We start from the raw sequence: 144,179 nt of genomic DNA, 5'->3' as shown, positions 1-144,179 counted from the left end.
TTTGGATCTTGGGGGGCTCAGTCCGGTGCTCCAATGTGGGTCTCCGTCTGTATCGCCATCCAACGCCAGATGAAGGATCTATGGTGATAAGCAAAATATTCATCAGTATGGTTATGGGCCAAGGCCTGTTCAGGCACCCTCTCCTCTGTCCAGAGAACAATCTGGGGATCTCTCCTTGGACCTGGGATCCCATATATAATCAAGTTTCCTGTAAACTCTAAAATGACTCCCTTAGTTGAAATATATTCTTCCCTGATCCCATATCAGTTGGACTGCAACTGAACGAGCACGTGATCCAACCAGATTCTCTGAATGTGGCCGGATTCTCTGAATGTGACTGGCCTGGAGTCTTTCTGAGAAGCCATGGACAATGACACTGGGACTAGTTTCCTCTGCATATACTGGATTTTTGGGATCCAGTCTGTTTGGATACTCACCTTCCTGGACCTGGAGGGAGGGGGGAGGAACTTGAACTTCCCACAGGGCAGGAAACCCTGACTGCCCTTAGGGACAAAGAGGGAGGAGGAGAGGGAGGGGGTGAGTGGGAGGGCGTTGGGAAGAGGTGCGTAAATGGAAACTTTTTATAATTTAATAAAATTACTTTCAAAAGAAAAAAAAATTACTTCTTTGACCCTGTTATTTGTTAGTATGGAGTTTAATTTCTGTATGCCGAAAATTAAAAAAATACTCATTTAATTCCAGTTTAGAATGAAAGCATATTATATGTTTTCTTTATGCTGAAACTTAGGGATACATGTTTTATGGGCCAGCATTAGGAGCTGCATGCCTAGTTCATTTCATGAATATTAAAATTCGCACTCTATATTGGTTATAACATTTCATAAGTGTCAACTGAGTCAAATTATTAGTTGTGCTATTGAAATTTCCAGCATTGTTAATGAAGTTGCTTATACTCATAATTATTCCAGATAGCAGTTAACACTTCAAATGTGTTTCTGTATTTGACAATTTTTCTATTTTGTGTTCCAATTTTTATTTATGTATTTTGGAATACTCTCTTGCTTTTGGCATACAATTATTGTTTCCCTGCTTTTTACGGATTGAAAGCTGATTTAAATATCTCTTATTCACCTGGGGTAATACTTACACTCTTAGAATCTACTGTATATGACTCAAATACAGTTGCTCTATTTTCCTTATATATATCATCTTTGTGATACACCTGTTTTCTCCATTTTTTTCCAAATAAACCAGTACATTGTTATTTAGATGGAATACATCGAGAAAAGTAGAAATTGGTTCTTATTCTAGTTTCTCTCTATTACTGAGATAATGGCCATGACCAATGACAACTTGGGAGCAACGGGTTTATTTCACCTTAAAGATCACAGCCCATTACTGAAGAAAGTTAGATCAGAATCTGAAAGTAGAAACTAATGATTTTGTTCTGCGTGCTAGAGACAGTAGATTCATTGTCATATATAGCTGTGCTTCATGGCCATCCCTCGCTCCATCCATCCAACCCTCTTTCCTTCTGGCTCTTCTGTCTTCTGTCCTTTGTCCTTTCTCTCTCACACCATTAGACTTTATAAGGAAGATTTTTTTTTATATAGATTTAAGCACCAGGGGAGATGGAAAGGTAAAGACACACCTAAGTATCTGCATGAATGTTTTGAGAGTCCTGTGCAATCGCTTCTCAAAATTCCAGGTGGTATTTTATGTTGTAGATGACAGCATGCCTAACTCCTTCTACTGCTATAGTGAGAAAGACAACATGAAATACCTAAAGCAAGTGGACACAATTATGTTCCAAAATAAACTTGCTTACAAAGCAAGGTAATTAGACTGTAGAATTGATTTTCTTAACTTCTCTTTTGTTATTCTTTTTTCTTTTATTGAAAACTATTTTTTTCATATAATATAGCCTGATTAAGGTTTCCCTTCTACTAATCTTAGTTCCTCCCATCTCCTTTCCAATCCATCTCATTAGAAAACAAATAGACTTCTATAGGATAATAAGATAAAATATAATAAGATATGGTAAAACAAACAAATGAACAAAAACCCACACTGGAAACAAACAATGGGAGGAATCCAAGAAAAGGCCAAAGAAACAGATATAGATGCAGAGATCAACTCATTCTTACACCCAGGGTTCCCATAAAAACACAAAACTGGAAAGCCATAGCATGTGTGTGTGTGCGTGTGTGTGTGTGTGTGCGTGTGCGTGTGCGTGTGTGTGTGTGAAGGGACCTGTATAGTTAAAAAGTAGAGACAAAAAATAATAAAGAAGAAAAAATTTAAAAATAAGACAAGAAGCCCTGACACAACATTATGAGACAAGGAACTTCCCAAGAAGCCACTGAGTCTGTTTTCAGCTGAGCATTTACTGCTGAACATCCAGCCTGCCCTTAAGGGCAGTTTGTTTTCCAGTGAGACTCCCCTGGAGGAAACTAAATTTTCATTTGCCGGTGGTTATCTATTAGAGCCAGATGGCTTCTGAGTTAGGGATAGGGACATGCTTTCACTTCTCCTTTCAGCTCTAGGACCCCATCTGGTGCAGACCCGTGAAGGCCCAGTGCATACTCAGTCTCTTTGGGTTCATATGTACATTGGTCTTGCTGTGCTTAGAAGTCCTTGCTTCATTGGTGTCCTCCATCCCCTCTAGATTCTTATTTTATAGTGTAGTCATTGTGCAAGACAGTTTGATAAGATATTGGCATATCTTATATTTTGTCCTTTCTTTTGTTTTTTGCTAATCTACTTCTGAGACAAGGCCTCTTGCAACCCAGGTTGAGCTTGAATTCTCTATAAAACAAAGGATGATTTTAGCTCAAATTCTAATTGGTCTTAATAATAAAACTCAGCGTCATATATTAGTGGATGAAAGCTAAAAGATCAGAGAAGCAGAATAGACCATCACTAGTTCTTACCTCTATGAAATCGTCAAACTAAATGGTATATCCGGTCTCTACAAGTCCTCAGAGTGAATGCCTTGGTCTCCTTTCTCCTCCTACCTTATATTCCTCTCTCTGCCCGGCCATATCCTTTCCTGTGTCCACCTCCTTAGAATAGGGATTAAAGATGTGTGACTCCCAAATGCTGGAATTAAAGGTGTGAGCCACCGCTTCCTGGCTCTACCTCTCTTTTAGACTGGATCAATCACCGGTAGCCTAGGGTGGCCTTGAACTCACAGAGATCTGTCTGCCTCTGCCTCCCAAGTGCTGGGATTAAAGGTGTGTGCCACCACTGCCTGGCCTCTATGGCTAACTAGTGGCTTGCCCCACACTCCTCAGGCAAGCTTTATTTGTTATAGCTCAAAGCATCACCACAGATGATCTTTACTTAACTAGTCTTGGGATTAAAGGAATGTAGCCCCAATCCAGTTCTTCATCATCTTTTGATTGATTCATATCACTTTGGAATGTAGCTCTTCTTAGGTATTTTCTTATACTAAAGATACGGGCTTTTTAGATGTTAGTTCAATGACTTTAGCTGTCACTTTTCAGTGGTCAGGTGAACGTAGCTGATTAGGCCTGACAATTTAGTCATACCTTTGCTTTCCAAGGCTGGACCTTGGTGACTGTTCATATCTTTAACCCTCATGCAGGTTCTCCTGTAACTCTGGGTTGCTCGTTCTTGCCCAGGGCTTTGTTTTTAAATTCTAGCAGCCTTTTCTGACTTAAACAATAATTCCATAATATTTTGCAAATTTGAGGTATTCCCTAGAGACTAAAGTCAGCTGTTGTCTTGCCTATGATTTGTCATGTGTTTCTGATTTTTATTTTATTTTTTTTTGAATATAGAGTCTCTTTATGTTGCCTTGATGACCTGGAATACCACACAAAACCGACCTTGGAAACATAAGGTCCTCCTGCCTTTGCCTCTTGAGTGCTGGCTAAAGGCATGTACCATCAGGCCTGTGTTTCTGAGTTTGAAAGTGTTGACATTCAAATTTTCAATTAAAATAATGTTCTTAGATAATTGTCATTATCAATTTTATTTTAAGCAAGTAACTGAACTTATAAATTATAAACATGCTATGCTCACTATAACTCATATATTAGTAATCTGCTTTAGAGCATGATTGTACAGAGAGACATTTTATTATGATGCTTGAAGACTGGTCTCAACTTCCAGAAGTCTTGTCTTGGTCTACATTCTTGTTAAACTTTTCTGGCCTCAGTACCGTGTGAACCCAGATCTGTCCAAAAGTTACCAGGAATGCTAGTCCACGGTCAAGGTCTTTGGTTTGCACTCACAGATCTTATCTAACTTATAGACTGAATATCTCTGTAGAAAGTACTGTCTTATACAATACCCATATTGAAAGTCTGTATCAAGACAAAATAGGGCACAACAAGATCCCTAGCTATAATCCATAACTCTTGTGATTTTTAGCATTCTCTTTGAAAAGTAAGAGATGTAGCAACTAAAAGGATTCAGTTTGCTCTTGAAAAATACAATATCCCACCAAAACCGAATAAGCATTATTTGGGGACCAGTAAGATTGCTCAGCTGGTGAATGTGCTTACCACCAAACCTGATGTGGTCAGCATCAAGCTTGATGTGATAACCACCAAGCCTGATGTGATGACCACCAAGCCTGATGAGGTGACCACCAAACCTAGTGTGACAGCCACCAAGCCTGATGTGATGACCACCAAGTTTGATGTGGTGACCACTAAACCTGATCCAGTGACCACTGATACGATGACCACCAAGCCTGATGTGGTGACCACCAAGCCAGATAAGATGGCCTGAGTTCTGTCCAGGAGATTCACATGGTGGAAAGAAAGAACGTACTTTGGCAAGCTATCCTCTAGTCTTCACATGTATGTGGTGCATGCCACCAAACACACACAATAAACAAACAAAAAAAATATGTAGCAATATTTGGAGGAGGGTTTTCTTCTGCCTTTAACTCTGAGGAAGTATACTTAATCCCCTCTACTAATTGTGATAGGCACATAAATAAATACATCTTGGAAATGAGTTGAATGTGGAATATAACTACATGGTTGCAAAACCTCTGATATTTTTTCCATGATTTACTTTCCTCCATATATACACAGACTAAAATCTGAATATTGGCAAATTCTACATGCAGCTTCTATTCTCTGACCTATGTTTAAATTGCTAGAGTTAATATGATTATTTTATTTTTATCAGAACATAGTTTAGGAAAATGAAGTAAGATCCTAGACTTTTGCAGACCACATGCCTGTATTCCAATTTCTGTAATAGAACTTCTGTTTTAAGGAGAAAGACATGTGACTGCAGCAATTTTTCCCCCACCGCCCCATTATCCAGCAGAGCTGAAACCCAGCTCTTGTTTGTCCTTCCTTAGATGCATCTAAACTCCTGGCGTATGCTTCTGACCTCAAACTATAAGAATATAAGGAATGGACACATGAGGCATCACTACCCCTGAACAATACAGATGATTATAAATGAATTCCTTTTAAAACAACCCTCGTCATATCACAATGGCTTGTAGAGACACACACCCTAATCTGGGGGAGGGGCGGGTGGTGCTGGACTGAGTGGATTTCCTGAAGGAAACCCTAATGTAATTAACATGACTGGCCCTTTAACTTTTAACACGCTGCCCCAATTAAGCGTTTGAGGTCTTGGACTACAGTCTGAGGTCATAGCTACTAAAAATTGACTCATTCCAGGAAATCAGCAGCGCTTATGATATCTCTGTTAGAGACTTTTATTTAGCCTTTTAGATATCTGCTTCTTTTGCCCTTAGGGCAAAAGAGTTTAAAAGGAATAATGTAAATATATACGTAAGTCCTGGGAGAAATTTTGAGTTTTTCAGCTTCTTTTCAACAGGCTCACATTGTACTATCACCATTCTGTGAGTGAGGGACTGTTACCCTCCAATGTTGTCCCCATTTGGCAATGAATGTGATGTACAGAAAATTTTGAGCATTGTCTTATACATATCCAAACAACTCGGGGATGTTTATAGATTAAGAAATTTTATTTATGATCAAGCCCTCCATAAATCATCACTATTAACCTACATTTTTCATTGCATTTATAAAATCAATGTTTTCATGGTCATTAAATAACAGGTAGAAGATAAACCACTAATTCGATTTTGCATTTTTATGAGAGGTGCTAAACCAGATTGTCACCTTGGGCCCAGGGCTCAGGCCCAAGTCCTTAGTCCTCATGTTTTTTTCCTTACTTCTTTCCTTCCTTCCTTCCTTCCTCCCTCCCTCCCTCCCTCCCTCCCTCCCTCCCTCCCTCCCTCCCTCCCTCCCTCCCTTCCTTCCTTCCTTTTTCTTTCTCTCTCTCCCTTCATCTCTCCTACCCTCCCTCCCTCTCTTCCTTTTCTTTCTTTCTCATTTTAGATAGAGTTTGCAAGGGTTGTATAAGTCAGAGACACATCTGCTTTCTTAACGAATTGAAGGCCAGAATATTTTGTGTTGACTTTGCTGTAGAAATCCTCCCTTCACGGAGCACCTTCTGTTTACACGTGAAGATTCCTTCCTCACGGAATCTGGGCACACAGGGCCCCTTGGGACAGAATGCCCTCCCCCCAGGCTGCCTTTTCCAGCTCTATCCTTTTGTTTCTGCCATCCCCCTGCCGTGGTTTTAGAGTTTGTAACAAAACCACAGGTGTTACAAACTCTAAATTAGAATTGTCTATTGGATGCATAAACGTGCGTTAATTACACAGCTGTTTTAAATTGTGGTTAAGTGGCCGAAAACTGCCAAGAAGCCCCACCCACATTCATTACGACCTAAACGAAAAGGACGCGTGTACAGTGATTACCAGGCTTCCTCTGAATCCCCCGAGCCATAGAGCAGACTTTCCTAATTGTCAGCTGGACTGTGCAGGCTTGTTTAAAATAATTAGATTGCCGCCGCAGCAGCAGCAGCCTCAGCAGCGAGCCTCAGTGTAGGTTTTTATAGCAGATACTATCAGCTTCCTGTTCATTTTTGACACTATCATTCTGCCAGTCTGGAAAACCGGGAAGAGGAAAGAGAAGAATTGTCCTTAATGTACACAAATAATGCAGCTCAAAAGTCAGTAAGACTCAGCCCTGAGTGTGAGATGGATGGAAACAATTCTGCAAACAAATCTAAACTGGGGGCGAAATATGGCGCTCTCGGTTTTTTTTTTTTTTTCAAGAGGGATAGCTGAAATCTTTCTTAATTACCGCTTATTCCGATGACAGAATTGTAATTTATCATTTAGTTGTAATTTGACATATGTTCACACCTTTGCCATTTCCAATTTCCTCCTTCATTCTAATTGTCTGCTTCACTCGCCTGTCATGCGCTTCTCTTGGGATTAATTCGAGCTGTCTGTCTGCACCAGGCTACCAGCACACTTGGGGCTGCTGAGAGCGTGACAGTGTCAGTGTGCACACAGTTTATCTGAGGCATTACCCAGCCATCACGTCCCAGGTCTCCTCTCCCATCGCTGTTTACTGTTTATTCCACTTTGCATTTGTGACTTTTCCGTGTTTTATTAGACTCTAATTATGCTCTTGGCTGTCAGCTGTAAGAGAGAAAATGTTACATTAATTGCCGGGAAGGGGAGGCGCTTAGGACCGGTAGTAGATGGACTGGTAGATGTCTCTCTCGGTCTCTGCGATGCAGGCATTATTTAAACGCTTGCGTTGTCACACTTCGCTCGGAATTCTTTCTAGAAGCCAATACTAAAACATAAACATACGAACATTCACGTTAATGAAGCCTTTTTATGCACAAACGGTTTCCCCCTCGTTTTATCTAAGACTAGAGAAACTGGCACAGTAAGACATGAACCTGAGTTTTCAGCTCACCATGTTTTCTCTTTAAAGGTCAATTGATTAATTCATAGATGCTTTCAACACATACTCGTAGTGTGGGGCTGTGATAATGTAGAGTACACTCAGCGAACACTGAGACAGACCAGGGTTTTGAAAATGTATTTCGTTCATTCTAAAATTCCTCCTTCTTTTTGCTTCCCTTCCCTCCCCTCCCTTCTCCTCCCCTCCCCTCCCCTCCCCTCCCCTCCCCTCCACTCCCCTCCCTTTCCCTTCCCTTTTCCCTTCCCTCCCTTCCTCATTCCCTCTCTTCTTTTCTCTTCCTTTCTTTCTTTTTATTCTTTTTTTATACTACATTTTGAACCCAAGGCCTGCACATTCTGGGCAAACTATCTACCTCTGGCCTAAACATAGAAACCATTAACAATTCTATTAAAAAATTCTTGGGCTAGGGAGATGGTTCAATGGGTAAAACATTTGCATGTAAGCATGAAGCCCCAGGTATGGGTCTCCAGAACACAATCAAAGCTGAGCACAGTAGTGAGTGTCTGCGATTTCAGCTATCCTACACGTAGCAAGATGGGGCCACAGACAGCAGACTCCCCTGCGAGACCTGGGCCATAGCTGGGAAAATGCAGCAGGAATATGAGACAGCCTCAAAGCAAAGTGGAAGTTGAGAACCAACACCCAAACTACCTTCTGACTTCTCGGGAGCACATGCCATGCAAAAATACCCATTCACATATGTACACATGCACACAGACACATAAACACACACACACACACACACACACACACACACACACAGAGAGAGAGAGAGAGAGAGAGAGAGAGAGAGAGAGAGAGAGATTTAAAAAAACATTTAAAAATCTGATTCCCAAAGCCTTCTCTGCCCAACAATAGTTTCTGCATCTGTCACTTCCTCCAAAATTCCTTCAGAAATAAAAGACTTCTCATTAGAGTTAACCTAAACTGTGAAAAGCAAGCTTCTTGATCTCTCCAAGGAGATTTTCATTGCAAGTAAAACTTCCTGATAGCATGAAACAGAGGACAGACATTCTCTTCCACCCCTTTAGACCATGAAGAAGGGCGGGATACATTGAATTAGTTTCATCTTTACTCCCTGGCCCAGAAGACTGAAAGCAGTTTCATGTCCTTGCTCATTATCTGTGGCAGGGAGCTTGTATTTTGTTTTCTCCTCTCATAATTTTCTCAGTCTTGCTTCAGGTAATTGTGGGCTGATGATATTCTGAAACTTAGATTTATTCCTTTTTTTTTTAGGGTGATCCTACCAATTAAAGTTCTGCTAATTATGGTTTTTGGCTCCAGACGCATAGCTTTAATTCTATATGCTAGAAACCACTATGTCACTGCCTGGTCATTATTTCACAAATTCTCAGCTTGTGCAATACCTGTGTTTCTGTAAACATATACATTAAACCACACTGCTGAGAGTCAGAATTTTATGGAAACTCATATGGCATGGGGGAAGCGAGTCACAGTTTTCAAATTATGATATCTGTTTACAAGGGCTGTAAAACATTGTCTAGACTCTAAAAAAACTTTCAAATGATAGGCTATAAATTTCTGATATTTATCTAGCCTATCTTAGGTATATAACTTACATGCTAAAATATCTAAAAATGCTGATTAAGTGCAACTTACTGATAAACTTAACTTTAATTTTTCCATTCTTGTTCTAGGATAACTCTGTTCTAAAATCCTACTGAAGTTCACATGGTGCTTTGCAAACACGGTGTAAATAAAATGGTGTTGGTCATATTATCATAATATAAGTCCTAGAAGACAGAATTTCCTAGTATTTGCTCTTTTTAGATAAATATATTGAAAGCAGAAGAAAGAAACATGTAGCAATTAAGAAGAGAGATGCTAAAGGGTGAAGAAATACAATAGTAGGGGGCAGAAAGGAGACTGAGCATAACACCAGGGTGACAGATTATCAACTTGTATGAAATACAACAAAGCTGAATGGTCAAATAACGTCATGTGATAAATGAGATTTCATTTTTCAGGAGAACTTTTTTACATAATCTATACTCGATTTTCTAGATATCTTTCAAATGTCTAAAAATAATGCAAGACCTTGACTATCAAATATTTCCATTTCTAACTGGGCTCTTCTCAACTGTGAGATCTCTCTAGAATATTCTGTTGGGAACTAATAAGAATTTTACCTTGGCTATTAGTTGTAGATTGTGGGTCCTGCTCTAACTTCTTGGCTGCCTTTTGTGATGCTCAATAATTTTGTTTTTTTCTGTCTGTGTGGCCTCACTGTACCTTGACAACGACAGGTTCATGATTGCTAGACTGACTGGTTTTTTCACTCCTTCACATACTCACTGAACGGGGAGAGCAGCAGAGACCAAGAGAGAAACTATGCCCTGTATTCACAGAGCTTGTTTTCAGCCAGTTATTTATTCTTTGTGCTGATTCCTACTATCACTGCTTCCCGTGTGAGCTTATTCATAGTTTTCTCTCTTTCCATGTATTCCTGCCAGGTCTCTAACCTAACTTATTATTGAAGGAGCAATAAATTTTAATCTTCATAAAAAACTGTTCTAACTCACACAGAGATGGGAAATTCAATTTTTGTTTTTTTAAACTTTCTTTTTTTTATTCTTTGTGTCTTTCCCATCCTGCCACACAAAATAAAACTTAAGAGGAAAAAAAATAAAGGAAAAAGCAATCTCATCATGGAAGCTGTAGTGTGACACAGTGAATCATGCAGTAGCCCCCTTTATCCACAGATCTTTACTTGAGAGTGTTCATTGCTCTGGTTCAGGCTCTGCTTTCTGCTACACTACCAATGCTGGGCCCTCACGGGACTCTTCTTGGATGTTGTTGCCCTGTGTCATGGAAATCCTGTACCTTTGGGTCTGCTGGACCCTCCCCTTCACGTGCTCCAGCAGAACATGGATGGGGTAGATGTTGAGGTGGATCAACTCATAGCCCCAGTTCAAGGCCTGTGTAGTTGCAGGGTTGGTGCCTGCCAGCTCCCCTTTGTCCTCACCACCGGGGTGAACTCTCTAGCATTGCCCTGGCCAGTTCACCCCTTACAGCAATGAGCAAGGGACAGGTCTCCTGTTTTCACGACCTCAAAGTAAGCTCTCCTACACTTACACCAACAGTGCCAGGTCTGCCGTGTTGCCCAAGCTGGTGCAGGGGCCCCTTTCCTGAGTGCTGCAGCTGGTGAAGGGCAGGGTTAGCTCTCCCACCCATATAACCTCAGTGCCAGCTCTCCCACGGATGCCAAGGTGAGGGTGGCATCTCTCCCTGTCCACACCACCATATGGCAGATGGAGGGCGAGGCCAGATCTCCCATGCTCACGTTCTTGGGAACAGGTCACCTGCATCTCTGTCATTAGGGTCAGCTCTACTGTGTTGCTCAGGCGAGGTACAGGGGTAAGACACGAGGGGACTGTGGCCAGCCATCCCACGCTTACACTCTCAGGGCAAGGTCATCCATGAATCTGCCAATAAGGTCAGCTCTACTGTGCTTCTCTGGTGAAGAGCAGGGCCCACTTTCCTAAGTGCTGCATTTGGTAAGGTGAAGGGTCAGCTCCTCTATCTGTCACAGGTAGAGAGGGACAGGGGTAAGGGGGCCAGTTCTCCCATTCCCATGCCTCTGCATGACAGAAGAGTAGTGGGGACAACTTTCTCATGCTCACAACTTCAGGACTGGCTTACCCACACCTCAGCCAGCAGAGTCTGCTCTACTGTGCTGCAGAGGAAAGGTATAGGGCCTGCTCCCCCAAGTGCTGCAACTGAGGAGGGGTAAAGGCAGCTCTTCTACTCTTATGGCCAACTCTCCCACTTGCCTCAGGCACAGAGGGATGGAGGGGCGTCTCCTCTTCCCACCCTTGCATGCCACTCTATAGCAGACTAGGAACAGGTCTGGATCTCCCAGGTTCATGTTCTCCGGCGAGCTCACTCCTGCCTCTGTCAACAGGGTCCGCTCTGCTGTGCTGCCCAGAGAAAGGGCAGGTGCAGGGGCTGCTGAGAAACTCAATTTTTGTTTACACACTGCATTAGTTTTTCTTTTAAAAATTAATTTTATTGAATCTTGACCTATTTTATTTCATCTTCCCACAGCACGGCAATGTCTCTTAGAGTCTGTATATTTATTTATGATGATCTTTAGTGGTCCACTTGTTCTAAATTCTGTGCCTGGGATGCATTTGTTTGAAAACCATCCCAACAGAATCTGCCACCCCTCCAGCTAACCCAGGTCTCAGTGTTCACTGATGGACTTCGGGACTCGTTGATCTCAGTATTAACCATATTACAATATTGCATTGTGTGACCTTTATAGCCTCAGGGAAATGAAAGCACCCTGCTTGTTCCTCTATAAAAATGAGAAGACATTCTATTTTTATTTTATTATCATTTAGAAAAATCTGATAATTGATGACTTTAAACTTCTGTCAAACGATGAGAGGGAAAAAATACAAAGAAATTTATAGTTTGTTTTAACTCATATAAAACTTTCTGACAGAGTTTCTAATTAAAGAATAACATAAAAGGAATAATAAGGATAGAAATAAGAATCTTTGTTATACAGATACCTTTATTGTCTTAAAATATCAAGATAAGTCATAGAAAAAATGAGAAAAGAGATATTTATTAACATTTTAAATTCAACCTAGAGGCATTATAGACCTAGAGTAAAACCAAATAATGCAGGTTTTAAAAAAATGTAGTGAGAAAACGATTTCTAATGATATTCTGCTGTATTCAGAGGGTAGTGCCTTGTCCAACCATTGTCAGAGAAGCTTCCTCCATCAGCAGATGGGAACAGCAATAGAAAATGCACCCAGGCACCGCACAAGAGAGTGAGAGACCTTGGAACATCAGCACTAAATGGGTGTCTCTGTCAAATCTCTCCCCTCAGAGCTTAGGAAACCCCATGAAAGTGATGGTGGGAAGACTGTAAGAGCCAGAGGGTACAGAGGACCCCAGGAAAACAAGGCTTTTTAAATCAACATTGGTAAAGCTCACATGCACTCACAGTGACTGAGGCAGCATGCATAGGAACTGCAGGGTCTGCTCCACGTCCCCTGCATTTATTTGGTGGCTTTTTCTTTTTTCTTTTTGTTGTTGTTGTGAAGAGACACCATGACCACGACAGCTCTTTTTTTTTCTTTTTTTTAAAGTAATTTTATTAAATTATAAAAGTTTCCATTTACGCCCCTCTTCCCAACACCCTCCCACTCCCCCACCTTCCTCTCCTCCTCCCTCTTTGTCCCTAAAGGCAGTCAGGGTTTCCTGCCCTGTGGGAAGTTCAAGTTCCTCCCCCCTCCCTCCAGGTCCAGGAAGGTGAGTATCCAAGCATTCTGGATCCCCACAATCCAGTATATGCAGAGGAAACATGTCCCAGTGTCATTGTCAATGGCTTTTCAGAAAGACTCCGGGCCAGCCACATTCAGAGAATCTGGCCACATTCAGAGAAACTGGTTGGATCACGTCCTCGTTCAGTTGCAGTCCAGCTGGCCTTGGTAAACTCTCATTAGATCCGTCCCCTGGTATCAGTGGGTGATAGCATCCCTCGCAGACATTATTTCCTTTTTTCATTTTCTTCCTCCTTCTGCTTCACATTTGGACGTTGGGGGGCTGAGTCTGGTGCTCCAATGTGGGTCTCCGACTGTATCGCCATCCATCGCCAGATGAAGGATCTATGGTGATAAGCAAAATATTCATCAGTATGGTTATGGGCCAAGGCCGGTTCAGGCACCCTCTCCTCTGTCCAGAGAACAATCTGGGGATCTCTCCTTGGACCTGGGATCCCATATATAATTAAGTCTCCTGTAAACCCTAAAATGACTCCCTTAGTTGAAATATATTCTTCCCTGATCCCATATTCAACCTTCCTTCCACACCCCCATCCCGGTCAACCGAGCTTTCTCCATTCCTCCCCTCCTCCCTCCTCCCTAACCCTCTCCCCTTCCAACACCCCTCCCACCCGCCCCCCATGCACCCGAGGTTACCTGGGACTCTTGACTAATTCCTACCTCCCGGCAGGTAGCTAAATAATCTTCATCAGGTTCGTCTTATTTAGCTTCTCTAGGATCACGAATAATAGGCTCAAAACCTTTAATTATGGTTAGAATCCACTTATGAGTGACTACATACCTTGTTCCTCTTTTTGGGTCTGGCTTACCTCACTCAGTAAAGCGTTTTCTATTTCCATCCATTTGCTCTTATAAAGGAGAACATTTGACATTTGATTGGGGTGACTTACATTTCAGAGGTTTAGTCCACTACCATGGTGGTGCAACAGGGTAGTGTACAGGCAGACTTGCATCTTGGCTTGCAGGTAAAAGGAAGTGGTCTGTCTCTCTGGGCATGACTTGAGCATATATGAGACCTCAAAACCCACCTCCACAGTGAAACACTTCTTTCAACAAGGCCATACCTCCTAATAGTCTCACTCCCTTTGGAGGCCATCTTCTTTCAAACTGCCACAGAAGGGGAGGTGAAAGGTAAGGAGAGAGAAATAAAACTTTTTAATTCAAAATAATAAAATGTGATATATATTTACACATAAATAAAACATATATATGCATATACATAGGTTTTACTGTATACATGTGTGTTGAAAGACTGCTTAAAAAATTACAAAGACTTCGTCTGATAAATTTAACCATGATTGAATTACTGTAGGGGCATTTCATTTGTATTTTAGCAAATAAAACTAGCCTGAGGATCAGAAAATTAAAACAGCCTCACTGGTCAGCATTATAGACCAGGCAGCAATAACACATACGTTTAATCCCAGTAGCCACCATACTTTGTCATAGAAACCAGGCAATAGTGATGCATGCCTTTAATCCCAGAGAGGAATATAAGATGGGAGGAGACAGCTCTCAGTCTCAGTCTCATTCTGAGATTCCTGGAGGCCGGATCACCACTTCAAACTGAAGTAGAGGTAAGAGTCAGTTGCTGGCTGTTTTGCTTTTCAGACCTTCAGGTTGAACCTCAGTTTCTCTCTCTGAGTTTTTATTAATCACACTTTATTTAATTTGGTCTTCTTTGCAAAGCGAAGTTAAGAACATTTGAAATTATGCCTAAATGGGCAAATAAGTTACTCAATTACTCATTAAGAAGGCAAACCTAGGTGTCTGCTGATCACAGTAGGTATGACTATGGATGGGAAGGTAGCTTTAAGGCACATCAATCTAAAATATGATGATTGATGGGCAAATAATCAAGAGATGTGTGAGGACAACATGACCTAACCATAGATAGGGTACAGGGTCCAGATGACATAAGTACTAAGCCCCAAATAATCTGAATTGTATTGTATGCTGCTTCACTGATTTCAGTGATTTCTTTATCAAATAAAGAAATAATAGGCGAGTACAGAGAAAAAGACAAAATCATTTAGTTATGGCAAATTAACTTCCTGCAAATGAACTCTACCAAAAAAAAAAACCTCAGTCAAGCCATTTTTTAAAGAAGTCTTTGTTTAAAGACATTCAAAGTAAATGTATTGAGTTTAATTCCGTGATTTTCAATTGAAAAGCACAAAGAATATTATCGATATTATTTACCGTTTGCGATGGTTTGATTGAGAACTGCTGTGTCCACCAAAGGTTAGCTACCTGAACCTTCTTCAGCTGGCTGTGTGCTAATGAAGGTTGTGGACCTCTTAGGAAATGAAGCCTTGATGAAGGCAGTGCATCACTGGGAGTAGGTGTCTAGGTTTTACTGGACAGACAGACCCACTTCCCGTTCTCCCTGTTTTCTCTCTGCAGCTTTCTAGTCCAGTCACCAAAACTTTGCTGCCTGTTGCCATGTCTTCCCTGTCATGACAGACCAATCCCTCTGGAGCTACAAGCTAAAGAAAACGGTGCTTTCTCCTAAATTGTTTTTTGCCAGGATATTCCAGAACAGCAAAAATGTAATGAATATACTGTTCATTCCTCTTCCTAGCAATAAACATAGAAAATAAAAGGTTATATAGGCAAGAAAAAAAATTTTTACAGTATGACGATATGGAGTTTTACAGAGGAAAGTAAGGAAAGAAATAGTGTATAATTAAATCATTTAATTATCTGTGTGTAGATAATAATTCATTACGAAGAGAAAAGTATAGCAGGATAGTGTATCGAATAAATATCATAAGGTCACTAGACTGAAAGGAAAGAGCAAAGATTATCCATAAAAGTGTCAAAATATGGAATATTTTATTTTTATGGTATAGGAGAATATGTATTTTCCCAAACAATTTTTGTTCACTATGCAGAAAAAAACTTGGTTATTTAGGAACATTAGAAGTGAAGTGTTCTGTTTATTAAACAATATTATTAGACAAATGGAAACTAAGCCATGGAACAGAAATCAAATTTTAGTTAGATATGACTGACAAATTATTTGTAGGTAGAATACATTTAAAACTTGTTTAAATATTAACAAAGAAAAATAAAACACAAAAAGTAGCAATAAATACAGCAAAATGGTTCAGTTTCATCAACCTTTAGGAAAATAAAATCTAAAAATCACAGTGGGAGAGGGCGACCACGCAGGAACTAAGCTGGAAGATGAGCTCTTCTAGCACATATTATACATATTGTATAAATATATGAAAACAGTATAACCAGAACTATCACACCACAGAGGTGCCTACAAGTTTAAATACTCACATGGACACTGTGACTTCTAAGTTCTATTCCAGACATACACTGGTGTGCCTATATCCCAACACTGCACACACATAGACACACACACTTTATATATATATATATCATATATAAATATATGATATATATATCATATATAAATATATGATATATATATATATCATATATAAATATATGATATATATATATATCATATATAAATATATGATATATATATAAATTTTCATCAGTTATCTTGTGTATAGTGATCAAAAAATTGGAATATGAATGGCCACCAAACATAAAATTAGTGTGCAGTTTTACACAACAGTCTGCCTTTTCATATCTATAGATATGAAAAGATAAAATATTCATTAAAAATTGGATATATTTAAAAGTACTTTTTAAATGAAGAAAATCTGGGCATAGAATAATGTCTGTTATAGAATTCCATCATGAATATTTCAAAAATAATAAATTAATAAAATATCAATAATAACAAATAAATAATTAACGGTGATAGACTGTTAGAAGGGGTGACTTTGAGTGCACTGTCTGGTTGAGCCCAGAAAGGACACATTGGGCCCTCTTGTGCTTTGGCAATATTTTATCTATTTGCCTAGCTGATTGACTCAAATTTGATGACTTTATAAAGATCCTTCTGTCTGTGGGGCCGTGATTTCTCTCTGTAGTTCCTTCTGTGGGTTGATTTGTGTCCTCACCCCGTTGCTCAGTATATAAATTGAAGGCCTACATCCTGTTGTGCTGGTCTTCGAAAATGATATCTATGGGACATAATTAGGGTTTGATGAGTTCTGGAGAGTCACACCCTGACCCGGTGTGTATAATTCTTCCTTATAAGAACTGCCAGAGAGCTGGTAGTGTCATGGAAATTCACCTAAGGACACAGTCAGAAGGTGGCTGCTACAAGACGCTGAGTGGGAACCCAACCAATCAGAACCCTGATCCTGAACAGTGACAAATAAATGTCTGTCCTTCCACTGCCTTGTCCGCTTATTTGTTTTTAGGAGTCTGTCCTTCCTTCCTTCCTTCCTTCCTTCCTTCCTTCCTTCCTTCCTTCCTTCCTTCCTTCCTTCTTTCCTTCTTCTTTTCTTTCTTCCTTCCTTTCCTTCTTTTTCTTCCTTTCTTCCTTCCTTCCTTCTTTGTTTTTAAATTATTTTATTACTACTTTTAAAAATTATTCAAGAAAAGCTATCTTTTCTCATTTTACATATCAATCACAGTTCCCACTCTCTCCCCTCCTTCCTCTCCCTTCACCTTCCTTCCCCATCCCACTCCCTATCCACTCCTCAGAGAGGTTAAGGCTTCCTATGGGGAGTCATCAAAGTCTAGCACATTGATTGAGGCAGAACCAAGGCCCTCCCCACTGTATCTAGGCTGAGCAAGGTATCCCTCCAAAGAGAATGGGTTCCAAAAAGCCAGAACAAAGAGTAGGGATGAATCCTGGTCTCATTGCCAGTGGCCCTGCAGGCTGCCCCCGCCATACAACTGTCATCCACTTTCAGAGGACCTAGTTTGGCCCTGTACTGGTTCCCTTGCTCTCAGGCCAGAAATGGTAGGCTCTCACCAGCTCAAGAAAGCTGTTTCAGTGAGTATTCCTGTCATGGTCTTGACCTCTTTGCTGGTATTCTCATTCGTCCCACTAATCTATTGGACTTTGGAAACTCAGGCAAGTACTCCACTGTGAATCTCTGCCTCTGCTTCCATCAGTGGCTGGATGAAGGTTCTCTTGGTCTGCTCTGGGCCTCACACCCTTTCTTTACTTAGCGTCACAGAAAGGAAGCATCCTTTTACCTAGGTTCTGTTCCAATTTGCACTGCTCCACTGCGTTCCCTTAACTTCACTGCACACTCCATTCAATGCCTGTAGGACTGACTGCCTTACAGATTTATCTGACTTCCAGAGAAATATTACAACTTGGGTAGACCTGTCTGATCAAACAATAATGGTAAATAATTGTTTTCCTAGTGGAATTACTGAGAAATTGTATACTATAAAATGTTTAATAATGAGAACTCAAAATGTGTCTAAAAAATTGAAAATCTACCCAACATACATCTTTTACCCTCCAGAGGGGATCTGACTCTCTTCTACATTTTTGCTACTTTCAACTGCTTTAAACAGTACTGCAGATATGTATACCCAGATCTGCAATGGGTTTGTATTTCACACTTTAATTTTTCAAAACTCACCCTGTTGCTTCTTCACCCCACCCATAAAGAACAACATGGAAAACATCCAGTCAAAACAAGATATTGGTTCTATGTGTGTGAACATATGTGTTTAAAAGAAAGAGCTGTGTCTAACAATAAAGTGCTTTGCATTCTGTGACATTTTATTGTTAATAAACTCACAATCTGTCTCATTGTACCTGATTATATTTTTCATGAAAACATTGGTTCAGCATGAATAGAAATAATGTCATCCTTTAAAAAATTGTCCTATCCTGTTTTTACATTGGCCATCTTGGCATGTAGACATCTGTTGTGGAATATTAGTTTAAGATGTGTTACATTTGTTTATGCTGTGGAATATTTAATGATGCCAAGATAGGCTGTATTCTTTTATGTTGCATTTGTTTAAGTCTGTGAGGCTGTGTTACTTTGCCTGCCTAAAATGTCTGATTGGTTTAATAAAGAGCTGAATGGCCAATAGCAAGGCAGGAGATGGATAGGTGGGGCTTCCAGACAAAGAGGATAAATAGAAGGAGAAAAAAGAGAAGAGGGAGGAAGCTAAGCTAAGGCCAGGCATTCATAAGTAAGAATAAGTCTCTGTGTATTTATCTGGCAGCTGGGTGGCCCGGCCCCTAAGAGAAAAGATTTAAAAAGAAGCAACAACAATTACAAACATCCTGCTCAGTTAGTTATTGGTCATTTTTCCTTTCAACTGTTTTATTTCTTAACCACAGCGGTCAGGATAAATTTTTAATATAGCCTGTATTTCTCCTGTGTCATTTCACACTTAATTTGATGTCTTGATGGTAAACTTTGTCCTTTCTAGCATTTTCTTTGCAGTAATGCTAATACTGTTTTTTAAAATGGCCACAGAGCTTTTTATTCTAAAGCTGTTTTTAATTCTGAAGTCTTAATTGATTAGTACCCTATTGATCACAACTTCATTCTCTGTGGCTAACCAGTTTCCAATCTTATTCCTATATTCAATTGTCTTGAATTGTAGATTTCCAGCATCTCTTGTCCCTTGCCCTCCACACTTCTTTCCTGAAGGTGACTTTACTAGAGGTGAGTTTATTTCTGCCTTTCTTTTCTCAGATTGTGACCTGTGGCAAGGTTTTACCTTGAAACATCATATCTCCCTTTGAGCAACATGAACAATCCCTGCTACAAGATTGAATCTCCTCCACAGCAATTTCAGTTGCTGCTTTTCAATTGTTTAGGCTTACTGTTCCATAAAGCAATAAAAAAGGAAACTCTCCACAAAGATATCCCATTTCCAGTTGGCAGGTAAAGATAATTAGTGGCTATGAGACAAAGTATTAAAGGTGCCTGATGGAACTGTGTTTGCAAGAAAATCGTATGTGTGCGTGCATGTGTGTGTGTGTGTGTGTGTGTGTGTGTGCCATTAACAGACATTTATTGTCATCCTAAGAATGGTGTTTATTGCTAAACATTGTATAACACTTCCTTGTAAGTTTAATTTAAAAATAATTCTTAAAATATTTTATAGGGTCTCAATGCATTTGCATATATATACTTCAAAAGAGTATTTATGCAGTATATAGACATATTTTTTTACAATTTCTATCATATTTTTATCTCATCCACCCTATTAATCTAATGTTGTTATTTATGAACACCAAAATTTTGGTCCTATAGAATTTGTCACTTTTGATATCATGGTCATTTTGTTCTTGTAACAGTTAAGAATTAGACATGGTACAAATTTAAAAAGTAATTTAAAAATTATTTTAATTTTACATCGGTGTTTATTTGCCCTTGTTTCCAGTTAAGAGATAATTATAATAATGATGGTAAAAATAACACTATCATATATTCACACACTAGAGAGTTGCATAGACTTTTTCTTTTTTCTCTCTGTTGTTTATTTTGTTTTAATTTTTTAAAAGCATTGTCTCTTTTCCTAGGTTGTCCTGTCCCTCTCTTACAGCTGAGGATGACTCTAGACTCCTGATCCTGTAGCCTCTACCTCACAAATGCAAGGCGTGGACAAGAAAGCAGTCTCAGTCTATACATGTCCTCATACCTGGGACTCCTGCAGAACAACTGTCTGCACAAACATATCCCAATAAACAACTGATTTTTTTCCTCATACTGATGCCAGGATATCTATGTTTACTTTTGCTTTACTGCAACAAGCAAAATAAACCTGATTCTCTACTCCCCATCTTTTGACTATAAGACACTCCTAGAGACCTTCAGCAGTGTTTAATAACAGAAATAAAACTACATCACTGAATGCAATGGACAGAAATACCATGATGTTGTCATGTTAGAAGGCTAAGGATTTCTTTTCAATTTTACCAATGAGAAATCTAGGATTGAGTGTTTAAATTGCCTCATCAAAACAGAATATCAATGTAAGGTTAAGCGGGATCCTATATGGTGGCTGATGATTTGTGAAATGTTTTTGAAAAGAAGTTCAGTTTGAGGAGGATAATGAAAACATGGTAAAGAGCCAAGTGGACAACAGGACCAAGCCAGTCTTGTACCTTATGGACCATCATGAACCATCAGCAGACACTGGGGCTTGCCTGGTGGATGTCTTGCTCTATGTCTAAACTCATTACTCCAGATTCTCTCATTTTTAGTCTTCTAAGAATAACTTTACTTCCTAAAGCCATTCTTGTGCAAATGTTTCTTTATAGAGCCATGATCCTAGACTAACCAGTACTGAATCTTCCTTTTCAAAACACACACACACACACACACACACACACACACACACACACACACACACACACACACATTGCTCACAGAGTAAGAAGTCTGAGTAGCTACAGAGAAAACCCAAGTTGGGGCTCCTGTGTGCTCAGTGTCCTGTGATTCTGAGTATTTAAATTAGTTTGCACACTGTGAATCTTGCAAAGCACTCTTTGTTTTCACACGCATGTGATCTGCTTTTGATGATGACGGGATAGCTTTATGCCCATGCTGCACCAGAACAGTTAACGATTTATCAATTTCTGTGCTCAAATCCCAGATCTCAAGGGGATCAGCTTTACACAGTAGCTTTGTCATGCAATTTTAAACTCTTCCTCTGCAACTTCTATCTTTTGAAGAACACCACATTCTCAAACTACCAATTCTGTAATTCTGTTTTCAGTAAACAAATCAAAATCAAACAAAAATGTTTCTTAATTTGTTTAGTACATGACTAAGTAACTTTTACTTCATTTAAAAGAAAATGTTTCCCCATCTTTTAAGAACCCTTTGATTCTCTTTGCTCTTTTTCTTAATCCTTGTCAGCTGTCAAAACCATGTCTCTTTCATAAACTGACCCTTACTGTTTCTCTCATGGTCTCCCCTAACTAATTTGTGAATTGCCCTTTCTCTGTTCTAAGTATGTGCAACCTGCTCATGGGTTTTCATTAACTTTAGTCCTCATGGTAGTGACGTCTAGTAACCTGCTAAATGAAATATGGTACTCTTCATCCCTTGACATTATGTGCTGGGTATTGATCATTACTCATCCCATTTAAATAAAATCTATTGAACGTAAAGAACTTTCTCCCAAGTATTCCTTCCTGATTTAATTGCAATATTAATATATATATATATATATATATATATATATATATATATATATATATATTGCATTTACCCTAAGCTACATAGCTTTAAACCAGAAATGGTAACTATTTGACTGTGTCTCTCTCTGTGTGAGTATGTGTCACCATACTCACATTGTGTGCATGTTGTGTTGTATTGTGTGTGTGTGTGTGTGTGTGTGTGTGTGTATGTGTGTGTGGTATTGTGCATGGGAGGCAAAGGCTAACTTTTGGAGTGATTCCTCTTTTTCTGTATTGACTTGACAACCAGGAATTTAATTAGGTTCCTTAGGCTTTACTTGCTAAGGGATCTCAGGCTTGAAAAGCAGGTATGTTTACTTGCTAAGTTAATAATTCTCGGTCCTACCCTGTTCTTTCTTACCCCTTTCCCCTCAATTTTTTCTTCCTCTTCCACATTTAGTATCTCCTTTTTCAGTTTCATGTTGTCCTTTCATTGTTATTGTACATGTGAAAGATAACACATAATACTGTCATTGTTTTACTGGCTTGTTTCATATAAAATACTCTCTGGATCAATATTGTTTCCTAAAAAAAAGTAATTTGTTTTTCCTTTATGACAGAGCAAATTTCCATTAGGTATTTATACCACCATTACACAGTCTGTTCATCTACTAATGGCACCAGGGCTGATGTGATTAATTTGTTATAGTGATTATAGTATCATGATAATCAAGGCCATATAAATATCTCTATGGTAAACTGAATTCAGTGCCTTTCGTATGTACTGAGAAGCAATGTCGTGGGACCATATGAAAGTGCTAGTTGTAATTTTGATGCAAAACTTGCACAGTTACAATAGCTGCACTAATCTCCATCTCCATCAGAGTGCATGAGTCCCAAACCTCCATGCACAGAGAATGCTTGCTTGTTTCCTTGAGGATGTTCCCTGCTCATTTCTAATTCATCTTCATTCAGGAATTACTGAAGATTTCTGTAACATTTAATGCTGTGAGATCTAAAGTTACTAGGCTGTCCTCACTTTATAATCTTGTGCCCTTAGACATATAAGTAAACTAAAAATTATAACAATAAAATAAGATATAAAATGCACAGTAACATTTAAATTAGAGATATGCTATACATTGAGAAGTTGAAAGTATCTTGGGAGTCTCCTATGTAGAGAAGATATTTAAATTTAAGTACTTAAGTATTAAGTACATTAGGAAGTTTTCATAACTCAATATGGGTTAGGCTCTGTTGAAGTAATGGATTACAGGGATCGATATAATAAAGCTGTGTGTTTTTATCATGATGAGGCTCCTCTTCAGAACGTGAATTCTTTCAGTCACATGACTTGTTGAAGCTAGGAATTCATTTCTCCTAGTGTACATTTAGGAAATAGCATGCTGGGGAGATGGGACAAAGCTAGGGTGACCAGGAAGTAGCCAGAGTTAAACTAACTTCTCTGTGGCTGTCTGGTCATAATTACAGGCTAGACAGTGATGGAAAGTAAGAATATAGAAAAAAAATGCTTAGTGATCGGAACCAAACCACGTTAGTTTGGGGAATTGTCATTGTTTAACTAAAATGGGAGGTTTTTAGAAAATGCATTTACCATTGCTAACACAGAAGAGTTGAGTTCAACCACTAGGTTCCTCAAGGTGTGAGGAGAGCACCGGCTCCTGAAACTGTGTTCTGACCTTCACATGTAAGCTATAGTAGTCTTTGCATGCCTACATGCCTACACACACACACATACATACACACACATACACACACACACACACACTTAATGAAATTCATATTAAGATGTCAAATATGCAGGGCAATAAATGCTATCTTCAGAGCAGGCATTAAGTGAACTGATTTGCATTCTACAGCATGATGCTGAGTTTATTTATTCCTTCACCCCAGTTTCTTCTCTTTGAAATAATTCTTTTCTTGTGGACTTTATCTCTTAGGAGACTTTTAAGTAATAGTAGATGAAATAATGTTTATGCTTCCCTCACTACGCTAGACAGTTCTGAACTTGACTGCAGCACTGCTGGGTTGGCCTTGGACCTGGCCACTCCCCTGCCATCTTTTCCCAAGATATCTGCTAAGGCTATCAAGATCACATCCAGGTACAAGCAATGGAAAATGAAGCAAGGGTTGAAACTGGAGACGTGTCCAGCCTCACTAGGAGTCTTCTGGGGAGTTCCATATCACGCGCCCACTTCTACCGCAGTCAACACTTACACTGCAATTACACTTGGTTCGAAGAAGGTCGTTCCTTGCTGTTTTAAACAATAAATTTGGATACTATGGAAATTACTTTCATTTGTTAGAGAATTAGGAAAATGACAATTAACAGCCAGTCTAGAATCTTAGCCACCAGCTTTTAAAATTACAGCCAATACCCTTTTAAGTTTATTTCATTCATGGCGACATCTGCACCATTCCCTTAGGAAGATTAAAGTCCTGTTTGTTATTTTGTTACGACATGTTAATTTTATGAAAGAGACAGTTCTTCTGGGCTCCAGTTTCTCTGTCCAGAGCTCATTTTGCTCTGCATGACCTGTCTTCTCAAAACTCCCATGCTTTGGTAAGGAATGAATTGCTAATTAGTGATTGACAAATGTATGTCATTCTTTGTTCACATTTCTATTTTTGGATAGGACTAATTTAAAACTGGACATTCTGGAGATGGGTCCTTTCCATCTCTCCCCTCGGGCTGAGACCTTTATGAAGCAAAGATTCTCTGGAAATCAAATCTTTAAAATGTAAGCTTCTGCAGATGGTATAATCGACCCTGGGAACATCTGCAAACACATCTGGACAGATTTAAAGCCATGTTGTTTAATTATTTTTTATTAAAATTAAGCTGGTTTGAAACTCTTGGTTATGAGCTCTTTACTTTTCAGTGGGTCATGATATCAGAATGGGAGTAGACAATTGACTGCCTATTCCATTCCCTCATCAACTTGTAAGTTCTGTCTAAAGCTTCTTGTAGAAGCAGAGGGCAGTGATCCAGTAGATAGTGGGAACCGAGCTGAGAACAGACCTTCAGGAAATCCATGCTTACAAAGAAACAGCAGCAGATCCAGGTGAAGACTTTCAGGAAGAAATTGGTTTACTGGCCTGTGATTTAAGTTTAGGGTAAGAAAGTAGAAATGTACATTTTCACATTCAATCATGCTTTGAAAAAAATCCTTGTTTATATTTAACAGGTACTATGTAAGCAAAATAAAATCTATGTAATCTTTACATATTAGTTTATTCTGGAAACCTATTGCTATTCTTTTTTTAAAAATCTAGAGCATTTTATACAATTTTGATATTTTTTTCTTATAATCAATGGATTCAGTTCAAATGGAGATTAAAACATGATTTTAAAAATAGCTACCTAATCTCAGATATCTACAGATACCTAGTCTCAGATATCTACAGATAAAGGTCACGGTTATTAAGTGCAGATGGTTATACAGTGTATATAATGTTATACAGTGGCTGGAAAAATTATTTGTCTTAGAAGATTTTCTTGTTGTTTCAATTATTTTGCCCTCCACCACATTTGGAAGCAGTGATTGATGTTATACAATGATCATTGAAAAAATGTTAAGTTTTACTTTTAATAATTTTAATTATTAATTTTAAAAGGTTAATTTAACTTTGTCAAAAGTTTTGCTTTTCACAGACATCGAGAAGTAGAGAAGTAAGAGGAGCATTCTTACAGAGAAAAACATCTAGCCAAGTTTCAGAGGCAGAGTACAATTGTAAAAATAGAAACTAGATAAGGTATTGTCATAGAGAACACTGCCAAGACTCAGCTATGGCACTGACATCTCATAGAAGACAAAGAATAAAAGGGGGAGGGTTGCCTGTCTCTCCCTCTTCCTTTCCCTCCCATTTCTCCCTAACAGAAAGAGTATATTTCCCAAGAGTCAATGAATATTATTCAAATATACTCACATTCATGCATCAATGTCTTTAGTTCCTCAACTTTGGGATACGTGACTAAGTTCAGTTTTTCAACAATAGGGGTCAGAGACAAGCTGTGGAGTTGCAGTCTGACTCTGAGCAAAAAGCTCACGTTTCTCTCCCAGGTGATTTCTGCTAGGAATGTAACATCTCCAAGATTTAACAGAAAGTCCACAATAGCACTTCTACCAATCGCTCCATTTTTTTTTATCAATGTGTCTCATAAACACACAATTCTGCAATGGGGGATTTTTAATAGTTCTTGGGAGTTCGTGTATGGAGTGCACATTAAAAAAGGAACTTGATCATTTGAGTTTGAACCATGTACAAAGCTCAAAATAGCTCAGAATAAAAAAAGTATCATTGTTCTTTAAATTAAATGCATTACATCATGGCTGATGTTTATTAGCCTTTTGATTTTCTAACTTTGCAACAGAGCACTCACCAAGTGGAGAAGGTGCTATCAGCACATGTGTACCATTGCCCTTTGTTTCTCTTAACTAACGAATGTTTACCTTTGAATTGTCACTTTCCTTCTGTCTTCTGAAAGGCATAGGAACAATGATCTTTTCTGTCATCTGAAAACTATTCTGCATTCTTGCTCTGCATGACACACGACAGCAGACGAATTAAAAAACTTTTCATACTGAAAAGAATATCTTATAATGTTAGGGAAAAGTTAAAGATTTTAGTTTTTTCTTGGGCAGAACAGTTCTGTACATATCCCCTGAAGTGTGTCATATTGAAATTCAGATTCCCTCTACTTTATTCAGCACAGACAGAAAGGCAAGTTTCACTGTGATGCCTCATCTTATCTCTGCTGTGGTCTGTGGCCCATTTCTGAAATAGGGAGTTATTGCCATAGCTGGCCAGTGCTGATGCTAGCAGACAGCACTGCCTTGCTGAGCACTTCGGGAGTTCTGTAGTAGGTGGCCTACTGCCTTTCTAGCTTTAAGCTGTTCGTGATTAAAGGGAGGGAATTTCCAGGTCCTGTAGGGTGCAGTCACAGAGGACTTGCACACTCAGCCAGCAGTGTGAACCATCTTTGGGAAGACAACTCATGAGATTTCCTTCTCTACTTCTTCAGAATGGACTGCTATCTTCTGGCTACTATCTTTCCCCCCTGTCTGTACCTTCTCATTCTGTCCATCTTTTCTCACTCCCTCATTCCCAATTTCCTTATCATGCTCAAGTCACCCTTGCTCCCCTTCCCAACAGTTATACCGAGCCTGTAACACTTAGGCATGGGTATGTAGGACACAGACATTACTAAGTAGAGAGTCCTGAAAATAAATGGAGGAGGACTTTCTTCTGCAGTATCCTTCTTATGTCCTTATACTACAAGGTTTCATGTGACTCGCCTACTTTCTTCTTCTGAGTTGCTACAATGTGATATCTTTGTCTTTAAACCTTGAGACAGGTAATAGCATTTAGTTTCATCTCCAGGACTTGTTAGAGTGCTGTCTGCAGAAATAGAATGTAGGCTGTATATATAATTTGAAATTTTTTTATTAGCTACATTAAAAAAGAAAGAAGGAATCAGTTGACCCCAGCTGGACCATCTCCAACCTCCATGCTTAGGCTGGGATGTACATCTTTCATGTCAGCCTAGCTCTTGTGTCTTCCTGACATAGTTCCACATCAGACACAGAACAAAGGAAAGAAGTTAAGTTGCCAAGTCTTATCACAAAACTACAAACAATATAAAAGATAAGATAATATGTTTTTTTTCCTTTCTGCACCCCCAGGAAAAACATATCAGTCCTATATAAATGTCCTTCAACAAAAATCACCTGAATGGAACTCAGGATACCAAACTTAAAAGCAAACAAACAGAAAAACAAATAAACACAAATTTCATCAAAAAACTAAAGGAGTTAAAAGAGGCACAAACAAACAGTGAATAGATTTAAAGAGAATAAAAATCTAAGTGATGTCCAAGAAAACACCAATAGAAGCCTTGTTTTAGTCACTATTCTAGTGCTGTGAAGAGACACCGCTCAATTTTTATAGAAAAAACATTTAATCATGAGTTTGATTATAGTTTTAAAAGCTAAATTCATTATCATCATTGTGAAGACCATTGCAAGCTTGGTATTGGAGAAGTAGTTGAGAGCTACATTTTTATCTACAATAAGAGAAAGACAGAGAGGCAGAGAGGGAAAGGAGAGAGAGAGAGAGAGAGAGAGAGAGAGAGAGAGAGAGACTGGGCATGGCTTAGGCATTTGAAATCTCACAGCACACCCCAAGGATACACTTTCTCAAACAAGGCCACACTTCCTAATTCTTCTCAAATAGTGCCACCTTCTGATGACTAAGCATTCAAATATATGAGCCTATGGGGGCCAATCCTATTGAAACTACCACAAGGCTGAATGATATGACAAAGACAATCCAAGATTTGAAAAATATATTTAGTAAAGGGCTAGAAGTAATGAAGGAATCCCAAGCTTAAATGAAGATGAATTACTCCAGTAGGAAATTCAGAAGAAAGCCTTACAAGTAAAATGGATCAGCTAGAAGCTAGAATATAGGACATTCATATTTAGTTTCAGCTGAAAATAGAAAAATTAGACAATAAAAGCAAAAACATAAAAAAAGTTACAAATCACATAAAAAGAACATGTAGGAACTATGGAACTCTATGAAAGACCAAATATTTGAATCATAATCATAGAAAAAGGAGAATACCAGGCTAATAGCATATACCAGATTTTGAACATTACAGAAAAAGTTCTTCCAAACTAAGCTAATGCATACCCATTCGGACAGGAAGCACACAGAGCACCAAATGGACAATATTAGAAAAGGAACTATCGAGAGCATATCATAATTAAGACAATAAATATACAGAACAAAGAAAGAGTGTTGAAGTTGCAAGAGAAAAGTTACAAGTGACATGGAAAGGAAAACCCATTGGAATAACAGCTGATTTCTCAGTAGGCACTTTGAAAGGCAGAAGATTCTGGAACAATAGCACCCCAATTTCCCAGAGACCACAGATGCCAACGTAGACTAATGTACCATCAAAACTCTCTGCCCCGATTGAAGGGGCATGACAAATTCTCCATTACTCAAATAGGCCAAAAGAATTCATATCCAACAGCAATCCTAATAATAATTAGTAAAATGTATACTTTAGGTTGAAGAAAGGGATGAGCATAGATAACTGTGAGATTCTAAAAAGAAAACAAATGAAGCTACCATTACTGAAACACAAAGTAGGACTAGAAACACAAGAGAACAAACTACAAGAGAAGAAGATGGCCTTAATAAACACATACTTGTCAAGAATAATTATAAATATTAATAACCCCAGTTCTCCAATCAAAAGACAAGAACAAAAAAAACTCAAAACCAGTAGGTGTCAAGAAATGATAAAATTAGGCTAGAAATGAATGTAGTCGAAACAAAGGAGACAAAAAAAGTCAACGAGTCTAAGAGATGGCTCTTTGAAAAGATTTTTAAAAATTAACAGAATTGGCCCAACTAACCAAAAGAAAGAAAGCAATGACCCAAGTGAATAGAAACAGAATTAAATAGAGAAACACTAAAACAGGAACCAAATTTTTAGACTATTATAAAGGCAATATCTTAAAAATCTATACTTCAATAAGCTGGAAAAATCTAAAGAAAATTAAAGAATTTCTAGATATATTCATCCAAAATATCAAAGCTAAATTACAAAGTTTTCAACCTAAGCACACCAATAATAAACAAGACTGAAACAATAAATCAAAAGCCTTCCAGCTAAAATTAGCCCAGGCCCAGATCTCCATCTGATTCCTAGAATTTTATCAAACTTGTAAAGAAGACCTATAATCAATACTCCTTAAATTAATCAAAAAATTGAGACATTAGAAGCACTTTCAAATTTCTTCTATGAAGCCAGTATCAGTTTAATACTAAATCCAGGTAAAGATACAACAAAAAAGAAGACTACAGGCCAATATCCCTAATTAAAAAAATTCTCCATACATCAGCAAACTGAATACAGGCATATACCAATAGATTATCAAACATGATCAAGTTCCCTTATTCTGGAGATGCAGAAATAGTTTAACATATTCAAGTAAATAAAGGCAATAAATCAAATTATTGGACTTTAAAACAAAAATCAGATGATTATCTCAAAAGATGTAGCAAAAGTCTTTAACAAAATGGCAACCGGTATTCATGATAAAAGTTATAGAGAGAACAAGATGGGATGGTATACACCTCAAAGCAAAAGAGGTTATATGACAAAGTCCACAGCCAAAATCATCCTATATGGAGAAAAACTTGAAGTAGTCTCATTAAAACCAGGAATGGAAAAGTTGTCCCTCATTTCTACTCCTTTGCAATACAGTGGTTAAGCACTAGTTGGAGTCATAAATCAAGAGAAGTAAAGTGATACAACTTTGAAAATAAACCAAAAAAATCTCTCTCTGCAGATAATATAATACTATCCAGAAAAGATCCCAAAAATTTCACCGGAAAACTTCTAGAAATCAGCAATTTAAGCAAAAGTCACAGGATATAATTTTCAAAATACAATTTTCAAAAATCTCTAGCTTTTCTATACACCACTAACAAACACATTGAGCAAGATTATAGACTCTCTCCATTCATAACAGACACAAAACAAACAAAATATCTATAAACCTAAGTGAAGAGACAAAAGACTTCTACAACAGAAACTTTAAATTTCTAAAGAAAGAGATTGAGAAAGACAATAGAAAATGGAAAGTTCTTGGTGTGGGAGAATTGTCTGTATTCTGTCAATCATATTTTAATAAAACGCTGATTGGCCAGGCAGGCAGTATAGGGAGGAAAGCCAGACAGGAAGTAGGGGTGGAGCAAAGAGACAGGGAGTATTCTGGAAGCAGAAGCTCCCTCTGCCATTCCTGTGCAGACCACCGAAGAGGCAGCATGTAACCTGTCCAGCTGAGAAAGGTACTGAGCCATGTGCTAATGTAGATAAGGATAATGGGGTAACATAAGTTATAAGAAATAATAAGTAGCCTAACCTAATGGGCCAATCAGTTTATAACCTAATGTAGACTCTGTGTGATTTTCCTTGGAAGTTGCCAGCTGTGTGGGACAGAAACCCCAACAAGCCGGCCCTCATGTTACAAGTTCTCTCGTGCTCATGGATTGGTAGAATTAACAAGTTGAAAATGATCATTTTACCACCAGCAACTTACAGATTCAACTCAATCTCAAAGTCTCTACAACATTTTTCACAGAAACAGAAAAAATAATAAAATACTATATGGGACCCCAAAATAGCCAAGGCAATTCTAGCAAAATAAAAATAATTTTAAAGGGATTTTTTTCCAGACCACAAGATAAAATACAGAGCTGTAGTACTGGTACAAAACCAGACAGACACGTAGGTAGGTGGATCAGAATAGAGGATGCAGACATGAGTACATGTAATGACAGCCATCTGATATTTGACAAAGATGCCAAAAATACACCATGGAAAAAAGACCTCATCTTCAACTAAAGATGCTAGGAAAATTAGATGTACACAAGTAGAAGACAGAAGTTAGACCCATGTTTTCACCTTGCACAAAAGCAAACTGCAAATGGATCAAAGACCCAATGTGAAGTCTGAAATGCTGAAACTGTCAGAAGGAAACATAGGCAGTGGCCTATAGGATGTAGGTGAAAGACAGGACTTTCTGATCAGGTCTCCATTTGCCTAGGAATTAAGGCCAACAATTGACAAGTGGGACCTCACACACTAAAAACAGTTCTGAACAGCCAAGGAGATATGAACTGGGTAAAGAGTATGCCCACAGAATGGGGAGGAATCTTTACTAGCTATAAGTCAGGCAGAGAATTAACATCCAAGGAGCCCAAATAATGAAGAGTCAAGAAAACAAATAACCCATTTAAAAATGGCTGTGGATTTGAATAATGAATTCTCAAAAGAGGAAACAAAATAGCTAAGAAATACCTCAAAAATAATCTTTAGCAATTAGAAAAATGCAAATCAAAATAACTCTGAGACTTCATGATACCCCAGTCAGATTGTCCTGGATTGTAAAAGCAGTGACAACAAATGCTAGGAAAGGCATGAGAAAAGGAGAATTCTCATCCATGGTTTGTGAGATCACAACTAATCCAGCTCATCTGGAAATCGATACGGAGGATTCCCAAAACATTAAAAAATGAATCTACTTCACCACACAACCACATCACTCCTTAGTATATACCTAAAGGATTTGACAGCCTACATCAGAGAAATTAGGTCAGCAATGTTTGCTGCTGCTCTACTCACAATAGCTGGGAAATAGAAACAACATAAATGTCCTTCCACTGATAAATTATAATGAAAATGTGGTCCATATAAATAATGGAGTACTATTCAGCTGTAAAAAAAACAAAATTAAGAAACTTACAAGTAGATGGACTCAACTAGAAAATATTAGATTGAGGGGAGGATAACTAAGCCCTAGACACACAAATGCTTCATATTCTGTCCTCTGTAATTTCCAGTTCCAAATCTTCAGATATGCATATAAAAATGAAGTAACTATGAGGCCAGGTAATTTAAAAAGGATCATGGAAGCGAAGCACCTGAAATAGGAATACCAGGAAACAGGCGAAAAGAAGGGGAACTTTAAAACAAGATTAAAACAGGGCTGCTTTAATCTCGGAACAGGGAGAGAGGTCAAACAGATCATAGGGATAAATAACACTGAGAATGTTTGAAAAAGCCACAAGGAATCATAATTACATATAATATATGCACACACACATATATGTGTGTAGATATATAATATATTTTATGTATATAACATGTTATGCCACTTATGTAGCCTCTTGATTTTGTCCCAGTTGTTCCCTAGAAGTAGTAGTTCTTGTTGCTAGAGACAAATGTACTTTGGACATAGGTCATAGAAGAATTAAATTGGATCTGACTCTTCCTGACAGCCAGATTTCATATTTCCGGAAGGTGCTATACAAGTAACTATGGAAAGGAAGTTATCAATAGCCCTAGATGTGACATCCAGGAGGCACAGTAAAATAACATGGAAGGATTTCCCTAAAGGTGCAATAGTGGGACTCATTCCATACCCAACAGCTGTCTCAGTGAATGTAAACCTTTCTCAACAGGAGTAAATCATGGCTGGTACCAGAAACCTAGCCAACTACTTGGAGTTAGTGATGTCACAGACCTTAGATGAGATCCTACTACTGCCATTTTCCTAAAGCAGTGCAATTTCTTACTGCATTCGAAATGCTTATCCCTATACACACAGGTTAGTACAGCTCTCATCTCAACAACAAAGCATCTGTGCGCAGAGAACTTTACAGAAAGCCACAACTGATCGTGGGGTACTAAGACCTGAATGACACATCTCCAAACAGCCTCACACCTAAGTTTCAGGCAAAGTGGAAAAAGAGGTAAAAGAGGCTATGAACCAGAGCATTTTGAGTTTGAGAAGTGGAAGAGCATGGGGATGTGGGGAAAAAGGAGAAGAAGAAATAAAGTAATTATATTTTAAGAAAACAAATTACAAAAACATTAAGCAAATTAAAAAATAAAACTAAACTTAATATTTATGCATGTCATTTTATAGGCATGTGTTTTCGGTAATTAATAGCTGATTGCTTGATTTAAGAAAACTGGGGAAACATTATTATTTTCATTTTTTTTTGCAACTAAGAATTTTTTTTATTAAATTATAAAAGTTTCCATTTCAGCCCCTCCTCCCAACACCCTCCCACTCCCCCCACTTCCTTTCCTCCTCACTCTCCATCCCCTAGAGCAGTAAGGATTTCCTGCCCTGTGGGAAGTTCAAGTTCCTCCCCCCTCCCTCCAGGTCCAGGGAAGGTGAGAGTCCAAACAGACTGGATCGCCAAAATCCAGTATATGCAGAGGAAGCAAGTCCCAGTGTCATTGTCAATGGCTTTTCAGAAAGGCTCCGGGCCAGCCACATTCAGAGAATCTGGTTGGATCACGTCCTCGTTCAGTCCCAGTCCAACAGGCCTTGGTGAACTCTCATTATATTAGTCCCCTTGTATCAGTGGGTGCTCGCATCCCTCGCAGTCCTGATTACTTTTTTTTATTTTCTTCATCCTTCTGCTCCTCATTTGGACCGTGGAGTGCTCAGTCCGGTGCTCCAATATGGGTCTCCATCTGTATCGCCATCCAACGTCGGATGAAGGTTTCCTCTGCCCTTGCCTTCTTTGCTCACATTCTCTTTCCTTCTGCTTCTCATTTGGACCTAGGGAGCTAGGTCCAGTGTTCCAACGTGGGTCTCCGCCTCCATCTTCATCCATCACCAGATGAGGGTTCTATGGTGACATGCAAAATATTCATCAGTATGGTTGTGGGTCAAGGCCTGTTCAGGCACCCTCTCCTCTGTACAGAGAACCATCTGGGGATCTCTCCTTGGACATGGGATCCCCTTTATAATCAAGTCTCTTGTAAACCCTAAAATGATTCCCTTAGTTGAGGTATATACTTGCCTGATCCCATATCCATCCTCCCTCCCTCCCCTCATCCCAGTCCCCCGATCTTTCCCCATTCTTCCCCTACTCCCTTCCAACATCCCCCCCCCCCATGCACCCGAGGTTACCTGGAACTCTTGTCTATTTCCTACCTCCTGGCGGATAGCTAAATAATCTTCATCAGGTTCATCTTCTTATTTAGCTTCTCTAGGATCACGAATAATAGGCTCAAAGACCTTTAATTATGGTTAGAATCCACTTATGAGTGAATACATACCGTGTTCCTCTTTTTGGGTCTGGCTTACCTCACTCAGTAAAGCGTTTTCTATTTCCATCCATTTGGCTGCAAAATTCAAGATGTCATTGTTTTTTACCGCTGAGTAAAACTCTAATGTGTATATGTTTCACACCTTTTTTAACCATTCTTCTATTGAGGGGCACCTAGGCTGTTTCCAGGTTCTGGCTATTACAAATAGTGCTGCTATGAACATAGGAGAACAAATGCTTTTGTAGTATGTTAGGGAATTTCTAGGGTATATTCCCAAGAGTGGAATTGCTGGGTCCTGAGGGAGGTTGACTCCCAGTTTCCTGCGAAACCGCCACACTGATTTCCACAGTGGCTGCACAAGTTTGCATTCCCACCAACAATGGATGAGTGTTCCCCTCATTCCACATCCTCTCCAGCATAGGCTATCATTGGTGTTTTTGAGTTTGGCTATTCTGACAGGTGTAAGATGATATCTCAAAGTTGTTTTGATTTGCATTTCCCTGATCGCTAAGGAAGTTGAGCATGACCTTAAGTGCTTTTTAGCCATTCGAAGTTCATCTGTTGTGAATTCTCTGTTCAGTTCAGTACCCCATTTTTTAATTGGGTTAATTAGAGTTTTAGTGTCTAGTTTCTTGAGTTCTTTGTATATTTTGGAGATCAGACCTTTGTCTGTTGAAGAGTTTATGAAGATCTTTTCCCAGTCAGAAGGTAGCCTCTTTGTCTTACTGACAGTGTCCTTTGCTTTACAGAAGCTTCTCATTTTCAGTAGGTCCCATTTATTTATTGTTTCTCTTATTGTCTGCCCTCCTGGGGTTCTGCTTAGGAAGTGGTCTCCTGTGCCTATATCTTGTAGACTACTTCCCACTTTCTCTTCTATCAGGTTCAAAGTGGACAGATTGATGTTGATGTCTTTAATCCATTTGGACTTGAGTTTTGTGCATGGTGATAGATATGGATCTATTTTCATTCTTCTACAGGTTGACATCCAGTTATGCCAGCACCATTTGTTAAAGACGCTTTCCTTCTTCCATTGTATACCTTTAGCTCCCTTGTCGAAAATTAGATGTTCATAGGTTTGAGGGTTAGTATCTGGGTCTTCTATTCGATTCCATAGGTCGACTTCTCTGTTCTTATGCCAATACCAAGCTGTTTTCAATACTGTTGCTCTGTAATAGAGTTTGAAGTCAGGGATGGTAATGCCTCCAGAAGTTCCTTTACTGTATAAGATTGTTTTGGCTATCCTGGGTTTTTTGTTTTGCCATATAAACTTGATTATTGTTCTCTCAAGGTCTGTGAAGAAGTTTGATGGGATTTTGATGGGAATTGCATTGAATCTATAGATTGCTTTTGGTAGAATTGCCATTTTTACTATGTTGATTCTCCCAATCCAAGAGCAGGGAATGTCTTTCCATTTTCTGGTATCCTCCTCAATTTCTTTCTTCAAAGACTTAAAGTTCTTGTCAAATAGGTCTTTCACTTCCTTGGTTAGAGTTACCCCTAGATATTTTATGCTATATGTGGCTATCATGAAAGGTGATGTTTCTCTGATTTCCCTCTCTGCTTCTTTATCCTTTGTGTATAGGAGGGCTACCGATTTTTTGGAGTTGATCTTGTATCCTGCCACATTACTAAAGGTGTTTATCAACTGTAGGAGTTCTTTGGTAGAGTTTTTGGGGTCGTTTATGTACACTATCATATCGTCTGCAAATAAAGAAAATTTAACTTCATCTTTTCCAATTCGAATCCCCTTGATCCCCTTATGTTGTCTTATTGCTATTGCTAGAACTTCAAGCACTATATTGAAGAGGAATGGTGAGAGTGGACAGCCTTGTCATGTTCCTGATTTTAGTGGAAAGGCTTTGAGTTTCTCTCCATTCAATTTAATGTTAGCTGTCGGCTTTCTGTATATTGCTTTTATTATATTTAGGTATGATCCTTGTATCCCCAGTCTCTCCAACACCTTTATCATAAATGGGTGTTGAATTTTGTCAAATGCTTTTTCAGCATCCAATGAAATGATCATATGGTTTTTATCTTTCAGTTTATTTATATGATGGATTACATTGATAGATTTGCGTATGTTGAACCAACCCTGTATCTCTGGGATGAAGCCCACTTGATCATAATGGATAATTTTTCTAATGTATTCTTGGATTTGGTTTGCCAGTATTTTATTGAGTATTTTTGCGTCAATGTTCATGAGTGATATTGGTCTGTAATTCTCTTTCCTGGTTGTGTCTTTGTGTGGTTTTGGTATCAGGGTAACTGTAGCTTCATAAAAAGAGTTTGGCAGTGATTCTTCTGTTTCTATATTGTGAAATACATTAAGGAGTATAGGTATTAGCTCTTCCTGGAAGTTCCGGTAGAATTCTGCATTGAAACCATCTGGTCCTGGGCTTTTTTTGGTCGGGAGATTTTTGATAACAGCTTCTAATTCTTCACGACTAACAGGTCTATTTAGATTGTTCACCTGGTCTTGGTTCAACTTTGGTATATGGTACTTATCTAAAAAAATGTCCATTTCTTTTACATTTTCCAACTTTGTGGCATATAAATTTTCGTAGTAAGATCTAATGATTCTCTGAATTTCCTCTGTGTCTGTGGTTATGTCCCCCTTTTCATTTCTGATCTTATTAATTTGCATGTTCTCTCTCTGCCGTTTGATTAATTTGGATAGGGGCTTGTCGATCTTGTTGATTTTCTCCAAGAACCAGCTTTTTGATTCATTGATTCTTTGGATTGTTTTCTGTGTTTCTATTTTGTTGATTTCAGCCCTCAGTTTGATTATTTCCAGTCTTCTACTACTCCTGGGTGAATCAGCTTCTTTTTTTTCGAGAGCTTTCAAGTGTGCTGTTAAGTCTCCAATGTGTGCTTTCTCCGTTTTCTTTAATTGGGCACTTAGTGCTATGAACTTTCCTCTTCGAACTGCTTTCATAGTGTCCCATAGGTTTGAGAATGTTGTGTCTTTATTTTCATTAAATTCAAGAAAGACTTTAATTTCTTTCTTTATTTCTTCCTTGACCCAGGGGTGATTCAGTAGTTGACTGTTCAACTTCCATGAATTTGTTGGCTTCCTGGGGGTAGCACTGTTCTTGAATTCTAACTTTAATCCATGGTGGTCTGACAAGACACAGGTGTAACACGAGAGGGCTGGCTTGTTGGGGTATCTGTCCCGCCCGGTACCCCACGCCGACATGCCCCAAAGAGAAAATCAATCACACAGAGATCTCTATAAGGTTATAAACTGATTGGTCCATTAGGTCAGGCTTCTTGTTAACTCTTATAACTTATATTAACCCATTATTCTCATCTATGTTAGCCATATTGGCTCCGTACCTTTCTCAGCTGGGCAAGTTACATGCTGCCTCTTCAGTGATCTGCGCAGGAGTGCCAGAGGGACCTTCCTCCTCCATAACCTTATTCTATTCTCTTTGCCCCGCCTCTACTTCCTGTCTGGTTGACCCGCCTATACTGCCTGCCTGGCCAATCAGTGTTTTATTAAAATATGATTGACAGAACACAGATAATTCTCCCGCACCATTTCCCTCTCTTTTTTTTTTTAAACAAAGGAAAATACCCATAATCCATTTGTTGGGAATGTGGGCGTAGTATTTCAGGCTACTTCCTGCTGGTTGGGGGCGCTGATAGTCTTAAGGGGACCTAAAGAAAATTTAGAGTTATAATCAAGTCATGACTGGAGTATCCTGTGAGTCTCGATCATCTCAGGCAGTAGTCTTGAATCTGTTCTGGATGTAGAACTCAGACATCTGGGCCATCTGTTCCTATCGGAGATTTTTCAGGTGGCCTCCCTTGGTCAAAGGTGATTATTCTTAACTCTGAATAAATCCAGAGTCTCTCGTTTTCTGTGGAAACAAAAGCAAAATCTCTTCTCCAAAGTAACATACCTTTTGACTTCAGTTTTGAAGCCAAGGTATTTTCAAAATGCCTATCTTGGGTTAGTTCAGCAGCATTTATAAACAAAAGTTTTTTAGCAGTTGTTGCTCCTTCCTCAGCAATCAAACAATTTAAAGAGAGCATAATAGCATACAGTATGAAGATTCTCTGTGCATTTTCCATCTTTATGTGGCTTTATTTTAACCTCTATTTCTTTTATTTTTACTTTTACTTTTTGAGACAGGATCTTTGTATATCTTTGTCCTGGAATAACACTGTAGACCAGGCTGTCTTTGAACTCACAGAGATCCTCCTGTCTCTGCCTCCCCAGTGCTGGGATTAAAGGTGTATGCTACCACACATTGAACTCACAGAGATCTGTCTCTGCCTCCCAGGCATTGGGATTAAAGGCGTGTACTACCACACCTTGAGGTCACAGAGGTCAATCTACCTCTACCCCTTGAAGTCACAGAGGTCAATATGCCTCTGCCTCCCAGGCATTGGGATTAAAGGTGTGTACCACCACACCCAACTACTCTCTTTCTTTCCTTTTAACTTTAAGAACTTTAACTTTTAGCCTGCATATACACACTGTAAACCATTTAGAGGTTTTCTTCCTCTTTGAATCTCTCTTTACTGTATATTTTTCTTTTTCTGACCATATGAGTCTTTAATTTACTAAGCAATATGGAGAGCTGTGGCTTTGACGGCTAGATCCAGCTCATTCCTTAGCTTTTCAGTCTCAAGGCTGAGGTACCAGCCAGAGCTGTGTTCACTGCCACAACTCTATGGCGTTTCAAGGTCCTTGCCAGCAAGCAAGCTGCAGCATTCTGCTCACAGACCACACTCAGTCAGATTGCCTGCCTGAAAGAGTCAGAGTTTGCTCTGGCAGGACAGCCCAGAAAGTCAGCATTTTAAAACAGAGCAGCTTTTCTCCTGCTATGGCTGAAAACCGAAAAGCATGCATTGAGCTTTACATCAATACCGTTTAAGTTTTTCGTGGCAGGACCTCTTAAAAGAGCTGCAAGGTTTTGCAGCTAAAGCTGAGTCAGGAAGCCTCTCTTAGATGAGAGCGCTTGCTTGCCTCTAGCAAGCAGAGCAGACGCGAGAAATTGCTGCCACCAAGAAGCCATGCTTTACTCTATTCTTTCTCAAGCTTTCTCAGGCTTTCTGTGGATTCAGTTATCCACGTCTGGGCGCCATATGTAACACGAGAGGGCTGGCTTGTTGGGGTATCTGTCCCGCCCGGTACCCCACGCCGACATGCCCCAAAGAGAAAATCAATCACACAGAGATCTCTATAAGGTTATAAACTGATTGGTCCATTAGGTCAGGCTTCTTGTTAACTCTTATAACTTATATTAACCCATTATTCTCATCTATGTTAGCCATATTGGCTCCGTACCTTTCTCAGCTGGGCAAGTTACATGCTGCCTCTTCAGTGATCTGCGCAGGAGTGCCAGAGGGACCTTCCTCCTCCATAACCTTATTCTATTCTCTTTGCCCCGCCTCTACTTCCTGTCTGGTTGACCCGCCTATACTGCCTGCCTGGCCAATCAGTGTTTTATTAAAATATGATTGACAGAACACAGATAATTCTCCCGCACCACACAGGTGGTTACTAATATTTTTTTGTATCTGTGGAAGTTTGCTTTGTTACCCAGTATGTGGTCAATTTTCGAGAAGGTTCCATGAACTGCAGAGAAGAAGGTATATTCTTTCCTATTTGGGTGGAATGTTCTATAGATGTCTGTTAAGTCCATTTGATTCAATACCTCCAATAATTCTCTTATTTCTCTGTTAGATTTCTGTCTGATTGACCTGTCCATTGGTGAGAGAGGAGTGTTGAAGTCTCCTACTATTAGTGTGTGTGGTTTGATGACTGCCTTGTGTTCTAGAAGTATTTCTTTTACATAAGTAGGAGGTTTTATATTAGGGGCGTAGATATTCAGGATTGAGACTTCCTCCTGATGAATTGTTCCTGTTGTGAGAATGAAATGTCCATCTCTATCTCTTCTGATTGATTTTAGTTTGAAGTCAATTTTGTTGGAGATTAGAATGGCCACACCTGCTTGTTTCTTAGGTCCGTTTGCTTGAAAAACCTTTTCCCAACCATTTACTCTGAGTAGATGTCTGTCTTTGTGGTTGACGTGTGTTTCTTGTAAACAGCAGAATGTTGGATCCTGTTTTCGTATCCAGTCTCTTAGTCTGTGCCTTTTTATAGGTGAATTGAGTCCATTAATATTAAGTGATATTAATGACCAGTGGTTGTTGACTCCGGTTATTATTATTTTTTGTTTGTTTGATTAATAGAGTTTGTATGTGTCCCTTCTTTGAGTTAAGCTCGTGAAGGGTCGCTAGTTGTCTGAGTTATTGTAAGCAGTGCTGGCAATGTTGGATTCCTTGGGTTGTGATTTTCCTTCTATTACTTTCTGTAAGGCTGGGTTTGTGGCTGTGAATTGTTTAAATTTGTTCTTATCCTGGAATATTTTGTTTTCTCCATTGATAGTGAATGATAGCTTCGCTGGGTATAGTAGTCTGGGCTTGCATCCATGGTCTCTTAGTTTCTGCAGTACCTCTATCCAGGACCTTCTGGCTTTCATGGTTTCCATAGAGAAGTCCGGTGTAAGTCTGATAGGTTTACCTTTATAAGTTACTTGCCCTTTTTCCTTTGCAGCTCTTAATATTCTTTCTTTAATCTGCATGTTTTGTGTTTTGATTATTATATGGCGAGGGGATTTTTTTTTTTTGATCAAGCCTATTCGGTGTTCTGTATGCTTCTTGAACCTTCATAGGAATATCACTCTTTAGATTGGGAAAGTTTTCTTCTATAATTTTGTTGAATATATTTTCTGGTCCTTTGATCTGCAGTTCTCCTTCTTCAATCCCTATTATTCTTAGATTTGGTTTTTTTATTGTGTCCCAGATTTCTTGAATGTTTTGTGATGAGAATTTGTTGGATTTGCTGTTTTCTTTGATCAGAGCATTTATTTTCTCTATGGTATCTTCAGACTCTGAGATTCGTTCTTCCATCTCTTGCATCCTATTGGTTATGCTTGATTCTGTAGTCTCTGTTCATTTACCTAGATTTTCCATATCCAGCCGGCCCTCGTTTTGTGTTTTCTTCATTGCCTCCATTTCAGTTTTCAATTCTTGAACTGTTTCCATTACCTGTTTGATTGTTTTTTCTTGGTTTCCCAGTGTATCATTCATGGATTTACTCATTTCTTCGATCTTTTTGTTATATTTTTCATCCATTTCTTTACTCATTTCTTCAATCTTTTTGTTATACTTCTCATCCAGTTCTTTAAGGGAGTTATTCATATCCTGTTTAAGGGACTCTATTGCTTTCATAATGGCATTTTTTCCCACTTCTTCTGAATTAAGAGGTTCAAGTCCTTCTATTGTAGGGTCATTGGGTTCTGGTGTTTTCATGTTGTTTTTTAGATTGTTGGAGGAGTTCTTGCCTTGACGTCTGCCCATCTCTTCATTCAAATGCTCTCTACTGGATCTTCTAGTACCAGGTCAGGTTCCCTTGTTGGGCAGGGACTTCACTGACAGAAGGCCTACTTTTCCTCAGGCAGTCTATTGAAACACAGGCACTCCCTACTACCGGGTTGCACTCACAACCCAGGCCCAGCGAGCAAGGGAATTGCTCTGGGGAGATCTTGTGGCCCCAGAGGCAAGGGGGGAAGAGAGGAAGGTGTGCCTGAATAAAGTCTAGGACAGGAGAGCTCTGCAGGGAGGAGCCACCACTGCAGGGTGACCAGAAAGTCAAGGGAGGTGGGGAAAGTCTGAATTCCTCCTAGCCGAAGCCCTAGGGCCAGGAGAAAACTCAACCCTCCTCCAATGGAAGTCTGCTAGAAGTTCACTCTCTCTTGCTGGCCAGGAATGTGATTGAGCTGAGACAGGACTTGCCTGTCGTCAGGCAGGCTATCAAAGCACTGGAACTGCCCCTGCCGGACTGAGCCCACAGCCCAGGCCCAGCGTGCAAGGGAGCAGCTCTGGGGAGATCTTGTGGCTCCAGAGGGGAGGGGGGGAAGAGAGGAAGGTGTCCCTGGATAAAGGCTGGGACGGGATTCGGGAGAGCTCCGCCTATTTTCATTTTTTTTAAACAATCTTTTTATTTTACATATCAACCACAGTTTTACCTCCCTCCTTTCCTCCTGCTCCCATACCTCCCCATTCCACTCCCATTCATTCTTCAGACAGGGAAAATTTATTTTTAATACAGACGAATCACTTTTGCATTTCTACCAAAATGTTTGGAACTTGGTCTGTGTCACTGTGGAAAAATGCTTATGTTAAATTTTAATTTAATTTTTTTTAAGTTTAATCATTCTAGTTTGTCAAAATTACTTTTTTTTTCTTTTAGTACCCAAGGCTTCATGCCTCCCAGGCAAGCACTCTGTTTGGCTCTAGACCCAGTAGTACTGTTCATTTATTCAAAGCCACTAATGAGGTTGACTTTTCCTTTGCTTATTTGTTTACTTCAGCATCTCCCCTTCATGTTTGAAATATCTTGCAGTATCTCATTACTTTTGTGATGTTGCTGTTTAGAATCATGTCCATATTTAAATGAAATTTTTATTTCTTTGTTGTTTTAAATTTTTAAACTCATGTGTTCTGTATAAAATATCTTATCAGATTTATTATATGCATATGATACATTTAGTATTTTATTTATCTCAGTGCTGTCTTACAAAGAACAACTGTTTTTAATTTTAATCGAGATCAATTTATTAGCATATTTTATAAATGTTCATTTGGAATGTCTAAGATATATTTGTTCAATTTAAGATCATAATGATTACCAGCTATGGGTTTTATAGTTTTAGATTTTACACTTTGATCAATTTTGAATTAGTTTATTTACAAACACATGTTCACATATAGATCTTGCATTGATATATATGCAAGTCAATATGTGATATGGCCAGTCAACATGTGGTTAGCTGCAACCACTACACAAAACAGGATAAACCATTCACATCGCAGGTGGATGGGTATGTGGATATGATTTTTTTAAGCATCACAAAGCAAGACAAAGATTCAGAAACTAGTTCATGTCACATCTGTTCCTTGATCTGTATTACTATGTATAAATTCATCCAGCTACCACTCTGTTGTATACATTTGTGTGATAATAACCCCAAACCTCTGTTTCAAATAGCAAAGAAGAATTTGAAATTTTTGTCACCTACAACAAGGCAAAATAGCCAAGGCTAAGAATGCTCAAAGACCATGATGGACAGATGCAATTTTCAAGGACGCTCCTCTTTGGAAAGAACACAGATAGATGTTACAGGGCTCACAAAGGCTAATGTGGCAAAAAGACAATTTGTCTTATTTCTCATGTTCTTCACAGCTCTTTCTCAGCAAAGGTTTCTTGTACCGGTTACATGTCTCATTGTTCAGGTCAGACTTTAAAGTCCTGGTCGCATTAATTCAATAGTGAGAGAACATGTGGAAACTCCCTAATGCTGTCTACCTGCAAAACAAAGACAGTGCATCACTTTGTGTTTTGTGCCTTCATGACACTGACAGTTTCTGGTCTGTTTGGTCATATACACATGGAAAGCAGGAAATTAAAGTGATAAAATTCTCCACAAATTTTAAATTTCTTTTTCATTTTTCCCTTTTCAAAATTGTAATCTGAGAACCATTTTCAATTCTTTTTAATTTTAGACACATAGATACAGGGGAGATTTTGTATGGGGGAACAAATCATCAATGAATTGAATATATTGGGTCCAGACACATGAACTTATTTATTAAGTTGAAATCATCTTGTGCGTTAAAGTCCAAGATGGGGGGAAGGAGCAAGAAATATTGTTTGTTTTAGGTATCATTATCATTCGTCACTCTTAAATAGGAAATGGGAAATGTAGCAAGGTGAAGTTACCTTTGGTAGAGCAAGTTCTATATAGGTACATAAAAAAAGATTTATCAGAAAAATGGTAAAACCATAATTCACAATGAGATCCAGGAATACCAATACATGACCCTTGAACCATCCCAGGGCAGAAGAGTGAACTCGGTATTTTCACCTAACATATTTTTCTTTTTCATAAAATTGAATCATTTATTTATTTTTTTTGTTCCAGAGCCAGGATCTCTCTCTTAACTGTGACAATGTGAAAAAGGAAGGTGATCGCTAGCTCCAATCCTGGGAGTCAGTGGAGGAATCAAGAGAGCCAAGGAAGGCAGGGTGAAGGCTATTACCCCCTGAATATGTGGCTAACGTGGCTGTGTAGTGGGTCAGAGAGGTACAGAATAGGGGCTTAGTTAGGCTCAGACACAGTGAAGCAAGCCAGGACATCTGAACTTAGTTAAGAGACAGAAAAATAGAATAGCATCAAGCAGGAATAATTAGTGCAGGAGATTCTTACAGCAAATTATAAATTGAATATATTTAAATCTACTACTGTTCTCACAGTTTAGTTTTAATTTCTTTGTGTGCCTTTCTAATAGAGAAAGAGAGCAATAATAAAAACTAGAATTTTAGCCATTTACTTTACTTTACCTTTCTTAATGTCTGACAATATGAGAAATAATATAAGATTATGCTTTATTTTAAATTTATCCTACTAAGATTCACTAGTTATTGTTAAAGAAAGAGACAGGATCAGGCTTGTTTACAAAATGAACTATTTTTATTCTGGTGTGTTCTTCCATGTGTATTCATCTTTTCATTGATCCTTCACACATCAATAGACTCACCTAGATACACACACATAAACATACTTCAACATATAAAACGACAATACATCAGACAGTGTTCATTCCTGATCTAAATACTCTAAACTCAACTATACAGCAAATTGAATCTTTTGGCAGGAATTTAGAGAGAAAAAGAATGCTATAGATTCTAGTTTTAACTTCCGATACACTGCTCTCTTCCTTGTAAGCCACAGTGGGGATGGGGAAGGCTTTCTCTAGGAAAACCAGATTTCGTGTGACTGACACATACTACATTTTTAATAGAAGAATGAAATGCATTATTCAGAACTCAGTGTTGGCCAGTAGTTTCAGCTCAGTCGCTGATCTTTCTTCTTCCTATGCATCCGCTGTCTGAAGTTCAAATTCGTTTTGTAATCAGTACTGGTGGCCACTATATTATTTATTTTCCTAGGTATTTTTGTGTCAGCAAACTCGCATATGGTATTATAGTATTTCATAGTATATATTAATGGAGACGACAATTACGACTCAGAATATATTTTTGAGCTATCTCAAAGAATATCTAAACATATCTACTAGTTTTTATTTTAATTTTTTCCTTTGATTGGTGAGAATAAGATCACATTTATAGAAGTAAAGCACCCTATCTTCATGAAAGAGTGCAAAGGTAAGGATTTACCACTTAACAGCATGTAGGGTCCCTAATATGTTTTTGAAATCCTTGATGCTTGGGGATGATTCATACAAAGATAATGTTCTATTGCTATTCTTCCAAAATTCATGTTCTCTGCTTTCAGAATCAGACATGTATTGTGGCCTGAACCAACAGAGTGTACTGTTAAGAGCTCAAAGGCTAGATACAGTTCCATAGTCTTTACCCTTCCCAGAGGCAATATTTATCATGCAGATAATTTTTAAAAAATTAGCAATGACCATGAAGTCAGAAAATTCTACTCCAGGGACCAGTGATATGGCTCAGTAGGCAAAGACTCTTGCTAACCAGTTCTGGCAATCTGAGTTTGATACCCAGGACGGCATGATGGAAAGAGAGAACAAGCTGTATTAAGTTTCTCTCTGATGTCTATGTGTATGCCAGGTAATGAGTGCACCTCGGTACAGTCAATTAATAAAGCTTAATTTTCACAATGGGACTTTGTATTCCAAATCTATCTTAGATTTACTTGTTTTTATCAGAATAATTTTGTCTGTATCTTATCCGACCATTATTTTTGCAAAAGAAATTATGTTATTTCCCCCACTGCAAAGACTCATATGAAATAACAGGTCTTAACTTTGTGAGTATATTGCAAAGTCCTTTATGAGGATAAGTTTTATACTTATTGTTATTGTCTCTGTGGTTTTATCCTGAAATAATGACCTCCACCACTTTCAGGTTGTTTTCAAGATGTAAGCTGAAAATAGTGAGCTGTTCCTGGTGTAGATGTTCACCTTACTAATATACGATAGCATTCTAAATCATACACAAACAATATGTTAGAAGCAATTAAAACAATTGAGTCAACTTCAAATCATGTAATCTGTGTAGACATGACATTTTTACTAAAATAATACAATCTATAAACCACTTGGTGTTTACATATAGCATTGTGCTTATTCCTCTCATCATGGTGTCTCTATGTTCATAACCTGAGCAATTTGTAATTAGGACAATAATATCTAATGCACAAGGTTTCAAAGTCTATAAAAAGGCAACATAAGCAAAAAATTGAATGATAATTGAAAATGTGTAAATATAGTTCATGGGCAACAATATTAGGGAGTAAGTCATCACAAGTTAGCACTAAGAAATTGATCCCAAAAACTACTAAAAAATTTAAAAAAGTGAAAGACATAAAGTTCACAGGGAATGAATTTAAATTGATTAACAGATTATGGAATTTTCTTTTTAAAAATTCATTCTACAGCATATTTTCCCCAAAAAATAACTCTATAACAAGTAGAACTCTTTTCTTGTTTTATATTCTATTATTGATATATAGATGCCTATTTATTTTCTAATGAGAGACAGAAAGGATATGAATTCAGATGGGAGGGGATCTGGGGAAGATATTGGACAAGTCGAAGGAGGGGAAACAGTAATCAGAATACATTGTTCAGAAAATCTATTTTCAATAAAAGAAAAATAGGAAAAAAAGTAAAAAGTGAAAGTGAAGTAGCAGTCAACACAGTAGCAGAGAAAGAAAAGAGAACATGGAGGCAAAGGTAGAGGACACAGAGTGGAGAGCAGAGAGATCAATGCTGTTTAATATCAGGGGCTGCATCTGGGCTCCACCCCAGCACCTTCCATCAACGTATGTGAGTCTTAAAAATCCTCTGTCAGAATATTTCTTCATTACATTTTCTAGTCAATGCACACACACAGAAAACACACACACACACACACACACACACACACACACACGCAAATAAACTACATTGTCATATGTTGATCCTAGTCTATTAAAATTGAAACATTTATAGCTAAATTTGAGTTTTCTGTTATTGAAGTGTTTCTTCTAGTTGAACTGAACATATATGTTTAGGATATACTTAACTATACATATAAGTATAACTATGGACACACATGATTCTGAAACAACTGCATCCATGAAATGGTAATTTTATTTATCCAGTTGATTGAATATAAAAAGTAAAGTCATGGGGAATGCCCCTCTGTATGCTGTGAATATATTTTATTATCATTGGTTAATAAATAAGCTTCTTTGGTCTATGGCAGGGCAGAATAGAGCAAGGTGGGGATTCAGACTAAGAGAATTCTGGGAAGAGGAAAAGCCAGACACAGTTGCCACCCAGATGCAGAGAAAGTAAGATGAGAATGCTGCACTGATAAAAGGTATCAAGTCATGTGGGTAAACACAGGCTAATAGAAATGGGTTAAGAACTAGACAGAAAAAACACTTGAGCCATCAGTCAAACGATTTCATAATTAATATAGTTTCTTTGTGATTATTCGGTCTGGGTGGCCAGAAAACCAAAGTACAGTTTTAATTTACACTAAAGTAACTCAAAATATTGAAGAAATGTAGACTTTGCAAATGTTCTTGGAGTTAGACACTTGCTCAACAGGAACAAAGAAGGGTGTTCTGGTTACTTCTCAGGGAAGCCCAGGTCTTCTCCAGTCTGAGTGATTAATGACCTCCTGACCACTCTACGAAGATGAAACTCTAGACTTCTTGGTAATACTCTTGAATCACTGTATCTAGTTCAGTTTGTCACAATAGCTAGATGAATGTCTAGCATATTAAAAATGATTAGTTGTTTATAATTACAATAACCAAATGGAACAGTAAGTACAATACTATTTAAATTTTCAGCAAAATGTAAAATTCATAGAAATAACTCCAACAAAATTTATTTAAGGTCACTTTCCCAAACGCTTTAAAATCTTACTGAAAATGATATCAGTAAAAATTGTTGAAAAATAATCCTTCCAAACAGAATTCTACAAAAGCAACAAAATGGTCAAAGGTGTTATTTTTTGGATTCTGAAAATCGATCAAAGGCTCTCAACTACTTGGTGTCACATCTCCATAACTTATTGATAACACTGAAAAGAAACAGCTGGCACTCTGAACCCAGCCTGGAGCCCACTGCCAAAAGTAGAAGAGCACAAGTATTCCTTCAGAAACCTAAGTCTCAACGTGTCTTAGCTAGTGAATCTTAACAGAAAATGAGTAAGACCTCATTTACAAAACTGTATTTTATCCATTTTAGTTGAAAAAAGTTCCTGCCCTAGGGAAATTTGTTAGAAATAAGTGCAATTTATAAATAAGTGTTTTAACACATCAGGTATTTGATTAAGTGGACAACAGTTGAGGCTGACCAAATGGTTCAGTAGAAAACTCAAAATGGAGCCAACAATAGCTTTGCAATAGATCTGTTATATTCCTGGGAATCCAAAAGCACACAAAGATGTAAAGGTCTCTCCATGCTTGTCAAGGAAATATCCAAGCTTGTTCATGTTCAGAGGCTCTCTGCAAGTAGGAAATGAAGGGTAAGACAGAGATCATCTGGAAAAACCAATGACTTAACTGAGCAGAGAGTTAGATATCCTTACATAATGAAGAATATAAACAGTATAGAATCCATTCTGTAAAGCTGGTTAGCAATCACCACCATTACAAGAAGAAAATCTATGTTTTAGAGTGTTCATATGCTTTACAAATAAGGCTTTCACAATTGTGTGCCATACAGAGGTAGAAGTATGATTCATAGGCAAAGGGAAAATCAATCAACTGGAAGTTTTCTGTATAGCCAGATGTTAAAAAGTATCTAAGACAGTGGCCAAAAATGTAACATTGAGGATTTACACTTCCCTATATAAGAACTTAATAAAATTGAATGTAATTAGTGCCATTAGAGCATTGATATATATGAAATGTAATATGGGTGTAGAGACGGAGAAAACTATTCATCTGTTGTTGACTATACAACAGTTAAGTAGGAAAAGAGGGAGGTTTGTTAAATGATGTTAGATCCATTATACCCTATAAAATAAATAATTTTAACTTCACGTTCATTTTAAAAATAAATGAGTTGAATCATAGGCCTAAAAGTAAATGCTAAATAATCAAACTTCAATAATCTTTTGAGAGAGGCAAAGATTCTTACTTCATAAAAGATTACTTCATAACTTACTTCATAAAAGAAGTAAAAGTTAAAAAAAGCAAAAGTTAAAAAGTTAATAAAGATAAAAGAAGCAAAAGTTTAAAAAATTTTGGTATATACAAAGTATATGGAGTATAATAGAGCTATTATACATACATATGTCATATGTGTATATATATTGTACATATGAAATATATATATATACAAAGGATTATTTCAGAATATATAGAACTTTCAAAATAAGAACAAAAACTAATATAACATAATTTAAAATGAACAAAATTTGAATAGACTTTGCCTATACAAAAATTATATGGAAATGATTGATCAGTGCTAAAAGTCACTTGACATTGTGAAATTTCCAACTTCCATGGGAACTCTAATTTAAACACATGTATCTAAAATTTAAATATATTTTGGTCTGGGTTAGCTCACTTAGAGTTATTATTTCCAACTTCATTCACTTAGTATTTCACAATTCGTTTTTCTTTGTAAGTGAAGACTGATGTATATGTAGCACATTTTCACTATTCACTATCCGTTGATGGGTATCTAGGCTGTTTTCATTTCCAGGCTATGATAAACACAGCTGTAGTAAACACAGAGGTATCTCTATAGTAGGATATACAGCCCTTTGGGAATAAGCCCAGGTATAATATGTGAGACCTAGTTCTAGCTTTGTGAGAAACCTCCAAACTAATTTTTATAATGACCACACCAGTTTCTATTCTTCTGCTTGTGGATATTAGCTTTGAATCTTTGCATATGTGTGCTTCATTTGGAATATCCACAGAAGTCAGGTGAGAGAGCCTATAGGGACTGTCCAAGGAGATAGAATGTGGCTTCTTCAAGGGTCAAAATGAGTACTGGAACAGGATGGGTTAAGAGGAGTGGGGTGGGAGGGCAGGGAAGGACAGAACAGTCTAGAGAAAGAATTAGAGTTGGTGGGGCCACCACGTCAGTGACAAGAAACCTCTAGTTTTGCTAAAGGTTGCATGGATAGGATGGATACAGTATAAAAGACATACATACAGATGCATGTCATTGTTTGTTCTTGTATTGTGCTTTGCACTGTTCTCCTGAGTATGACATACAGTTTTGTGTCTGAGGTCAGGAAAAATAGACTTTCTACAAGTCTTATGTGAAAACTATTAAGAAAAAAAAAAGTGTAAGAATTCACATTCACACAGAAACACTGGAAAAATAAGGTTGTTTAACAATGATGGAGTACCAGTTAAGACTGCCATCTCACTCACATGGTATACCTGGAACATGGTGGGGACTCTTGCTTCAGCTTCTGGAGGGCCTGTTGAAAGTGTGGCCTATGAGCAACCGTTAGCCTCTGTGGCACAGAACTAAGCGTACAGGAAGGGCATCAGGATGCTGTGCATAGGCTAGGCTTCCAATAGAGAAGGGAAAGAAGGCAGATGAGAGATCGGTAGGCAGAGAGTGCAAACTGCTAGCAACTGGGAACTGCTGGGTAAGCCTGGGTTTAACACTTGTCCGTGACCACTGAAACCCTCCAAGGGTGCTACCATGATGGGCTTCTGCTCCACTCCTTTCCACACACCACGTGCTTTGCTTCTTCACCAACTCTGACCTGCACACTGGCACTCCACTCTGGTTGGGAGCAGAAATGCCTAATTAACTAAGCACCAATAAGCAGAAATGATAGAAATGACTTGGCTGATGGAATCGATCCCTCTTTCTCTTCCCTCCCTCTCTCTTTTCCTTCCTTCGTCCCTCCCTCCTTTCCTTTCTTCCCATTTTACTGTTTCCTTTCCCTTTTCTATTTTATCATTTCTGGGGGTAAACCAAGACTGTGTGCATTCTGGGTTAGTGCTTAACTACTGAAGCCAGTAAACACCCAGCCTCAGCCAAGATAACTTTTAGTGTAGTGTTTAGTAGCAAAGGGAACCAAGATGTCCTCTGTACCCTTAGCAATTTTTTAGTTGGTGTGTGTGTGGATGTTGCTATAGCAAATTTGATAGATTCCTTAGTATTTATTCATTTGTGCAATTTACATTTTGTAGTCTAACATCTCTGTTCCTTCGGGTTTTCTCCACTGTTTTCTTCGGTGCTTTGCTCGCACCTCTGTTAGTGGGCCTTCCGTTCCTATATGGTATTGAGAATGCTCTATGATAACTGTCCTTTTAGTTTTAAGTGAGTGAGCTTACTAAGTAAGAAAACAGAACTGAAAGCATAAGTGGTGAGGACCAGGTAGAGAAAAGTGTCAGATAAATAACGAAACACCATGAAAGTAAGCATTCACAGCAGTCAATAGAAATAGCAGCGGAAATCCCATTGAAGATGCCAGCAAGAGCCCCACCGCCAGAGTTCCTGATGGAGCAGAGTGTCTCCTTCAATGAAGCTCCCAAGAAAAAAGACAGGTCGTAGCAGAAGAGAGATGCATCATCAAGTAGGGTGTTATGTTCACCCCTGCAATGCCTGGGAAGAGACTGAGCAGAGCACTCTCGGGTCATAAGTTTCCCTCCCCACGAAGGCATCTTTTATACCATGGGATTAACGAATAGCAACTCCTCTTGGAAATGATTTACCTTCTAGCTGTTCTCATGGACACAATGTTTTAAACTCTTATCTGCTTGCTGCTTTCCTTTATTATTTTATTTTTATTTTTTGCTACAGATTTATGAGAGAAGCCTGCCTAGGACAGGGAGTTTTGAGGACACTGAAGAATATGCTTGGGTCTGAAATGGTGGAGGCAACCCCACTTCCAGAACCAGCTTCTCTGTTAGCCGAAATAGCACATGAAAATTTACCAATATAAAATACATTGCATCTCATTATATTCCTCTCTTCTTCCAAGCACAATAGACGCTTTGGTGTGCTGTGCTGCTGATACATTTCAAGGCCAAGATATTCATTCTCCTAGCTTCAGGAATGTTTACTCTTGGCAACTTGCAACTGAGTCCCTGTCTGAGAATTGCTTTCAGCTGCAGGAAACTGCCTTGCCCTCTTCCCCAGGGAATCACACATCCAGTAACTGTTTGATGTAGGAGCACAAAGGCCTGGCCCATTGGCTTCAATTGGAAGTAATTCTGTAGGGGCATTCACACTTGAAAACTCCCTGGGGGACTGGATGGGTTGGCATTAGAGCTGGGCTCTAGTTCTCTTTCACCTTCTTCCCATTGCTGCTTCACAGTTATAGACATGGCACCCTCTGAATATCAGACACATACAAATGTCAGGTAGGTTAAGAAAAACGACCTTCCCCATATGCCGGCGTTTATGATGAGCCTCCACGTTTCCAGACAGAAAAGACTATTCTCCTTTTCCCATGTACTAGCTCACATCTAGCTAATACCCAGTGGGTGTTTCCATGGGCTTAATCTTTATGATATATTATTCTTCAGGATAGCTTTTGAGATAGGTAACCATATTTCAGTGCTGTTAAGATCAGTTAATTATATAATACTTCATCAATTTGTACCAGCTATTAAGATTAAAAAGGAAATGATTATATAAGCATAGCATACAACACAATTATTATCGTTTTTTTAACCTGTGGTTCTTTTTTTAATTAAATACTTCTCAATTGACCATGTAAAAAACAATCCTCTGAATGTGTTTATCTCCTAGCATTTATAACTATTCACTTCCAATAACAATTTAATCTCAGGACTTTTATTAATTTTCATCTTTGTGATGACTACCCATTTCAAAGCCCTGTTTAATCTTTTTAATTAGTTGTAACACTGTTATAGGCAAAATGGAGACAATGGTTATTTTGCTGCCTTGAGTTCTGGCCAAAACTATATTAAATTCATTTATTAAATTTTTATATACAAATCTCAAAGATACATCTACACTGTAAGGGGTTCTGTATCTTGCTACGAATGTGTTCGCGGTTTGAAGCCATGCTTCCATGACATTTGAATACTTCAGAAAAGTCAGCAGGAAGTTGAACAAATTGATACAATGACCGTGATTGCTCTTCACAGTGCTTATCTCAGCCACAACAACCCATCTAATCCCTGACAATCACGGGATTCCTTTCCATTTGTCTGTCCTGTAGTGACCTTGTCTGGCTCCTGTTTGTCACACTACTTTATGTGCACAGGCATGTCTCATTTCAGTGTAGAATTACCGTGTAGTTATTTTGAGAAAATTAAAAATAAGAATTAGGAATTACAATTTAAGTTAAATCATTTTGCTGGATTGTGGTGATGTAATGTAAATGGCGAAGGGAAGCCACATTTGAGTAAACAGACTCTTTCCGTACATGGTTGTTTCCACGTGTTTGAACAGTATCAGATACGTCCAGATGTCAATCACTGACAGGTGGGTGTCAGGATTGAATGAGCATCACTGTTAGCTTCATCTTGATTTCCAAAAGTTATAATGTGGAAACTTTCTATTAGGTGAAATGAAATCGGGTGTTGTTAGCATGAGACAAAGATTATCTACTGCCACAGTCAGTGATAGGACTGTGTCAGAACCAAGGTGATCAGGCTGTTAGGTCAAAGCTATAATGCCTGATGCCAATATATCATCAATAAATGAATGAATTCATCAATCAGTTACTGTGGGCTTGAGTTGTCCTATTTGTAGCCAAGTCCTGTACTGTTCAATGACAAATGGGATCTGGAGAAGTAGAAACCGGACTTTAGTTTGCTGACAAAGAGGAGAACAAAGGGTGGTGAGCTAAACACAGCATTTGAGACACTAAGAAATGTAGCTAAGATCAAAACAATTGGGCGAACTAAATAGGATTTTTGTGGAAGAAGGGAATATTGAGGGATATTTGCAATTCTGTGTATAGATTTTATTTGAAGCTATGGAGATTATCATATTCACTCAGAACTTCTAGAAGTATTTTTAAGGAAACATTGGTCATATCTGACATAGGAAAAAAAATCATCAGAAGAGACCCGTGTAAATTCACCCCTGAGAATTTAAAAGTGAGCCATTGCAGCAAGAGATGCATGGACAGGAATCCTGAGGCAATGGCTGGTTTCAAGCTGTGGCAGATTATATTACTGGCATTAATCAGGCATGTGTATCATGATGCCTTGCACACTGCTTAAGGCCATGAAGCTTTATTTAGAAAATGTAGATTTGCATTTAGTTGGTAGATTTATTTATTTATTATTCATTTCAAATCCTTATAAGTTCAGGGACTTAGTCTCTTACTAGAATTGATTTTGCTATTTTAGTGCATACATTTTAGCAGTGATATTACACATACATATTTGAGTGCATATATGTATATGATTTTAGTAGTGAATATACATATGCACACACACTTAATGATAGAGCTGAAATTGAACCTAGACTGGCCTGAATCAAAAATCAACACTATAATATGCTATGAATACTGATTTCAATAAATATATAAATGATTATTCAATTACTATACACACATATTAAGTTTTATGATTCTCAATATAGTCATTAAAAGAGGTTTTTAATCTTTCCCAAATCTATTCATATCTTTGGATTCAGAATCAATTTAGATGATTCCTAGATAAAATATTTTAATAATATTTATCAGGAAACCTTTGCATCGTCAAGAGTATGATGATGAAAAAATACATACAGGATCTGTAAGACCTGTAACAAGAGATGCTGAATGTATTATTATGTGAAAATTTGTGTTTGAAGAGTGTTATTTGTTACTATTATCCATGCATTAGGGAGACTAGAATATAAATTAATTAAAAACAGAATGATTTTAACTTATCTGAATAAGAATGAATTCACTGAAATATAAAGTGGCTATCCACTAAATCACAATTAATTCCTTCAACCTGTAGCAGGACACATTCACTTTGGATTCTGTACTCTGTACACTGTTTAAATCTATTGGAATGTAGAAGGTAGTTTAGTGAACAGACAGTACAGGTTAATGTTAGTTTGAAGCAAAATGATATTCTGTTCTAACTATAAATAAATAAAGAGAAAAAACATTTATTTCACTTTAAAATTTTGAAGAATTTAAAATTTCTTGTTCTGCCCAAATTGTCCAAGAATATAAAAATATCACTTGCAAAGAAAAATCAAACAAAACTTTGAATAAAGTCAGTCTCCAAAAGTAATGTGATGGTGGTTTCCTGATAGTTATATGGTGGCCTGCCTTCTCTCTCTGGTAAGCTGCTGAGGAAAAAGACCACGTCCACCTCTTTTTAATTACCATATCTGACAACTGAGGAAACCATCATCACCAACAGATTAACAATGAAATCATTGGGCACATACATTTTTCCAATGCTCTTCAACTGTACTCAGTAGCAAAGAATAATTTCCAGAGATTCAATAAACATCTCAGTCTTTCAGTTTTAGCCTCACAATATAAACAAGGGGGATCATCTTTAATTGTTCATTGTCCACTGCCAAGAAAATCAAGATAAAGTGGGCTATCCATGCAAGACGATGTGTAAGAAAATACCACCCTTGATAACTGGAAACAAGATGTCTAGGCTGTAACTAAAGCACCTCTGTAGACTTCATTGCCAAGGAAAACTCAAAGTCAGCTCAAGAGCCTCATTTCTTAGCTTACTGGAGTAGAACTGATAAAACATTGTATAGATTTGAGGTATTTTAACGTTCATTTTATTGACATAAAAGTTGTCTATATTACTTGGCTCATTCATACATGTATACAGTGAACATTAGTCACGTCTCTCCAGCCTTCTTGCATTTTTGCTCTCACCTCTTCCTTGCACCCTGTCCCTGCCTACATAATTATTATTCTACTTTGGGTTTACTTTCCTTTTCTTCATTCGTTTTTGACTTGTTTCTACATATGATTGGCAACATGCAGCACTTCTTTTTCTTTGACTTATTTTTCATAGCATGATTCCTCCAGTTCTGTTTGTTTGGCAGAAAATGGCAGTATTTTATTCTTCTCACTGGTTAAATAATATTCTGTTGTATCTGTATATAAGCGTATATTTATATATGCATATATATACATATATCTTTCTGTGTACATATCTCTTGATGCGTGACAAGTGTGATTCCATATCTTAGCTCTTGTGAACAGTGCTCCAGTAAAATTAGTGCTCCTTTGCATGCCAGCTTCAGCTCTTTTGCATGGATGTTCCTTGCACATACTAACTCTGAGAACCCACAAACATTTACTGCACTGATTTGGTATATAGTTTAAGAATCAATCAAATTGAGTGTACTGCAATGTAAGGTGATGCTGTGATAAGGAGGGCAACAAAGAACAAAGATCTAAGAGACTAAGGACTCAGAGGGCCTGATTTCTGAGACCGGGGATGAAGTTGATCTCAAGTGCATTTGTGACATTGGAAGCAGTCACCCCTGAGGTTCCCAATTACGTATGCTTAGTACAACACCGACCACATCAGCACCTGTGAGTATCAGAGCGAACAAAGAACTCTCTGGTTTCTTTGTCCAGCGACTGCCTCCTTCCCAGAGCATATTCTAAAAAACATCACTAGTGCTTCCTGGCCCAGGAATAGTCAGGTTCATTTACATGCTATGTCATCTGAAAGGAATTTTGCCTGCCTTCAATGTTGACTCTGTTGTGTTCCATTTCTGATAGACACATGTTGGGTCCCTAAAGGACAGGCTTTCGCACCCCCACTTGATCTGTTTTGCACTCTTGCGGTTGGTTGTTCTGAAAACAAGAACAAAAATAAGAATAAAACAATCTGTTGTTTTTAGCAATGTTTCTAAAGATGTTTACCCCTACGGTGATGAGCTTCTTGTTTTTGCTGGCTCAGCCTTCCCTGCTGAGGGCTATATATACTGTGTGAGAAAGTGGAATAAAGTGTTGTCTGCAGAACCTGAAGTTGTGTGTTAATCCCGACGTCCCTTGCTCAGAAGAACTACAGTTGGGTGCTGGCACGACAGACACAGTGTTGAATTTGTGGAGGGAAAGGCTGTAGAGACCCCCATCCAACTCTGTGTATCAACATCTAGGTCACAGGTCAGAGGTCAGGTTCTCCTCCTGTGCAGACATGCCTATAGAAGACAAGGGAGGAGTCCAGCAGTTATTAAAAATATCACCACCTATTTACACAGGTCCCATGATTAAGCACTGTTTTGTTTCTGATTTAAGTTAAATAAATTAAATTAAGTGTCTATTAAACATCTATGCACGATCTTAAAATGAGGACAAACTTTAAATCCTCCATGTTATTAAATCATCCGTGATATCACAGGTGAATTCTCCATGATATTAAATCCTCCATGATATCACAGGTGAATCAGTGATAGATTTGTGGTAGCAGTTGGCTTAGCAGTTTATAGAACCTGCAAAATGAATTTTATGTAGTTACTGTAATATCTTAACATTTTCACCAAAAATTGCACAAGCGGCCCTACTTCATATTTTCACAACAATTAGTAGCATCACTTCATTTTATTTGTCTAATCGTGAGTGATAATTGCCTTTGCAATAGAAATTTGCAATACATGATGGCTAAGATATTTAGGAACTTTTTATGGCCTACTGGATATTCCTCTTATTGACCTGCCTGTTGATGTCTTTACTTGTCACTAATCTCATATTTATTCTTTTCCTTTCTAGATTTGCAGGTTATTTAGCTATTCTTTTGTGGGGTCATGATTTGTAAGTACCCACATACTGCCCCCATTTTAATTCTATTTTCTTTTAGTACTTCGCAGTGTTTCACAGTGGAAAGGTTTTAATTTGATGAAGTTGTCAATCAGATTTTTTCTTTAAGTATTATATGCTGGGTGTTATTGGTTTCATACTGAAGAAATTTGACAAATCTGTCTCAGCCCTCTTACCAAGCAAGCACGAATACTGATAAATTGCATAGGTGGTATGCACCCTTGATATCATGTGAAATTAATAAACTTTTGCTGTTCTCATCCTGACAATACCCATCTCTGCCCTCTTATCATGAGGAAAATGCTGGATAAAATCTAATCTGAGGGTCAGTAAACAAAATAGCTGTTAAGGTCTTCTAAACACAAGTCGAAGCAGTAGAAACCTAAAGAGGCGTGACTTGGTATCTCAGATGGGATTGTGGAACAGAGAGTACAGAGGTAAAACAAGAACACTGAGAAAATCTGAGCTTCAGTTAGAAATAATTTATTCATATTGATGCATTAGGTGTGGCAGGTATATGCACCATAGCATTCGTAACTGAAAATACCAAGGGCGAAATTATGAAAACCCTCTGTGTTTTCTTCACGATATATCTGTAACTAAGTATGTTCTAAGATGAAGTTTACTAAAAAACATACTTTTTATCCCCATCCACTGCGTATGCTCCAAAACAAGTATCCCAGCAACAAGGACTGTCCTAGAACCAGTGAATAATGTCTCAGAGATTGGAAATCATGTTATCTGTGGGTTTTGAGAGATATTGGAATTCTTTCTTGTTTGCAAATTTAAATAAGGTGAACAAATAAATGCCATTTACCGTGTGCTGCATTTATGACTCGAGCTTAACTGTGATTGGGTGCAGTCAGACCAGGATTTTCTGCACATTAAGCAGCATAGTCACTAACTCATAAACAGCATCCCATTTCTCAAAGAAGAAGATATCAACCAATATCTCTCGAGGTCAGTAGCTTATATGAACCCAAACTTAGTCTAGCTGCAATCTATTGCCACGATAGCACGCAAAAATGCTATAGCTAGAGAATCTTTGATCTCTGTCTATCCTGCTTGCATATTTGTGCTGGTTAACGTGTTTTAGAGTAGAGATTCAAAAATGACCTTTTCCTTTTTATTCTGCAAGCAATGTTGTTGTTTATTTGTTTCTATAGATGAAACATCAAAATGCAGAAGCTGATGTGTCAAAGTGAATGGAGACAGCATCCAACACAAGGCAGGCAGACTGTGTTGTGTTTTCCTGTTGGTGTTGCAGCAATATATTGATGTGTGCACCATGGCCAGGGCCATGTTTGCTGAGTACCAGAGTCAATAGTTGCTCAGCATCCTGTGTAAATTCCCATCACTACTCCTCCCCAACTTCTTCACCTAGGCAGCAGCATCTCCTTTCTGCTCACTTCTGTTTGGTATTCAGGTTAGGGATTTTTAAATATATGCAGAGGCAGAGATGGTATATTGATTCCTAAAATTCATATATCACCCTTGGCAGCTAATGACGGCTGCCTATAGCTGCTGCAGCAAAGGATACACAGTAAATCTATTGGCAGATTTTTCTCTCAATTTTTTGAGTGATTGGAATTAGGAAATATTTTCAGTTCTAAGGAATCAACTAGATAGTTCACCCAATGAGGGTAGGGAAATTACATGAGATGCCTGCCAGTGGTTTGAAATTTTTATGGAAATGTTATGGAGAAAGAAGTTCATGCTTCACATGACTGCCTGTTATAAGGAAGCTTCTTCTCCATGCTTGTTCTTTTACACTTAATGTCCAACCCTGTCTCTTTAGCTTTCTACATAGTATTATTTGGCTTTATAATATTTGTGTTCAAAATACAATAATTTTCTTAAAGCAAGCAAAAATGGAAACAAATCTGCCCATGGCACTCAGCATGTGTTTTCAATTTCAGACATGCTTTTTGCACGTGGTTTTTCGTATGTAAAGATGACCTCTGGGTCAGACCTGTCAGATTGCCTCTATCTCACATCCCTGAACTAACTGCAGCCTCTCACTTGGCATGTTGGTGAAAAAAGCCCTGCTTTTCTGCTCTGCCTTTTCAATAAGCCCGTGCTTTCCCTTTGCATGCGATGTAAATGAAAACCATGCTTCCCTACCAAACCACTACCCTGTATCAAGCAGACATATACACCCTGGACCAGCGTGATTATTATCTTTATATTATAATGCAGCCCTACAGCTGATGACCATATGAACCAAACTAAAGAACAAACTTGCACAATAAGAGCAATTTGATAAGTCTGTAGAATTTGATATAGTTTGTGATTTGTGGTTTATGTGTATAATAATTTCATATTTCAAATTCTTCGACTAAGCAGTTTTATACTTTTAATGTTAATCTATTAGTTCAAATTCCATCCTTAGATTAGAAATCTTCAATTATGCATAGCAGTTTAATTTGCTAAATGTTTAATGATATACACATAAATGAACAAACAGAAAACTCCAGCAATGACAGAGAGACCGCCACAAACCTTACAAATATTTGTCTCACTGAATTGGAAATGGAGATTACTGTCTGAGCATTGGAGTCTCATGAAGCCATCAGTCAGATTAACGCAGAGTATGATCAGAGGAAGTTTAACTGGTGCTGTGTAAAGGCAAAATAGAACGATCAGCCCAGAATTCTGGAACTGATTTAGAAAAGTCTTTATATTTTCAGGATGTGTTAAAAAAAATATGAGTAATTGGTGACCAGTGTTCTACATTTTGAAATCTCCTAATAATGTAAAATGTCAACCACCCTGGGTCTCGTTAAACGCAAAGGTAATGATTGTGAGTAAAGGATTTTTAGTTTCTTATTTTAATGTTTTGCCTACAGGTATGTATGTGCATTGTGTGTGTGTCTTTCTGGTGCTAGGGTCATTGATAGTTGTGAGCCACCATGAGAATGTTAGGAATTAAACCTGAGTCCTCCATAAGAGCAGCACATGTTCTTTACAACTAATCTTACTGTCTGACCCAGATTGGGGATTTTTAAAGACCAAGTGGTCTCAAAACTAGCTCTAAAAAATGACTAGCAATAATGAATATTTTCTTCTTGCTTTATCATGCATGCCTACTTTATTAGCCAATGTTTGCTGATAAATTTTAAAGTCTAGGTTTTCTATTATATATCATATGAGTGATCAGTTATGATTAACTATAACATGTATATTGCTATTACAAAAACTAGATATTAAACTTAGATATTAATTATTGAAATTTTTACTTTCAGTGTTTGGTAAAAGACAAATATCTTCATGTATCTGAAGATCAATTCCAATCCATCAGACAAGCTGAAGGAATTGGTTTTGCTGTCTAAATAATTGCAATGATTTCATTATAGTTACATTCAAATATGAAAGAGTACTTGGGCAACTCGAATTCAGGTTTATAAGCAGGTCCGACAGGAACCTTATTCACTTCAGTTTTCTCTCAGACTAACAATGATGTCTTCTTCTATCTATTAAAACCAGGCAAGTCACCATCAGTCTGTGACTTCCACTATTTAACTCCTAGATAATTTATTTTGATAAATTTCAAGTTTGAAATTCCATGGCTGGCTTCTGTTGTCTTGGCCAATCCCTATGTATATACTCACGTTGTTAAATATTTTGTCTGAAATGATTTTATAGAATTCTCTGCCTTCAACTATGCAGATATACTGATTAAATCATAAATTCTGTTTTACCACAATGCCTACAGAAAATGTGTTAAATGAATATCTGCTTTCTTGAACCTAGTTCTGCTAAAGTTATCCAGTATTCTTTAATCAACCCTAAAATGATTTTTTGAATTATAAAAGATTGCTTCTTTATATGACAATTGCATTTTAAACAAAATTTATGTACCTATGGGCTAGGGGTACATCTCAGGTACAAACGCTAGCCTAACATGCTCATTTTGCCTCCCAGCACTCAAAAATAGTAATGTAATAAAATTTTTGTTATTCATTCAGTAACCTTCCTCATTTCTGAACCTGACTCAAAATTGTGTTTGTTATTGTTTCCCTTCCCAAAATATGGATGTCTAAAATGTAATTAAAGGCTCAAGTTTCACAATCCATCTCCAGTGCATTTCCATTTAACACAAAACATTATGCATATGTGATCCTCCTATTATAAGATTTTTATTTAATTTCAGAAGTAAGTTTACATTCTTTCACTCTTTCTGTCCTTGGATATTTTCCCTTATGACCACCATTTATATAAAAACACCTTCAAAACATATGGACACACTGCATGTTCTTTAGGTAATGGATTACTGTGTTTTTAAATTTTTTAATATTTAAAAATTTTATACTTGCATATACTGTGTCTTATAAATCTACACCTTTTCAACTTTTTCTACTCCCTCTAACTTTTTCTTTTCAGACTACTTTCTTTGTCAACTTCATGTGCTCATTTTAAGTTTTGAAGCCACTGCATCCATATAGTGTTGCCTGTGTGTGCATGGCTGTAGACTGCCTACTGAGCATTGACATTCTCTCAAGGGCTTTTTCCCTTCGCAGTTATCAAATGCTAAGGGATCAAATGCTCCTTCCTAAGGATTCTTTATGTTCTTAAATTATGTTTCCTCTAAGACTCTATAGAATTAGACTCCAGACTGGCCTCGAAGCTGCTGATTCCAGGACTGTCATCATCACACACATTCAGGCCCATTGAGGTTGCAATCAACAGGTGCACTACAGTGGTTCTGAGCTTGGAACTCAGACCCATAGCAACAGATTACAAATTGACCCACCTACCTACTCAGGCAAAATGCCAATCTGATTAAGACCCCAGAAATAAGCCAATCTTTGTACCATGCTTGATTGGCAGTACAGAACTAGATGGGGTGATGGGCAAAGAGCTTTCCTAAATAAAGCCAGGCTGCAAAGACTGAAAAGCCACTACTTTTTCAAAGGTACACACACACACACAAAGAATGTGAAGTAAAGGGTACCAATCTCACCAAATTGTACATCTACCAAAAATATAAATAATAAATAAAGAAAATGTTGGGTATCACTAAGGTTTATCAACAGAGACTAAAATATTATCTATAAAATAATATTTATATAAGTAAAAATTTCCAAGCTCATTATTTCTCAAATAGTGGAATAAATGATCAAAGGAGGCTATGAACAAAGATTGTCAAGTTTACAATATTTATATGGAATTAAGATAAATATTAAAAGGTAAGCAAAATAAGTAGAAGCACATTTGCATGATGCACATTTGCATGTCATGTATAAACAAAAATTAATTTTTTTAATTAATATGTGAAAAATAGACATTCAGATGAAATATGTGAGGACAGATTTTATAAATGAAATTTCTAAAATTTGCATTTAACCATATGTTTGAAAGCATTTATTAGCAAAAATATTTAAAACCACTGTGATAAAACTGAAAGGAAAAATATGTAAATATGCAAACAGGACTTGGGATTTTATATGTATCTCTCAGTAACTGATAAAGCATGTGTATGAAAGGTTAGTGTATGTTGCAATTAAGATGATCACATAGGTGTGACTTACCCTGAGGCATAGAAATGAGGACCACTGCTTACCAATATCAAATAGAAAATAAAACTATAGGAAGTTTCCTAGATGTAATTTCAGCTTAGTGTTGGTGAGACAGATCATTGGAGAAAAATTTCTAAAGTCCAGAAGAGTAGCACAGTGAAGAGGGATGCTAAAAGAAGTCTCACACTAGCTCAGAATTGAATATAATAAAGGGTTATTTATTTAAGGGTAGACTGACAAATCACAGTCCTCTGCTCGAATGGGAAATCCAGCAGCCAGAAAGAGAGGGAGTGCATGCTTTACAAAGGTATTTATAGTATAAGAGGCCATGCCCAAGTAACACTAACTTTTAGTGGGTAACTAAAAAGCTACTGACTGAAGGATTTTCCTACAGCACCTCCTCCTTTTGTTTAAATAAGAGAGTTCGCAGCCTAATACAAAATTATATACAATAAGAATAAATATCAAGTATAAAAATTGGAATTACAACCAGCATAAACAATATCAAGCAAGAAATGTGATAAATGTTTCAAAAATTATCTTATCCTAAGGAGTCTAAGTCTTGTATTATAAATAACTTGGTCAAGTCATGAGAGGAAAGTAGCGATTACTATCTAGTCTTCAACCCCACTGAAGACCAGAGAAGGGAAATAATATTACTTGAGTAAGAAGAAAGGGCAATCAAGCAACTTCCAAAATGTGCAACAAATGACAGAGACAACTGGCTACTTGGGCAATCACCCAAAGACTCATTTGCAACATTGGCTCAACCAACTTAGGTTAAAGCCTAGAGTAACTGACAGACCTTTTTCAAAATTTTCAAGTAGAAACATTTTCAAAACTATTTTACCCTGTCTTGGCAGAATTTGACAGTCTTTTTTCTTGTATCCTGCTTGCCTGTCTGGATATCAAGCATTTTTTCAGTGGTCGATGCATTTGTAATTCCTTGCCTCAAGGCAAGTTTTGCCAAGAAGAAAACAAGCTCCAAGTGGAGTGTCTTTGGTGTTCAACAGTCTCTTAGGAATAGATCAGTGCTGCCAGGAACAATCTTGTCTCACATCAACAGAACCCTAAATTATTTAAATGCAATATTCTATAGCTCTTTGAAGTGGTTGAAGATTACCTATCTATGCAGAATGCAACTCTCTATATCTAAATAACCTGATTAGTATAACTATAAATATGACAAACATGGATGACTATTGACCTATAATTCTTAATACCTATATAACTTAAAGACTAAGACTTCATATTGGAATATTAGACAATCTTAAACAACTGTGAAACAAATACCAACAATGACGTCAAAATGTACCAATATACAAAATGTCTTAAGCAGAGGTAGAAGCATGCATGCATACAATATGACAAAAATAACTTAGCCTAAGTATACCAATATTGTAGACAAAAATAAGGAACATATTCAATATAATTTAAGTTTGTGTCAATATAGAAGAATATACCAATGCAAATTTCCTATAAATAATAGCTCACAGTTTTCACTCTATTATTCAATATTAGTGTTAGTGTGAGTAAGCTCACACTACTCTTATCCCATCCAATTTCCTTTTTTTTTCAAAGAGATTCCTGAGCCTTCATAATTTTCCTCCAACCCCCAACCCTATACCAATTATAATCAACCCATAATTGATGTCCCTAACACTAAGGACAAACTTTGTTTGGAGAAGGGACATCATCTTCTTGAATTACTTCCAGCTGCCATGGGGGTGATGTTCTTTTTATGTGATCCTGTAAAAGTAAAATGATGGTTAAGCTTCAAGATTACTATCTGGTATAATTGCAAATAGTCTCTGGGTATTAGGTAGAGTTTTTCTGGGGTTCCTATTTGGAGTTCTGGCCATAATGTTGTAAAAAGGTGCACCATTTCAACTAACCAAGTTGGAACCATCTTGAGCAGCTGGTACCTAATACGGGTCTTATAGTTGCACTACCAGCATTATGACATCAGATTAACTAGGTGGAATCATTGTTGTGGGGTTCAGCTAGCTCAGTCAGTAGAGTATGAGATGCTTAATCCCAAGGTTGTGGGTTCAAGCCCCATGTTGGGTATCAGATGAAGAGTGATGTTAAAAAGATATTCCATACTAGCTCAGAATTGAATATAATAAAGGGTTTTTTATTGAGGTGTAGACTCATAGATCACAGTTCTCTGTTTTAATGGGGAATCCAGCAGCTGGAATAGAGAGGGAGTGTGTGCTTTACAACGGCATTTATAGTATAAGACGCCATGCCCAAGTGGGCAGGTAACTAAAAGGCTACTGGCTGAAGGATTTTCCTACAACAGCACTGAATACTTGTTTTGTTATCCTGAAATTATAAAATGAAAGGTATTCAGTCTATGAAGCTGGATGCCTATAAAGAGTGAAGTGATGCTTGATTCTTGTTTTATGCCATATAACAACAATTTCCATTGTTGGAAATTGTTGGAAATTTCCATTGTGCCATTATAGAGTTTGGCTCTAAATATTAAAGGATCAAGCAACAGAGAGCTAAAATGGATGAGCTCTTCTTGAATTCATTATTGGTAGTATACCTTGAAACAGAAACTGTAACCTGATGAACACATGAAATTTTATTGAAAATGAGGACCTTTATATAAGCAAGTTAAGGCACAAGCTACAGAGCTTGAGAAAGTATTACAAATGCCTAAGTCACAAATGCATTGAATTTGGAACAGGTGAATCATTTTACAAGAAATATTAAATAATCAAAATCAATGGAAACCACTAACCAGTAATTATAGAATATTTGTAAAGCCCGGGAGGGTAATTTTATGGCCAGCCTAGGCTCTTTCTGTGTCTTGAGTTAGACAAAACAGAGAGCATTTTGTCAGTATGTCAGGCTAGAACTACACAAACAGCATCTCAATAATATGGTCTTTTGTGCTACTCCCAGAGCCTTATCTTGGGAGCAGTGGCCACTGTGTTCATGACAACACAGCAACAGGGAGATTGAGGGCCAAGGACAAATGATATGGCCACAAATCTGTTCTGATGAATGTAGGTGAGTTGCTTTTAAAAATTATGACTTGTTTTGGTTGCAATAAATTTAGATGTTTTCCAGAATTTTAACAGGTTGATTTTTAAGGTTTTGTTTGAGTTCTCTATCTGTAGAAACATGTACCTATGGACTTATTCTGCCACTTTTGCAATATCTCAATATGTATTATAAGGATGTATGACAAAGAACCACAGGCAGCCAAGGAAAGTTGAGAGCAAGAGTAATAATTTTCCCCAGGGAAAACAAAACCAACTGATTATCCAATGCCAGATGGTCAACCCTGAAAACATACACCTTCAAGTAACTTTATATATTGAGGATCTTTGTCAGTCTGTCTGTCTTTGACTCTGTCTCTGTCTCTGTCTCTGCCTCTGTCTCTGTCTCTGCCTCTGTCTCTGTCTCTGTCTTCTCTGTCTCTCTGTCTCTCTCTCTCTCACACACACACACCACATAATAATAATTAAAGAAAAATAGGCTATATATTTGAAAGAAAGCAAGGGAGGAGGTTTGGAGGGAGGAAAAGAAAGGAGGAATGATATATCATAATCTTAACAAATCAAAAAGTTATTTTTAAAATCTATGTTATTTTTGTTGCACATCTAAGTTTGTTATATAAATGCTCCAATAAGGAACTTGACATGTATTTCTATTTGCCAACAGTACTGACTCTAGATGGGTTGTAGACAAATTCCTTCTCAGAAATTCATTTGCTTGACAGTACAAGTTTCTGCCATGGTTACTCCTGATTCAGTCATTAGTCTGTAAGGAAAACAAGAGAGCAGAAGCCCCTGCAGAGGCACTAGCTATCAAAGACAATTCTGAAAGTATCATACCTTTAAATTCTTACGAAATTGCTAAACGTTTTCCATCTCTATGTGGTTATTGTTAATTCCCAGAATAGGTTGCCCCAGCACATAATATTTTGACAATAAGTTCTCAGCATTGCAATAGTAAATTAGCAAGAAGCATTCATTAGAAATCATAGTTCAAATTTTAAAACGTCATCTCCTCTTGAGCTAGGCCTACAAAGTGTGACGTTCCCTCAGGTTGTTGATTAATGTTGAATTTCCCAGGCAGTTGCAATGTCACAAAGGGGAAGAGAGGTCTCTGCAGGGCATTGTGCAGCTATGCCGTGATGTCTGGCAGGCTGCAGTGTCTGCTCGGAAGATTAATGCAGCTTTGACTTTTGGTAATTTCAATTTATAATGAGTTTATCATCACTGTAACCTCATTACAAGTGATGAAATTTTTGCATTTTTCCACATAGAATCTGAGTCCCGGATTCTCTTTCCTGGAGAATGCAATCCTAGATGATACTTAAAATAAAATGTAAAAATTAAGTGGAAAAAAAATAAAAACTCATGAAAAAATGGATTTAGTGTGTGCTATTTTGTGCTTCTTATGTTATGCCTTGATTCTGCTCACTACTAATTGTTTGAATTGATAGTATTTAAGGTTTCAGTTTAAAATTTCTTTAGTGTAGCATCAAGTTCTGTAGCTGCAGTTATTTAGAATCTTTGCAGGGCTGTTTTTGTTTCAGTCTTGTTTACACAACCATTTCTATGAAAGACTATTTTACAGGAGACACCTTGGTATTCTGACTCTTACAATCTTTTTTTTTCAAAGTTTATTAAATTATGAGAGTTTCTATTTCCGTCCCTCCTCCCAACACCCTCCCCCTCCCCTCTCCCCCTCCTCCTCCCTGTCCATCCCTAAGAGCAGTCAGGGCTTCTAGCCCTGTGGGAAGTTCAAGCTCCTCCCCCTTCTTACAATCTTTTTGTCTCTTTTTTCCATGATATCCCAGGAACCATGGATCCAGGAGCTAGAATGTAAGTGTAGGCTTTGGGGTCAGGCATATGCAATTTATTGATTTCTGCATTGTGTTCAGTTGTGATTTTCTGTGGCGGTCTCTATTTACTGCAAAGAGAAGCTGCGTTGACGAGGGGTGGTAGCTGTACTTATCGGTGTGTGGAAGGATAAGACTTAGAGTGGAGGTGCAAATTCAGACGATAGAAGCAACCAGCAGTCATATTCAGCTATGCTGGCTAGTTTTATGTCAGTTTGACACAAGTTAGAGTCATCTGAAAGGAGAGAACGTCAATTGAGAAAATGTCTCCATAAGTCCAACTGTAAGGTGTTTTCTTCATTAAAGATTAATGTATACAGGCCTAACGCTTTAGAGGCAAAGCCATCCCTGGGCTAGACATCCTGGATTCTCTAAGAAAGCATGCTGAGAAAGCCATGATGAGCAACCAGGAAGCAGCATCTCTCCAAAGCCTCTGCATCTGCTCTAACCTCCAGGTTCCTGCCCTGTTTGAGTTGCTGGCCTGTGTCCTTTCAATGATGAACAGTGCTGTGGAAGTGTGAGCCAAATAATCCCACTCATCCCCACAATGCTTTAGGTCACGGTGTTTCGTCATTACAATAGTAACCGTAAGTAGGATAAAAATTGGTTTCAGGATCATGTGGTATTGACGCAAAACAAGAACATTTTGTTTTGAAGAGGATTGTGGAAGGAATTTGGAATTTTGGGTCAGAGAACCCACTGATCACTCAAAGCTTAGTGAACTGTTCTATGGGTGTTTGGAAGATAAAAGCAGTAAAAGAAATACAGATGATGCAGGATGGCTAAGTTCCAAAGGGAAGTTTAAGAATCAGTACAATACTCTTTCAGGGTGGTTGTATATTTAATAAACTGTAGTTCTGGCTAGCTGGCGCTGAAAAAAAAAGGCAGTGATAAACAAGAGACCAGAGCCACCAATGTGAAAATTTTGCTTTACTGAGATATTCTATGCTGGTCAGCTGGAGCTGAAAAATTGTCAGTGATTAAGAAGAGACCAGCATCATTGAAGTGAAGTCATTTTGGAAGTGTTTCCTATGAGTCAGCATGCAGAAGCTATTTTCCAGAGGTGGCTAAAGTTATACTTCAGTCTGGTCATCAAACTTGGTACTGTAAGACACCAGGTGGTAATGGTTTGAAAGAATGATGGGTCAAGGAGAGCAGCTGAGGCTTGGCCTCATGAAGAGAACCCAGGATAGGCTACTGGTGAAAGTCCATCACAGTTACTCGAAGAGACCTCAGCATTTTGGAGATGGTACCACGAGATGGCCATCAAGAATAACAGCAACCATGGACTGGAACTAGCCTAAGCTTAGGAGACATTCTGTGCTGACTGCAGAAGGTGAAGCCAGAGAAGTGATCCAAGCCCTTTGGAGGAGCTCAGAAGATAGTCAATGGGTCCCAGACATTGAACACTGACATTTACATAGTAGAAGTTTTGTTTTGTTTTGATTTTTATGTTACCGTGCCCTGATTCTTCTCTCTCCAAATAAGAAAGTATTTAACTTATTTTTTTTATCTTGTAGGTACCCAAAGTTAAGAGAATTTGAACTTTCAGAGAGATTTTAGAATTATACAAATAATTTGGATTTTAAAGAAGACTGAATATTTTAAAGAAGCTGAATGTTTAAGTGTTCGAATTTTCAAATTTATAAATTTTGAAATGTCTATATTGTAATGTTACTATTCATGTGTGATATTGGGAATAAACAAATAAGAAAGTTATGGCTTAACAGTAGACTGTTTGTATGTCAATTTCAAAAGTAGTTAATTGCTACCTTTATGCCAACTTGACACAAGCTAGAGTTATCTGAAAAGATGAAAACTCGATGAAGAAAATGAATCCATAAAATCCAGCTGTAAGGCATTTTCTTAACTAGAAGTTGGTGGTGGAGGGCCCAGCCCATTGTGGGTGGTGCCATCTCTTGGCTGGTGGTCCTGGGTTCTACAAGAAAGAAGGCTGAGAAAACTGTGGAGAACAAACCACTAAGCAGTACCCTTCCATGGTCTCTGCATCAGTTCCTGCCTTTAGGTTTCTGCCCTGTTTGAGTTCCTGTCCTGACTCCCTTCAAGGATAAACAGGGATATGAAAAGAGCAGGAAAAATAAACTCTTTCCTTCCCAAGCTGGTTTTGATCATGGTGCTTCACCATAGCAATAGTAACCCTGCCTAGACTGACAGCCATGAGCTGCAACAATGACCAATGTAATTGTGTAGTAGTGGCCTCAAGCAGTGGTAACCAACTGCTTTCTAATTGTACTTAAGACCCACTCAAAAAGAGGGAATTATTCCCACTTCTATTGTTCTGGATTCCCATTCAAGAAACCATGTTATATTAGCCTTCATGTCTTCTTGGCAATTCACCTGACAGTTTCTCAGGCTCCCTTGTTTCTGATGATTTTGGTGACATATCTTTTAAAATTATTTCTTTTATTTTTTGAGGTTATAATACAATCATATCATTTTCCCATTCCCCTTAACTCTCCAACATACACCTTTTTGCTCTCATTTCAAACACATAGCCCTCCTTTCCAAGAATTATTGATATGGTGGTATTTTGTTTGTGTTTTAACAAATAAAGCTTGCCTGAAGATTAGAGTGCAGAGCTAAACCACTAGAGGTCAGACAGTGGTGGCTCACACCTATAATCCCAGGGCTCAGGAGACAGAGGCAGAGGGATCTGTCTTAGTTCAAGGCCACCCTGGGCTACATGAAAGTGATCCAGTCTAAAAGATAAACAGAGCTCACATAAACATGATTCCAGCACTTAGGATCCGATGCCTTTAATCCCAGCACTATGGTGATATGGCTGGGTGGAAAGAAGAATATAAGGTAGGAGGAAACAGGAGCTCAGTGCAGGCTGAGCAGCAGTTAGTCTGAGGTCACAGTCTAGGCTGTCAGTCTGAGGGTGTAGTCTAGACTGTCAGTCTAAGGAGGCAGTCTGGGGAAAGGGTGGCCCTTTTGATCGTAACGGTGGTAAAGGTTTCTCTAGTGGCTAACTGCTCTGCTTCTCTGATCTCTCAGCTTTCATCCCTATGTCTAACTCTAGCTTTTACAATTAAGAACAATTAGAATTCGTGATACATATTATTGCATACATACCGGGCTATTGCAAAAGAAAGTATTGTAATATCATAAGATCCAGAGAATGAGGGAGTTTGCTGCAATTGTGTGTTCTATTAATGTCAGAACTTTGACAGTTTTGAGATTTAATAGGTAGAAGTTTTATAGAATGTCTCTTTCTTATGATTTGTTTGAAGATTTTGATAGAACAGAGGTTACTTTTGGAGGCAAACAAAACCACAGAGTTAAAATTGACTCTTCAGATCAGACCAAAAGGACGTAGTACAAACGTGACCTGTTACTGTTCAGGTTAACTTAAATTACCTACTACTATCTTGAGGTTGCTGTTGCTGTGATGAAATCTATGACCAAAGGCAACTTGGATTTATTTGACTTACACTTCAACATAGTAGTAGATCACTGAAAGAAGTCAGGACAGAAAGTCAAACAGGATAGGAACCTGAAGGCAGAAATTGATGGAGAAACAATGGAGGGATGCAACTTACTGGCCATCTCACTCTGGTTTGTCCAGCCTGCTTTCTTATAGAATCCAGGACCACTAACCTAGGAATGGTACTATTCTCAATAGGCTGGTCCCTCCCACATCAATAACCAAATAATATATATATATATATATATATATATATATATATATATATATATATATTACAGGCCTGCCTTCAACCTGATCTTATGGTTTTCTTAATTTTCTACATTTTCTTAATTGAGGTTCCCTCCACTCAGATGACTTTAGATTTTGTCAATTTCACATAAAGCTATCCAGTGCACCTAGTTAAAGTGAACTGTTCTATGGGTGCTTGGAAGATAAAAGCATTGAAGGAAATTCAGATGATGCAGGATGGCTTGTGAAGTTTCAAAGGGAAGTTTAAGAATCACTACAATACTCTATCTAGTATTTGTCAGGTTTTTTGACATTAAGTTCTTGTTTAAATTCCCTTTCTGTGTAAGGGAATTACTCTGTATGGACTACAGAAGAGGGAGGGAAGCTATGCTGCAAGGACAGATTATAACTATAAATTATTTTGAATTCTTTAATATTGGCAAAGTCCCAACTTCCTTAGTATTGACTGTATTTGTATATTACTTCAGACCCAATTCAAAAGTTGTTAATTGAGAGACTAGCCTGAGTCAGAGACTCCTGCTCTACTAGTGGCCTCACAGATTTAGAGAAGGCCAGGTAGGCTGCCTATTCTTCTCCTCCAACTTCCCCAATCTCTCATTATCTTAGCATCCTTCCACCATACTTCAAGACTTGTGCCCTCTTACTTGCTGTGCCCCTGTCTCCAACAGTGGCAAAGAATCCCTGCTCTACCAGAGACCAAGCTGATTGGGAGAAGTCTAGACCACACTGACCAGAAGACCAGAGGGGAAACAGAAACCAAGGAACAAAACATCAGTCCAAAAAGACAAACTTAGAAATTGGTAGCATGACCTTTAATTACCCCAAATGCAACTATCTAGAGGGCAACATAAGAACATAAGAATCAGGGCTATTTAGATGGCTCAGTGGTTAAGAGCTCTGGCTGCTCTTCCAGAGCTCTTGGTTTCAATCACATATTGGCTCACAACCATCTATAACATGATTCAATGCCCTCCAATGGTGAGCAGAGGAACCTGTGGACAGAACACGCAATAAATAAATAAATAAATAAATAAATAAATAAATAAATAAATCTTTAAAAAACAAAACACACGAAACAACAGCCAAGGCAATATGCCACAAGCAGAACACAGCTATCTTACTGCAGGACATTTTCCAACACAAGAGAAGACAACTGAAGGGGTGGGGGCAGTTGAAGGGAACATGAAAGTGGAAATAAAACAGTAAAGAAAACACAAACTGAGGAAGTTCTGGGAATGAATAAGCCAGGTCTGCTAAGAGGAGCCACAGAACCCAAGCATCAGCGACAGAATGTAGAAGTTAGAAGAGAGAATCTCTGGTTCTCAGGCAATAAAGATGAAATGTCAGAAATAGATACATCAGTCAAAGAAAATGTTAAATCTAAAAAGTTCCTAACACTGCATCCAGGAAATCTGGGACATTATGAAAAGACCAAACCTAAGAATAATAGGAATAGAAGAAGTAAGAATAACAGGAATAGAAGAAAGAGAAGATTCCCAGCTCAACAGCCCAGAAAATATTTTCAATGAAATCATAGAAGAAAATTTTCCTAACCTAAACAAGGAGATGAATATAAAACTACAGGAAGCTTATGAAACACCAAATGGATGGAACCATAAAATGAAGTGCCCTTGGCACTTAATAATCAGAACACTAAATATTCAAAACAAAGAATAATACTAAAACCTGCTAGGGAAAAGAACAAGTGACATATAAAGGCAGATCTATTAGAATTACACCCAGTTTTTCAACAGAGAATTCAAAAACCATAAGGGTCTGAACAGATGTCCTCAGTTTCCAAGAGACTACAGATTCCAGCCCAGACTACTAAAGCAAAATTTCAGTCACCATAGAAGAAGAAATATATTCCATAGCAAAGTCAAATTCAAACAATATCTACCCACAAATCTAAACCCCACAAAAGGTACTAGAAGGAGAACTCCAAGCTAAGGAGGATAACTATACCCATAGAAACACAGGCAATATAATCTTACACCAGGAATATCATGCACGCACACACACACACACACACACACACACACACTACTACCAACAACAACAACAAAATATCAAGAATTAACAATCATTGAATGGATCTCTCAATATCAATGAATTCAATTTTCCAGTAAAAAGACACAGACTAATAGAATGTATATGAAAACAGGATACATCCTTCTGTTGCGTACAAGAAACACACCCCAACATCGATTATAGACATTACTTCAGATATATGGTTAAAAATGATTTTCTAAGCAATTAGACCCTGAAAGCAAGTTTAGGTAGTCATTCTAATATGTAATAAAATAACTTCTGAACAATATTAATCAAAAGAGATGGGAAGAACACTTCATACTCATCAAAGAAAAAGTTCACCAAGATGACATCTCAATTCTAAACACCTATACATTAAACACAAGGGCACACACATATGTAAAAAGAAATTACTAAAGCTTAATTCATATATTTAATCCCATATATTAATACTGAGAGACTTTAATGCCCCATTCTCACTAATGGACAGGACATTCAAACAAAAACTAAATAGAGAAATAATGGAGCTAACAGATGTTAGGACTCAAAAGGACCTAACAGATATCTATGGAAAATTTCATATGGAAAATTTCACAGATCATTCTCCACAGACTTGGTCACAAGGCAATTCATAACAAATACAAGAAAATCGAAATAACCCCTGTATCCTATCAGACCACTACTGCTAAAGCTAGATTTCAACAACAGAAACAACAGAAAGCCTAAAAACTCGTGGAAACTGAAAAACTCTCTACTGAATGACTGCAGGGTTAAGGTAGAAAACAGAAATTGAAGACTTCCAAGAATGCAGTAAAAATGAAGGCACAACATACCCAAACTTATGAGACACAATGAAAGCAGTGCTAAAAGCAAAGTTCACAGCACCAAGTGCCTTCATAAAGAAATTGTAGAGATCTAGAGATCTCATACTAGCAACTTAACAACACACCTGGTAGCTCTAGAACAAAAAGAAGCAAACACACTCAAGAGGAGTAGACAAATAATCAAACTGAGGGCTGATACCAACAAAGAGAACAATGCAAAGAATCAAGGAAATGAAGAGTTGATTCTTTGAAAAAAATCAACATGATAGACAAACCCTTATCCAAAATAACTAAGAAATACAGAGAGAATTACCAACTTAACTAAACAAGAAATGAAAATGGGAACATAAAAGCAGCCACCAAGGAAATCCGAAGAATCATTAGGCCATACTTCAAAAACCTGTACTTCACAAAATTGGAAATTCTAAAAGAAATGGACCATTTTCTTGAAAGATATCACTTACCAAACTAAAATCAAGATCAGATAAACAATATTAATAAACCCATAACCCTTAAGTAGATAGAAACAGTCATTAGCAGTCTTCCAACCAAAAAAAGCCCAAGGCCAGACTGTGAGGCTCTGCTTCACCGTCTTTGGAATGGGATTTGTTATTCTCTGAGGTAGCATATTGGAAAAGGTAGCTTTCCTTTTGATCTCTCAGACTTCACAGTTGAGTTTTTCTGACATCTCAAAAAAGACTGGACATTCACACAGCACTGGAACTGTTCAGAAGACAGGGATTTTGTAAATCGGACTGAATAAATTTTCTATTAGGTAACCATGAGCTTATGAGTGAGGGGAATGGTATTGTTTTGGTGTAGGAAGAAGTCCTATACCACATGTTTGAACACGTTGGTTTGGGAACTTGTAAAACTTTAAATATTGGCCTGTCTGGTTGACAAGTTGCTATAATGGCAGGCCAAGAGGCTCATAGGCTGACCCCACTTCCAGTCTAGCTCTCTGCTTCTGCACTGGCTCACATTTAACAAGCTGAGTTGTAGGCTCTCACAGTCGTAGGTAGAGATGCAGTTACACTGCCTTTCCTAACATAATGGAATGGATCTCTTTAAATCATGAGTCTAAATAATACCTTCTATATTAAAAGAATGGAAAGAAAGAATGAACGAAAAAAAGAGCAATGAAATAGTAGAAGAAGAGTGTTATCAGTAAATAAAAGCTGAACTAATAGCACATACAATGCTAGATGAAACCAAAACTCTGAGAGGATACCAAGCATTGCTGATAATAGTGGAGTTATACTACGTTTTTATGGAAATGGTGACTACTGAGACACTATGATTTTTTTATTCAAAAGCAGTGATGTATAGTCAATGGCAGAGATTAAATTATAGACATACTTACACATGATTGACAGAATATGGATGAAGGGAAGGAAATAAGAGCTGATGACATCAAGAGAAGTTAAGGCTAAAGTGTTATAACCTGTACCCACCGCCATCAACACTACAGATGCTCTTCCCAATCCCTTCCTCTTTCCACTTACCAACCTTACATTTTACTATATCCTTTGCACTTGGTTTGTTTGGCAGGGGGTTATGATGAAAAGTTTTCCTGTCTTCTGAGGCCACTTTGTTACTTGCAATATAGGCTAAGTACAAAGAGATTAGTGTACGCCTCTCTTTCTATCATTTTTAACAATGAGAGACCAGTTCCCAACACAAGGGATGGGATTCTGCTGTGTAGGACTTTCCCTGAATGGCAGAATTTTCCCATCAGAATTTTTTAGACTTCAGTGTATCCAGCCTAAAAACACACCTTTAATGTTTTTATTGTCTTCCTTGACTAACATTTCTATTGTTTAAAAAAATTCCTTAAGATTTTGATTTAATAAAATGTGATTTTCTTGATGAAATATGAAATGATATATACTATAAATGTGAATTGAAAAAGAACAACTTGAAAAGCAAATAAAGAACTAGAAAGAGAAGTCTCTCAGTAGGACACGTATCCACTGGAGAATAACAAGCAAGGCTCAGAGAACTAGTCCATTGTCGTTCAACAGACTTTTATTGAAATCTACAATGTGCCTGGAATAGCAAGATGGAAGAGATACGAAAATAAAGTACCATTCACAACCTTGACCTATTTACAGACTATTTATGTAGGTTAAACTTATAACCAGAAAAAAAATCTAATGAATTATGATGGTAACAGCCCAAACCACATAGTGTGTTAGTATGTAGAGGAAAGAAATGTCCAAAGAGTCATAGGAAATGCGATGAAAGGCTGTTAAAGAAAACAAGAACCAGACAGAAATGAAGGGGATAGTTTTTTTTTATATAAAAACAGAAGGTATCACACTTGAGGAGATTCAGTTTTAGTTCTTTTGCTCCACCCATGTGACTGTAGCAAGCCAAACAGGAACTGCAATCAGGAACAGGTGGGGTAAGTAGACAGAGAATTCTGCAAGGTACCAGTGACTCAGGTGAGCAGATACCAGTAATCCGAGGCAGTCTCTAAGATGACTCAAGCAATGCTCCTTCCAAAGCTGTGTGGTGTAGACTTGCCAAAGACAGATGCCAATGTCTTGAAAGTTAGCAGAAGTCATACAAGGAAAGTCTTCTTCAAAGCTGATCTCTGAAACTCTGAAACTGGATTTACTAAGTAAATTGCTTTGGGAAATGGGGCAGCAATTTTAGAGGCTGCAATCACAGAAATAAAAGAATTTAGTTGAACGTTGTATCATCTAGACCAGAACAGACTTCTGGGCTTTTAGTTTTCTTACCATTTCTTGTCTGACCTATGCTCCATGGATTTATCCCATGCTCACCTTGACTTGTCCTAAAAGTAGACACACATTTTTCATTGCTTGAATTCCTACAGAGTGCTTGAAGCATGGGAAACCATATACAAATGTGTATTGAGTATGTATTATTAGGAGCTTCAAGAAATAAGCAGGTGGAAGCAACAGAAAATGGAATTTCAGCATGCTGGAATTACTGATTTGGACCGTATTCTGCCTGCTCTGTTTACTAGTGACTATAAACAAACAAATTCCTCCAAACCCAGCTTAATGAAAGCAGATCCTGAAAATCCTCCACAATACCTTGTGATGAGTGTGTTATTCAACAAATGCTGCCTGTTTATTGTTAGTATTTAGAAGATATAAGAAATGTGATGAATTCTTTATATATTTTGGAGATCAGTCCTCCATCAGATGTGGGGTTGGTAAGGATCTTTTCCCAGTCTGTAGGCTGCCATTTTGTCTTATTGTCAGTGTCCTTTGGCTTACAGAAGCCTCTCAGTTTCAGGAGGTCCCGTTTATAAATTGTCGATCTCAGTGTCTATAGGACTAGTGTTATATTCAGGAAGTGGTCTCCTGTGCCAGTGAGTTCAGGGCTACTTTCCACTTTCTCTTCTATCAGTTCCATTACAATTGGCTTTATGTTGAGGTCTTTGGTCTTCTTGGCTTTGAGTTTTATGCATGGGATAGATATGGAACTATTTGCTCTCTTCTACATGCTGACATCCAGTTATGCCAGCACCATTTGTTGAAGATTCTTTTTTTTTTCATTGTATAATTTTGGCTTCTTGTGAAAGAAAGATGTGTTTCTTTCTTTGTGAAAAATCAAGTGTTCATAGGTGTGTGGATTTATATCAAGGTCTTAAGCTTAATTCCGTTGATCCACATGTCTCTTTTTATGCCAATACCAAGCTGCTTTTATTACTAAGGCTCTTTAGTCAAGCTTGAAGTAGGGGATGGTGATGCCTCCAGAAGTTCTTTAATTGTACAGGATAGTTTTGGTTTTTTGCTATCAAAATCACATTTTACTGATTTTTATTAAGCTCTACATTTTTTCTATGCCCCCCTCCCTGTTTTTTCCCTTTCTTTCAACTCTTCCCCAAGGTCGCCATGCTCCAAATTAACTCAGGAGGTCTTGTCTTTTTCTATTTCCTATGTGATTAGATCTGTATAAGTCTCTCTTAGTGTCCTCATTGTTGTCTAAGTTCTTTGGGATTGTGATTTGTAGGCTGGTTTTCTTTTTCGAATGATGACCTCATGAAATTTGCAGGCAAATAGATGGAACTCGAAAAAAACATTCTGAATTAGGTAACCCAGACCCAGAAAGGAAACATGGTATGTACTTACTCATAGGAGGTTATAAGGAGTATAGGATAACCAACCGGCAACTCACAGCCCCAGGGAGGCTAGATAACAAGGAGGGCCAAAAGAGGGAAACACAGATTTTTCTGGGTAAGGGAGATTAAAAAGATTTCCTGGGTGTGGAGGTTGGGGAGATGGAGGAATAGGAACTAGAGGGAGCAGGTTGGGCAGGCTGGGTGCTGGAGATGTGTTGGAGGCAGATGTAAGGTGAGAACAACTAAAAAGACATTCTGAAAGGGAGGCCATTTTGGAGTTAGGGAGAAATCTGGTGCTACTGAAACCCCTAAAAATCCATCAGGATGACCCCAACTAAGACTCCTAGCAATTGTGGAGAGGGTACCTGAACTGGCCATCTACTGTAAGCAGATTGGTGGCTTCCATAATTGCCATCAAGGATACTCTATCCAGTAACTGATAGAAACAGATGCAGAAATCCACAAACAAGCTTTGCACTGAACTCCCAGAGATCTGAGCTCTGTGAGTCTTGCAGAAGAACGGGAGGATGGATTATATCGGCCAGGTGTGTCAAGAAGGGAGAACCCACAGGGACAGCTGACCTGAGCTCATAGAAGCTCATGTATGCTGGACCAAAAGTCAGGAAGCCTATATGGGATAGACCTAGGCCCTCTGCATGTGTGTAACAATTGTATAACCTGGTCTATAAGTAAGGTTTCTAACGGTGAGAACAAGACCTCTCCCTGGCACTTAGCTGTCTTTTGGTAGCCTGTTCCCCATACTATATTCCTTGGCCCTGCCTCATCATAAGGGGAGGAGCTTAGTCCTGCCTCAGCTTGATGTTCCATGCTTTGTGCAAGCCCATGGGAGGCCTGTCTCTTCTGAATGGAGATGGAGGAGGAGTGGACGGGGAGGGGAGTAGATGGGAAAGGGGAATGAATGGGAGCAGAGGAGGGAGAGTAAACTAGATGGGTGTAAATCAAATGAAAAACATGTTATTTAAATAAAAAGGGGGAAAAAGAAATGGAATGAATTCAGATAGACACATTCAAATCATCCTTTACCCTCATCATAATCATATAGTATTACAGGTACTGAATGCTCAACTTAAAATTTCAGAATATCCATTAAATAATGAATGTCCAATCATCACATTTTTATGAGCTGCTGATTGTTTTAGGCATTGGAGAGAAAATTACTGAGAGTTGGGGGTGGGGGAAGACATAGTCCCTAAAAATAAATGATTTAGATTGAAATAATTCTGAGCTTCATTTTGGATAAAATTGTAAGATATCAGATTTGTCCCAGAGGAGATATAGTACTTCCAGGTTTGGGTTTAGGTTATAAATATCCCAGGAACTGTGTTACTCATGGTATTTCAATTTATTCCCAGTTGCCCATGCACTGAAACAAAGAAACACATACCTGTATCTACATGTAATTGTAGAATAAGTATCCCATGCCTTTGGAAAGGTTGTATGGAGTTCAACTATAGATTTGTCCGCTGAGCGAAGACACATTTTCAATAATTATGAAAGTAAATGATGAAATTTACTCTTGCCTGTATAAGAGTTTTATTTTAGCTGAAACTAACCATGTAGCTTCCAGGCTATAGACGAGAAAAACAAGGATGACATCCACCCAAATGTGTGAAAGTGTCATTGAGACAGATGACAAACATTTCTCCATTTCAGCATCTATCAGAATTATAAATCACTATTCCTGGAATTGTATCAATAAAATGTTCTTTGTATACCACAACATAATGTAGAACCATAAAAAATTGTAATTCAAAAATTTTGAACCTTTGAGTTGTAATATGTCTGTTAAAACATGTTGTACATTATATACTAAAGTTAAAAAAAAAACAGGGAGTATAAGAGACTGCCAAAAACAAACTAAATAATGACAGCTAGAGAAGAAAGTGAGAGAAAATAAATTGAATTCACATATAATTTCCAGACATCCTTTGAAAAAGGAGATAATTCCCTATGAAAAAAAATTTCATAGCAACTAGGCAATATATTTTTAGTAAGAATCTACAGGCATTTTTTCTCATCTTGGTCATAAATAATGTTCAGTTGGTTTAGGAAAATTCATTGGTTTTATGAAAAGTTACTACACAGTGTTGAGCAGATAGATGTCAGGGAAAATGAGGTATTTTGGAGTTTAAGACATTGCAAATTTCAACCGTAAATACACATTATCACCTGCATCTTTGTGTAACTATGCTCTGTTTGGTTTTTAAGTGGAAAGTATTAGTTTCTTTTTCGAATTCTCTAAAATTATAACATTTCATAACTAGTAATTGTGTAGTCTAGGACAAGAAATAGATATTAAGCATGTTTTTAAAAGTCCAGCTCAGGAAATATCAGAACACATTTATTTGAGGCTGCCCTGCTGGTGATTACACATCACTTAACATTGGCCTTGGTCCATCTCCGAACAAGGACTCATCTGAGAACCTATGGTTCTGTGGAGGAAAATAAGTAAGTAGGCTGGTTTTGAAGACAGAGAAGATATGTGGCATAAAATGAAGTATTATGTGTTATGGAATAATTTTTTTGTACACTGAGAAGGTGTGTCTTTTCCAAGGTGCCTCTAATTGGTTTAATAAAAGGCTAAGTAACCAGCAGATAGGCGTGTAGAGGCGTGGGGATGAAAAAGGGTGGAGCTGCCAGCCAGATGCAGAGGAGATGAAAAAAGGTACCACCACAATGTACAGCATAGATAAGGAATATGGGTTGATTTAAGTTGTAAGCTAGTAAGTAACAAGCATGAGTTATCAGTCAAGCATTTATAACTAATAATAAATATTTGGGTGGTTATTTGGGAACTGGCTGGCAGGACAGAGCTGACTGGGGGCACAGAGAAAGTCCACCTACAATTATGATGCTCATTCAAAGGTTGGCCTGTTGGAGCTACTGATAACACCCCTTTGTAACATGAGGATCATTTGTTGTCTGAGGTTTCAGTCATGCCAGGTTTATTTCCTCCCACTAGGCCCCACAGCCATTTAGCCCCAAAGAAATCACACAGAGGTCTATATTAATGATAAACTGATTGGCCCATTAGCTCAGACTTCTTATTTACCCTTATAACTTGTATTAGTCCAGTATTCTCTTCTTTGTTAGCCACATGGCTCAGTACCTTTACCGGCAGGGCAGGTCACATCTTGCTTCTTTGGTGTCTGGACAGGATTGGGGAGAAATGGGCTTCTTCCTTCCCAGAATTCTCCAGTTCTCATTGACCCACCTCTACTTCCTGTCTGGTTGTCCCACCTATACTTCCTGCCTGGCTACTGGCTAATCAGTGTTTATTTAACACATAACTGACAGAATACAGACAATTGTCTTGCACCACCCTTTCATAGTTAATAGCTACCTACAGGACAGTCAAGTTTGACCTTGAAGATGTTCCAGTAAAAAGAGACAGTAGGGTACATGTCACGGGGTTCCTTTTATGTGAGCTACCATCCACAGGACAGAAAGATTACCAGCCATGTGTGAAGATGGGGGTGATTATTAAGAGCTTAGAGATTTCTGTTTGGTGAATTGAATTGTCCTAAAATTCAATATTAGTTACGATTGGTCAATTCAGGATAATACTTACTAAGAACAAAGGAACACGAATACATGATTTATAAAGGTGAGTGTTATGGTATGTAAGTTATATTTCAATAAAACTATTATAAAAAGTAGGGCAGCAACATTTTTGGCACATAGGTTATAATTTTAGATTAGTTTTTGATTAGCCAGTGAAACTATCTACATCTAATTAAAGTAGTTAGCATTTTATATGCATTATTTTTCTTAATCCCATATTAAACCTATTACCGATTACATCATTCTCAACTTAGAGTAGGTGATTTTAGGAATTAGAGGAACTGAACAGTTTGCCCAGGGCTAAAAAGATCTAATGAACTTCATGCATATTTAGAATCTCACCCAGGTCAAGCCTCATGGTCATGCCTGATGTCACCCTAAAGGTTTCTTCCAATTAACACATGACTGAAGAGGAATGAGACAGAAAGAGAATTTCAGAAAGGACGCTGAGTCACCTGCCATCTCAAAATACTGTGGATGGGATAAGTTGGAAGTTGGTTGGAATTTATTGTCTAATTTTGATATTCTGAGCCCCCAAATGGAAAGAAAGTACCAGACAAAGCATGGGGTTGTGATTAGACAGAGGGTGCTACATGAGACTATTTGAATAGACTCAATCCAAGAAAATTCAAAATTAATCAGGAAAGAATACATGAAAAGTGCTGAGTTTTCCTGAAAACTTTTTATCATTGGTTAAATTAAGTAACTTACTTTACTTATCAAATATATTTGTTTTCTTTATGTCTGAGTTAGTATTTTTATCACTGTGAAGAGACACTATAACCATGGTAACTCTTATAAAGAAAAACATTTAATCGGGGTAGCTTAGAGTTTCAGAGATTTCATCCATTATCATTAAGCTGTAAGTGTTAAAGCAGTGGGAAATAAAAACAAAGGAGCAGATCCAAAGATAGATCATGAATTCTAAACCAAGAAAGTTCCAAAACACCATGAATTTAATGATGCATAGTGGCTGGTCAACTCTGAAATTTTTAGAGGGAGCATGTGTAATAGAAAGGAATGAAAAAGGTGTGTCAAAATAATGGAAGGAAGATTGTAGCAATGTGTAAAATTTTTTGGATATAAAGATTTTAAGAATTAATCTTAGGATCTGATGTTGGGAAACACAAAACTGTAACTATGGAAAGTGTGTAATGATGGAAAGCGTAGACTTTAAGTCAATGTGGAAAACAGTTACAGAAAGGTATGAGTGTAGACAGGGAGGTAATTAAGAACGTCATAGAAAAATACTGGAGGCAAAGAGAAAGGGAGGAGGAGGGAGAATGCAAGAAAAGAATACATGGAGTTACACAAAATGTGTTACTTACCCCAGTAAGCTGAATAACTTGTGCAGTTACATAAGAAAACTCCATCTCTCCTGTTTGTTAGCTGTTGTATAAAACACTTTCAGGAAAGCCACAATTTAAAACCATCTGTGTAATTGGAGACAAGCAGAATGATTGCTAAAATGAGACCTCAGTTTTCAAAATGATCTCCTCAGTCTGGAATATGGCTTCAGATCCCCTGGAACTGGAGTTCCTCCTGGTCGTGCGCCACCATGTGGGTCCTGGGAATCAAACCCAGGTGCTCTGAAGAGCAGCCAGTGCTCTTAACTACTTACCCACTTATACAGCCCCGGCTTTCCTTTTTATCAGATTATTTTATCCCAAAAGCAAAGATAAAACTAGAATACTACCATAACAATTGAACAGGAAATAATTACTCTACATTTGAGAAATCTTTAGGAAAAACTATAATTACTGCCTACCGAAGGAGCGACATCTCTGAGATAAATGGGAAAATCTTACTGGTTTTGGTGAATAGATAGTATTCATTGAAGAACTACCTTCAAAAGTACAACTCATGGGTAAAACTGCCTTAATCCTCAAAACAGACTATTAACATAATCATGTGTATACATATTAATGGTTCAGAAACATTACTAATACCAGCTTGTCACATATTTTACTTATATAGTCCAAAGTTTAAATAAATTATAGATTATTTGAGAATATTTACACAATGCTTCAAGGGTTTTTTTTTTTGTCCTTATGAGTTCAAATTTATATACACTTTCTCCTCATTGGTCTGTCATCCTACCCCTTCTTAAAATAAATTCCATTTGACTCTTTAATAAAAGGACATTTAAAGTTTCTCTTTAGGATTGTTTTGGAAAGATCACCTGGTTTTATTTTATTTTTCTCAATAGTAGTTGTTCTATGTTAATATCTTTCCCCTACATTTTCTCTATTCTCTTTAACCATTAATATATCCCCCACTTTCTTGAATATTCCTTCCTGAAAACACGTAACCAATTCAATGTTTTCTGAAGCCTTTCTAAGTGCTGCCATTTTAACTGTTTCCAGTGACAAAGTCAGAGTGGTCTGTTCTAGTCTTTACGGTAAAAGGGAGATAAATACTGCTCACTCCCTTGTGTCAGGAATTTTAATAATTTAAATCCAAGTGGCTTAGTTTCTGTTTTGTATTCTGAAAAAAAAAAAAAAAGCACACCACATTTCCTCTTCTCCCCTTCTGTATCTCTTCAGGAATGCTTCCTGTTCTGAGAGTTCAACATCCTGAGTGTCAAGAGCCCCTTGGATTAGAGAAGATTTTAAGCAAAGAAAGCAAGATATTCCCACAGCCTCATGACAGCAGCCTTGGAAGAGGATCTTAGATTTTTGGGGGCTAATCTGACTGTCTCTGGACATCAGAGTGCTCACCAGTGCCCAAGTGGAAAAGTGTCCCCTGGGAGATACAAAGAATCCACATTGAGTAAGAAGCCCACCACTTCTGCATATTTGACCTGATTAAACTGTCTGTGGTTTTCTTTGGCCTTTGTTTGTGCTATGCTGTTTCTGTAAGCTCCCTACACTCCACGGTTTCTAGGAACTTGTAAAACCAGTCCTGCATTGAGAATTTGAAAAGAACCAGGACAAAAGAATTTGTAGACACAGAGCAAACAGTAAATCCAGGAAAGGAAAGGACCCTGGAAGCCAAAAATTTTTATTCCTAAATCATGTCTTTCCACCCCACCCCCCAAATGAATGATTGTCCTAAGTGGCTTAAAACATAAAGAATGTCCTACAGGGGATGCTCTGTTGGAAATGAAATTGGGCACAATAATCTTTTTAAAAGACACTGCAGAAGGGACCAATGCAAAAACGTTAAACAAAACAGCATAGTTACACAAAAATGCATAATAGAAACCTCTTAAAATTTAATTATTAGTTTGTTGGAAAGTGACCCTCATTTATTTTCAGTTTGTCAAGCGTTATGTGTTTAGACACAAGAGATTTCTGTCATGCTGCAACCTGAAGTATGGCAACTTTACCTCTGGTCTCCGCTTAATATTCCACGCTGTAGTGCAGAGCTGCGGGCAGGCCTGATTTTCGCCTCATCCGGCTCCCACACGGCTAGCTTAGTCCCAGAAATAACAACACACAAATTGTATTCATTTAAGCACTGCCTGGCCCATTATCTCTAGAGAGTTAGTTACTGACTAACTCTCATATCTTGATATTAACCCATTTCTAATAATCTGTGTAGCACCACGAGGTGGTGGCTTACCGGAAAAGATTCAGCATGTCTGACCTGGTGGCTGGCTCCATGGCTTCTACCCCATTGCCTCCTTCCCAGCATTCTGTTCTGTTTACTCCACCTACCTAATTTTCTGTCCTATCAAAGGGTCAAGGCAGTCTCTTTATTAACCAATGAAAATAACACAATAGACAGATAACCCTCCTCCATCATTTCCCCTTTTTCTGTTTAAACAAAAAAGAAAGGCTTTCATTTTAACATAGTAAAATTACATATAACAAGACAGTTATCAAGCAAGAATTATAGTTACAATATTTATATCTATTTTATCTTTTATCATCATTAAGGAAAACTATAACTATAACCAATCATTCTTCAACTCCATCAAAGTCTTTAGAAGAATATAATATTACCTAAGCAAATAAGAAATAAACAACTTTCAAAACTCTAGAAATGACGGAGACATCTTGCTGCCTGAACAGTCACCCAAAGTTCCTCTGTATCATTGGGGCATCCATCTTCGGCCTTCAGGCCCATAGTATCCAGCAGACATTTCCACGAAGCAGGCAATTTCAAAGGCAGTTCAGTTAATATTTGCTGTGTCCTGCAGAATGTCTCACGTAGTCTTTCATGAATCAGGAACCCAAAAAAATCATCTCACCTTTAGGCAAGTTGGAGATTGTTTCTTATTTTCTAAGTGGACAGCAATATTATTAATTTTATAGACTCTTCCTGCTTAAATACCATATAAACACATGCTAATTATCTGTCTAATAACTTTTCAACTACTTCCTAGTTACAAGAAATTTTCCTTCATAGGCAAATTTGATAATATCAAAGGTATCATCTATCTGTTAAGCCTTGATCCTTCAATCTACATGAGAACCAAATCTTCAGTTTTAAATTTGGATGTTGGGAAAATGATTAATTGACCCCATTTTCATAGTATGTTTGGCTCTTCCAAGAAGCAAATATGGATTTTTTTGAGAAATGAGTGCATAGTTTAGCTTCCAAGATTCATATCAGTTAAGAATAAACAGTGTGATGATGCAATTAAAGATCACTACCAGAGAAGACAGTAATAAGTAAGAATGTAGAGATGAGAATGATCAGTTGATTTATAACATTGAACAATGAAGTGTGAAATAGAAGAACAAACCTTAAAATTACATAATTAAAAATAAAAATAATTTCCTTTTGGATTAAAACCTATATAAATATAGTACATAGAATTAATATTGGCAAAGAATTATAAATTCTTCAAAAGACTGCAGGCTGGAGAATAATGAAGAAAGGATTTTGAATTGGAAGATATGTAGAGAAGTTGCCAGAATGATAAACAAGGGACTGATTATGAACATCTGAAGAAAGTCAAAACATATTTAAAATAGTATGCATGCAATATATATATATATATATATATATATATATATATATATATATATATATATGAATTTCAGGAGGGAAACAGAAAGTGCAATATGGAAATGGTATTTTGTTACAGTTGAAAGTGGGCTAAAATTTTATGGAAGCCTTCATTCCATAGCAACAACCAGTACAGCACATTGTAAGACATAAAGATTTAATTAAGTAACTGTTTCCTTAGGCATATGCAATGAACCTTTAGGATGAGATAAATTTGAAGACGAGCATTCAAAGTAAAGTAAGGTCAAAAAGAAAACATTAAAGAAATTTAAGTTAAAAAATATTGCAAAAATATAAATAAAAAAGAAATTTTATGGCTATTACACAGAAAAGCAACTTCAGCTTAGAATTAGTCACTAAACAATATTTAATAAGTAGAAATAAATAAAAGCATTTAAAACAACTTAGTTTTGTAACATAGTGTTTACATGACATATTAAAATCATATCAAAAGGAAAGATTACAAAAATGCCTGTGAGGAATAAAGGAATGAACAACAGATACATTAATGAAAAGTTTATAAAATATTTTATGTAGACAAGTAAATAAACACAGAATGAGTTTCTAAAAATATCAAATTACATTTCTGTGAACTGATAAAAAATGAATGCAAATTGAAATGTAATTGTAGTTTTAGATGGTGAGATTTCTTGAATTATTCAGAAAAGGAATTCATGTATGGGATATATTAATTTCAGAGATAAACACAAAAATATTGTTTAAGTATTAAACTCTGTTCTAAAAACATATGAATGCTCCTTTATGAAGGAAAATGGAGAGGGAATGGATGTGAGGGAGAGCGGAGGTTGATGGGAGCTGGGATGAGGGAGGGAAGAGAAACTGTAGCCAGAATGCATTGCATGAAAGAAGAACCATTTTAATAAAAAATAATAAAATAGAGCAGTGGGTACAGTGGAAAATACAGCAGCATACAATATAATGTCCTCCAACAACAAGGCAAGACATATATAGCAAAAGGAATTAAGTCCCATGAACACAAAAATAATACAAATAGAATTTCACATATCTATAAAAGTCTTATTTGACTACATTTATGATTCTACTGTTTGTTATAATATAAAATATCCAAATGTCCCCAATGTTATAACACATTATTAAAAAGAAAAGTCTGGGAACTAACTAGATAAAACACTAGGTAATATTTAATAAAAAGAAAAGGGAATAGGCACACTAAAACCAGATAGCAGAATCAAGGAAGATTTTGTATTCTTCAATAAAACTGAGTTATTACAGATGAAACACACACTAATAATATAGGGAGAATAAACAAAACTATCATTGTAATAGTAAATGTATGCCTTTTTCATTAATGTTAATAAAATAATGAGAAACTGGTGAGATGGTTCAGTCAGTCAAGGTTTTGTGTGTAAGACATAGGATTCGAGTTTAATCCCAGGGACTCACATATAAAGACAGAGGCAGCACCACTCACTCGTAAATTACTAGTTCTGCGTATGGGACCCTTCGTGAAGCAGGGCCACAAGACCTGCTTAATAGAAGTCAGAGTTAGTACCCATTTTCTATCTGCTAGCTAGCCTATCACCCACCCAGTCCTACACACCAATCTGGTACTTGATGTCTGAACCCAGAGCTCCAACCAGAACTTCAGACCTAGAATTAGTAAGATTCTGAACCCTAAAGCTTAGAGTAACCCCAAGATTGACAACCAAACAAACACACTGCAAAAGAAACCAAAGAAACAGTTAGACAGTGGTGGCCTGTGCCTATAATCTCAACACTCAGGCTGGTCAGATCCTGGTCTACAGAGTGAGTTTCAGGACAACCAGGACTGTTACATAAAGAACTCTTGCCTCAAAAAAACCAAAACAGCAACCACAAATACAGAGAGAGAGAGAGAGAGAGAGAGAGAGAGAGAGAGAGAGAGAGAGAGAGAGAGAATCAGTAGCTTTTACACAGTAGTCTTAAAAAATAAAAAATAAATTAAAGTAACCCTTGAGCCAACTCTAACCTAGAAAGTGAAAGGCTTGTATACATACTAAAACCATTTTGACATTGAAAAGGGAAATCAAAGTGAACACCAGAATACAAAAAGTTCTTCCATGGTCAATGATCGGTAGGATTAATATTGTGAAATCAAAAACTTGTTATCCTACCAAAAGTAATCTACATATTTAATGCAACCAAAATTTCAGCACAAATATTTGCAGAAACTGAAAAATGTAATGTTAGACTTCATATAGAAAAACAAACAGTAGCTTTAAAAAATCCTGAATAATAAAGAACTGCTGGAGACGTCACCATCTCAGAATTCAAGTTGTATTACAGAGCTATAGTTGTAAACATAACATGGTACTGACATAAAACAGAAGCGTAATCATGAGATACATATAAGAAATTTCACCATCCTTACTAAACAGATGATTAGTATCTAATATTACACTGGTACACCATGTTATTTACATCCACTAGACTGACAGAATTTATGATAGGCTATGCAAACAGGGGATTCAAATTAGTACAATTATTTTTGAAAATAAATTTTATTTTTTTAATGTTTTACGCATGAACTTTCTGTCTGCTGCCCAGTGATTCTCCCTGTAGATGTTCGTTTAACACTGAGTACCCAAAAATCAGGACAAGACTGCTTAACGCCGTGTCGTTCTTTTATTGTTATTAATCAATTACACTTTTCGATTCTGAAACAAATGTTATGCATTTCTCAAACTCAAAACTTCTACCTTCTCTCTTGTGCTTAGTTTATAGAAATAGTCCACCATTCCTGGTTTAGTACTGTTATCCTGAGAACAATGACTTAAAGAGTGTAGAACCAACACATAGCACAGTGCTTCTTCACTAAGAAATTTTATGAAACCAAATCAATTAATTAAAAATCCATTGATCCCAATTTCAGAAGTCATTTTCAAAGGGGAAGAAATGGTGACTATAAACTTAGGTAGAACATTCCCTAGGTAGCAGGAAGATAGAAAGATGGGAGGGGCACCTCTAACTGCTCTCCAAGAACAGTGCCCTGTGTCGGAAGTAAGTTTGAGGGTACACTAGGGGTTCTTTTGATTATTAGTCTTTAAACCACTTTCTTCACTCGAGATGTCACAAAATTAAGTTTGTTTTGGTGGAATAATTCTATCTGTACACAAGGACAAAAATAATGAGATCTCATGGAGTGTAAATCCTTATCTGTTACCCACTGCCATATCATACGGTTCTGTGTTTTTTAATCTCTATATTATTTTATTTGTGATAAAATAACTGCCTTGCCCATGTGTGTGGGATAATTTGATCTGCAAATAAAATAATACAAATTAAATTTATATAAAGAGAATGGCACAATCTGTTATTGTCTTAAGTATTTGTTTTTAAGACAAATACGCTAATAATCGGTACTACCAAATTGGTACTAAGACATCACCCTGTGAACAGGTGGGAAGAAGGATCTTTGCACACCCTTCAACATAAGCTTCTGATGTAACCCATTTCATAAAGGAGCTGTGAGTGAGCTGTGTTAAAATGCCATGTCTTGGCTTCCAGAACATTATACTTGCTTATGCTGAAAATACATTTGAAAACAATTCTAACTCAGAAGCAAGAAAAAGACAAATAAAAATATTACTCCAAAAACAAAAATTCAAATTTCTATGAATGGAAAATTGAACAAGGTATAAATTTAAGCATTATGGAAATGCTTGGGCACCATATTCCACCAAGTGTTTTGATCATTTTTACTTTTTATTCATGAACATACATGGGTCTTTAAAATGGACTCATTTTCATTTCCCTGAGTCATGTTTGATAAGCACTCACCAAGCCTATACCGCCGTAAAATTACATCTTTAATAAAGTACAGTAGTTGCTATGCAAAGATTTAGAGCTTTTTCGGTGACACTGGAAGATAACTCATTCCCTTTAAAACTTCATACTGTTATACCAAACCTGACTCTCAGGTGCAATGCAAGGACCATGCTTCACTAGTAAAAAAAGAAGCATCGGTTATTTTATCTCAGAGATGGTTTCATTTTTTTCAACAAATACCAAAAGAAGGCCCAAAATGAATCTATCACCTAAAAAAATTAAGTAGACCTAAAGAGAAAAATTATCACTGTTTTCTGATTTGGGGCACAGAAGACACATACGCACAGAAGAATGTTTTGGGGGCCAGTCATTGCTTCCGCTTTGGATGTGATGTCTCAGAGGCTCTGGAATGGGGCACTAGGCTTAAAAGTGTTGTTCTCTTTGAATACTTAGGAGAGACTGGTAGATCATGAAAGCCCTTGGTGTAGAAGAGCTTCCCTGATGAGAAAATTAAAATGGAGAAGAGGTTCAAAGAGAGTTGAGCTAGGCACAGGAATTTAGACAGTTCAGATGGCTGGCTTCCCCCCTCCCCGCGCTACCCAAGACTGACGTACAAGATACACAATATAATGAAATGTCTAGGCAGATGTCTTCTGAACACCTTAAGACATTCTAAATAATAAGGAAAAAATGCTATTTTCTCACTTATTGTTTTACTTTTTGGTACACATGCAACACATCCTTATTTATGTCTAAAATAGTTCCTTGTGCCTTCTTTCCACAAACAAGAGTTTCAGTGGCCATGATGACACATCAAGAATTGCAAACATCTCCAACTCTGGAGGAATGCAATCATAGAAAAGAAAATTGTACCTTATTATACATTAGCATAATTGTTTGTGACTAAAAATAAAACTACATAAATATAAATCATATATGTGGAAATTATTTTTTAAGTATTGAACACATTGCTGAGTATCACAGTGAGAAACTAATGGCCAGCCTATGAATTACAGTATGACCACATGCCTGGCAGATGCCTGTGGTACATCCAAATTACTCCAGAGGAATTCAGCAAAGGTAACTGCTCTCAAACATAATTTCTAAAAGGACCCTTTGAATATCATAATGCTCTGGTATAGTTGACCTAAATTTAAATGTTTTGAATATATGGATTTTACAAAGACAAATAGTTCCATTAAGAGAAAACCATAGTATCAGTAAGTTAATCTTTTTATATGACAACAAACATGAGATTCCTTGTTGGCAAACATACATATATTCATGGCTCTCACTGCTTGGTTTGTTAGCAGTGTGAGAGAGAATGGTGAGTATAATAGTGTGGAATTGGAATTAGAGCCAAATAATAAGAAATAAGGGAGAGAATAAAATCTTGACAGAGTGGATATATTGAAGCTAGACTTTGCACCTCCCTTAAAAAAAAAAAACACATTTTATTTTAAATGTGATGTATTTTAGAAAAGTCCTTGATTAAAACTCACAGAATTATAAAGGGCATTTTTGGTCACCTTGTTCCATAATACATTGAGGACAAGGAGATACTTGATAAAATATAAGGGGCAGTAAATTCAGTACAAATTGAGGTAAATAATACCTTATGCATGTGTATAGTCAACCTGTGAAATTCATTGACCGAGGAGGTCACTGAGTCAAATACCACAACTGAATTTGAAAAACAGCTGGGTAATTTTATGACCACTAATAGCTTGGGGAATTTTGCTCAGCAAGCAGAGAAAATAAGGGTAATCAAATCTCTTGTTTCAGAATGGAAGTTGCCAACAGGGGCTTGTCCAAATCTGTGTTTTACCTTTGTCCTCTGGCGTGTCTTGTAAACACACACGTCAGACAGGCATTGTGATGGACACCCGCCTGAGTATTCAGCACTTTGTTGCTGATCTTCTTAGATGCCCGTGTGCCCTTTCACCTTCATCTGAAGGAAACAACCCTGTGCCAGCGGAGCAAAGGGAGGCAGATCAGTGCATAGCATGCTCCATAACGATTAGATGAATGCCATGAGTGGTTGTCTTTAAATATTGACCTCATAATGCTCAAATTTATGAAACTAAACAGCTTGGAAGTTTCTAGTAATTACATTTGGAGATGAGTGGGGTTTGACAGCAATATTCTTTATAGCACGATGAAAAATGGCTTTAGTAAAATTACCATACCCTTAATATTTCTTTATAAATGTGTCATATTTTTAAGCAAATGTCATTTACATTTAAACCACATTTCACTTTATATATACACTTGTTTGGATTTTGTGACATTTGATCTCTAATCAGAGTCACATACTACATCTGTGCATTTCAAGTTAATTGTACAATTTTCCCCCACACCCAAAATTTTGACAGAAAGTCAAACTTCAAGCCACCTGTAATTTAAAAATCCAAGATATATACCATTTATGTGATAAGATATGTGCACATATATTGTAAATAATCTTCCACATTTTGTCCTTTGATAACAGCAGATTATAAAAAAATGTTTTAGAAACTCAGTGTTTTTGAAGTCATTATTTTATGCACTGAACATACACCATATTTCACAAAACTTCCTGTTTTTGCATATAGGTTTCTTGCAATTTTTCACTCTTATTACTGTAAAGAACATACAAATGGAGGGCTGATTTAAAGTGAGTGCACTTTTATTCATATTGCCAATTATTTCATAGACACATTTTTCCTTTTATCTTTATCAATTTATGAGAATTTAGTTTTCTTCTATAATAAACAACTAAGATGCATATGTTTATGTGAATATATGTATATATAATTTTACTGGGAGGTAAACTGCAAAGAGTGGAAACTTTGGTCATCAGTTTTTGGCATCTTTGATTATTTGCAGTTTGAATATTTTTCTGTAAATTTTTGGCATAATTTTTTTGACGTTTTTGGTAGTTATTTTATAGCTTGAAATGTGATCAATATATAATTGGACAAAATGTTCAACTCTTGCTTACTAATTGCAAAAATATCAATAGACTAAACTTCCCAATTATGACAATAGAATGACTAAATGATGACAAATGCAGAACCCAACATCATACCACCTACAAACCCCTACACCTTCTCAGGGAATGTTTGAGAACAGAGGTGGGGAGATTCTAAGTGGCAGAGGACCAAGACAACTCCTGTGAGATAATGCCTTCTATATGTGACAGGGAGACACACCTATGACATCTCACTGTGATCTCAATCAAGATAGGTTTTCACAAACTTTATTTTATAGAATTTACTCTTTTGTACTTTTATCTCCTGTACTATTTTTGATGAGTCTTACTGGATAACTTACAGTTTCGCAACATATAATTGAACATTAACCACAGTATTTTCTAATTGGTTGATGGTGGTATGTAAAGAATCTCTTGTTTTAATTCATCTTTAAATAACCTTCAGAAGTTATTAAAATCAAAATAATCTTATAATACTTCTTATGAATTTTCTTGATAAGCTATACTATCATTTATACAGTTACAATAGCAGATATACAAATTCACTTCCAAAAGGTTACTTTTGCAAGCAGTTTAGATTCACAACAAAATAGGTGAATGAAAGATTTACACTTTCCTTAAATATTATGCATTCAAACAGTTTCCAAAATTATCAACTTTCTATATCAGAATTTTGTTACAATTAATGAACCTGCATTAACACAAACATATCACCTAGTATCCAAAGTTAACAATTAACATTAGAGTTTACTCCTGGTCTTGTACAGTCTCTAGGTTTTGACAAATGTATAATCATGAGAACCCAACACTGTAGAATTATACAGAATCAATTGACTGTTCTAAAAATTTCTTGCGTGACTTATTCGACTATCCTTTTATAACCAATCACTTAACAACCAGTTTTTAATTTTTATTTTTAAATTAAAAATATTTTTTTTGTAATTTTATTAAATTATAAAAAGTTTCCATTTACGCCCCTCCTCTCAACGCCCTCCCACTCCCCCCTCCCTCTCCTCCTCCCTCTTTGTCCCCAAGGGAAGTCAGGGTCTCCTGCCCTGTGGGAAGTCCAAGTTCCTCCCCCCTCACTCCAGGTCCAGGAAGGTGAGCATCCAAACAGACTGGATCCCAAAAATCCAGTATATGCAGAGGAAACCAGTCCCAGTGTCATTGTCAATGGCTTCTCGGAAAAAAAAAAAAATATTATCTGTATGTGTTTATGTACAGTACAATAATTCAATAGGCATATGCAATGTGGAACATCAAATTGAAGTGATTATATTATGCATCAAATATATTTCATTTATGTGTGTTGGGAAACTACAGATTATCCCGATGACTTTGAAATATATCATAGAGTTGTAGGTACCAAGTTACTTGTTATCTGATCCCAAACCTAATTCTTATCTAACTGCATTTTGGTACCTGTTGCATAACGATTTCCTTCCTTCCTCTATCCTACCCTCACACTGCTTTTTTAGTCCTGGTAACCAGATTTCCACTTACTTGTATTAAATTGATGTGAAGCTTCCACAAGTAAGCAAAAGGATACTGTATGTCTGTCCCTGACTTATCTTATTTAGCTAAATGTTCTCCAATTCTATCCATGTTACTAAAATTAAAGCATCTCATTTTTTTAAGGCTGAATACTATTCTTTTGTGTGTTTGTATCAAAATCTTATTTATTCTGCCATCTGATAGTAGACACTATCAGATAGTTTAATGGCGAATTAAACTAGGAGATTGTGATTAATGCTATAAGTAGCGCTACTTTGATCTTCATTTCCTTTGCCCATAGAGTCACTACCTGGTCACATGGCAGTTTCCAGGTTTGAGAAATTTCACTATGCCATCCATAGTGACTGCAGTTATTCACTTTTCTTCTAGCAGTGCTTGAGAGCTCTTTTCTCACTTTCTTCTTTTTTCACATATAAATTAAACACTTGCCTTTCCTTTCATGACTGCTTTCGCTCTATTATTGTTTTTTTGTATTTATCTCAAATAATTTAATTATCTGGAAATTTATTCCCTGTCCCATGTTATTATGTAGAAGTATGATATTTAACCCCCCAACTTAAAAACTTTCCAGCTATATTTTTGTATTAATTTCTACCTTTTTATTAATTTTATTGAGCTATACATTTTTCTCTGCTTCCCTCCTTTCCTTTCCCCTCCCTTTCATCCCTGTCCCATAGTTTCTATGCTCCCAATTTACTAAGGAGATCTTGTTTTTTTCTACTTCCCATGTAGATTAGATCCATTTATGTCTTTCTTAGGGTCCTCATTGTTGTCTAGGTTCTCTGGGATTGTGATCTGTAGGCTGGTTTTCTTTGCTTTATGTTTAAAAACTACTATGAATGAATAGATATGATGATTATCTTTCTGTGACTGGGGTTACCTCATTAAATGTGATGTTTTCTAGATCCATCCATTTGCCTGCAAATTTCAAGATGTCATTATTTTTTTCTGCTATGTAATACTCCATTGTGTAATTGTACCACATTTTCCTTATCCATTCTTCGGTCAAGGGGCATTTAGGTTGTTTCCAGGTTCTGGCTATGGTGAACAGTGCATCTGAACATAGTTGAACACATGCCCTTGTGGTATGCTTGAGCTTTTGGGTATATACCCAAAAGTGGTATTTCTGGATCTTGAGAGAGGTTGTTTCCTAATTTTCTGAGATATTGCCGTACTGATATCCAAAGGAACTGTACCAACTTGCACTTCCACCAGCAATGAAGGAGTGTTCTCTTCACCCTACAACCCTTCCAGAATAAATTGTCATCAGTATTTTTGAGTATTCTACAGATTCAATGAAATGCCCATCAAAATCCCAGTAAAATTCTTCACAGACCTTGAAAGAATGCTACTCAACTTCATTTGAAAAACCAAAACCAAAACCAAAACCAAACAAAAGAACAAAAAAAAAAAAAAACAAGATAGCCAAAACAATCCTGTACAATAAAAGAACTTCTGGAGGCATCACAATTTCTGACTTCAAACTCTACTACAGAGCTACAGTACTGAAAACAGCCTGGTATTGGCATAAAACAGACAGGAGGGCTAATGAAACTGAATTGAAGACCCAGATACTAATTGACACACCTACAAACACCTGATTTTTGACAAAGAAGAAAAAAATATAAAATGGAAAAAAAGAAAGCATATTTATCAAATGGTGCTGGCATGTACAAGAATGAAAATAGATCCATATTTGTCACCATGCACAAAATTCAAGTCCAAATGGATCAACGACCTCAATATAAAACCAACCACACTGAACCTCATAGAAGACAAAGTCAGAAGTACACTTGAGTGCATTGGCACAGGAGACCACTTCCTAAATATAACCCCAGTAGCACAGACACTGAGAGAAACAATTAATAAATGGGACCTCCTGAAGCTTTAAAACTTCTGTAAAGCAAAGGACATGGTCAATAAGACAGAAGAACAGCCTACAGATTGAGAAAAGAGCTTCACTAACCCCATATCAGACAGAGGACTGATCCTCAAAAAATATACAAAGAACTCAAGAAATTGGTCATCAAAGGAACAAAGACTCCAAGAAGAAAATGGAGTACAGACCAAAACAGAGAACTCTCAACAAAGGAATCTAAAATTGCTGAAAGACACTTAAGGAAATGCTCAACATCCTCAGTCATCAGAAAAGTGCAAATCAAAACAAGTCTAAGGTTCCATCTTACACCTGTAAGAATGGTCAAGATTAATTTCCACTTTTAATTTCATTGACATATGCCACCCGACTCTATAATTTCTATTTCCTAATCAGTTAATTTTGCTCTGTGATCCAGTAATATATGTTAGTTACTATATATATTTATGTCTATTAGTAGATACATATTTAAAGGCCTTATTTATATTTATAATTTTTGTTAAAATTTTTTAATTTCTTTTATTCTCTGATCTGTTTCTTTTACATCTCTTGGCATTTATTTAATTTTTCAGTTTTAACAGTTGCTAAAGGAAATATTCAACTCATAGAAAAGTATTTGGAAAAAAAGATTTTAATTGACCAACTGCAGATATTTACTTCAGGAGCTCAGTACCCTAACTTATTAGAGGACCTTGAGAAGATTCAAATTCCAATCTCTTTTTCTCAAAATGTTGACATATTCCTCAAGAAAGAATGGTGAACAAGTGCTTACACTAATGAATGTAATCAAATTAAACCAAAATTTAAAACCAAATGCTAGACACTTTTAAAGTCAAATTTATTAGCCGGACAGTGGTGGCGCATGCCTTTAATCCCAGGACTCAGAAGGCAGAGGCAGGCAGATCTCTGTGAGTTCAAGACCAGCCTAGGCTACAAAAGCTAGTTCCAGGACAGGCTCCAAAGCTACAGAGAGACCCTGTCTCGAAAAAAAAATTATTTTTCATTTTGTTTATTATTTTTCAGTGTACATTTCTTTATGTGATTAATGAGAGACTCACAAGTCCCTATGCCAAATCCAGTTCAGTCATTTTCTGCCTTGGTAGAGGAATCTCCTTCTCAGAGCAATTAAAGAACCTAATGCCTATTGTAAGAAAACATACTTCTCTGGATAATAGAACAGCTATAGAAGAGAGAACAAAACAGTTCAGGAGAAATTATAAACCGCGTACTTTGGCAAACTTTCTAGAAATGAACAAAGACCGAAATTAAAAATAAGCATAAGTGACATTGTCATTAAGGGTCTAGTAGACACAGGTGTGGATATAATAATAATTTCATCAGAATCTCGGTATAAAATTTGGCCTCTCATTCAGGATGCAAATGCTCAGTTTTTAGGGATTGAAATTTTATCTCTGGTAAGCAGAGGATGTGATTAGTCAAATGTATAGGGCCAGAAGTACAGAGAAGAATACTAAAGCAATATGTAGATAACATAGCAATGAATTTTTGAGGATGTGATTTGTTACAGTAATGGAATACTCAGATTAGCATTCCCCCAATCTTAAAAACAAACCTCAAATTAATGTATTTTTCTGGGAAATTTTTAGAAGAACAGTCACTGATCATTCAGGTTGTACAAGAACAGAGCACTACAGCTGCTGATATTTTAAAAGTATCAACAGCCCTACCTTTAAAATGATTGACTGACAAAGTTGTATGGGTTAAGCAATGGCCTTTAGCAATAGAGAAGCTGCAGGCTTTAGAACAGTTGATATAGAGGCAACTAAATGCTCAGCATATTGAAGAATCAACCAGCCCTTGGAATTCTCCTGTATTTGTTGATAAAAAGAAATCTGGGAAATGGAGAATGGTGACAGATATAAGAGCTGCTAATAAGGCAGTTCAGCCAGTGGGCTTTCTACAGTCTGATATTCTTTTGCCTTCTCTTTTATCTAAAGAATGGCCTCTTATAGTTATTGATTTGAAAGATTTTTCTTTACTACAACTTTACAAGAAAAAGACAAAGAAAATTTGCCTTCACAGGGCCTGCTTATAATAATTCTAAGCCTGCTAAAAGATATTAATGGAAGGTTCTCCTGAAAGAAATGTTAAATAGCCCAACCCTGTCCCAATATATTGTAAGTTGGCCATTGGAAATGATATATAAGCAATTTCCTGAATTTAAAGTTTACCATTATATGGACAATATTTTGCTATCTGATTCAAATGTAGATCTTTTAGAAAGAATGTTTGAAGAAGCAAGGAATGTGTGAAGAATTAAAGAAAATTTTCCTTGTTGGGGATTGCAAATATCTCCTGAAAAAAACATACTGAGGGGATTCTATTAATTCTTTAGTCTATAAAATAGTTTTACAAAACATTCGACATCGAAAGCTGCAAATTAGGAGAGATCAATTTCAGACTCTTGACGTCCAAATATTGCTAGGAGATGTTTACCATCTACAGTATTTTATTGGAATAAATCCTAATTAATTTAAACAAAACCTCAGAAGGTAACAAGGACTTAAATAGTCCCAGGGAATTATCAGCTTAAGCTAATAGAAAATTGACTTTGATTGAAGAGAAATTAAAGAAGGCACATGTGGATTATATGCATTCAAATCTTAACTACATTCTGGTCATATTACTCTCCATACATTCCTTTCCAGGAATTTTAATGCCGATGGAAGATATTATCTTAGAATGGATTTTTAAAATACATAAACAAAGTAATCAATTAAAAATCTATGTGGAAAAGGTCTCTGCGTTAATTCTGAAAGGAAAATTGAGACTTTGTAAATTAGTAGGAATTGACCCAGAAGAAATTATAGTATCTTTTAATAATGATGAAATTAAAAATTATGGGAAGAAAGTGAACCCTGGCAAAAAGCTTGTAGTGATTTTTTAGAGAGATTAACAAATATTACAAAAGCAAGAAAATTCAACTTATAAAGAGAGCTAACTAGATCCTTCTTCGCATTGTATGGGACACACCAATAACTAGAGTCCCTACATTTTATACTGATGCAAATAAATCAGAAAAGGCAGATTACAAATCAAGTAAGTTAAGTAAAGTAGAGCAAAGTCCTTATGATTCTGTCTAAAAGTCATAATTATATGATATTCTCATGGTACTAAGAGATTTTTAAAGGTCCTCTCAATAAAGTCACTGATTTACAATATGCAGAAAAGGGACTTTGCATATTGAAAATACTGAATTTATATCAGATGATACAGAATTGACTTCCTTATTTATTCAATTATAAGATACAACCTGAAATAGGTATCATCCTTTATACATAACACACATCTGATACCATATGGGCATGACACGTCCTCTAGCATGAGATAATGCAAAAATTGATCATTTATTGATTGGAAATGTGCTGACAGTCTCAGAATTTCATAAAAACATCATGTCAATGGAAAAGGTTTATAAAAAGACTTTTCCATCATGAGGCAACAAGCCAAGGAAATTATAAGGAAATGTCCTATTTGTTCTTCATACAAACAAACACCACTATCTTCAGAAAGTAACCCAAAGGGAACTCAAAGGAATGAAATATGTTCCATTTTGTAGAACTTGGAAAACTAAAATATGTACACCACACCATTGATACCTATCCAGATTTTCAATGGGCAGCTGCTTTGCGTTCAGGAAAAGGCTGATTTGGTATTCATACATTTGCTAGAAGTTATGGCCATTATGGGCATACCTGTACAACAAAAGATAGACAATGATCCAGCATTATTCTCTAATAAAATGAAATATTTTGTTGCTTATTATAATATAAATCATGTTACAGGTCTACCACACAATCCTACAGGACAGGCAGTTATAGAAAAATCAAATCAAACTTTAAAGGATATATCAAAGAAACAAAAAGGGATAGTAAATACTCCCCAAATTAGATTGCATAGTGTTTTATTAACTTTGAATTTTCTTAATACTAGTGAGAAAGGAACAATAGCTGCAGAGAGACATTAAATCGAAGAAAAAAAATCTACAGAATTTAATCAGCTGATATACTTTAAAGATGTACTAACCTCAGAATGGAAACCAGGATATGAGTTACATTGGGGAGGGGTTTTGTTTTTGTCTCCACAGGAGAAGAAAAGCTATGGATATCGTCAAAATTGATTAATATTTTATTTGAACAAGAGACACAATAGTTCATCAAACAGCATGGCCATCGAATTTAAACTAACCTATAAAACTAACTAATGCTCTTCATTTGATCAGACAGAACTTGCCAAAAGGGAAGCTCCCCAAAGTTAGGGTTAAGAAAGGGTTTTGTTTCTATTTTCTCAGGAGAATGAAGACATCCAGCTAAGGAATCTGAAGACTAGTGGACAAATGAGACATCTGAATGTGAAGGACAAATCATTCAGAAAAAATGTCACACAAAAAGAGTAAATTGGCCTATTAGTATAGCACATTTTCAACAAGATAAAATTTCATAAATCTTCCCAAACTTTTGTTTCTGTTCATCTGTACAGACATATAATGCAAATTATTTTTTGGTAATCTCATTTCAATTAAAGATTAAAACTGGCTATGGAGTTGGAGTGTGGTTATCTCTCTAAATTCAAGCATGCTTATTAAAGTGAAATTCAAAATCACTGTCTCATGTCAGAAGAGCCAGCTGATATGAGACAGAAAGAAAATAAAAATGAAAAGACTCTTTTATTGGTACTAATTTCACAATCTTTTGGTTTTTATATTGATTCTTTGATAGCTTTCTCAAGATATAAGATTTAAAAGATATATGTGTATGTATGTGTACATATGCATATGTATATGTTATGTATTTATACAGCATGCATATATATCTTGTAAAAATGTAAATATGTTTATTTTAAACTTTTTGTCATGATAGTAATGGTCATATATTAGTAACCAAATGTAAAAAAAGGTTTCCTCTACCTTTCTGTACATGGTTTTGGGTCTGAGTCTCTATCGGTTATAAGTAGTGAATCATGTACACCTGTAGCAGTGACCTTTGAATTCTCCAAAAGGCAAATAGCCCTCAAAATGATAATTCCTCCAGGACTATTACAACACAACTAAGCAAGCTGTAAAACACCACCTAAAGATCAGACTTGGACTACAAACTGCTCAGAACAATTTTGAGGTGGCTAGCTGAGATGATCCAGACTAACAGACTACTCTAGCCAGGACTGGAGACAAGCCCATTTCCCATTACACAGGATGGGGAACAAATAACACAGCTACCTCTCCCAAGAATTGACAATTAAACAAAATTTTTCTTTTCAGGATCTGCTAAAGATGCCATTGCCCCCAGATAGCAGGAAGCAAATTTAAGAATAAGATGCTCACTTTCTCAAGAGGTGGGGTGAGTGGTTTTTGGGTTTTCATTTGGTTACAGATATTTTTCATTGTTTAGGGGGATTGATTACAAGTTGTTATTGGAAATGGTCAGGAAAAAAAACTACAAAAAGGAAATTATATTCAAGGCTCTTGATTTGGAAAGAAAAAAGAGGGATATAGAAATGATAGGATAAAAAGCTAGATTGTTGAATCTACCTTTTAAAAAGTAGCTACTAGTTTTAAATGTTTTACACTGAATTGTATATTACACTTTTGTATATTGAATACAAATTTTGCATATTGACACAAATATGAGATTAATTTTATGAAAACAGACTATACATATATTTCTAATATTGTTCAAAGTATTGTAGCTATACAGCTCATTTAACAATGTCCTGCAAATTTCTAGTCCTTCAAAATTATTATTGCCAACTGTTTAGAATAATAGGGAGATGCAGGTTTGTAATTAGTCACCTATTACAAAGAACTTGTAGTCACATGTGTTTTCAAGATCAAACAGAAATATATTTTAAATATTTTTTGGCAGATCATTGTCAAAAAACACTTCAGAGAACTACAGAATATAGCATTTAAGATGTTTTAATGGCATAGGTTCTTTTTTTTTATGACAACGAGACTTGTCTGCTCATGGCAGCACCAATCTACTTCAGAGAAGATGATGGGCATTGAAGAACCTCCACATGAAGTTTGCTTTCATTGTGACAAATGTAAGCCACTGGACAAGAAAGTATACTTGCCTCAACTGCTGACAGTATGCTGTTCTAATTGGACAAGCAGAACACAAAAAAAGACTGACTAATCTTGCCTAGAGAAGGTGGGACAGTATTTTAAAAACTCTGCTTCATAAAATAGTCCGTCAGATATTCTAGGCCTGTAGGTCAAAGATAGATGCCCCAATGTTGCAGAGGAACTTTGGGTGACTGTCCAGGAAGCCAGTTGTTTCCGTCATTTTTCAGAAATTTTGGAAGTCATTTGTTTGCACTTCCTGTTTACTCAGTTAATATTATTTGTCTTGGGTTTCTGAGGTAGCTGAAGACTAGATAGTTATAGTTATCATTTTACTTGTTTCTGAGACACAGAAAAGAAATTCACTAAAGAAATGTAAAGTATGTAAGGCTGAGGAATATTAAAAGATAGTTTTGGAGAGCAATGCAACTTGTGACAAAAAGTAAATTATGTACAAGACTTTGAACTCAGAAAGACAATATAAATAACGGTGTGTTTTCTCTGACTTTGTCTAAAGCAAATGAACTAGACTTTGCTGGTGTACTTATTGTCTGTATATATTGTATATAATTATTGTACTTATTGTACATAATTTTTGCTATATTAGCCATAGCCTTTTTTTCTATTTTAGACAAAAGAGGAAATATCGTGATATTTTATTTTTATTTTAATCAATAAAGCTTGACCATCGATCAGAAGGTGAAACTAAGCCCCTGGATGCCTGGTAGTACTATCACACACCTTTAATCCCAGGATTTGGGAGACAGAAGCAGATGTATCTTTGTGTGTTCAAGGTCATGCTGGGCAATACAAGACCAATGATGAAAAAGATCCAGGGGGTGGTATCTCACACCTTTCATCTCAGTACTAGGGAGTCATTGGACCTTTAATCCCAGCACTAGAGGGGAATATAAAATGGGAGTAGACAGAGGCTCAAGGCTCAGTCTGCTGTCACCCAGACTTGGTAGAGGTAAGACTTCTCTACTTCTCTAGTGGCTTGGCAGTTTTGATTTTCTAATCTTTAGCTTAAACCCCAATATTTGTCTCTTGGTTTTTATTATTTGTGCTGCACTATTCAAGAAAAGAAAGCATAAAACTATTGATTAAAAAATAGGATGAATGCTGATCATCTTGTATCACATACAAATGATATGAAATATGGTTAAAGATACATTTCTACTTTAAAGATGTTTGGGAGAAGAATGATCTTTACTGCACATAAAATATAAAAGTATTATGCTATAACTGATGCATTATAAAAATCCTACAGTCTATTAGAAGGAGGAAGATGTGACTGAAATGAAGGTGACGTGGGGAGCCTTACACAGTAGGCACCAGAGTGTATTTAAATATTAACATCAAGATAATATAGTGGCAGCTGATTTGCAAAGTGTAAAGTGCCTGGCTCTATCCTGTCTCATGCATGCCTTCTCATTCCTTCTTCACAATAATTCTCTGAAATGGCATTGCTGTCTGTTTTACTAATGAAGAAACAGAGTTAGAGAAAAAATGATTTGCTTACCCTCAGCCACAGTTATTGAACATAAACACACATGGATCTTAAAATCAAGCTTTCCTGTTATTTATTTTACGTCTCATACCTAGGAGCAAATATTTCAAAAGTTTAACGTATGACTTGAAAGACTGGGGTCCTTCTTGGAAAACAGAGTATAGATAAAGAAGCAGTAACCCTTCTAGCTGAATAAACAAATGCAAAATAAACAGTAGATGGCTCTGGACACCATGCTAAGGACCCAACCTGTGTTTAAGAGGCCACAGAAAGTAAAAACTCTGTGATTGGAAGGTGACATGGGGAATACAGCATTTCCTAGGACTAGTCTAGCTAAGTGTGAAAAGTGAATCAGAGCTGAAAGAGAACGAGAGCGACAAAATAGAGATCATCCAACAGTCCAGGAGACTGACACCTGGAGACTGAGGATGAGACAAACGCATACAACAGATGGCCGAGATAATAAAGCAAGGAAATGGAAACGAGAAGCTTTGAAAGGCTTTAAATTCAGGAATCCATTAGTTTTTAATGTTTGGGGAGACATAAAAGGTCTCTAAGCAGAAAAACATCATCTGTCCATGTAGACTTTCAGTTTGCAGAGTAGGATACTTGGAGGTTTTACTTAGGGGGAAATGGCCACCACTGTGCATGATAGGCTTGTGCTAGGCTCCTCGTTATCACTCTGGCCCTTGAACCTTGCTTCTTCCAACAGGAGGCTTTTTCTCCATCATACATCATCACTATGACAACGTAGAGATAATCTACGGCCAGTGTACGCCTCATGGTGGTGACAGCAATAATGCTGCTTAGTCAGCTGGGGGAGGGGAAAACATGCATTTTCCTTGTTAAAGATAAACTGAAAAATTGGAAGGGGGGAAAGAGAACTAAAAATTAAATATTGCCTTCTCAAGGATGCAGAACAACTTGTGGCAGTGTGCTGGCAAGATCGGTGTGAGGAGACAGAGAGCCCAGAGGCAGCAGGCTTTGGATAACGCTGAAAATCACTCTGGGCATCACAGATGTAAAAATCAATTTTAAGATTAAAAAATTGAACTGGTAATTTTAACCCACACTGTATTGAGTTAGGTGGATTTTGTATTATAATTACTCTTATGCCCATCAAGTAAAACCTATAGGTATGGATGGAGCCAAAATATCACTTAAACATGACCTTTATAAAAGACCCTGACTCTAACCTGGAAAGAGTGTCTTTCTACAAATAATCTCTCTTTTGGTTTTTATTTTTCAGATCATGAGAAAAATCCAAGTCCTAATTTTTATTGACAAACTGAAGTATTAATATGATATATTCAAGCTGAAGACTAACCAAGGGAATGGGTAATGCCATAGGCACCAATTTTTAAATTGAAGGGCTGACAATGGTCATCTGAATATTTTAGAGCAAGGAATGTGCTGTTTAATTCTCTCCCTCCATCGCCCCTGAGCAGACTCGGGTTTTTCCTCAGCTAAGATCCCAGATTGCTGAATTCTCAGATTTACAGCTGTGCCTTGTAAAGAATTTCTCTTCCTTCCCTCCTGCTCAGATCAATTCCCCTTGGGAGCTGGTATCTTAATCATATAATCATTTGGGCTGGAAGGGCCTCTGCTGGCACACTAATCTATTCCTGTGAATCACAGTGGGATTGATTTTATTATTACTAAGTCATCCCTGATCGATGGGTGGGGGGATTTATCTGGAATCTCTCTAGTGACGGTGATCCTGCAGGCTCCCCTGACAGCTGATGCCATTCCCAACTATTCATATTGTTATAAAGTTATCTTTATATTTAACCTAAATCTTTCCTTCTGGAATCGAGACCCGTTACTTCTTGTTCTGTCCTCGTTGACTAATGAGAATTGGTCCCTCTTCTCTTGATAACAGACTTTAATGGATCTTGAGACAGTTATGTTTCCCCCCAGTCTTCTTTTATCCAGATAGAACATGTCCACTTGCCCTAACCTTCCCACATAGGTCTTATTTCCTGAAACGTTTATCATCTTTGTGGCTCTCCTCTGAACTCTTGGTATTCTGTCTATGTCTCTTAAAGTGGGATGCTTTAACCTAATTGTGGTATTTCCCTGGAGGTCAGACTCACAAAGCGAAGGCAGAAAAGTGGCCTTTGGTTCTTTTGCATGATAGCTAGCTCACGACTACTGCACTGGCATCTAGGAAACATAGGAGAGATAGAATGCTTGGAGAAAAGGTCATCTCAATGCCCTGCTAACTGTACAGGCTAGGTAGGGGCAAATGCTTAAGTATTGGCTTTTGTATATCTTTGAAGAGGTCATGGCAGCAAGTCCATTGCTTAATAGTTGGGTGTCATCGAGGCTCTGTGAACTCGGGTTAAATTCAGTGTCCAATAACACTGCTACTTTCAACACTTAGCAGCTAACAGTAACAACATCCAAATACACAAAACTTTAAGTTCTATATTCCGTCATTTTAGCAGTTATTAGCTCTTCTTGTATCTGAATATGAACAAAGAAACAAAAAAGAAATTATTCATAGAGATAAGCAAAGCATGACATTAATGCAATTTCTTATTTATTTATTTATTTGTTTGGTATGTGTGTATACCTACATGTGTTCAGTATATATGGCTTTGTGGAGGTCCATGATTGACCCAGATGTCTTTCAACTACTTTCCACCTTCATTTTTGAGATAGGATCTCTGACAGAACCTTGAGCTCATCAATTCCGCCAGTGTGACTACTCAGAGAATTCCATAGATCCTCTTGTCTCTGTCTCCCCAGGACTGGAGTCACAAGAACACAGCCATGCCTGGCTCATTGTAGGGGTTCAGGGGATCAGAACTCAGATCCTCAGACTTGTACTTTAAACCTTTTACCAACTGAGCCATCTCTCCAGCCCTCATCATTTTATATTAAAAAGGTAAAATCAATATGTTTTTAGTAGTTATTCATCACTTTAAATATTTTTTAAAATCACAATTTAAGATAATAATTTTTCTCTAAATGTCATTTCATTAAGATTTGGTTAAACTCACGGAATTCTGAAATGATAGATTTGGAAGTCATCTGAGAAATATCTCTCAGTAAATATTTAATAAATCCTAAAACCCAGAGATGTGAAATCAATTGGTAATAATTAACCTTCTAAAATTTATAAAATATTTAATTCATTGGAAAACCATAACTGTGCATACTAAGTAAGGGTCACAGATCTTAGTAAAAGATTATAAAATCAAATGTCATGTATGCTTCGTTCTTGAATGGCAGATCATTTGAAGTTCCAGGAAGACAATCTTCTACTCCCAGTTCTCACAATTTATTTCTGTTACAAAAGCCACTTCCTACTATTCACAATGAATTGCTTTGTTTTGTTTGGGGCACTATCTACATCAGACAAGAAAGAAATCTTTTAATGTTATACAATCAACCGCCACTCTCCTAATCTATGTTTTCCTACTTTTTATTATGTAAAAATGACAATGGAAAGAAATATTTTAGTACCTCCAGCTATCAACCCCTTTCCTGCAGCTCTCAGATCCAGTAGAAAATACTCCAGGAGCCAGAGCCAACATCACTCTTCCTATTAAGATTTCCTTGCTTATTTTACCACACTGCGAATCCACCCTAATGCTGGACTTCTGATGTGCTTTGAGTTCTACTCCAAGTTTGTATATTCTATACTATCCATTTTTTAAAGGGCCTTAGATTTGTAATTTCCAATAACATTTATCATGCTGGTTATTCATGGATAAAAGCATACTTATAAAATAAAAATATCATTCACAGTTCTAGAACTTGTTCCCAGAACTTGTTCTTTCTAACTTAGTATGCCTCAATAAGTGAACTAATGATTTAATTGTATTTAGAATAGGATTTTGGCCATTTGATAAACCAGTGTGGATGAAGAAAAGTTTACAAGGTCTCACCCCTAGAATAAGAGCTAAAGGCAATCAATGGCTCCTGGGGGAGAGCAAATAAGTCTTCTCCAGGGATGAGCCCTAAGATATGGGCAAAACCAAATTAACTCAGTAGGATGTATGTGAATGTCTCTGTGTGTGTATGTGTGTGTGCATGTATGGGGGTGAGTGTAACAGCAGTAATTACAGAAGTGTCAACAGAGGCTTCTGTCCGGCCTGGTCCTGCAGCCATTCAGTCCCAAAGAAACACACAGAGGTCTACATTAATCGTAAACTTGTTGGCCTATTAACTCAGGCTTCTTTTTAACTCTTATAGCTTACCTTAACCCATAATTCTTGTCTGTGTTGGCCATGTGGCCTAGTACCGTTTATCAGCAAAACATTCTCATCTTGCTTTCTCTGCATCTGGCTTCCTCTGTGGTGACTCTCTGGTTCTCATACTTCCTGCCTGGCTACTGGCCAATCAGCATTTTATTAAGCCTGCACAACTGACAAACCTTTACAGGGTACAAGACCATTGTCCCACAGCACTTCCCCCCCCCTTTTTATAAAAAACAAGAACCCTGAATCTAATCTCCTTTGTTTAGCTTTCTTCCTGACCATTATTAAGAACAACTTGTAACCAACACTCTAAAAAAAATCCATAATCCATATTTTGGGAATGCAGGCATAGATTTCTTGGCTACTTCCTGCTGATTGGGAGCACTGCTAAGCTTATGGGGACTTAAAGAAAATTTATAATTATGATCAAGTTCTGACTGGAGTATTCTGTGAGGCTGGATCATCTCAGTCAGCAGTCTTGAAATTGTTCTGGATGTAGAACATGGACATCTGGGTCATCGGCTCCTATCGGAGATTTCTCAGGGTGGGGGGGTCTTCCTTGATCAAACCTGATTTTTCTTAACCCAGAATGAATCCATAGCCTTTCATTTCCTGTGGAAATGAAAGCAAAACCTCTTCTCCAAAGTAGTATACCTTTTGATTTAAATGTTGTAGTCAAGGTATTTTTAAAATATATATGTTGGATTAATCTAGCAGCATTTATAATCAAATGTCTTTTAGCAGCTTTTGTTCCTTCCTCAGCCACCAAACAATTTAAATGCAACACAATAGCATATAGTAGTCAGATTCTCTGTGTATTTTCCATCTTTATGTGGCTTTATTTTAAACTCTATTTTTTCTTTTTCTTTTTAATTTTTGTTTTTTGGGACAGAGTTTCTCTGTGTATCTTTGGCTGTCCCAGAACTCACTCTGTAGACCAAATTGTCCTTGAACTCACAGAGATCTGCCTGCCTCTGCCTCCCAAGGTTGGGGTTAAAGATGTGTGCCACCACACCTAACTACTCTCTTTCTTTCTTTATTTTAAGGACTTTATCCTTTTACTTTTCTCTCCCAAGCCTACATACATTTTCAAACACACTGTAAATTAGAGGTTTTCTTCATCTGAATCTATCTTTACTGTGTATCTCTCTTTTTCTGACTACATGAGTCATTAATTTGCTAAGCTATATGGCTGGGATTAAAGCTGTGACTTTGACAGCTGGATCCACCCCATTCCTTAGCTTTCTAAGAGTCTAGCCTCATGGCAGAGGTACTGGTGGAAGCCACGTTTACTGCCACAACTCTAAGGCATTTCAAGGTCCCTGGTCCCTGCCACCACCAAGAAGCATGCTGTCAGTTATTCATAAACACCATTTAGTGTTTGCTGGTGGGTCCTCTTAAAACAGCTGCAAGGTTTTTCTAGCTAAAGCTGAGTCAGGAAGCCTCTCTTAAATGAGAAGTGGTAACTTCTAGCAAACAGAGCCCACCTGAGAAAATGCTTCTACCAAGAAGCTGTGATTATCTGTGTTCTTTTTGTGTCTAGAATTCCTTCCCAAACTCCTTCAGGTTTTTTAAAGTGGATTTAGTTGTCCACATTGGTGCCATTTTGTTGAAAGGCTGAGCATGTAGTTGTTATCCAGACATAGAGGAAGCAAGATGAGAATGCCTTGCTAATAAAAGGAACCAAGCTTTGTGGCTGACACAGACAAGAAGTATGGGCTAATGTAAGTTATAAAAGTTAATAAGGGCTGAGGACAATCTTTCAGACCAAACCTTCATCTGGCGATAAATGGAGATAGAGACAGAGATCCACATTGGAGCACTGGACTGAGCTCCCAAGGTCCAAATGAGGAGCAGAAGGAGGGAGAACATGAGCAAGGAAGTCAGGACCACGAGGGGTGCGTCTACCCACTGAGACGGTGGGACTGAACTAATGGGAGTTCACCAAGACCAGCTGGACTGGGAGTGATGGAGTATGTGATCAAACTGGACACTCTGAATGTGGCTGGCAATGAAGGCTGACTGAGAAGCCAAGGACAATGGCACTGGGTTTTGATTCTACTGCATGAAGTGACTTTGTGGGAGCCTGGTTTGTTTGGATGCTCACCTTTATAGACCTGGATGGAGGGGGGAGGACCTTGGACTTCCCACAGGACAGGGTATGTTGACTGCTCTTAGGACTAGAAATGGAAGGGCAAGTGGGGAGGGGAAGGAGAAAGGGGGGCAGGGAGGAGGTGGAAATTTTTAATAAATAAATAAATAAGAAAAAATAAAATAAAAAGTTAATAAGAAGCCTGGGCTAATAAGACAGCCAGTTTATGATTAACGTAGATCTCTGTGCATTTCTTTGGGATCAAACAGCTGTAGGACCAGGAAGGACAGAAACCTCTGTCAACACAGAAGGAGTAATGAATTTGATGAAGAGCATGGGATGATGTAGGAGGTTTTAGAGCATCTAGTCACATTAGAAATCCTCAAAACAGGGTAAAAATTAAATTAAAAAACTATAGAGTTTTACCTGTTCTTAGTATTTGAGACTGAGTTTAGATTGAATCCAGTTCTTTGATCCAGAGATTTCTGTCACTAAGTGCTGCGATTACAAGGATGGGCCACCATACCCAGTTTGAAAAGTCAAGTTATGGATACAGTAATGTGATAACTAGTATGTGTAAAGTGTTATCAGGTGACACTGATATTTCTACCCTAATAACGAGAGCACACAGGACACAATAGGGCATTTGGCTTTTTGTTTTGTTTTCTTTGTTAACAAGTAGCAAAATCACTCAAGTCATTACATTCTAGAACTCGTCTAAAATTACAAATCTTTCTCAGAAGAGAAGAACTTCTGCTTCCTTTTCATGGGAGGAAAGATCCTTCACAAACAGGGAAAGAAACACTCAGCCACACTAGTAGCAATATTGATGCCAACACGTGTAGCCTTGTGTGAAGGAGAAGCTTCTGTAAAAGCCATAGCCATGTAAGTCTGCACCTGCCAGTTAGCAGCTGGCCAGGATTTTCATGGAGTGAACAAAGGGGAGTGCTTTTAGGACTGGGAAAGATGGAAGAGAGGAAAAAATGTCTTTGGTTCCTACACATTTCCCCAAGTGGTCTCATGGTCCAGGTCAGAGGATTAGAGAAACTTCTTGAAGGTACCTAGTAAAATGTTACTTACCTCAATGCGCCGAGGAGTTATAGGGAGACCTGAAATTCCTTGGAGTCCACTAAGCCTTCACCAGCAACACAGAAACTTCTCTCCAAAGCATAAGAGGAGGGGGAAAAGCCTAGAGGAGAGAAACGGGAGAGGTAGAAAAGAGAGAGGCAGGGATGACAGAGGCGAGGCCTGGTGCTCAAAGGTAACTCCTGCAATGGAATGCTAGCTGGTGGCAGGGTTGTGAGGAAGTGAGAGTGTGAGAACTGGCTGTCTGTCTGTGAATTACGAAGGCTGTAATGAGAACTACAAAGCTGTATTACAAGTGCTGAGACTCAAAGGTCTACTAACAACTTGTTTTTCTGTTCTCAAAGTCCTTGATTCATGAAGTGAGTCTAACTGAAGTTGTAGTGATAGTTCCAGCTTAGAAGCAGCTCAAACCAATTCAAACTATTATGTTGGGAATTTGTCAGCAGGAGAGCCATGCCCTTCCCATCTGTACTATTTTGATTAATCTTTTTATCACGATAAACTATGAAACACCTAAAGAAGCAAGGATATTTGACTCTTAATTAAGAAAAAGTTCAATATATACAGATATCAAAACAGAATCTAATAAAGAGGCAAATGTGTTAAAAAAATCTAATAGATCATTTACTTCAATAAGATAACTTATTTAAATAATGGAGAACTGCAGACAAAAAATCTGAACCATATAAGGAAGAATATCTACATTTGTTTAAAGGGTTTCCTGAAAAACTGACTTTCCAGAGGCAAGACCTGAAACTTGTAGCAAAGTGAATGTCAGTTGCAGAGTGACTCTGAAAAGCACATAGCTCTGTAGATTTGGGGAAAAACTGAAAGTGAGAAGCGTACTTATATGAAAGGTTATTTGTTTCCCTGGTCCTTTCACACAAAAGTTGCAATTGTGTGATGGCAGAGAAAAGATAAAACTCATATAGAAAGTTCAATAACTTGTGGTCAGGAATTTTCGGGCAAGTTGGCAGATATCTAGGAGAACACTGGAGAGAAGAAAGTCATAGTTGGGGCAAAAGTTCTGTGAATAAATAATGTTCGCGCCGTGCCCCTCGTGACTTCTGGATTGTTTGTGATTGAAGAAGGCTGCAAACATTCCTAACTGAGATGTGAGATACCACCAATAGCAAACGTAATGACTCAATCATAGAAAAATTAACTTCCTGGTAAAACAAAATATTAACATTTCTTAGAAAAATTGTACAAAATCTAGCATTTATACAACCAATACTCACAAGCTGAATTAACTGTTTTGTGAGGACACATCACAGCAACCGTGTCTACATCATGGGTGAAAGGTGCTATATAGAAGAACCTCAGAGGACACAGGTCACAGAAGGAAACAAATGTGTAATCATATTTGTACTAAATTAAAACATTTAAATAGGATTAGAAGTAGCTGCAAGGAAACAGTCCTAAGAGTGAGAGTAAAATTTACCTTTAGGAAGTGGCAGAGGCTAAAATGATGTTTCTTTATTGCATCATTTTCTCTTTCTTGATATGAGTGCTGATGAAAAGGATGTTAGCTTAAAATTAAACAGCTTGTGCATTATTTGTGAATATTAGGTGACCACAATGTTATATGGCTTGACATAAATTTTTTTATTATTTTATTTGTTGTATTTTCATTTTAATTTGTAATGTTGCAATCATGGCAAGTAGTGCATTTCTGATCTTGCATCTTGGTCTATTGCCTGGCAAGTGGTAGACAATGCGATATTCCCTCAAGATGCTGCTCAGTGGCAGTGAGCAACAGCTTTTTGTCAGCACATCGCCATCACTATTCCATAATGCACTTTATTGCTAAACTGTTCTTTCCCATTGGCTAGATATCCTAAATTAATTCTTTCATTTTTACATCCCATATGAGGTATTTAAATTTTTCTTTATTTTTGAGAATTCATACATAGATACAATGAAATATGATCATATCATTGCCGTTTTCCTCTCCAGCTCACCCCATGATTGCCCGACATGCCTCTTTCTGCCCTTATATCTTTCGTGGTTGTTTTTATAACCCTCTGAGTCCAATTAGTGCTGCCCAGATGTGTAGGGATGTGGGGCTACAGACTGGAGCCTAGGAAACCTATTAGTGGCCATATCCTCAAAAAACAATGATTTTCCTTCCCTAGCTCCTCCGTTGTCGGGACCCCTGCAAGCACAGTGGCTGGCAGGGAAACGATCTCTGTGAGGTGAAGAATGAAATCTGATTGACTTCATTTTTGCAGGGGCTGGGCAAAAGTTTGCAGATTCTGTCCTTATGGGCCACCTTTCTTACATATTTAAGCAGAGTAAAATCTGGGGGAAAGTCTCCTGGTGACAATTGTCATAACAAACTTCAGAGAGGGCTACATTGAAACTCCTTTGCAAAGCAGCAAAGTACTTGTGACCTTTCCACTAAGAGTGAGTTTTAAGTGACAAACAGATCTCAGGGTAAGGGCCCAGGGAGGGATGATTTGTGATAAGTGTAAGGATAGATTCTACTGATGGAGAATGCAAGGTCCACCATTCTCCTTTCAGAAGGATGAGTGCGGCGCGCATCCTGTCCGGCAGGAATGAACGCCACTAAAAACGAGAATTCCTTCCCTGGTCACGTCTTTATTCGGAGCATTCCGTTGAGGAAAATTGGGGGAAGGGAAGATAGAGCAGGGACAAGAGAAAGCTTAGAGAGAGGAAGTAGAGTCCAGAGGCAGCTGCTTTTAAACGGTGGAGAGGCTTGAACGCTGTCCTGATTGGTTAATGCCATTTTGCTGGTCTGAGCATGTGCAAGCAAGGGTGTAGGCAAGGGTGCTCAGCCCCACATGGCTGAGCCAGGTATACCTCCAAACTGCAGGACCACCTGTGCCTCCAGGTGGCTCCCTACAGATGAGTTCTAGTCACTGAGAGACTAAGCTCAGGATTAGCGCCTAAGCAACGCTCAGGATTTTGAGAAATTCAGAACTTTTCAACAGGATTATAGTATTGGGCATGATATTACCTCCTGTGGAGAAGGCCTCAAATCCAATTGGAAAGTTCTTAGTTTCTCCATGGTCATCAGGCCATTGCTGCAGCACAAAGCAGCTCTTGGTGTCAGGTCAGCATTTGCAGCATGCCATGTCCAGCATCGGGCAAACCTTTGGTGTCTTTTCTCCCGCAGCAGCCTGCAGAACACCATGTGCTTCAAACCTTTAGCTCTGTCTGTTTAACTTGGAGCACAAGTGAAAACCAGGAACTAAAAAGGAACGATTTTTAGGGAGTGGGGACTTCTTAAGGTAGAGGGTCAGAAGACTGTAGGTAAAATGAATGTATTGAGGTGACATACTAGAGAGAGAAAGGCTTAAGCAGGGAAGGACTTGGGGGTATGGGTGAAACAGGTTAAATGGGAGGGCTACTCCAAAGAAAGGGGTGTGAAGAAAATGAGAGCCTATTATCTCACAAGGCATTTTTTTAAAGAAAGGAGGGATAGTAGAACACATATGAAATGAAAGAAAAGGGGTGAAATACTGACCATTAAAGATTAAGCAGGGGTAAGTGTGTGGGTAGAAAAGAGAAGGAAGTAGTGGATGGGTGGATGTATTAACCAAACCTAAGAATCTATGGAAATGGCTTAAAGAAACCCACTAGTTAGTAAATTAATCTCAAATACAACTTTAAAACTCTCTTTCTCTCTTCCTCTCTCTCTCTCTCTCTCTCTCTCTCTCTCTCTCTCTCTTTCTCTTCTCTTCCTCCCTTTCTGTCTCCCTCTCTGTCTCCCTCTCTGTCTCTGTCTCTGTCTCTGTCTGTCTCTCTCTCTCTGTGTGTGTGTGTGTGTGTGTGTGTGCTCAGGTGGGTTTGATGAATGAAGAACTATGTCGGAGCTGCAAGAGCTGTGGAAGAATAGGTCAGAGAGAACCTTCCCTGATGTCTCCTCTTTCCTTTGGACCTAGAAGAGGTTTTTTACTGCCTTCAGGCTTTTGTCCTGTCTGCTTTCTATATTGGCTATATTCTCAGAATAGACCCTTTATTAAACATTCTTTCAATTACCATAATTTGATTATGTCCCTTTTCTTGTGAAGCCTTATCTGTCTGTCTCTATCTTTCATCTGTCTAATATTTATCTATTTATCCATCTCTCCATTCACTTTGAGGTATATACACACAGACACAGAATAAATCATACTATGGTCTATGTCACTATTCAAAATTCAAAGGAAGCTAAATTAATATATTCTAATAGAAACACTTTCTAAAATCTACTGCTAAATAGTGAATGAACAAGTCTGGACTGATATAATTCCAATCACATATTTTATTTTAGATCATATAATTTATTATATAATTTTGAGTAGAATAATGTTTTGATTTGTTAGCTGGTGAATTTCATTATTTGTTTACACTAGTTTTTGGGAATTCTGTGCTCTAACCCCAAATGTTTAAGGCCTGCCAAGTTCATTCATTCATTCAAATGATGTTCATTTTAAAGCATATTATATTCTAGATACTTTGTGGAAACTTGGACAACAGTTATAAACTATTTTTACACAACTTACATTATAGTACTAAAAACAATAAAACAATAAAATCCTAGATTCTAACATCTATGTATTATGTTGAGCCAACAAGAACAAACTTTTAGATTTGGAAAATATCACTAAGAAACTAACCTAGCCACACACCTGAGAGACACAGTTGTGTGCGTATTTTAGACAGAGGTATCTAAGGCTTGTCAGTGGGAGTGTGCCTGATGGGCTCACAGCCCTGTTAGGACACAAATGAGCTTGCAGTTGTGTGGACAAATGGGCAGAGGAAAAGGCATTAGATCATAAGGATGCTTTAAGAGCTTGAACTATCGTCTGGTAATGGAAATCCTCTGCAGGTGTTAGGCTGATGGTTAACAAGACCTGCTGCTCTTTGGTGATGATTACCCTGACTCCTGTGTGACAAGAGGATAGAGAGGAAGCAAAGTGGTAACAGATTCTTTCCTTACTCAGGTGAGACTGGTCTCCAAACATACAGACAGCATAGGCAATAAGTGGTAACAAATGGATTCAGATAAGGCACACAGTCAGACCCCAATGAGATTAAAGTCAAACATTAGATGGGGACACCCTTCCATTTCTTGGTAGAGGCTTCTTTAGGTGACATCACTCATATTCAGTCCTGACCTACCTATATTACCTAATGGACACCCAGTGGTCAAATAGATTTTAAGATTGGGACATATTATACAATTAGAGTCCCACCATGAAAAATAGAGTTTGTTTTTCTTTTCTATCTGCATTTGAAGAGGAATTACATCTGCAATATTTATATGAGTAATATGTGTCTAGACTTTGAAAGTGGCCCAGAAGTTAATGTGTATCTGAGGGGTAGACAGTGGAAGTTTCCAAGGGTTTTCAGTTATCACTTAGTACCCAGCCCTCTGTGTCCGTGGGCTCCACATCTACAGATTTAAATGCTGCTCACAGCAGCTTACATGAAGAGGAGACAGTGAGAGGAGACATGTTGAGGGACTGGAGTAGGAAGAATAGCACTAGGATACACTGAATACATCAGAGAAAAGAGTTAAATAGTACCTGGATTGAAACCATACAGAACTCAATGATTTTATCATTATGCCTAAACAATGCTATTTAGTGAATATTTATTTACATAGTATTTATATTGTATGAATTATTATGACTAAGGTAGAACTGATGTAAAATGTGTAAGAGGGTGCATGGAGCTTCTATAGAGGCAAAACACATTTTCATAAGTGATCTGAGCATCTGTGGATTCTACTGCTCTCAGAGGTCCTCACACGAATCCTCCAAAAACATTGAGAGACGGCTGCTGTTAGACTTCAGTGATTTAGGAAGAAAAAGAAATATCTGAAAGCTAACTGCACTTGTCGAGAATGTGTTGCAGCATTTTATTACTAGACAACTTTGCTGAAAAAAATTAGTATTCTACAATGAATGTCATGTATTGTGCTGATTTTAATATATTCCAAGTTCTTAGATATTTTTTAAAGCAGAATGTGCTTCAAATTTTGCCTCATTCCCTGCTTTTCTCATTAACTCTTAAGCCCTGAGCATCCTGTTTCTATTGTACTTGTTGCCATTGACGGAGGTAAAGTAGCTATTAAGGATTTCAACTCTCACCTCTTTTGGAGCCTGCTTTTTCTCTGGTCCCTAAGTAGTCAGCTGCCCTTCCTATGTCGTGCTTCGACTCCATAATCACTTCAAACCTCTGGCTTGCTCTCCTCTACATCCTTTGCTGATGGTATTCTGTTATAGCTTTCGCATTTTAAATGTCCCCTGGATTCCCTTACTAATTATGTTTTTTTCTGCAAGGACCATTTTTAAAACTCGTTTGTTCCCTTCAAATGATTGTCTTCCTTCTTTTGTTCCTTGACTTAAAAAAAAATCTTCTTCTTAAGTAAGCAGGGAAGAAATCTGAAAAACAATAAAGATCAGACATTTCCAAGGAGAAATTCCTTCTGTTTTTTTCCCTTTGTTATAAAATACAGGCATTTTGTTTTCTCGAAGGACAATTCTCCCTTTGGTAACGCTTTGCAGTCTTTAGGAAACATTTTTCTGTTTTTCTCATTTTGGGCCTCCCACAGACTTAAGCAGCGAACAGAAAATGTTCTTACATTGGTAAAGGCCCTGCAAGTTTCATAGTGATGGAAACAGTAGAAACCCATTTTTGAGTGGTTTATAAATTACTTTAACGTGAATTGTGATTCTTTTTTCACTTAAGATGCCTTCTAGGTTCCTTTACAAAATTTTAGCAGGACTGTAAAAGGAGAATGAAAATGATCCAAGGAGAGGCTGTTGATGCAGGAAATTCTACATTTCAGCCACAATATGGAGAACATAAGCAGACTGCAAGAAAAAGCAAGTAATCCAACAACTTAAATAGATTAAAATATTATGAGCTTCAAGAGCCTTCCCAAATAGTTGGCAGATACATAGTCTTATCCAGATCAATTATCTTGGTTATGGATTTTTTTAACCTTCTGTAGAGTCATTTAGTTCACCTAGGTGCCTCTGGAAGAGCTGTGTTATGACATCAATGAATAGGATTCAAAATAGGAGTGAAACTATAAATTCTATGGAAAGCCAAGTAAGAAGATGTACATGTTTATAAAAACTTCCCAAACTACATATGATTGCTGAGTGTTACCTTCCAGGGAATAGATGGACACCTATTTTTTTGCTCGTTTGTAGTGTGAGAGAAGAGGGGGCTGTGTGTCTATATTATTTTGAGACCCTGTCCTTAAACATTACCATCTCTCACCATCTGCGGTCACTGTAGTAGAAGGGCCAGTGTTTATTGGTTACTTCCAAGTGCTTGCCTGTCTGTCTTACTATGTGAGTTTTTTTTTTCATTCAGTTCTCATAACAATCCTCTGAAACATATACTCTTAGTCCCATTGCCATTTTCAACAGGATACAGTAGAGCACACTGCATAAAAACTGTAATCTCAAGCCTTAACATCATGTCTTAGAGACCTGACTCTTGTATCTTTGTTTGGAAAAGCATCTCAAACTTGAGCTAAACTCCTGATTCTTATTTGGGCTTATCTGCTTTTCATTTCATGAGGAATTCCATTTTTCTAGTTGTTCAGGTGGCACTTAACAAATGCCCAACTCTTTTACTCTCATGATGTAGCCTATTAGAAAATCTGGTCACCTGTCTTTATTTCTCACTAGAGCATCCTGTGGACTTCATGAAAACATAAGCCACGGCACACCATGTGATTTCTGACTGTCCACAGACCATGAAATCTAGAAGAATTTAGCCATGAATTTGCAAATGTGTTCAGAACAAAATCTCTTGATGCAGCTGAATCATTTGGGAGTGTTTCTTTCTCCCAGTAATCCTACTGACTGATCCTCCATTTATTTTATTAGCTGTCATCATTACTTTATCTGCTATTAACTTGACAACTTGCCATCATTGGGAATAGAGAAGGCAAAAAAAGGAAAAACCTCATTTTTCACGAAACTCACTTTCTGCTGAAAAGAAGCAGACAATTAAAACTAACCGTTTGAATGTATTCCAGATGTTAATATATTCCTAAAAGTGTTGATAACCAGATGGGTGGGAGTCTTTGAAAAGTGGCCAATATAAAGTTGAAGCTTGAATAGAGACGAGAGGGAAGATAGACCGAGCCTCAAAAGGAGACACTCAACAGTGTGCTTCTGCTGACCTCTGATTTCTCTATTTTTAGCTACACAGCGTGTTCTATATTGGGATAGCTTCTTAACAGCAATAACGTCCTGAGGGAAAATGTATTAGCAATTTTACATCTATTGTCCTTAAAATAAAAGCCTCTTGATTGCTACATGCGGAAAACACTGGTTTTTAAAGACTTTTTAGATATATAAAACCATATCAAAAAGTAATGTGGACCAGTTTATTTATAATATTTTTGCAAACTGAATGTCCTAGTAATTAGGCTGCATTTCACCCTAACATGTGACTTTATTGTGTAAATTTTGGTTGTGCATTTTCAGTAAGGTATATTTTCTCTATGTATAAAATAAAGGATATTTAGGGACTACAATAAATACTAATATCTTCATCTCTATGTTGCTGCAAAGGATTATATTGTACTGTAAAATCTGTAGTATCAATTTGATTTTCTCTTTTATGGGCTAACTCTATTCATATATATATTTTTTCAGCATGCAAAAAAAATGTTGCCAAGAACACTTGCCTTACGTCCTACATCTCAGCATATGCAATAAAATAAGAAAATAATCTCTTTGCTTCCACAAAACTGCAGGAGTTTTCTCAGATTTCAGCCTTGGATCTTATTCCTGTCTCTGAACACTTATTATGGCAATGATATGTATTCTCCCCAGTAGCTTACAAATATCTGCGTTGTGGTCAGTTGGATCTAAACGTGGACAAAGAACAAGTGATGTTTTGTCTAAAGGAAACCAATTACTTTTGCAAGGAGTAATGGATGCAAGTGTGTTTATAGAAAATACTATTTCCTGCTTCCAAAATGTTAATTGTCACATTATCATTCCCTCATTCTCTCCCTCCACTTCCCATACACACACAGAGGCACAAACTTTTAATAGTAGCATCAAGTCTGTGTTATGATTCAATTATTTAAGTCCCTTGGATCTTTTGTCTTTATAGTATAAGAAAGAAAGACTGGTGAAGAAATTTGAAAGTAGTTTCACTGAAACTTTGAAAACTGCTTATACCCTTCTCCTATTTATTTGATCCTTTTACTTGAGAGCCACAAACTATGGGAACAATCTTGGTTATCTTCTCTTCTACTCTAGAAGACATCATACCCTGTCAAATATAACTCCTGATTTTTTTGAAAACTTTTATTCCTTTCGACCCTTATTTTCTTCTATTACCAACCTATCTCAATATCTCTCTTATGTGTACCATCATTCCAAATTCTGTGTGGTGTTTAACCTTGGTAAAGTAAAAGTGTAACACGTGCTATGATTTATAACTTCATTTATAACTTGAATACATTTGATTTAATAATCATCATTGAGCCCCTAACTGTCCTAGTCCCCAACAAGTCCCGTGAACAAAAAGACACTACTTATTTTTATGTCTTAGGGATTTCATACAGACTGTTCTATTATGGTAGAATAAGAATTTTTTTTGTAATTGCTTTGTTAAAAGCTATTTCTATGCATCTATGCATGATAAACAAACTATTTTATTATATAGTATTTTTATTTTGTTTCATGGCATTACATACTATTTTCTACAAAAGCCTCGTCTTAGCTCTCAATTCCGAGTAAATTTGTCTAGATTTTATCATCATTTTCCATGGGAGATATGAATTAGAAATAAGATGATCATTTTTTATTATCTTTGTTATTTATTTCAGAGGCATAATCAAAATTAGATCAACAAACCAATAAAAATAATAAATGGAGGCAAAGATTTTTTTTTTACCTTGCTTGCTTTGCTTTAGCACTGAAGCTTTAGTCTATCCAGGCTAATGGGGTTAAATAAGCATCCTCCACAGCTACTCCAAAGAGCTGTGAAGAGATTTTAAATTTCATCCCAAACAGAATTTAAATTTCGTTTTTCTTATATAAAATTTTGTGACAATACAACATTTAAATACACAGTTTTATGAATTAATTTTGAGCAACATATATGTTTGCCCACCATTTCAGTCAAAGTATGTCATATTCATTACATAGTTCTATCAAAATTCATTTTTATACCTTTATAATCTTTTCATTATCCTAGAAGTAAGTTTTATTTCCATTTTTAATCACAATAGCTTTATATTTTCTGTTAGCATCCTCCTTTGGCATATTAGTAAACTTAGATTTATTGATCTGAATTCTACTTTATGACATTTGGAGTTATCCTTGTAAAGAATGAAGACAAGATTAAGAAGAGAAACAAGTATACAAGTAAAAGACTCTCTCACATACCTCTTGATGCTTCAGAGCCAACAATTGCCTGCACTGTGGAACACTGAAGTAATACTTCAATATAGGAAAGAGGAAAAGATGAAATATCAAAGTTACCTCTCAAAATCTACTATGATATATGATTATGTCACTTATATATGTCAAAGACACAGCTCAGAATTCGGCTGATTTAGAAAATAAAGAAAAATGCAATAAAGGATGTCTGCCTAAACATGAGTTCCAACAAGGACAACAACAGACATGCCAAATGGATAGGGAAAAAAAATGAGGCCTCAACCCGACTCAAAGACCTCCACATAACTAAACAATGCCGAGAAACACTATTCCCAAGGCAAAAACACACAAATTGGTGATGCAATGCCCAATGGTCAGTCCTAAAAATATACATGCAAGTAATGCTACACATGCTGAAAAGATTAATTTAAGGAATATATGTATTCTTTAATATATATTAATACATAATATACATGCATTATAAATTTATGCATACATATTCACGTGATAACAATAAAAAAAGAGTCCATGAATTTGCAAGAGAGCAAGTTGACCTGTATGGGACAGTTTGAAGGAAAGAGAGGGAAGAAACATAATAATAAAATAAATATAATAATAAAATAAAAATATAAAGAAATAAAAATATTTTTTATGAAAGGGTGTCTGTATAAAAGACCATGAAAATTCAATCAAAGCAAAGAAGGAAACGGAGTGTCACTTTACTGACAAAGGACCTTGACAGTAAGGTCAGCATAAAGCTAAGAACCACCAGAGGAGAGCTGCTCCATCCCGAACATGTTGAGACACACAATGTTAAAGCACAGAAATCAATTACTCTCACAAAGGAGCGCTACCTCCCCAAGCGGGACAGCTGTCCCTTGTGTGCTTATATCCACACCAAACATGAAGGCTATGGGAGGGGGATGGAGATGCTCCAACCTTCGTCAGAAACCAGCATAGGTATTTCTCCACTTCTGCTTGGCATCAAAATATTGCCAGGATTCTCTAATGTGACATTAAAATATCAGTATCGTTCCAGATGAGAGTTTAAATTTCTCTCCAGACAAGACAGTGCTCTGGACCTTTAAAAAAGTCACTTAGTTATGGGCAACAAATAAAATCAATTGTCTTTAAACACCTACATAGCTGTGCTTATGACCTATCGCCATTGCGTGGAGGGCGAGGTAAACAAATATTCTGAACTGTTTTTTTTAAGTTTTTTTAATATCGCCATAGGTGACATCACACTATTTAAATCATTCTTATACTCTTTTCTGAACTTCTGTTTGCAGTAGAATGTTGTCAATTTTAGGCTTCTATGCTGGCTGCATTAATATTCAATGAAGTATTTCGTGTTTAAATAATCACTAAACTTCTTGATAGCTATTGGATATTAAATGATTTTTAATAAGATCTATGTGCATATCCACCCTTGTTTTAAATGAAATATAGTCTTGTAATTAATAGAAATAGTATGGATATAAAACCAGTTTGGACTAGATCACAAATACTGATTCAGTATATTTTTCTTTAAGTTGGAATTTGTGAGTCAAAACAGATGAATTTGAGAAGTTGGCCTATACTGCTAAATTGCTTTCCAAAAACTCTGTGAAAGTTTGCAGAACTACTAGTGGAAAGAAAGTGGCAATTATGTACAGCACCAGAATACCATACATATCACTGTGAGGATTTGCTAATTGACAGGTCAAACAAAATACAAATTTTAGTCATATGTTTTTATTATTGTTATTGCTAACAACCGAAAGATAGCGATAAAGCTGTATTTGGGGAACCTAGAAATTATAAGGATATCTTTAAAACTATATTTGAGGTTTTAGAGTTTTCTAAATATTGTTCTAGGGTTTCTTTAGTGGGAGCATAACATAGTCAAATTTTGTAGAACAGACTAAATTTTTCTCAAGTCTGATTCATTTACCAGGTCCCAAGTCATTAAATAATACAATCTACAAAATTTTGAGCTTTATGTATCTGAATTAAGTCTCTTTTGAAATAGTATAAATATTCTTTGTTTATTTAGGGAACATTTTTAAAACCCACTACGTGTCAGGCACGGATGTGTGTGAAATACCAGACATAGTGTTCGGTTATAAAAATTCACAATTTAGCAGGACAGGAGGAAACAAGAGATGTATGAATTTTCATAAAGCTATAATTCTATCAATAGTCACTCTAAGTAAAGAAAAATATATACAAATAATTAATAATGTTGATTAACTTTGATTTTTCTGTAAAACAATTTGCCTCTGTCTACCTATCCAGCAGATTTCCTGGATTCATAGAAATGATATTCATAGTGCACAGGGCCCTGGTGATGCAGCATCTTTTAACAATGGAGACAAATACCAAAGATTTCTTATCATGTCCACCAATATTTTATGTATATTCTTAATAAATACAAAATAATTTAGTCAAGGACAGAGTCAATGCATGTGCATAAACAATTTTTTCTATCGTATGGAATTTTTTTCAGTAGCCAATATTCTCTCCATTAGTAACTGAAGAAATGCAAACAGAATTTTCTTTTAAAAGTCATGTGAGTTTACTAACTTGGGGGGGGATCATTTAAGAGAGGAAGTCTTAAAGAATCACCAACTATAGTAATCATATCCTTTCCAAACATAATCATCCTCTTTTTATATCTTATGAAACAAGCATATTCTATCCTTTACAAACACCTGCAGCACTAATATCTCTTAAAAATCATTGTCTATGTATCATTTGTAAGGTCTAGGGTTTGATCTCCCGAGTTACAAAAATAAATGGACAATTAAATCCACTAGTTAAACAATTTAAGTACTAAACTCAAAGGGCTATCTTAATTCATTTTGAGCTTCTATAGCCAAATACTTCAGAGTGGGTAATTTATAAGAATATGATTTTCTCATTGTTCTGTGAGCTGAGCACCCAGTGTGCTGTTGAAAGATAGGTGTCCTCTTGTGAAATTGAGTCTTGAACAGGGCATCCTTTGCAGTAGAGGAATGCTGTCTCCATATAGTAAAGAAGAAGGGCAAAGAGAAAGAAATTCTTTCCCTCACGCTCTCTCACTCTGGTAGCAGTCCATTGGACATCTCCCGTTAGGCTGACCTCCTGACATTATTGCGTTACGAATTCTGTTAGCACTCATGTTTGACTGAGCCTAGTGGCTCAGGACTGTAATTATAGGTATTCAGGGGGCTGAGTTGGGAAGATTCAAACCCACTCTAGGCAATGTAAGGAATCTGTATCTCAAGATAAAAAGTGAGATAAAGGTCAGCGGGTGTAGCACAGTGGTGTGTGATTTCTTAAAGTACTAGAAACAGTCAAATGGAGAAAGAATGCAGCTGAGGGATACTTGGCCCTACATGGAACTTAAAAGTGATATTAGAACCACCGGGTGATATAGTTTAATGACAGAGCCCTGGACCAGAATGCATCTGGTTCTGGGTTCAATCCCCACTAGTGGCAAAGACAAAACTTGTTATAAACAGTCTGAAGAATCCTGAAGGTTTTAATTATCCTATAGGCTATTTTTGAAACTTTCCCAGTGCGAACAATGGAAATAATGAGTATTTTGTTACAAACTTTCACACTGCAAGCTTCTTCAAAGAGTAGTCGTGTTGTGTGCCCCCCCCCATACCACCTTAAGGAAATGATCATTAAATAGATATTCTATGTCTGCTTTCCCGTCTTTGCTCTGTTCTCTGACAGCTAAAAATGCTACAGAAACATATTTCACCCGAAACTTTAAACTTCCTATGTTCACATCGATGGACAGGGGAGCTGTCTGCTCAATATCTTCTCTTCTTAGGAAGCCTTTAAGTCAAATATATGTGCTCACTCAAGGATGCTAATTGCATGGGAATAAGAAAACAACATCTTTCCTGTGCCAATATTCCATCAGGTCTTAGTGAAAATGAACAGGAAAGTGGAGAATGACTAGAAATGTAGATTAGATTCGTCTAGAAAGGTAATTAACTTCTAAGGGAACAGAAGGTAAATTCAGATTTCTAATAAAAATGGAAACGAGTCTGGTTGGAGCTCTCATCAAAGAAACGTCATGCAGCTCCATCTTCCTCATTTCATACTGCAAGACGTTTATACTGGCAGATCTGGCTGGTCCTGATATTTAAAGATGACTGCCTCAAAAATGTGTATCTTGTCATGGAAAATTTAGAAAAATAGTATATTTAGCCTATAGTAATAGTGCCTAATCAGTGTTTATTACAAGATTCTGATTCTATAACTGATACAATGTGAAAAATTAATGTTTGTTTTATGTCTCACATGCATTATGTTGTATTATATACATAAAACACTTTTTATATTAAAATATTAAGAACATTAATAAAAATAAAATCTAAGTTAATCTTGTTTCAATTTAATGTATGTTTCTATATTAATATTTCTAAAGAATACATAAAAATACACTGTAACATATGCTGATGAAAAGTTATAAAATAGAGCTACAGTTAAGAGCATATTATGTGATGAAGTAGTGCACAGTCATTTAACTGGGTCAGTGTTACAAAGTTTATTTTTCATAGCAATAGAATTAACCTCACCAAAAACCTAGAGGCTATTATCGATATCCATTTTATAAATGTTTTAATAATTAGTGTGATTTTTTTCCCCCTTAAGGCTTTGCTGGTTCCGGGAGGGACGTTAGATACTGTTCTACCAGGATTTGTAGACAGGTGTTTTAATCAGTGTTCTACTGCTGTGAGGAGAGTGCATTATCATGAAATTCTTATAAAAGAAAGCATTTAATTGGTACTTTTTTACAGTTTCAAAAGATGAACCCATTATCATCATGGTGAGGGACATGGCACTGTGCAGGCAGACATGTTGCTAGAGAAGGGGACAACAGTTCTACATCCAGATCCTCAGGCAGCAGGGAGCGGAGACACGTGGCCTAGACTGGGCTTTCGAAGCCCTAGTGAAACATTTCCTCCAACGCCACACCTTCTCAAGTAGTGCTACTCCCTGATTACTAAGCACTGGAATATACTAGCCTATGGAAGCCATTCTTATCCAAACCAAAAGAAGAAGCTTCACATACAACCTTCTCCCTGGGTTCCTTGGCACGTGATGGCTGAGCCTCATCACCACAGGAAGCCTGGGTTGTCAGAATAGACTGGTAGCAGAGAGGTGAAACAAAGATGCACACGTCTTGGAAGACTCACTGCAGCCATGGTCGTTTTGCCTTGTCATCAAGACAGTAGGAGCAACTAGAGCAACCAAGAGCAAGACAATGAATGCGGGGGGCCATCCTGTCCAGCAGGAATGAACGCCACCAAAAACGAGAATTCCTTCCCTGGTCACATCTTTATTTGGAGCATTCCCTTGAGGAAAATTGGGGGAAGGGAAGATAGAGCAGGGATGAGAGAAAGCTTAGAGAGAGAGAGGGTTGGGCCCCGAGGCAGCTGCTTTTAAACGGTGAAGAGGCTTGAACGCTGTCCTGATTGGTTAATGCCATTCTGCTGTTCTGAGCATGTGCAAGCAAGGGTGCAGGCAAGGGTGCTCAGCCCCACATGGCTACCTCCAAACTGCAGGACCACCTGTGCCTCCAGGTGGCTCCCTACAAATGAAGGTCTCAGATCATCGGGGTGAGGATCTAACTGACCAGACCATGTGCAAAGCCAAGTTCAATGAGGAAGGCTGGTGTTTGGTATATGATTCTGTGGTGAGAGGAGGCGGATGGCAAAGGCTGACAACACGCTGGATTGTGGTTGTCGCAGGGAAGACGTAACTTCCGGCTCAACTTTGTGTTATGGCTATTTTCCTTGCCTGTTTATATTGTTTTCTTGGCGATCTGTACTGGTCATTACCATTAGCTTCCAAGAATACATTTTTAATGTACAGTATGTATAAAAGTAAGAGCACAAAAAGTGCTTGCCATACACATAGGTTCTTAAAAAAGAAAAGATTGTCCCTTCATAGAATTTCCATTTTCATTAAGAAAGTGAGAGTTGTTATTGCATGGTTTCATTTGCTAAAATACAAGCTTCATATTTCCGTTTTCTCTACTGAATTTAATTGAGGTACATGGTGCTTTTCTATAAGTGAATGAGTATTGATCTTTCCTGTTTTTGTTTCTAGTGTTTTCATTTAAAAAAACAGCCTTAAGATCCTCAAGGTCCTGGTGACAATTCAGGGAAGCCTAAATCATCTCGTACTTGTTCAGATTTACACAATAATATTTGATTTTTTCCTTTACTTCTGTCTCTTCTTTCTCTCGCTTAACCATACAGCTTGTTCAAATCTTTTGATCAAACTTGAAACCTATAATTGAACTATGTAAGTGAACTAATATATAAGAATAATAGAAAATTTTTCCCATCTTTACAAACTAAGAGCATAGCAAAGAGAAATCTGATATAGATCAAATCTAGTCCAAGTGTGAATGAGGGAATGGAATTAGTAAAAAGGAGATGATAAAAGTTGTCAATATTTTAGAGACAAAACTCAGAAAAAAATAGCCATTACATTCCTATAATCACCTGTATTATCCATTTATAAATTGAATAAAATTAATCAAAGAGTAAAATATGCCCTTAAAACTGAATAGACTTCTCCAGAGGAAACAGAGCCAGTGTAGCTAGGAGTGTGTATTTAGGTATCAAGTGTGATTAAATATGTCTCTCCTTAATAGGAAGAACCCTTATTTAAAGAAATTCTAACCTGAAAAAAACAATTTAACAAAGATAGAAATTTAATCCTATGACAAAATTTTATTAAAGGTCGTCAAGAGAAATTTAGAAGGAAATAAATAATGAAGACATTTTTACAAGCATGAATTTCTACCATTGGATAATCCTAGGAATTTTCGTGTAATGGAGTTCCTTAATATTAATCAGTAAATGACTTTTAGTCATTCCTGAGTGCGACATGTCAGATATTTTTGCCTAAGCACACTCCCAAGCATTCCTTCTTTAATATATTTCTAGTTGTGAAAGCTTCTGAGGAAAGAGCAGTCATTTTTTAGCAGTACAATACATCTTCCTTACTTATTGAGCCTAAAATTAATTTGGATACTAGAGACGAAGGACTGGGCAGATATTCTGCCATGGGGAGTATCATGAGTCACCCTTACTAGCATCAAAATAAGGGTGACATTCTTTTCTTCATTAATTCTGGACAGCTTAACGAAGACCTTCTTGATGCTAAACAGTTTAATGAGTTTGATATCAATGCAGCAAAGAAAAAAAATACTACAGCTTATTCTTTCCTAAGTGTTCAAATTATGAGGTGGGTTGAAATTAAATATTCTGTTTAAATCAGAGATGCCTATTAATGAGTACATTTAATTGATTTTACCTGTAATCAGTTACCTTCACAGTCTTTCATGAAATATTTTCTGATTCCAAAATGAAAGTTTTATTCTCACTTCCCCACTACTCAAATTAGTTCTTGTTTACATTTGTAACTTGTATTTTCCTTCACAAGGACATGTCCCTGTATACCTAGTGATTTTGAAACTAGTGCAATCTAAGACCAAACAGTGAAAGGATTTTAGTGTTTCCACTACTCAGTTCCAACATGTAGAGCAGCAAGTGTTCTACATAGGTGCTCACTTCAGCTGCTTAAAAAAAAGGAACAAAAAATAGAAATATCCAAAAGGGTGAGAGATCTTTTTAAAGCATTCATTCACCAACTATGATACCTTGACATGTGCTGAGTACTGTTCTACGTCAGAGATATATAAAAAATGTAACAAAGAGGGAGAGTCCAAGTAAATTAAGAAGAATTCCATCGAAGTATCAACAGTGGCAAGTACAATAATGGGTGCTGATTATGTATATCAGCGAGTGGGTGAACTGAGAGAACCAAACCCTGAAGTGGAATTGCTCTTAGAATGCTCTCACAACAGGAAGGAAACCAGAGTGCCTGAAATGGAAAGGAGAAAGGGAAAAACTGTCAGACAACATAGGCTGGGTAACATCTATTAAAATTTATTAGTTAGGTATGTGCATGTCTATGCATGAGGAGTAATTATATTGACATTTCAAAAAAAATCATCATAGAAGAGCAATGAGTGGGAGCTGAGGAGATGACTCAGAGGTTAAGAGCACTGACTGCTGCTCCAGAGGACCTAGGTTCAATTCCCAGCACCCAAATGGCACCAATGCTGGGCAAAACACCAACAATGTAAGGTATGCATGCGAACACAAGAACAAACACATAAAGCAAAGCTTCGGTTGTGTCTTCAGTTTTCACACTCTAGATTATGTCCCAGAGAAAAATTTCTAAACTGTGACTACAGCAGGGCCCTTCCTATCTGTTGGACACCTGTTTTGTTTTTTTTGTTTGTTTGTTTGGTTGGTTTGGGTTTTTTTCTTGCTTGTTTTGTTTTTGTTTTGTTGTATAATTTTTTTAACTGCACATTAAAACTGCTGTGATTCAAAGAACAAGGAGGTGGTTTGAAAAGTACCTGTCCAGTCAGAATGCATTAACTTAAAGGAGGATACAAAAATATCAACTTGTGGGGGTGAGTTTGCTCCTGACCTGCGACAGAAGCCCGGCAAGGAGGAGCTCAGACATTCCCCTACCCCCTTGACTCCCTGGTCATTCTGCAGGGGCTGCTACAACATGCTGAGCCCTCTTGCCTCCTATCCCATCCCAGCTTTCACACAGGAACCCCTTCCATTATTCCTCCCTTCCTTGGGGCCATAAAATCCCCCAGGTCAGCCTGCTTGGGCGCTGGGATTGGGTGGTAAGTGCAACCCAGCGGGATGGAATTACTGTGTTTCAATAGCCTGCTTGCAGAAAGGAAGGCCTTTTTCAGTGAGGTCCCTGGCCAACAAGGGAAACTGACCCTGTACAAGAAGATCCATTAGAGAGCACTTAAAGGAAGAAATGGGCAGGCACTAAGGCAAGAATTCCTCCAACAATCTGAAAAACAATATGAAAACACCAGATCCCAGCGAACCTACAACAGAAGGACTTGAAGACCCTAATCCAGAAGAAGTGGGGAAAAGTGCCATTATGAAAGCAATAGAGTCCCTTAAACAGGATATGAATAACTCCCTTGAAGAAATGGATGAAAAGTATAAAAAAGTTTGAAGAAATGAGTAAAGAAATAGAAGAGAAGTATAACAAAAAGTTTGAAGAAATGAGTAAAGAAATAGGAGAGAAGTATAACAAAAAGTTTGAAGAAATGAGTAAATCTTTGAATGATACCCTAGGAAACTGAGAAAAAAAACAATCAAACAGGTAATGGAAACAGTTCAAGAATTGAAAACGGAAATGGAGGCAATGAAGAAAACACAAACTGAGGGCTGGCTGGATATGGAAAATCTAGATAACAAACAGAGACTACAGAATCAAGCATAACCAATAGAATACAAGAGATAGAAGAATGAATCTCAGATTCTGAAGATACTATAGAGAAAATAGATGCTCTGATAAAAGAAAACAGCAAATCCAACAAATTCTCATCACAAAAAATTCAAGAAATCTGAGACACAATAAAAAAACCAAACCTAAGAATAATAGGAGAAGAAGAAGGAGAAGAATTGTGGATCAAAGGCCCAAAAAATATATTCAACAAAATTATAGAAGAAAACTTTCCCAACCTAAAGAACGATATTCCTATGAAGGTTCAAGAAGCATACAGAACACAAAATAGACTGGATCAAAAAAAATTCCCCTTACCATATAATAATCAAAACACAGAACAGTCAGATTAAAGAAAATAATATTAAGAGCTGCAAAGGAAAAAGGTCAAGTAATTTATAAAGGTAAACTTATCAGACTTGCACCAGACTTCTCTATGGAAACCATGAAAGCCAGAAGATCCTGGACAGAGGTACTGCAGAAACTAAGAGACCATGGATGCAAGCCCAGACTACTATACCCAGCCAAGCTATCATTCACTATCAATGGAGAAAACTAAATATTCCAGGATAAAAACAAATTTAAACAATATGTAGCCACAAATCCAGCCTTACAGAAAGTAATAGAAGGAAAATCACAACCCAAGAAATCTAACATTGCCAACACTGCCTACAATAACTCAAGCATCTAGCGACCCTTCACAAGTACAACTCAAAGAAGGGAAACACACAAACTCTACTACACAAATAAATAAATAAATAAATAAATAAATAAATAAATAAATAAATAAATATAACCGAGTCAACAACCACTGGTCATTAATATCACTTAATATTAATGGACTCAACTCACCTATAAAAGGACACAGACTAAGAGATTGGATATGAAAACAGGATCCAACATTCTGCTGTTTACAAGAAACACACCTCAACCACAAAGACAGACATCTACTCAGAGTAAAGGATTATGAAAAGGTTTTTCAAGCAAACAGACCTAAGAAACAAGTGGGTGTGGCGATTCTAATTTCCAACAAAATTGACTTCAAGCTAAAATCAATCAGAAGAGATGGAGATGGACATTTCATACTCATAACAGGAACAATTCATCAGGAGGAAGTCTCAATCCTGAATATTTATGCCCCTAATAGAAAAGCACCCACTTATGTAAAAGAAAAACTTCTAGAACTCAAGGCAGTCATCAAACCACACACACTAATAGTAGGAGACTTCAACACACCTCTCTCACCAATGGACAGGTCAATCGGACAGAAACCTAACAGAGAAATAAGAGAATTACTAGAGGTAATGAATCAAATGGACTTAACAGACATCTATAGAACATTCCACCCAAATAGGAATGAATATACCTTCTTCTCTGCAGCTCATGGAACCTTCTCGAAAATTGACCACATACTCGGTAACAAAGCAAACTTCCACAGTTACAAAAAATATTAGTAATCACCTGTGTCTTGTCGGATCACCATGGATTAAAGTTAGAATTCAACAACAATTCTAAGCCCAGAAAGCCTACAAACTCATGGAAGATGAACAGTAAACTACTGAATCACCCCTGGGTCAAGGAAGAAATAAAGAAAGAAATTAAAGTCTTCCTTGAATTTAATGAAAATAAAGACACAACATACTCAAACCTATGGGACACAATGAAAGCAGTGCTAAGAGGAAAGTTCATAGCACTAAGTGCCCTATTAAAGAAAACAGAGAAAGCATACATTGGAGACTTAACAGCACACCTGAAAGCTCTGGGAAAAAAAAGAAGCAAACACACCCAGGAGGAGTAGAAGACTGGAAATAATCAAACTGAGGGCTGAAATCAACAAAATAGAAACACAGAAAACAATCCAAAGAATCCATAAAACAAAAAGCTGGTTCTTGGAGAAAAACAACAAGATTGACAAACCCCTATCCAAACTAATCAAACGGCAGAGAGAGAACATGCAAATTAATAAGATCAGAAATGAAAAGGGGGCATAACCACAGACACAGGGGAAATTCAGAGAATCATTAGATCTTACTACAAAAATTTATATGCCACAAAGTTGGAAAATGTACAAGACACGGACTTGTTTTTAGATAAGTACAATTTACCAAAGTTAAATCAAGACCAGGTGAGCAATCTAAATAGACCTGTTAGTAGCGAAGAAATAGAAGCTGTTATCAAAAATCTCCCTACCAAAAAAGCCCAGGAACAGATGGTTTCAATGCAGAATTCAATCAGGACTTCCAAGAAGAGCTAATACCTATACTCCTTAATGTATTTCACAATATAGAAACAGAAGAGTCATTGCCAAACTCTTTTTATGAAGCTACAGTTACCCTGATACCAAAACCACACAAAGACACAACCAAGAAAAAGAATTACAGGCCTATCTCACTCATGAACATTGACGCAAAAATTCTCAATAAAATACTGGCAAACCAAATCCAAGAACACATTAGAAAAAATATCCATTATGATCAAGTAGGCTTCATCCCAGAGATGCAGGGCTGGTTCAACATACGCAAATCTATCAATGTAATCCATTATATAAATAAACTGAAAGAAAAAACCATATGATCATTTCATTGGATGCTGAAAAAGCATTTGACAAAATTAAACACCCATTTATGATAAAAGTGTTGGAGAGATTGGGGATACAAGGATCATACCTAAATAAAATAAAAGTTATTTACAACAAGTCGACAGCTAACATCAAATTAAATGGAGAGAAACTCAAAGCCATTCCACTAAAATCAGGAACATGACAAGGCTGTCCACTCTCTCCATACCTCTTCAATATAGTGCTTGAAGTTCTAGCAATAGCAATAAGACAACATAAGGGGATCAAGGGGATTCAAATTGGAAAGGAACAAGTTAAACTCTCGTTATTTGCAGATGATATGATAGTGTACATAAGCGACCCCAAAAACTCTACCAAAGAACTCCTACAGCTGATAAACACCTTTAGCAGTGTGGCAGGATACAAGATCAACTCCAAAAAACAGTTGCCCTCCTATACACAAAGGATAAAACAGCAGAGAGGGAAAATAGGGAAGCATCACCCTTCACGACAGCCACAAATAGCATAAAATATCTTGGGGTTACTCTAACCAAGGAAGTGAAGAACCTATTTGACAAGAATTTTAAGTCTTTGAAGAAAGAAATTGAAGAGGATACCAGAAAATGGAAGGCTCTCCCTTGCTCTTGGATTGGGAGGATCAACATAGTAAAAATGGCAATTCTAACAAAAGCAATCTAAAAATTCAATGCAATCCCCATCAAAATCCCATCAAAAATCTTCACAGAACTTGAGAAACCAATAATCAACTTTATATGGAAAAATAAAAAACCCAGGACAGCCAAAACAATCTTATACAATAAAGGAACTTCTGGAGGCATTAACATCCCTGACTTCAAACTCTATTATAGAGCTACAGTATTGAAAACAGCTTGGTACTGGCATAAAAACACAGAAGTCGACTTATGGAATCGAATAGAAGACCCAGATATTAACCCACAAACCTATGAACACCTGATTTCGACAAGGGACCTTTTTCCTTTGCAGCTCTTAATATTCTTTCTTTAATCTGTATGTTTTGTGTTTTGATTATTATATGACGAGGGGATGTTTTTTTTTTGATCCAGTCTTTTCGGTGTTCTGTATGCTTCTTGAACCTTCATAGGAATATCGTTCTTTAGATTGGGAAAGTTTTCTTCTATAATTTTGTTGAATATATTTTCTGGGCCTTTGATCTGCAGTTCCTCTCCTTCTTCAATCCCTATTATTTTTAGATTTGGTTTTTTTACTGTGCCCCAGATTTCTTGAATGTTTTATGAAGAGAATTTGTTGGATTAGCTGTTTTCTTTGACCAGAGCGTTTATTTTCTCTATGGTATCCTCAGAATCTGAGATTTGTTTATCTATCTCCTGTATTCTATTGGTTATGCTTGATTCTGTAGTCTCCGTTCGTTTACCTAGGTTTATCATATCCAGCCGGTTCTCAGTTTGTGTTTTCTTCATTGCCTCCATTTCCGTTTTCAATTCTTGAACTGTTTCCTTTACCTGTTTGATTGTTTTTTCTTGGTTTCTCAGGGTATCATTCACGGATTTACTTATTTCTTCAAAGTTTTTGTTATACTTCTCATCCAATTCTTTAAGGGAGTTATTTATATCCTGTTTAAGGGACTCTATTGCTTTCATACTAGCACTTTTTTCCACTTCTTCTGGATTAAGGTGTTCAAGTCTTTCTATTGTAGGGTCGTTGGGATCTGGTGTTTTCATGTTGTTTTTTAGATTGTTGGACGAAATCTTGCCTTGGCATCTGCCCATCTCTTCCTTCAAATGCTCTCTATTGGATCTTCTGGTACCGGGTCAGGTTCCCTTGTTGGACAGGGACTTCACTGACAGAATGTCCACCTTTCCTCAGGCAGGCTATTGAAGCACAGGCACTTCCTCCTTCCGGGATGCGCCTACAGGCCAGGCCCAGCATGCAAGGCAGCTGAGCTGGGGAAATATTATGGCCCCAAGGGGAAGGGAGAAATATAGGAATTTGTACCTGGATGGAAGCTGAGATTTCAGGCAGGAGAGCTTAGCAGGGTGGAGCCAGCACTGCAGGGTGACCTGGGAGTCTATGGGGTGGGGAAAGTCCGAGCTCCTGGCCATGGGCCAGAAGCAAACTCACCCTTCCGATGGCCCTCTGCTAGAAGTCAGGGCCCCTTGCTGGTCAGGAATGTCGCTCAAGGTGGGAATTTTTAATAATAATAAAAATAATTAAAAATAGATGGTTGATAACAGAAAAAAAAATCAAGTAGCGATGCAGGGAGTGCCCAAGACATGTGTACCTTTTGACCTGGAATCCTGATCTGGCTTAGAGAGAGAAGGAGGAAAGACACACAGGTGAAAGTACAGTGAATCTGGAATCAGGTGGGATCCTCTAAAACTACTACAGGGACCTAATGAGATTATTTCAACTATAGAACAGCATACCTTAAATCCTTCAATTCTCAGGCAATCTTGATAAGCACACTGTAACACTGTTTTTAAACTGACCTTCCAAGAGGGAGTCCCTTGAGGTCAAGAACTGTTTTTATGTTTAGCACACAGATTAAGCTGTCAAATAAGATGCTGCCTAGTGAAATTTAGGTTTAGATAAATAATACTAACTTCAGTATATCAAAATATTGCAAACATATACTCCTATATTAATGCTAGTATTTATGCTTATAAAAATACAGCCATTTTTATTCAAAGTAGATTTTTCAATACCTGTCTAATTTTACTGTTTCATTTGGCAACTCAATGTAGAGATTATCTTAAATCATCAAAGTAGCCAGTGAAAACATTTTATTCCTCTGTGGTTTGTTCAGACTGTTTATCACATCTCTCTGAGGTGTATGAAGTACAAGGCAGACTATAAGACTACTGTTGATCTATGAACAAACAGTATTTTAGACACAACGCTGTGCAAATTCCACTGGATTTGATGACGAGGGTCTTAGGGTTCCATCCAACAGTGCCAACAGAGTAAGTACAGTGAGTTTATGCTTCACATATTCTGGACTCAGTGTGATCGCCTGCTCTGAGCAATGAGGGTCGTCTCAGAGACCAAGAGCTGGGGCACAGAAGACACAGAAGGTCGTTGATGGTTTTGATGAGAACAACACAAACTTTTCAGATTAATGAACGGACGTGATATTCCTCTTTTTTCCTTAGGAGGGAGGCTCTTATAACTTCAGTACTTTCACTCTTCTGAAAATCACCTCAAGTTTAACATCCCATGGTTTTGAACAAGTTTAGGGGGCAGTGTGATGTGATGAGTGATACATCACTGACTGGCTGGGAACCCCAGCTCGGCTCCAAGATGCCTTGACAGCAGCCTCAAGGGGACACACGGTGGCTTTAGCATGATCCCGTGGATAATTGCACTAGACCTTCTCTCATGCTCTGATAAATCATCCGGAGTTACATAAAATGCAGCTTCAAATCCTGTCTTCCCACTGGCTTGACACGTCTACTGCTTTCTTATACAGAATTGGGGAGCTGCTACTGACACTGTAATGTCAGAACAGACAAAGTCCTCCAATCTCATCGCTTCAAATCTGAACATGAATATACCCTTTGCAGGCAGAGGAAGAAAGTAACATACAGTATAAAGAAAATTAATGTGTTGCACATATGACGTGTTAGGCATTTAAATTATGTTAAGCCTTTCTCCTTCCTGTCTTTAGTACATATTCAGGTTTTGTGCTTTGACTTTTGTTTCTTCTTTGTATGAGTTTCTTCTCAGCTCAGCTTCTCCTGCCATTACAGCTTGGTTTGTCACAATGATCTTTGCCTCGAAGGTTCCATCTGTATCATGCTCAGAAACACTCACATGTGTCTCTCCTTGAGTATCTAATTACAGACAGGATGATATGTCTAGTCTCAAGAGCCCTAACTCCATCAGGTCAGTGAAAGGGAGTGATTTCTAAGGTATCTTGCATTATCTGGTAAATTGTGGTAGTTGTAACCATGTACTCGCACATACATGTGAAAAGCTACCAACCAACACATAATACTGCAGAGTTGCCTGTGCAACTCTTACAGGGAACAAATATACAAAATATATTTGTACAAAGATACAAACATATTTTATAATTATCAATTTAATGTGCAGTTGCTATTTACTTACTTTGTCAAGTATTGAAAGACAAGGCATTAAAAGATATAAAAACAAGACAGTTATAGAAAGTAAGAAAGCCCATTGCACCACAAATGCTATCTTGATAGCCATCATCATGTATGAAGTTCTGGTAGGCTTCTCTCTGCTTTTTTATACCCAAGACTTGTTCTAGCTGTGGGGCCTATTCTGAAATCAGTGGGCTTTCATATCTTTCTGATTTTAAAGATACAGAAACATTGAGTCTGGACACCATTTCCCCAGTTTTGGCTTCAGAGAGTAATTGTCTTAAATTTAGTTTTCTTACAGCAATCATTCAAGTTAATTATATGGAAAATAAATGGATTTATTTATTAAAGTACCAATAATATACCACTGTATTTTCCTTTCTAAAAAGACTATAAATAATATAAGAAAAGCTGTGTACAATAAGTATAATGACTACATCCAATATATAAAGGCAATAAATACACCAACATTGTCTAGTTCATTTGCATTTGACAAATTTGAGAAAACACTCCACATCTATCCTGTCTTGGTCAGTCAAATTTTCATACATAATTTACTTTCTATCACAACTTGCATTCCCAAAAAAAAAAAACTATCTTTTGATATCTCTCAACCTTGTAAACTTTACATTTCTTTAGTGAATTTTTTTCTGAGTCTTGTAAACAAGGGAGAGTATAACTATAACTACCTATCTAGTCTTCAAGTATCTCAGAGACCCGAGAAAGAAATAAGATTATCTGAGTAAGTAGGAAATGCAAGCAAGCGACTTCCAAAAAATGTGAGTAACAACAGAAACAATTGGATCCCTGAACAGTCACCCAAAGTTCCTCTATAATCGTCTTCAGTCTACATTCGACAGACTTTTCTGTGAAGTAGGATGTTCTGAAGAACTATCCAGTCTTGTTTTATGAATGTTTGACAGTCGCTTTCTTTTGTGTCCTCCATGTCTAATTAGGATAGCATACTACCAGAGGTTGAAGCAAGGGCATTTTCTTGCCCAGTGGCTTACTTTTGCTATAAAGAAAGAAAACTCCATTTGGAGTTTCTTCAATGCCCATCATTTTCTCTGACGTAGATTGGTGCTGCCAGAAGCAGACATGTCTCACTGACATAAAAAGGGAAGAATTTAAGTTATTGAAACATTTTTAATGCCATATTCTGTAGATCTCTGAAGTGTTTAACCTTTGTTTGACCTTGAAAACATACTTAATGTGACTACAGGTTAGATTATACTAGGTGATTAACTACTAACCTATATTTCCTTATTGTCCTAAAGTTGGTAATAATAATTTTTAAGGACTAGAAATTTGCCTTACACTGTTAAATGAGTTATATAGGTATAATAATATCTTGAACAAGATTAGAAACATATATACAGTATGTTTTAAGTAAATTAATCTCAGTATACAAAATTTGTATACAATGTACAAAAGTTAAATCCAATATAAAACATTTAGAACTAGTAGTTTTTTTAAAAAAAGTAGATTCAATAATCTCCCTTTCTATTTTTATCATATCTATTCCTTCCCCTTTTCTTTGCAAAGTAGATTCTCTACCCTATCCTATCATATCTATAGCCCCTCTTTTAAAAAACAAGAACTTGAATATAATTTCCTTTGTTTAACTTTTTTCCTGATTGTTACCAATAATAACTTGTAACCAATACCCCTAAACAATGATAAATATCCATAATCCATTGTATGACCACCCCACTTCTTGGTAATGTGGGCATCATAATCTTAAATTTACTTCCTGATGTCTGGGGGTGACAGCATCTTTACAGGATCCTGAAAATTTGGGTTAACTGTGAAGTCCTAGGACTTGTCTCAAGTCGTGGCTAGAATACTCTGTTAGGCTGGATCATCTCAGCTAGTCAACTCAAAATTATTCAAAAGGTGTTGTCCCTTTTACAAGACAGATTTTAAAAGAGATACAGGTATTATTGTACTCACAGTGATAGCATTTGGTATGCTGTGTCGTTAGGATGATTTAAAATTCAACATTTTTCTTTTAGGAAGATGACTGCATTTTAGAATATTCTGATAGTTAGTTTTAATTGTCAATTTGATGCAAAACTGGGAAGAGAGTCTCACTGAGGGAGGGTGTATATGGTTGGCCTGTTGCCATGCCTCTGGAGGCTTATCGTGATTATTAATGTTACTTGATGTGGGAAGACCAGCCCATCATGGTGGCGCCATTCCCTAGACTTGGTATACTGGAGCACAAATCAGTACGCGTGCTACTGTCTTTCTGGGCTCTTAACTATAACTGTGAAGTGACTAGCTACTTGAAGTCTGTACCTTGATGTCCCTACACTAATAGGCTGTAGCCTAGAATTGTGAGCTGAACAATTCTTTTTCTTGTCTTAAGTTGCTTTTGTCATGGCATATTTAATCACAGCAACAGAAATGAAACTACACATATTTATATTTTTACTGAATTTAAATATGTATTTTACATTTCATTAGATAAAATATAAATGCATTACCCGAAATATTTTAATATACATTTTCTTCCATCTAGGAGAATTTTTACAACTCTCTTTCCCCTGAATGATGATTCTATGTGTCACTTTTTCATCTGTAAATCGAGTATTATTTTAGCATTTTTGAATTGAATAAATATAAGTGAAAATTAAATGATTTAACATGCATTAAAGAAATAGGATAAGATACTGCCCCAAATAAAACAATGTGACTTTATCAATTTCTATTATTGCCAACTAATGAAATAATGCTCATGCATGCTAAGAATCTACCCCAAATGCTTTCTGTCCTCTAGCATGGCATTAACTCTGCAGCCTCTCCAATCTCTCATATGACATTCATGCTATTTCCCTACACATCAGCAACCTGTCACTCACTCTATCGCTGTTGTGCTCCATGACAGGTGCATGTGTCTTTGTAATTTCAATATGCTTAAAGGGTACTGGAGCACAAAATACCTCATGTGTTTATATATGCTAAGTTATAAATTCTGAATCAGGACATGTATATTCCATAAGACCTTAATTCAAGAAAAACTGCATTTTTTAAGAACAATTTTATGGGGGCTAGAGAGATGGCTCAGAGATTAGGAGTATTGGTTGCTCTCCCAAAGAACCTAGGTTCAGTTCCCAGCATTCACATTACAACCATCAGTAACTCCAGCCCCAGGGCATCTGTCTTCATCACTGTTCCATTGCTGTGAAGAGACACCATGACTAATTTATAAAAAGAAGTGTTTAACTGGGGGCTTGTTCACAGCTTCAGAGGGCATGCCATGATTTTCATGGTCAGAAGCATGGCAAGTGGGCATGATCATCACGGCCAGAAGCACGGCAAGCAGGCATGATCATCACAGTCAGAAGCGTGCTTGGCAGGCAGGCATGGCACTGCCACAGTAGCTCAGAGCTTTTCACTGAATGGTAAGATGCAGGCAAATAGAGCACAAGAGCGGGCCTGGTGTGGGCTTTTGAGACTTAAAGTTCACCCCCGGTGACACACCACCTCCAGGAAAACCACACCTCCCATTCCTTCCTTAAAATGGCTCTACCGCCTGGTGACCTAGCATATGAATATATGAGCCTATAGGGGCCAGTCTCATTCAAACCACCACAGGATCTGACATCCTTTCTTGCCTCTGTGGGTACCATGTACACTGACAAGCTTGTAGGCAAAACATCCATAAACATAAACAAACAAACAAATAAACAAACACATAAAATTATTTAAAAGAATAATTTATGCTGGTGTGCCTATGTCAGCTCCTATAGCAAATTTTGATCTAGGCCAATTCTTATTTATACACCTCTAATGCATACAGTAAATAGGAAGGGCTGTCCACAGCAAGGTTCAAAAGCACTGATATTTCCGAGTCACAACAAGAACTGGAGACTAAAGCCAGACTCAATGTGCTTTCAAAACTGGAACTTATGGTCAAAAATAAAAGTCATTTTGAGACTGAAGCCCTTTTAAATTAGATTAGTATTTCCCTCTCTACTTGACTGTTCGAATTCCTCATGTACTGCAGAACTTAACACCTTTTTGACAAACGGTTTACAAATAATTTATCTTGTTTGTAGCAGGCATCACCATTCTCTGACTGCTTCCTGAGCCCTGCGGAGGCATGTGCAGGCCACTGGTTTGTGATTATCCGCTTCACCTCCGCGTTTTCTTCAAAGATGTAATTGGTTACAAATTATGTTTTGAATTATTATTCAAAATGATGGGGTTCATTGTTACATTTCCATACAGGCATGTCATTATACTTTTTTCTATTTTCAACTGCCTTCCTTATTTCCCCGTCCTCGGCTTTATGCTGGTTTCCTTGCTTCTCAAACAGTTTTTCATTTTCCTTCCCTGGTAGGTAAATTCCATCTCCTCCCTCCCTCTCACATCCCTGCTCAGAACCTCTTCCTCACTCTTCTACTTTCATGACCAGCACATATGTGCGCATGTGTGGGCACTTGTTTACACACACACACACACACACACACACACACACACACACCACTACACAAAATTTTA

General features: G+C 37.2%; 1 long non-coding RNA gene across 1 annotated transcript; it reads left to right on the top strand.

The window, feature by feature from the left end:
* The first annotated feature begins 25,068 nt into the window (after positions 1-25,068).
* LOC125414798 (uncharacterized) lies at positions 25,069-86,020 on the top strand. The gene is made up of 3 exons (XR_007236376.3): positions 25,069-25,241; positions 66,997-67,104; positions 85,736-86,020. It is a non-coding gene; the product is annotated as an uncharacterized LOC125414798 (long non-coding RNA).
* Positions 86,021-144,179: the final 58,159 nt, after the last annotated feature.

This window comes from Myodes glareolus, chromosome 17 (genome assembly GCF_982192425.1).
Source record: "Myodes glareolus chromosome 17, mMyoGla1.1, whole genome shotgun sequence".
In the NCBI taxonomy this organism is placed as follows: domain Eukaryota; kingdom Metazoa; phylum Chordata; class Mammalia; order Rodentia; family Cricetidae; genus Myodes; species Myodes glareolus.
Note: the sequence above shows the minus strand (reverse complement) of the source record. Positions and strands in the feature narration are given on the sequence as shown.